This window comes from Magnolia sinica, chromosome 16 (genome assembly GCF_029962835.1).
Source record: "Magnolia sinica isolate HGM2019 chromosome 16, MsV1, whole genome shotgun sequence".
NCBI lineage: Eukaryota > Viridiplantae > Streptophyta > Magnoliopsida > Magnoliales > Magnoliaceae > Magnolia > Magnolia sinica.
The window spans coordinates 693,844-838,022 of record NC_080588.1 but is presented as its reverse complement, the minus strand read 5'-3'; the positions used below and the strand labels follow the sequence as shown (position 1 = coordinate 838,022).

The following is a 144,179-nucleotide window of genomic DNA, read 5'->3' as shown; positions in this document are numbered from 1 at the left end:
ATGGCAGATGTAGAATTGTTCATGTAACACTCCCCCACCCCCCTTTTGTATACCTTCATCCTCAATGATAAAGTTAAGAAAATTTTCATATAAGATTGAGAATAAAATCCATATGGCATCCTTTGGTTTTAACCTCTCCTATTGAATGAGCACTTTTAAAACTGGTTAATTATGTCACTTGACCATTCGATTATCCAAAATCACTTAAAGTCGAAGTTGCATGATATTAGATCCATTAGGAGAATGGATAATAGGTCATACTTGGACATCTGGCCAAGTTTCTTTTTTAAGAAATATATGTAAAAAATTGAGTGAAGTTTTTAATCTGACAATAGGGGCTAGGTAATAGCCTTCACACGCTGCAGGGCTTGAAATAATCCATAATGTCTTGCTAAATGTTTTAGAAAATTTTGAACCACCACCAAGCACTGACAATAAACTTGCAGATGTAAATAGACCCAATCTCCTACTTCGAACTCACGGTCATTCTTATGTTATGCACGAGGTTATATTTTAAAGAGTTATTTATGAAAATCTACCACATTTTGATATATTTTTTAATACACGCTTATTTATATTACTGTTTCCCATTTATGACTATATAATACGCATGGTATGATAACTTAATTTTTTAAATACAAAAATTTCTCATATAAATATGGTGAGAAATTGAATTTTTACCATCATATCCTCCTCTCTCTTGAATTGTCCTCTCTCTCTCTCTCTTACACACACACACACACACTCTCTCTCTCTCATCATTATCTTAATGATGCTACCTCTCTCTCTATAATCCCAACTCTCTCTCTCTCTCATCATCTCAATGATGCTACCTCTCTCTAATCCCAACTCTCTCTCTATAATCCCAACTCTCTCTCTCATCATCATCTCAATGACGCTACCTCTCTCTATAATCCCAACTCTCTCTCTCTCATAATCTCAATGACGTTATCTCTCTCTCATCCCAGATCTCTCTCTCTCTCTCATGCGATCTATTTCCTCAAAGCTCAAAAATTCGATTGGAGTTCCTGCTTGCGATCTCTCATCTCAGCTCTCTCGATCTATCTCCATAGAGCTCAAAAACTCAATTGCAGTTCTAAATAGTCAAAATTTTGTGTAATACACGTAGACCATTAATATTTATAGAGTCGATTTGCATATGCAAGGCTCATGTGCTTTTGAGCATTAATAATATTTGTCGCCATCAAAATTTATAATTTTATACTATGATTGCAGGGGCCAATTGGATTTGTTCATTTCTTTAGAGCATAATGTGTCGGGTGCGTAGGACACTATAACTCGAGCATGTATTCACAAAATGAAGGTGGACCCATGGAGGAAAAAAAAACCTATTCAAATTTGGAGATTACAGTACCTTAATCGCATTTCGAAATTGAAAATTTTGGTACCCTGATCCCATTTCAAATTTAGGGATTTTGGTACCCTAATCCCAAATCGAATTTGGGGGTTTTAAATTTTGAGTTTTTAAAATTGGAAATAAGAATAGCGTACCATACTCCCACTTTAAATTTGAGGATTATGTTACCCTATTCTCATTTCGAATTTGAAGGTTTTGAAATTAAATATTTTAAGGACTATGATACCTGGTATGCAATTCATATCTACCTTTAGGAACTGATACTTGTATAAACTGTAAGTATATATAACTATATGTAAGATGTATACAATTGAGTTTGTATGCAACAAGTGTACTACTATTGTTGTGCAATTGTTATAACTGTTGTAACCATTCTAAATAAATATTACAAATCATACATTTTGTTGTTATGGATAAGTTATATCAGAAATAGACTTTACAAATCGTACATTTTATAGAGGTAGACATGCCACTCTTGGAACTTTTCAATATAATTTTTATAATCTTTATAAATGACTTTTATAAATGTGAGACAAATTTGAAGACTTAATGAAATGTTTCAATAGTTTGTTATGTTATCTCATAGTATGGTCATCAATACATTTCTTATTTTTCAGATTATCAATACTCTTTATGAGCACTCCATTTTTTAAATGAACAAAAATATATTCTAAAACAAATTTGCTATTGAGGAGCAGGGCGGATGAAAATCTTATTGGTAAAGACATCATCCAATTATGAAAGATAATTTTACAAATGTCTAACTGAGTTGGTGAGTGATATTACCCTCTCACTTACCATTTTCATTTAATAGTAGGTTCATCTCTTTATTTTCTCTTATGTTCTAATATTAATGACAGAAACACGAGGGTAATTTTATATGAGTTGATTTAATAATCAAATATTGGAATGTTACCCCCATTTCTCTATCATGGGCTTCTACTTCTAGTGGAAGACCATCTAGAGCATTTTCTAAGAAGACCTATCGGGATGTTGCGATCCAAGTATCGAACAAAGTAGAAGCAATTAATATCCACCTAACTGTGGAAGATAATATGTAATGGATAGTATATGACACATTTGGGTATTGTGTTATTTTTATATTGATTTTTTTAAAATCTTATTATCTGTCTTCGTTTCTTTCAAGTTATTATTCTGATGATAGATTTCATGTGTTAGATTTTAGTCTATATAACATCCCGAAAAATTCCGTACAAAGACCCGAGCACCACCTCAACTAGAATTCTCTTAGGAGTCAATCATTTAAAAATTAAACATGAATTAACTAGCGCTAAACTCGATTACTTGTGAAAATTAGCACCAACCACATTAAATACGATCTGTAAGATCCAAAACCTATAGAATCGTTAGCGCTACGTTACCCTGAAATTTAGGATTCAACGCTAAATCCAGTTGCTCTCGGGAGTGCTTGGAAACTTTGTATCGGACCTGGACCACACGTCGAAAGTCCGATAGCGATAAACTTAGACAATTATGACCACCTTGTTGGGCTTGACAATCACCTCAAAAATTAAGTCCAGATGATGTCCTGAGACGATTTGCATGAGTCCGGAGTGAAGAGTGTGAGAAAGGTGAATTTATTTAGAAATTAAATATGAATTTAAGTAATCTGAGTCGTGTTGCTTGCGCGTCGATTATAAGCATTCTGACCCAAATTCACCCTCGGATCAAGGAAGATGGCCCACATATGTCAAAGTGCTTGTGGCCCTGATCGCGTTTCGATGACCGTTGAATTGAAATTGGTCCGTCATGAGCGATCTGAAAACCCGATCGGACTGAAAACTTAACTTACTTAAGATCCAATATTAGTGAGCTTAAGTCCGATCGCATTCAGAAAAAGGACCTCTAGAAACGCTCCATTGAATCGAAATAGACCCGATTTGGTTATAACCTAAGTATACCTTGGCCCTGGGGCTAATTCCATCAATTTTAGGCCTATATAAAGACCTTAAACCCTCACTCTCAAATTCCATACGAATTTTTCAAACCCTAGCTAAGAGAGAGAGAGAGGAAAAGAGAGAAAGTGAGAGAAAAGTTGGTGAATCATCTTGAAATTCTTTCCAGTTACCCTGCGTACCTAATCCATTGCATCTGAATCGTTATTCTGGCGAATCTAATCTCATTTTTGGGTAATTCAATTAAACCCTAACCTGTTTTGGAACTTAGAATAGTTTAAGTGTTGATGTAGCTAATCTAATTCATGCCTTAGGTTATCTATTCGCCGTTAACGAAGACTTGTCGTCTAAATCGAGTTCGTTGCGCAATTTCTGGTTTAAGGTGTGGAGTATATTCGTATAGGTTATGGTTTTCAAAGCTTCTAATGTCAGTTAATGATTTATTACTGACGTGGGTGCCATTTTACATGCCAAATGCGATATCTGTTTCGTTTTACGTATATAGATAATCTATGTTGTAAGTAGTGTGATTCATGTGTTTGTTGAAATGTTTGTATGCATTTGGAATTTGGCGTTGTGATTGCCATGATTAATTGTCGTAAGAATATGATTGTTATTTATGCGACAACTCCTTGTCAAAAGGATTGCCCTACTATGTAATATACTGACATATGTGATGTATGTTGCCAAGTGAAGTCTAAGTGCTTGTGAAAATGCCTGAATAAGTTCGTATTTAGTAAGGTGTGAATTATGAGGGAGTTGACATATAAAATCCCAACTACTTCCTTATATGTACTATTTCCTCCATGAATTTCTTAGTCTAACTATCCATGTTAACTATGTGTTTGATTTCCTTCATGCAAGTTGTTAATTTTACCACCTTACTTATGAATGGATTCTCGTTATTTTGCATTTTATAATACATTTGCTATTATGGTTGAATGTGTATGGGGCCACGTTATGGTCTAGGCAATCGGTAACAAGGTTTGAGTTCGTGGCAGAGGTCACTTTCGTCACGCAGGACGTGTTTGACAAACCCGAGTCGTATTAGGGTTGTCGGCAGTGGTTTGGCCACACGGAGTGTTTGTGTACTTCATGTCGTTCAACTCAACGTGCGCTCGTGCTAGTCGAGCTCGTCAAGTAACCTGATTGTCCTGGTGGATGTTCACCATGTATGAACGCTACTGTTTGAATTTAGGGTACCAAACATACCAGTGCAATCCCGTTAACCATGGTACCTCGATCTGCTAAGACTCATGAGCCGGGCATGGTGGTATGGGACACCGTAGTCGAGCTGTCAGCCTACGCTGGGGTGACGAGCCTCCCCATAGTGACCAGTGAGCAATCCAGACTTGTGAGCCGATTATGATGGTATGAGACACTATATTCGTGCTGTCGGCCTACATTGATTGGTGACGAGCCCTTTGTAGTGACCTCGAGCATACCTTGATACTGCATTGAGGCGACGAGCCTTATTGTAGCAATTAAGGTATGATTAGGCATGCATTGATTGGTGACGAGCTCTTTGCAGCGACCTAGAACCATAATATCGTATGAGATTGTCTAGGACTGATGACCCTAAAATGGATCACTGTTTAGGAATTGATATAAGGAAGGTAACTTAGCTTCCCAATCTTGCTGTATGAAAAGGACTAATAACAACTTGGTAATCATGTTCATGCACCGCATTGCATGTGCCTTGGTGTTGTGGAGCACTGCGGGAGGTTGTCATGCGTATCGTAAGATGAAGTCGTTGAGAGAGTGCAGGCGAGGGCATGCATCATTTCAGAGTAATTAGGACATGTTTGATTGTATTGCTTTATCATTACTGCTTGATTGAATTGATAACATGTTAACTTTTACTATATAGTTCCACTGAGTTGATCACTCACTCCCACATTCTGGGACGGTGTTTAAACACCAACCAGACTCTGTCTTAGATGCAGATGATGATGCGACCCACGAGGCAGAGCAGGAGTATGAGGATGACGAGGAGGCGTTCTCCTTTATGTAGTTCTCAGGTGGGTTCATGTGAGCCGTGTCCTGAGCTACGGGGATTCAGGGTTATTGTTGCAGTGGTTTATTTCATTTTGATACATGTATTTTGAAACAAACACTTATAATTATGACCTGGCAGAGCATACATATCTCAGAGACTTATATATATATATATATATATATATATATATATATATATATTTCTTCAGTCTTCCGCTTGCATATTTCACCTGTCCCTGGATTATGTTTGCAGTTTGGCTTAATCTACTTCATGTTTTATGCACTAATACAGACAATATATATTCATCATTATATATGTTGCATAAATAATATTTTGAAACTTGGGAGCTAAGTTATGCTCGACCCCCGAATTTCAGGGCGTTACAGTCTATAATATGGAGGATGGATTTTAGTTGATTGTGATATTTGTTTGCTTTTATGTGGCTTTAAAGACTGGTTTTGTAAAATTAGTTGATTCAATGTGCACTCTTTTGTTTAGACTGTTTGATTGGATGTATATGTTGTACATTCTACCTTAAGGTATATGTATGTTTGACCATTCATTTTAGGATTCGGGTTCAAAGTTTGATTTGTATAGCTGTTGATTTCAGGTTTGAGGTTTTCATATGTTTGTTCAGTTTTAGATTTGTATGGATGCTGATTTCAGGTTTGATTACTCATTTTAGGATTAAATGTTGATTTTAAATTTATATGGCAGCTAGTTTCTGGTTTGAGGTTTGAAAATAAAGATCGAGTATTAATTAGATTTGTTTGACTACTCATTTTAGGATTCAATTTATGTTTAAATTTGTATGGTTACTAGTTTCAAGTCTAATGTTTACATGTCTATTTAGTTTTAGATTTATTTTAGGTGTTAAATAGATACTTATTTGAAGATTTTGTTTATGTTTATAGTAGTTAGGCCAATCTTCAAAGATCCAGTCTTAAGTTAACTATTTTGATACCTGGGGTCATAAGACGTTTGGTTCGAGTTGAGACATTATTGGCTTTGGGTCGCTCGGCACACACGCATGCATACATCACACGTGTGACCGAATTTGAAATCAATGTAAGATGTGTTACAAATATATAAAAGAAATAGATCGCTGGAGAACTTATTGGTTAGCTAATCCCCTCAACATTTTTGTGTGAAAAGACGGCTTGATTTTTTACTGATGAACAACTTTGATCACCCAAAAGTCCTCATATTAGTACTTGTGAAGCGAGTGCATTAGCCAGTGAACTAGCACAAAAATCCCTCTGTATAAGAACATTTTTGTTCATGGACAATTTAACTTCGATGCTCTGTCATAGTGTGATTGATGATATGCAAAGGCTTAGAAACCACTACTTAATTTTCCAAACCATGGGCCATAATTCACCTATCATGGTCCACAAAGTATATTTATTTGTGTTTGGCTTGAAATTCGATCGTGCATATGTGTGTATAGTGTCAGGCATTCCAAAGCCTGTTATAGATTCATTCGAACCAAATGCCTTAAACCCAAGCACCAGGATAAATAGAGGGACTGAGTAGTCGCTTATGACCGAGAATTGAAGCAATCTAGCCATTTATTTAGCCACTTGCATACACAATCAAGCGATTTGCGAAGGGAAGGGTTCATCCTTCTAATGAGTTCTTTTTGCCTTTAGGAAGAAATGACTTTTTCTCACCGTAATAACTGAGATGATCCAATTCATATAACATTTAAGTGAAAGTAACTCAATTGTATTGATGAAATAAAGAGAAAACTCATAAAAGATATTTTCTCTATGATCCAACGTTTGTAGTGTAGATGGCATGGTCCTAGATCTAAGTCTTCCTTGGGCTAATAATTGGAGCATAGATAAAGAGAATTCCACTACTGAAAAAAGAAAAAGAAAATGTCTTTCTTGCGATCCAAGTCTTGACATATATAGAAAGGAATTACACTTACTCCTAATCAAAGTCTGTATAATATAGTAGCGTAAACAGATGAGATTACGCTACTCTCAGTGTAAGACTAGTCCAATGTAGCAGCATGGACGAATTGCGTTAAAATAAGATAAAATATAAAATATAAAATTGATAGGCAGTATTGTGTTATAGATTTGATTTGATATGAGCCGGGTTGGCAAGGGCCCAGAACTCTTCAATCTTTCTCCTATTTATAGAACCCTGAGGATGGTTGCAAGGAGAGATCTTCGTATCCACTTTCTCATGTATGTGATTTGGAGATAACCGTCTGAACCCATAGACAGTCATGGTATCAAACAATGACATGTCGACTAGTTGTTTGTTATGGGTTGGCAACTAGTTGCACGGACGTCGTATCCCCACTACATGAATGAGAGTATCTCTGGAGCTGGCATGTGTGGTGATAATCATGTACTTCTTCACACGATCATGACAAATGCATAATCACTATTCCTTACCGTGGATATCTTCGAGCCATTAAAACCACATAACCTATGTTGGTGGCTCGTTCGAACTTGTTGGTGGTCGTGACTGTGTTTCAATCGAAACCCAACCTCGATTATGAAGCCTTTACGGTGGACAACTGGCTTTTTCACATGTATCCTCATTATAGTAAGATAACCTTATGCATTTTGGACTATGAACTCCCATATGACATAAGGAAGCGAGGGGGCGTACTCGACACTAGTTGGGCGGTCTGGGTGCTTCAAAGTTTTAATTTAATTTGGTTACAATCACCTTTTTTCTCCTTAGTTGTACAATGTTACGAGGATAGCCTTAGAATATGTTGATATTTAGAGTTGTTACTAGTCGAAACAACTTTCAGATTTATAGACTATTAGATGCCATAGAATAGCTTTGCATTCATAAAATCAAAAGATTTTTAAGTTTAGATGACTCATGTGGTTTTGATCTGTGGCCAACGATTCTTGGTTAACGTAAAAGAAATGGGTTAGTCACCTTTTATGTTCGCATTGTTACGCAGTACGCCAATAAACACAGTGAGCCGAGATCCAATATCCGGTCTCACCCACAAACGATAAACAGAAAGAAATATAAACTAAAAAAAGAATCAAAGTATTCCAAACAAACCACAAGACAAGATATACGTGGAAAAACCTCAACAAGGGTAAAAAAAATCACGGATGCAAACTTCCACTATAAAGAAAAACGAAAATTATAAGGCAATATACTAACCTCTCCCTTGGAAATACAGAGAAAATCCTTTACCCACACCTTAGAATTATTTCCTATGCACTAGAAAAGCCCTAGGGACACCTATTTATAGTTTAGGCAACTTCCCTTTCGCACCTCTACGAAAATCGATTCAAAAATTTGTAGTCCGCATCAAATCTGGAAACGAATCTGCGTAACCTTAACTGGTCGAGCGAACCCCTCGACCGGTCGAGCATGGGCCATGACTGGTCGAACACCTCAGAACCCAAAAACTGATGCTCGCTAGACTTTAAGTCGAGCCAGTTCATGATTGGTCGAGTGGGCCGCTCGACCAACTGGTCGAGCGGCCCCCAGATATGGCTCCACATCTCAATAATTTTTCACTAGGAGATACATCGTCATAAACCTTCGTCTTCTACCTCCGGATTGCACCACCTTCCCATCTTCAAGCCTGAAGACCAATCAAAACTGAACAGAGCTTCAGCTTCTCTTGTGTGACCGCTTTGGTCAGCATATCCGTAGGATTCTCATTTGTATGAATCTTCTCCAAAGCAATCAATCCATCTTCCAGTAACGAACGTATGAAGTGATATCTGATGGCAATATGCTTGGTTCTTGAATAAAAGGTTGAATTCTTAGTCAAGTGTATTAGACTCTGACTGTCACGGTACAGCTTGCAATTTACTTGCTTCTTACCCAACTCTTCCATGAAACCTTGCATCCATACCATCTCCTTGTACGCTTCTGTAGCCGCAATATATTCTTCTTCCATTGTACTGATAGATACTATCTTCTGTAACTAAGAGACCCAACTGACTGCAGCGCTACGCAGAGTAAAGACATAACCTGTAGTGCTTCTTCTACTATCGATATCTCCTACCAAATCTGAATCTACGTAGCCTTGTAACTTGATTTCTGATCCACCATAGCACAACCCTATATCCACAGTACCTACCACGTATCTGAGGATCCACTTCACAGCTTCCCAATGTTTCTTCCCGGGGTTGTTCATGCTAACAATTCCCACTATTTGAGCAATGTCTGGCCTCGTGCTCACCATAGCATACATGAGACTCCCAATAGCTGACGCGTATGGGACTTTAGCCATGTAGTCTCATTCCTCCTGCGTCTTTACACCTTGCTCCTTAGATAACTTGAAGTGGTTGGCTAATGGAGTGCTAACCGGCTTAGCACCTCCCATATTGAATCGATCAAGTACCTTGGCTATGTACTCTGTTTGTGGCAAAACTAGTTTTTTGTTTTCCCTGTCACGCTTTATCCTCATGTCTAGGATTTGTTTTGTAGCTTTTAAATCCTTCATGGTAAATTCTCTAGACAGTTGTCTTATGAGATCTGAGATGTCTTTCATGCTTGAACCGGCCACAAACATATCATCAACGTACAGAAGAAGGATGATATATGACATATCAAACTTCTTCAAATAACAACAATGGTCTGCATGACATCTCTTATAACCGTTTCCCGACATGAAACTATCAAACTTCTTATACCACTACCTCGAGGCCTGCTTCAGGCCATATAGACTCTTCTTTAGTCTGCATACTTTGTTCTCCTTTTCTTGTGCCACGTATCCTGTCGGCTGATGCATATATATCTCTTCTTCAATGTCCCCATGAAGAAAGACTGTCTTAACATCTAGCTGCTCAGATGTAAGTCCTTTATAGCCACTATACTCAAGACCATGCGAATCGTAGACATTTCACCACTGGTGAAAATATTTCAGTGAAGTCGATACCTACCTTTTGTTAAAACCCTTTCACAACTAATCTAGCCTTGTATCATTTCGAACCATCGTGCTCCTCCTTCAATCTGTAAACCCACTTGTTATAAAGAGTTTTCTTACCCTTAGGTAGAGTGACTAGCTCCCATGTACGATTAGACTCAAGAGAGTCTATCTCATCGTCCATAGCGTACTCCCACTTAACCCGTGTATCCTCTTCAAAACACTCCGGTTCACCATTATCTGTCAGTAGTAGATAATGTAAGGATGGTGAGTATCGGACAGTGGGTCTCCTCTCTCGAGTAGACCTCTTGTGTCTGTGGCTCTGCCTCATAATACTCCTATGTATGATCATCTTATGGCGCTGTAACACCCGTGTCCGGTAACTCTTCCAACTCTACGAATTCTTTCTCCTCGGCCTTATTTTCCTGCATATTGTCCATATGCATCACTTTTTCATTGAAGACTACGTCCTTGCTTTTGATGGTTTTCCTGTTTTCTGTATCCCAAAACCTGTAGCCAAAATCATGCTGCCCGTAGCCTATAAACGTGCGCCTCCTGGACTTCGCATCCAGCTTGTTTCTGTGCTCTGCATCAATGTGAACATATGAAGCACAACCGAACACTCTTAGATGTGCAAGGTTCACTTCTTTCTTAGTCCACGTTTCTTTTGGTAGCCCACTATCCAATGGTATTGAGGGACTTCTATTGATGAGATATGCGGTAGTATTCACAGCATTTGTCTAAAAGGTCTTGGGCAACCCTGCATGTAACCTCATGCTCCTGGCACGCTCAAGGATAGTCCTATTAATATATTCAGCCACACCATTCTGCTGCGGTGTCCCTGGAATCATTTTCTAATGTTTGATTCAATTTGCTGCACAATACTCCTCAAATCTCTTATCACAGTACTCTCCCCCATTATCAGATCTGAGATATTTTACTGTCTTACCTATCTCATTTTCTATCATTACTCTTCACTTCTTAAATACATAAAAAACATCAGATTTATGCTTTAAGAAATAGACCCACAGTTTTCTACTAGCATCATCAATAAAAGAAACAAAATAATGTGAGCCACCAAGAGATAATACCTGTGCCGGTCCTCACACATTAGTGTGTACAAGCTCCAACAGATGTGTCTTTGGAGCGCGTCCTGTTTTCTTGAAACTTACCCTCTTCTGCTTACCATATACGCAGTCATTGCAGAATTCCAAGTTAATAGACTTCGGCCCTGGTAGCTTCCCTTTTGACAATAGCACTTTCATCCCCTTCTCACTCATATGTCACAACCTCTGATGCCATAATTATCCATTCATTCCAGTGATGCGACTGCGAGTGAACTATATGATCTTGAAGTCACATACAAAGTACATTTCTTCTTGCCTCGAGATATCACCAAGGCATCTTTTGTGATTTTCCATGAATCAGTGGTGAATGTCGTCACATAACCGGTATCGGCTAACTGCCCCACTGAGTTCAAGTTCCATTTCAAACTCAGTACATGTCTGACATCCTTCAATTTCAAAGTCACTCCATCTTTTTAATTTATATAAACGTCTCCCTTTCTAACAATACTGCATGGCTCATCATCACCCAGGTAGACTCTCCCGAAGTCTCTTGATACATAATCACGCAAAACTTCCTTACATGAAGTGGCATGAAACGAAGCAACCGAGTCTATAACCCAAGACTCATTCCTTGCATCAAGAGACAAGATTAACGCCTCTGTGTCACTCTCCTCAGATAGATTCACTGAATCATTCTCGCCTTGAGAGCTTCCTTCTTATTGAGCGCCCTACAATCATGTTTCATGTGCCCCTTCTTACTATAATGCCAACACTCGTCTTTGTCTTTCGGTCCCTTAGGCTTCTTCCTTGACTTAAAACGTCTGTGTTTATTGCCTCCTTTATTCAACGATCTTCCTCTTCCTTCAACGTCTAGAGTATTCCCCGAATCCCTTGAAACTCCTGATGCCTTTCTTCTAGATTCTTCGCTGAGAATTAAACCAGCTACATCATCAAATTTCAGCTTTGTCAACCCTGAAGAATTGCTCACAACAATCACTAAACCATCCCAATTGTTTGGCAAACTGGATAAGATTAATAACGCCCTGACCTCATCCTCAAAAACAATGCCAACGGATTTCAACTAGCTCGTGACTGTATTGAACTCGTTTAGATGTTCAGCCATGCTCCTATCATCAGACATCTTCATGTTGAATAGCAGTTTCATAAGATAAACCTTGTTGGACGCTGAGGGTTTTTCATACATGGTAGTTAGGACTTCCATTAATTCTTTTGTAGTTTTCATCTTGGATATATTGAAGGCGACGCTCTTAGACAAAGAGAGTCGAATCGTTCCTAAAACCTTCCGATCCAATAAAAACCATTCATCATCTGTCATCTTTTTTGGTTTCTTCTCTTTTCCTCCTATAGGAATATAGAGGTCCTTCTAATATAAATAATCCTCCATCTGCATCTTCCAGAAGGTAAAGTTTGAACCATCAAACTTCTCAATTCTACTCTTCCTTTCTTCCGTCATCGCTCCCAATAAAACTAAACCAATAGCTCTGATACCAGTTATTATGCAGCACGCCAACAAACGCAGTGAATCAAGATCCAATCTTCAGTCTCACCCATAAATGATAAACAAAAAGAAATATAAACTAGAAAAAGAATCAAAGCATTCCAAACAAATCACAAGATAAGATATACGTGGAAAAACCCCAACAAGGGTAAAAAAACTATGGATGTAAACTTCCACTATAAAGAAAAATAAAGATTACAAGACAATATACTAACCTCTCCCTAGGAAGTACAGAGAAAACCCTTTGCTTATACCTTAGAATTATTTCTCATGCACTAGAAAAGCCTTAGGGACACCTATTTATAGTTTAGGCAACTTCTCTTTCGCACCTCTACGAAAATCGACTCAAAAATCCGCAGTCCATATCAAATTCGGAAACGAATCTGCATAACCTAGACTAGTCGTGCAGGCTGCTCGACCAGTCGAGCATGGGTCACGACAGGTCGAGCACCTCGGAACCCAAAAACTGATGCTTGTTGGACTTTGAGTCGAGCCAGTCCACGACTAGTCGAGTGGGCCACTTGACCGGTCGAGCAGGGCACTCGACTGGTCGAGCTGCCCCCAGATGTGGCTCCACATCTCAACACGCATGCTATGTGGTCTTTACTTTACGAGTTTTGTTGATTTTTCTTGGAGATTTTAACAAAACTTTAGTAATTTTACATATGCACATACTACATAGAGATCTTACTCTCCTAGTTGGCGAAAATATAAAAATAAAAGTGGACAAAGAACGTCTAAATATGAGAGAATATTCAAAAGCAGTCTTGATCCCGGGAATGTGTGGAACTGAATGCGTTTTAACTTTGAGATGTGGGAAAAAAAGAAAGGGAAATCAGTTTCCAATCCGTTTTCTTTCAAAAGGTAACCAACAAAGAAAATTCTAATTTCTAGTTTTTGGATTAATTTAAAAACCACTTAAATTCATGGAAAATTTTTAAAATTTTTTAAAATTTTTTTAGCTCAAAAGTTAAAAATTTTAACATAAATTAAAGAATTTCTAAAGGAAATCTATGCCCAACCTAAATTATACATTGTCCCAAATATATAAACATACGCAATAAAAGAAACATGAGAGCAATGAAAATAAAGAGGTGTAAATGAACAGTACCTGAAAGGCAACAACATATAAGTGTTAGTGGAACTTCTCGTCAATTGGTATTTCAGTAACTAAATTAAACTAATAAAACAAACTAATCATAAGAAAGCAATAAACTCCTAATTTAGGAAAGTAAAGGAAAAACTACTCATTCTAGTAGATGTTTTCCTTATCTAGTCAATATCTCAATAAATTTCTCAACAGGTTTCTCAACAAGATCATTTAAAAGCCCATTTTGCAGTAGGCTTAGATGTCTGGAGCACGTTTGTTCTGATAAATTTATTAACGTCCACCCTTAGGGCTTGTTTGGCCAGCCACATTCGGTGGGATTAAGGTGGTTGGAATTGGGATGATGTAATGATTATGTTGTGTGAGGTTTGTCATGGAATTCAATGGCTTTGAAGCCATCCTACTTCGCGTTTAGAATAGAAGTATTGAAAATGTAAATCCTTGGTTTAACGTTAAAATGTGTTTGGATTGAATGATGAATGGTGCAGATATTCGACTTCTGTAAAGCATTGATGTCACTAAGTTATGTGGACCCCACCATGATGTATGTATTATATCTGCATCATCCATCCATTTTGCGATAACATTTCATGGGATGGGCCCAAATATGAGACAGATCCAGAGGTTATATGGACCACACTACAAAAATCAGTATGTAAAATGACACCCTTCGTTGAAATCTTCCTAGGGCCCACCTTGATGTTTATTTTCCATCAAACCTATCCAAAAGGTCAGACAGACCCTGATGAAGAGAAAACACAAATATTGGCTTTATATAAAACTTTCGTGGCCCCTAGGAAGTTTTCAATTGCAGGTGTTCAATCTCCAATTCTGATCATGGTGTGGTCCATTTGTGCTTTGGATCTGCTGATTTTTGGCCGATGCCTTAAAATGATCTTTAAAAATGGATGGATGGTGTGGATGTAGCTCATATATCATGGTGGGACCCATAGATCTTGTCGACATCAAGATACACAGATTCACTGGATTTGCAAAAAAAGGGGGGGGGGGGCATGGATTGAAGCTGGGCACCTCGAATCTAGCAGGATTTGAAGGGTTTCTTATTACCACTCCTAATTCGATAGTATTGGGGCTCATTTTCCAATGCATGCCAAGCTTATACCCATAGAGGAAACAAACAGAATAGTGAGATAGTTCAGTGGTATTTTTAATTCAATCCCCTTTAATACCGCATGATACACTGAGCCAAACAGGTCCTTAATGGTAAGTGTTTAAGATCAATGGAATGGGGAACTTTAAAACAATGATTCACCCAGTCAGTATTAACTACCGAGGTAAGGTCTTGTAAGGCATTCACTATGTCTTTAATCATATCATCATTAGAATCTTCAAAATATGCCAAGCAAACTTTTAAAGAGTCAGAACATTCATAGAAAATGAACCCATTCTCCACAGTAGAATCAAGCATGTCATATTAGTGGATTGTATCAACATCACCATATTTGAAAATTTCTTATATATCTTGATCATTAAGTGGAGGCTTAATTGAGATTAACTTTTGAGAAAACTGGACCATAGGCTCATAATCATACTCTAGCTCATCATCAAGTTGGGCATTACTAATTTCGTTATCACCCTTAGATGTTGTAGATTCCTCAGGTTTTTCAACTTTTATTAGAATCTCTTCATTGATTTTCTTATTACTTCTAAGGATTGTGGTAACATCAGTACGCTCAAACGATTTAGGAGAATTGAGTTCACTCTCCTCGTATTGCGCTTCCAAGTTAGGCTGAGGTTGGGCTAGAAAAGTCCATCCCTGCCTAATAAGGAGTGACTCAATTATCTCAACTGACGTTTTAGCTCTTTATAGCCTACGAAATGCTTTAAATAATTTGCAATTATCCTTGCATAAATGCTTGCAATGTATCCTCAAGAGTCTTTATCGATAGAGGCACACAAGTAAAGGGCCCTTGGGGATAGCTGTTAGCATCCATGGTTGGTCCATCTCTCTAACTAAAATTCTGATTACTTATCCAATTACGATCGTATGTATTATATGTGGGTGTACTCAATGGATGTTGATAAGCATTATCACACATAATAATCACGCATTGTCTTAACCGGTGGAACATCATATACCTTATTTTCATCATAAATAGGTCGGTTCTCAATCTTAATTCTAGTTAATTTATGAGATATATGGCATTTCCTAACATAGTGATCTGACAACCTTTCAACTAATGTTTCGTATCTGAGAAGTTGATTACAATATTCTTGTATCCACTCTAGCATGAACGTAACAAAACTCTAATTCTAAACTTAAACCTAAAACAATATCGAAATCCTACAAAAAATAAAATCCTACAACAATATTGAAAGCAATTAGGAGAAGAGAGGAACGGTGTTACAAGAAGAGAGAAACTAGAACTACATAATCCTACAAAATAAAAAACAACCAAACAATGTTAGTGATGTTAGAAATTATGGAAAAAGAAAACAAATACTAAAAACAAATTCTAGAATTAAAAAACCTAAAAAAAAAAAATCCCATGTTAGAGAAATTCATTAAAAAAAATAAAAATAAAAAACCTAACCTAAAACAGAAATTAGACCTAGAAAACATAAACCTAATTGTGTTCAACGCCACTCTTCGGCAACGACGTCAAAAATTTGATCGAACCCAAGGGTTGACAACCCCAAGCGCAATGCTATGATGCAGTAATAACTGAGTAAGACCGAGGTCGAATCCTTAGGAAATGGGGAACACCGCTGATGGGGACATCTTGCGCATACGAGCACGCACGCCACCTCACCTACGCACGTACGCACGGAGTAGGAGGGCCCCACCATCGATCTGTCTCGATGACGATGTCTAGGGAGGGCCTCCTACCTAGAAGGCGAAGTTTGGTTCAAAAGATTGAGCCCGATAATCAAGAAAAGCCCATCATGGGATCTCATGATTGTGGCCCACTCGTCAGATTAATTTCATATTTTACATTTTGTTTATTGTTATTATTTAGAACATGGTGAACGCTTTAGATTTCTCTGTTTGGTTTTTATTTTAGTTTACTTCATCGCCAAGTAATAGGTTGCGCACATGGTGCGAGTTTTGGGGTATAGGATTTTTCCTATAAATAGGCACCCATTGTAGTTCTTCTGATTCATTGAAGTTAATAAAAAAATTCTTGCTTTATTTTTCTTCTTTTTTCGTGAGTTGTGGAAGAATTCAAAAGTGGGTGCGAAGCCCTCCCTTTTCGAAGGGCTAACTACCGTGATGCGAAGCCACATCGATCCCGATTCACCCCCATCCTCCATCATCTTTTTTTCATCTTCCCCCCACCGTCCGTACTTCAAATTCATCCTTTTGTTGCATCAGATTTCTTCATTACAGCAGGTTTCCAGATTTCGGCCCGCAGGCAAGCTGAAACTTTGGTGGAGCACCACGTATAAACCGTACATCGGATCGAGCTAAGATTTGAAAGTTTTAAAGACCACCCCTGGCCGACCAGGGCTAAGGTGGCCTTTTTCTGAATAATGGGCCCCACAAATGTGCGGCCGGGATCACACGCACGTCCATCTGGGCCATTGTTGCTGTCCACACACGGGATCGTCTTTTGGCTCAGGTTTTTATCATCTTTTGTCCTCTCATAGCCGTTTTTCATAAATCCTAACCCTAGATTACATTTTTTCTAAGTTATTTGCCAATTTTCTTACCCTAGGGTTCCCCGAATTGGAATTTCTAAATCCCTTGGATTAGGGACTGATTCCTATGCATGCGTAGATGATTATTTCTTATCTTTGAGTATTATTTGGTTCATAATTTTTATTGATCCAACCCTATCATGTGTAGGCCTGGACCCGCATAGATTTCCCTTAATTGAATGTTTGGACTTTCATGTGGGATATGGAATTTGTGTAATTATTTCTGAACTAACGTGATCTTAAGCCTGAAATCTCGCATATCATATTTAATTTTCATGTCCTGCATCAAATTTGGTATCAAAGCCTAGGGTTCTTGTAGGGGAATTCACCACATATTTAGGGTTTAGTTTGTTTGAGTCATTCATACATCCAGTCCATCACATATAGCTGTTAGAAAACCGTAGTCCCTGATATATATAGCTGAATTTTCGTAATGGTGTGTAGTCTCCTTCATATAGAGTCTCGTAGGGTCATTTAGTTTTTAGACGCATATAGTCGTCATAGAAAGTCCTTAGGTTGAGTTACCCAGTGTATGCCCACACGTACGGGTCATAGTTTTGGCTTGCACCTTACACTAAACATGAAGCAACTGCTAGAGTCAATGAATAAGTTGGCCCAGCAAATCGAGTATTTTGGTAAGTGTTATGAACAATATATAGACCAACGCTTTGATCAATTTAATGCGCGCATTACCCAACTAAAGGCGTCCACCAAGACAAATCTCAGCATTGGGGTAGATGTCCAATTTCAGGCAGGTGGTCAGGAGGATAGACCAATGAATGGAGGTGGCCAAGGAATCAGTCATGGGCATGCACTCCTGCACCCACCCCAACAGGGGCATCAAGACCACTATTTTGAGTGGCACAACACGTACGGCCTTGTGGCTAGAGAGAGTGCCCCAGAGGCTAGTATAGAGTTACCCACTGAGGCCATTCCGATAGTAGATGAGTTTCGTGATGTCTTTCCTGATGATCTACCGGATGAGTCTCCCCCTAGGAGGGATATATAGCACACCAGAACATGGGACACCGTAATACCTACAGCCGAGGTTGCATTTAATAGTTCCGTCGATAGGTCCACAGGTCTCAGTCCTTATGAAGTCATTACTGGTTATAAACTTGAGAAACCTATTGATCTTGTCCCTATGTCACTGTCTTCTAGGCCGTCAGAGCCTGCAGAGTCTTTTGTGCATCACATTCATTTATAACATTAAGAAATCAGGCAAAAGATCACTACTAGTAATGAACATTACAAATTTTCTGCAGACCAATATAAATGTTTCAAAGAATTCAATGTAAGGGACTCCGTGATGGTACGCATCAGCCCCGAGCGGTACCCTCCGAGGGTCGTTCGTAAGTTACACGCGCGTAGGCTGGATCCTTCAAATTTATAAAACGAAACAGTCTCAATGTGTATGAAGTAGATCTTCTACCTTCCATCGGAATTAGTTCATATTCAATGTAGAGGATCTAGTTACATTTGAAGGGGCCATTGATGCATTGTCTAGCCTTTCGCCTAACCATTCTGATTCATCAGACCTTTCCATTGATCCATGGCCCCCTCCCAACCCATTTTTTCAGCCTCTACCTCCCATACCTATCCATCCCGACCCATCTTCCCAGTTACTACGTCCCATATCTACCCCTCCTAACCAATTTTTTCAACCTCTACCTCCCATACCTATCCGTCTCGACCCATTTTCCCAGCCTCTACCTTCCATACCTACCTGTCCTGACCCATCTTCTTACCTTCTACGTCCTATACCCACCCTTTCCGATCCATTTTTCCAGCCTCTACGTCCCATACCTACCCGTCCCGATCCATTTTCCCAGCCTCTACCTCACATACCTATCCGTCCCGACCTATCTTCCCAGTTACTACGTCCCATATCTACCCCTCTCAACCCATTTTTCTAACCTCTACCTCCCATACCTATCCGTCCCGACCCATTTTTCCAGCCTCTACCTCTCATACCTACCTGTCCTGATCCATCTTCTCAGCTTCTATGTCTTATTCCTACCCTTCCCGACCCATTTTCACAGCCTCTACGTCTCATACCTACCCGTCCCGACCCATTTTCCCAGCCTCTACCTCCCATACCTACACGTCCCAACCCATTTTCTCAGCCTCTACCTCTCATACATATTCTTCCTGATATTTCTTCTCAGTCACTCCCTCCTAAACCTAACCTTCACACACCCAGAGAGAAAATAGAGGATATCCTGGACCATCAGATAGTTTTAACGTCGGACGACAAGTTTTAGAAGTACTTGGTTAAGTGGAAGTCACGCTCAGCTTTAGACAGTACGTGGCCTACTGCGGAGGAGCTCCAAAGTCTTGATCTTGACGTCCTGGAGTGGTTCAGGAGTTTTATTTACCAGTGGCGAAATCTTCGCAGCTGAGGAGAATTGATGGGGACATCTCGCGCATACGCGGACGCACGCCGCCTCACCTACGCATGTACGCACGGAGTAAGAGGGCCCCACCATCGATCTGTCTCGATGACGACATCCAGGGAAGGCCTCCTACCTAGAAGGCGAAGTTTGGTTCAAAAGATTGGGCCCGATAATCAAGAAAAACCCATCATGAGATCTCATAATCGTGGCCCACTCGTCCGATTGATTTCATATTTTAGGTTTTGTTTATTGTTATTATTTAGAACATGGTAAACGCTTTAAATTTCTCTGTTTGGTTTTTATTCTAGTTTACTTCATCGTTAAGTAATAGGTTGCGCATATGATGCGAGTTTTGAGGTATAGGATTTTCCCTATAAATAGGCACCCCTTGTAGTTCTTTTGATTCATTGAAGTTAATAAAAAATTCCTGCTTTATTTTTCTGCTCTCTTCGTGAATTTTGGAAGAATTCAAAAGTGGGTGCGAAGCCCTTCCTTTTCGAAGGGCTAACTACCGTGGTGCGAAGCCACATCAATCCCGATTCACCCTCATCCTCCATTATCTTTTTTTCCATTTTCCCCCACCATCCGTACTTTGAATTCGTCCTTTTATTGCATCAGATTTCTTCATTACAACAGGTTTCCAGATTTCAGCCCGTAGGTGAGCTGAAACTTCGGCGGAGCACCACGCACAAACCGTACATCGGATCGAGTTGAGATTTGGGAGTTTTGGAGACCACCCCTGGCCGACCAGGGCCAAGGTAGCCTTTTTCTGAATAGTGGGCCCCACACACGTGCGGCTGGGATCACACGCACGTCCGTCTGGGCCATTGTTGTTGTTGTCCACACGCGAGATCGTCTTTTAGCTCAGGTTTTTATCCTCTTTTGTCTTCTTATAGCCATTTTTCATGAATCTTAGCCCTAGATTACGTTTTCGCTAAGTTATTTGCCAATTTTCTTACCCTAGGGTTCCCCGAATTGAAATTTTTGAATCCTTTGGATTAGGGACTGATTACAATGCATGCGTGAATGATTATTTCTTATCTTTGAGTATTGTTTGGTTCATAATTTTTATTGATCCAGCCCTATCATGTGTAGGCCTGGACTCGTATAGATTCCCCTTAATTGAATGTTTGGACTTTCCTGTGGGATATGGAATTTGTGTAATTGTTTCTGAACTAACGTGATCTTAAGCCTGAAATCTCGCATATCATATTTAATTTTCATGTCCTGCATCAACCGCTAAAACCAATTTAAAGCTAATGATTTGTCTAGGTTTTAATCCAACGAAGTAGAAAATAATTTTAAAACAAATAATAAAATGACTAAGGATATAGGAATATACTTATAGCATTCATAATATCTAATTCATTTATTCAACTTTTATAACTCAATTGGAATCGAAATCCTATACTATCTAATTGGAGAATAATTCTATTAAACCAATCTTAAACACCAATGAAAACATGACTTCAATTGAACGATTCTCTTATGAATCATTTAGATCTTAATCCCAGAAAATTAAAAACATTTAAAGTACTTTTAGGCAATAATAGATTAATCAATTATACATATTTATTCATTCTCTTAATCAAACTAAGCAATTGCTCATTCAAAACATTCGCTGCAACCATAGTTCACAACAAATCATGAAAATAAATAATTCAAAACTTTTATAAAGTAAATTCAAACCAATTCAAGTTAATATCATCATTTAAACCATTGCTATTGAATCAAATAAACTAAATATTATAATTAACTATAATTCACATCCCTTAACCTTAGCTTAGAGATTAGCCTAACATGGATAACATCCTTTAACAAAAACAAAAGAAAAACTTTTAAAAAAATAAAAATAAAAATAAATTAAAAAAAAAAACAAATGAACAAACAAACTACAACCGAAGGATTGAAGAAGAATGATTGCTTCGTGGAAGCTCCAATATACATAGGTTTCTCTCACAAGCCCTAATTCGTATCTAAAAGAGCCTAAAACACCCCTTTAAATGAAAAAATTCGCACAGACTTCGAACCAACTTTAAATTTTTACACTTTTTTTACACTTTGGTCTCACCTAAATGTTCTCTCGATTACAGCCAAATTTCCTTAAAATACATTTGAAGTCTTTATCTCTTTTCGGTCGCACCAAACCATCCTTCCGTAGAACCGAATGCATCTTTGGTTGGACCTAACCGTCGAGTCGAATTAACTCTGAAAATCACAATTTTTTGTTATACTATTTTGCACACTTCAGTCAGACCGAACCAGCCTTAGATGGGACCGAACCATATATTATTTCTGTTATTGGACTGTGTGATTTGTCAGTCTTTTCTCCATCTATTGTACTTGGTCTTCTTAGATCTTTGGTACTTAAAGTCTTCCATATTATCTTCCATGTCTCCAATTCTTCATTGATTATTTTTTAAGCTTTAATTCATCCGTTTAAGCATGTATTCATCTTTAGATTCAAAATCACCCACATGTAAAAAACTTAACTCATTATATCAATTAAGTACTTAAATATATATGAAATTAATGTAATTAAATTGATAAATTTGTAATATTTAGGCGTGATCACAATATACTATCTAACTTCTGTGATCACTCAACAGTTCACTACTTTCTTGAGACACCTTCATCGAAGCTAGGCCTTTATAATCAAGTGGTATCTCTTTATTTGGTGAGATGTTAACAGAGCTACTCATGAATTTTCGAGTTTTGATTTTTCTTAGGTGTCAAAGTAGCCGAAGAAATATTTAATGTCTCTGATAAAGATCTTGTTACTACGTGGCATCATCTAAGTTGTTGGATTTGACACGATATGATATTATCAGGCTAATGGATCATTACAAATTTATTGGATGGTTAAAAATGAAAATTCACTAATCATTTTATTAATTTCAGAAATAAGTGTCCAATAATCCGATGCTAGGACTACTCCACAATTTAATCAATTTAATATGAGTTAATAGTTTACAATTTAAGAGTGCCTGTGTATCAAGCTTCAAACACGGCCGGAATATCAAATAACTCCCCATTTAACATGCTGCCCGAGTAAGAAAAACGATAGATATGCAGTTATTTACTGTACAAATGGTTAAAAATACTCAAATCTAAACCATCCAAATACTGTAAATTAATCCAGATGGAATAAATATTGAAAATAAAGTTGAATGGATCATATTCGATTCCAGATATTATATATAATTTACATCAAATAATGACTATTCAACGATTTTTTATTAACCATTCCATTGAATTCTTATAAATTGCCCATTTTACGTACATAGATTTTTTTAAAAAAAAATTCCTATGGCCCATCTAGATTGGGTCTCATGATATGGACAATGTGTACATTAGGTAATTTTATAACACGCGTACAGTCTATAAGTGAAATCTATAGCTTTTCTACTCCATCAGAGATCAAAGTCTCTCTTGCGTGAGGAAGAAAGACTGCGTGTTGAGAGATCGAATAGGTGAATTGCAGTACATGTGTAAATAAAGACACTCATGACAGATCCACTTCATCTGTAAGTCGACTCTCATGTGGCACGTGCCCTTCTATCAGAATCAACCGTGATAGAATCATCATCTTGCTTTTAACCGTCCATTTTTCTCAGTAAGAAGCATGAAACATAACATCATTTATCAACTTGACTTTTCTAAAAGACCATATTAGCTCCGATTCTACAAGCCAAAAGAATGGTAAGGATATGACATACGTGTGAATTTTTAACACATGTGTCGCGATTCGGATTTGGTCGCAAGCATTGTTTATTTTGTCTCGATTGGAGAACTCAATTATTGCAACTAAGGTCGGATATATTAGGATCTTCTTATCAATCGAATTATTCTATCTAATATATCCGTGATCATCCCAACCATATGATCGAACCCAAGGCTTAACATCCCTAATTGTAGGGCTTTGATGTAGTAATAACTCGATGAGACAGAGGTCAAGTCCTCAGGGAATGGGGAACAAAGTTAGAACTAGTCTAAAGCTAATGATTTGTCTACATTTTAATCTAACGAAGTAGAACAGGGTTTTAAAACGAATAATAAAAATGACTAAGAATCTAGCAATCCACTTATAGCAATTACAATATCTAATTCATTGATTCAACTTTTATAATTCAATTGAAATTGAAGTCTCATCTTATCTAATCAGAGAATAATTTTATTAAACCAATCTTAAATACCAATGAAAACATGAATTCGATTGAATGATTCTCTCATGAACCATTCGAGTCTCAATTGTAGGTAATCAAAAGCATCTAAAGCACCCTTAGTCAACAATAGATCAATCAATTATACAGATTGATTCATTTTCTTAATCAAGCTAAGCAATTGCTCATTCAAAAAATCTGATATAACCGTAGTTATAACAAATCAAGGAAAAAACAATTCAAAACTTTCCTAAAGTAAATTCAAGCCAATTCATTCTAATATCATAATTTAAATCATTATTATTGAATCAAATAAATTAAATATTGTAATTAACTATAAATTTCGTCTCTTAGTCTTAGATAAGGGATTAGCCTAGTATGGCTAATATCTTAGAACAAAAATAAAAGAAAAACTAAAAAAATAAAGTAGAACTGAAGGATTGAAGGAGAAGGATGATTTCGTGGAAGCTCCACCACCCTTGGGTATCTCTCACAAGCCCTAATTTGTATCTAAAAGAGCCTAAAATACCCATTTAAATAGAAAAATTCACACAAACTACGAATGAAATTCAAATTTTTGTACTTTTGTTACACTTCGTTCGCATCGATGATAGCCTTTGGTCTTACCAAACATCACTTCGGTTGCGCCTAAGTGGTTTCTTGGTTGTAGTCGAATTTTCTCAAAAAATATATAAATTTTTTGTGTTCTTTCAGTCGCATTAAACCATACTTCGATGGAAACAAATGCATCTTTGGTCGAATCTAACTGTTGAGACGAATTAATTCTGAAAATCACAATTTTTTACTGGACTATTTTGGGCACTTTCGATTGGATCGAACCAACTTTAGGTAGGACCAAACAATCTGTTATTTTTGTTATTGGATTGTGTGATTTTTCTGTCGTTTCTTTATCCTTTATATTTGGTTTTCTTGTATCTTTGGCATTTGAAATCTCCAATATTTCATTGATCCTTCTTTAAGCTTTAATTCCTCCTTTTAAGCATGTATTCTTCTTTAGATCTAAAATCATATTACATGTAAAACAAAAACATATCTTATTATATCACTTCAGTATTTAAATGTATTCAAAACTATTATAATTGAAGAGATAAATATATAATATTTAGGCATTATCACCATATACTATCCAACTTTTGTGATCACTAAATGGTGCATTACTTCCTGAGATATCTTCATCGAATCTAGGCCTTTAGAATCAAGTAGTTGTTTTTTATTTTGGTGGGATGTTAATAGAGCTACTCATTACTTTTCGAGTTTTGATTTCTCTTAGATGTCAAAGTAGCCAAAAAAAAAGTCTTTAATTTGTCTTTTGCATGGATTTGCTACTATATGGCATCATTTAAGCCGTTAGATCTAACGGGATCGGATATTACAAGGCTAATGGATCATTAAACATTTATTGAATGGTTAAAAATGAAAATTTTCTAATTATTTTATTAATTCAAGAAATAAATGTCCACTATTCCAATGCTAGGACGGCTTCGCGCAATTTAATCGATTTAATTTGAGTAAATAGTTATAATTTAGGAGTGCCTGCATATCAAGTTCCAAACACAGCTGGAGTATCAAATAACTCCCCATTTGACACGCTGCTTGAGTAGGAAGATCTATAGATATGCAGCTAGTTACTATACAAATAGTTAAAAATACCCAAATCTAAACCATCCAAATACTGTAAATTAATCCAGATAGAATAAATATTGAAAATAAAGTTGAATGGATTACATTCAATTCCAAATATTATATATAATCTACAATAAATAATGACCATTTAATGATTATTTATCAACCATTCCATTGAATTCTCACAAATCACACATTTTCAGTACATAGATTTAATATTTTCGTTTCCTCAGGCCCATCTACACCGGGTCCCATGATATGGACACCGTGTACATTGGGTAATTTCATGCCACGCGTACAGTATGTGAGTGAAATCTACGGTTTTTCTACTCCACCGGATATCAAAAGTCTCTCTTATGCGAGGAAGAAACACTAAACATACCGAAGGATTCACGCGTTGAGAAATCGAATAGGTGAATCGCGGTACACGTATAAATAAATACACTTATGACAGATCCAATCCATTTATAAGTCGAATTAGGTGCTCTTCTATCAAAATCCACCGTGACAGAATCATCATCTTGTTTTTAACGGTACATTTTTCTCACGAAGAAGGGGGGAAGGTAACGGCATTTTTCTCAGCTTGACTTTTGCAAAAGGCCATGTTAGTTCGGGTTCCACTAGCCGAAAGAACGGCGAGGATATGACATACTGTGAATTTTTGACACGTGTGCCGCGATTCGCTTCATTGGATCTCTATGCTCGCACGTAAACGCGGGGTCATTTTTCTCAAGAAAGGGGCGAGAAATCGAGAAAGAGATCTGCGTGAGGATTAGATAGGGTGGAGGCGCACCGATTCTTCCTAACCCTCTTTTTCTTTCTCCCTTCCATTTCTGCCCCTTTCGCCCTTTTCTGGCGCCTCCTCCTCCTCCTCCTCCTACAAAGAGCCCTCCAATCCATCCCAGCCCCCTACTCTCTCAGCTCCGAACATCCGTCGCGCCGGCCCGCACATCCCATCCGATGCGGAAAGGGAGAGGAATCGATGCAACCGTACCGACGCCGAACCCGAGCGAGTCACGGAAACCAGAGACTCGCTTCCGCGGCGTACGAAAGCGGCCGTGGGGACGATTCGCGGCGGAGATCAGAGACCCGTGGAAGAAGGCTCGAGTATGGCTCGGCACCTTCGACTCGGCCGAGGACGCTGCCCGCGCATACGACAACGCCGCCCGAGCACTACGCGGCCCCAAGGCCAAGACCAATTTCCCAATCTACCCTTCGTCTCCTTACCCCAATCTGCCCTTCCACCAAAACCCTCACCACCAGCATCAGCGGCCCACCACCAGCAGCCTCAGCAGCACCGTTGAATCCGTCAGCGTTCCGAAGATCTCAACCGCAGGAACGGCCGCCGCGGCCCGCAGTCACCGCCGATCGCAACGACCCGCTCCACCGCCAGTGCTTCCCGACGACGAGTGCCGCAGCGATTGCGGATCGTCGTCTTCGATCGTCGAAGACAACGGGGATTTTGAGTCGTCCTCGGTCCGGAGACCGCCTCTGCCTTTCGATCTCAACCTTCCGCCGTCTGAAGTGGACGGCGACGAAGGCGATGATTTACGGAGGACGGATCTCTGCCTCTGAACGGTGAAGATGATGAGATAAGATTTCTTTTTTTCTTTTTTTCTTTTTTCTGTTTCATTCCCTTGCTGGGTATTTGGGATTTTTTTCTTTTTTCCTTTTTTTGAGATGTGGGTTTTCTTCAACTGCATGGACTTTGAATTGGGTCTGTCTTGTTGGAGTTAGATCGATCAAGGATTAGGTAAAATCAGACCGGATCTGATCTGGGTTTTCTCTATCTCTCTCCCCTCTCTTCATCTCTTTCTGTACAAAAATGATATTAATCTAATTTCGATGAATGTGAGAAACTTTTAAAATCTCAAAATCGCTTATTTGCTTTTCATTGGATTTTTTTTTTTTTTTTCATCGTTTCTTGGATCTGGCATGTGAGGAGGGATGGAATCAGATGGTTTATCTGTTTTGTGGCTTTGATTTGATACAGGCCATAGAAATTGTGGACCCCATACGCGATGGTTTCTTGGCCATTTGATTTCGCCTGTTTCAACGGCCATTTTATTTAGACCGTACATTTGGTGGCCACTGATTGGACGGTTATGTTATCCTATCTTTGTTTTTTTTTTTTTTTTTTTTTAATCTACGGTCCATCGGTTATGAAGCCTATCGTTCGAACGGTCTGGATTAATCCGAACGAATGATGGATGAGTTAGACAGGATTGTGGCAAACGCACAGCCTAGTGTTGGCGCTTTGGATCCTTTGCAATGGATTCATGACGTCTTGCGTTATCTTGGAGAATTGATCACCTGCAGGCACGTGGACCCCTCCCTCTGGTAGGGGGCCGTTTTCAGCCGTTGGATGCATTAAATATTTCTTTTTTAATCCCACCGTTCAATGTATCCAACGGTGGAAACAGCCTGTGGTGGTGATTGGTTCCTGTTATCGGCGCAGATCTCATGCCCTACGCTATTGGGTCATTCGAACCGTTGATCTGGTGGGGCTCACCATTGGATGGATGGCCCATGCACCGAAAATCGTCGGTACGGAACAAGTCACCCTTCGAGGAGAAGGCGGCAAAGGCGTTGACGGTTTAGGAAATGGGGGAACGGTTCAGATTCGATCAAGGAACCCGCTGGGATTGATCAATGCGGCGGTGTGATAAATACGCCGAGATTTTTTAAATCTCGCGATGTGATAATATTGTGAGAATACACTAGACGACATTATCCTGATATTATCACGATATTTTTTCAAAATTGAAAAATATCGTGATAATATTGCGAGATTGCATGATATTTCTGGATCGTAAAATGTCGTGCTTTTATTGCGATAATAACAAGAAAATGGCGAAAACATCAAAATTTGAAATCTCCTGAGAAATTTATTTAATAATTCACTATCAATAATATAAATAATTATAACTTCTTTTTTTTTGCCTTTTTGTGATATTTTGATAATAACATGGCGAAAACATCAAATTTTGAAATCTCCCGAGAAATTCCTGAGAACGAGATTTTGCCACTATAGACTTAGAGTGCGGGTCCATCCATGAAAGGGGAGCGGATTGTAGCAGGGATTGTCCCTGTTGCCATGTTGCCATGGGATAAGATTAATTCCACTTTGTTGGTAATACGGTGGTACATTGAATGGATATACCCACCATCATTTGAAATTAATGAGAATAAGGTGTTATATCTAAACCGTTCACTTGTTTAACCTCATTTTATGGCATGGGCCCAAAAATGAGATAGATCCAAAACTTATGTGGCCCCAAAGAAGTTTTAAGTTTTCAACAGTAAGTATTCAATCCCGTTGCTTTCTATGGTGGGGTCCACTTGAGCTTTAGATTTACCTGAATTTTTTGCCTATACTCTAAAATAATCTCGAAAAATGGGTGGACGGTGTGGATATAGCCCACACATCATGGTGGGACCTACACAACTTTCTAACATTGAGTGAAATTGGCACACGACCAATGCAATTCCATCTACTCTAATGCCAAGCTTTTCCATTCTTCCCAAACATGGAGTGAAATTGGCACAGGATCAGATGAATCCCATCCAAACCTAATCCCTTCTAATCCCACTGCCCAAACAAGCCCTTATAGACTTATAGTGCGGGTCCATCCATGAAAGGGGAGCGGATTAAGTGAGACCCCGATCCACCGAGGTGGGTGGGACCCTGACTGTGGGGCTCACAGATGTATGTGTCTTAGATCCACACCGTCCAACCGTTTTGAATACTCAGTTTAGAGAGTGATCCCAAATATGAAGTAAATCCAGATCTTACGTGGACCATACTATAGCAAACAGTTGTGTGGTTAAATCCTCACCATTGAAAACTTCACGGGGGTCACCGGGATGTTTATTTGCCATCCAACCTGATGATAAGGTTACAAAGATCTGGATGAAGGGACCACACAAATATCACCTTGATCCAAAACTTTTGTGGCCTAAGAGAAGTTTTCAATGGCCAATTACTATTGTTTCCGGTATAATAGTCCACTTAGATTTGGATAATGCCCTAAAATGAGCTTTCAATAGTTCATGTAATCAGATACATCACAGTGGACCCCAGTGAGTAAGCTCGAGGTTCAGCATGATTTATGTATTATGTATTTTATCCACTCCGTCCATTCACTTTAATAGATAATTTTAAGTCATGTGAGAAAAATTGAAGCATAACAAAAGTTCAAATGGATCACACCACAGGAGACTGTGAATTGAACTTCTACCGGTGAAAAATTATTAGGGGTCACAAAAAGTTTTGGATGAAGCTTATATTTGTTTTTTCTATTAATCATGTTTTTATGATCTTATGAACAGGTTAGATGACAAATAGACATCACTGTTATTCCCACTGTTTCAGTGGTATGATCCACTTGAGCTTTGGATATGCTTAAATTTTGGGCTCAAACCCTAAAATGAGCTGAAAAAATGGATGTACCGTGTGGTTAAACCACATACATTCGTAGTGGGCCTAACTGAGTTTACTCAATACGATAAGCAAAGTACTCAATCCAGCCCGCCAGGGTTGTAAATCATATGCATGTAAACTGTTAATTTCAGCTAGTTGGATTTTGAGGGCATCCAAACAACACTCAATGAGATTCATAATGCTCCCTATCACACTATTCAACATTTAGGGCAATCCAGACCATTGATCAATAAGGCCCTAAGAGTGTACTGAGTAGCTCAGCATGCCGGTTTTGGTGGATACAGGGTCTCACACCTTGATGTATTTATTCTATATCCATGTGGTGCATCCATTCTCGCGTATCATTGGCACAAGCCCAAAAATGAAACAAATTAAATCTCAGGTGGAACATCTCATTAAAAACAGTGGTGATTGACATTAAATACTTCTTGTGGACCAAGCCGATATTTGTTTTTTTTTTTTTTTTTCTTCCTTCATCCACATCAACAGGTAGGATGGCAAATAAACACCACTAAAACATTATGTTGGGCCCCAGGATGTTTTTTAATGGAAATGCATTCAATCACTACTGTTTCATATAGTATGGTCCACTTAAGATTTGAATCTCCTTCATTTTTGGGCTCATGTCCTACAATGAAATGGAAAAACAGTATATGATACATACATCAAGATCAGCCCCACGGCTTCTAAAGGTATGATGTTGGAAGTGGGTCTCCACAGCTGTTCAAACGTTTTTACTTGGATGGTCAAGTTGCATTCTTATGTAATGAGTACCGTGTAATCAGTCTATATTTTTATAATTTTAGTATTGAAAGGCAACCTGTCTACCACTGTGCTATGAAATTGGACCTAAATCAACATTTTCTATATAGCGAATTAATAAAATATAAGAAAATAAATTATGTGAATAAATATTTAACTTTATCTACATATATAATTTTATATGTAAAAAAGCAAACTTTTCACGCGTGAAAACGTTGGTGATAGTATTATGCTTTAATGCACCGCCAAAGGTTTGATTCTTGAAAGCTGTATTATATTTTTCTAGTACCGAAAGCTCAGAAATTTATAGAATCCAATCCATACATAAGATGCATTACCTCAAGAAACCGGTGTGGCCCAAGAATCAACTCGGTCCAAAACTTAAATGGGCCATAACACATGGGACATAATTAGAGAGGATTTCAAGGGTGGTTGTTCTCTCATAAGCCATTCCCTTAGTTTTGGATCGTGTTGATTCTTTGTTGCATGGGTTATTTGGAAGTGACTCATTGATAAATGAGGAGTTGGATGGTGTGAATACATCATGTGGGCCTTACATCTACCTGGTGCACAGTAAGCCTAGGGTAGCACTAGTGCCACTGGAGCCTGCCCCACTCTATATATGAAAGGATGAATGTTGCTATCATGAATCCCACATGCACTCTAAATATAGATATATATTACAACTTAATCAACACAGTTCAAAGTCACAAGGCCTCATTCAGCACAAGGTATTCATAAACTTAGATCGGATATCTCTTGAATTCAAAAGTCTCGTTTCAACACTTGAGGTCTTGGTATCGATCCCTAGTGGTTGTGGCTAACATGGTGTGTGTGTGCTGACATGAATGTGTACTAACAAGCTAACCCAAAAAAAAAAAAAAAAAACAAAAAAGAAGAAGAAGAAGAAGATTCAAAATCCTGTGTAATCCAAAAAATAGCAATGTGTTTAAATTATGTCATATATTTATAAGAGTTTGAATTTAATTACTAAAGCATCCTATATATTTGTGTGTGTGTGTGTGAGAGAGAGAGAGAGAGAGAGAGAGAGAGAGAGAGAGATGTTTGACACAATGACTACAAAGAGAGAGATGTTTGACACAATGACTACAACAAGCCCATTGAATATATATTGTAGTACAAAATGATGAAATTCTAAGTCTCAAATAGGCGAAAAGTATAGGATCGAAACCAAGTGACTAATCAACATTTTTTAACCAATGAATACATAGCTAATGTTTAGATTGCTCAAATCTTTCTAATGATGTAATTTTAGTGATGCAGTTGATAATCTTATTGTTTTGGGATATTATCACTGGGCACGTGTATAATAGATTAATAGCCCAATGACAAACATGTTACACATGTGACTCTCCTGCTATTAAAAATGAGTAAAATATTTTATTTTATTTTTAAAAAAAAAAGATTAATAATCTAAGAAAATTGGAAGGATTTAACAACTCACCAAAAGTATGGATTTGAAATATTTGAATTTAGAATAACCTCAAACCACAGTAGGTTCAGAATACCCTCAAATCCTGAGTGCCAAACGACTCCTAATTTTCTTGGACTGGGGAAAAGTTGCAAATTGGACTGTGGAGCCCAGTTTGATGTGTCTGCTGACTCGGTGAGATTGAGGAAATACTGACTTCGGTGAGGCCGTGACTGTGGAGCCCACCTTGATGCGTCTGCTGTATATCCAGACCATCTATCTATTTTTCTAACTCATTCTAGGACATGGTCCCGACAATGAAGCTGATACAAATCTCAGGTGAAACACACCACAAGAAACGGTAGTGATTGAATAGTCACTATTAAAACTTCCTGTGCACCACAAAAGTTTTGGATCAAAATATTTGTGATTTTCCTTCATCCAGGTCTGTGTGACCCTATCAATAAGTGGCATATAAACATTACAGTGGGTCCTAGGAAGTTTTTAACAGTGGGCTTTCAATCACCACTGTTTCCTGTGATTGGTGTGGTCCACCTAATATTTAGATCTACTTCATTTTAGGGCCCTAAAATGATCTCACAAAATGGACGGACGGCATGGATATACAACATATATATCAAGGTGGGACCCACAATGATGACCTCACGGAAGTCCAATTATTTCTCCGGCCTCACAGAAACCATTCCATCTTCGGAGAATTCCATGCATATGTTGCATTGTTATTTGTACATTACATCTAAGCCTCCATCACTGCTTCTCAACCATCCTAATATTTCCATTGGTAAAGGGAATGCATGCATTGGTCCAGCGAAGGGAACAGCCACCATCTATTGCCGAAAAACAAAGCTCGCATTCCAGGAGATTGCTTTCACTCAGATATCATATAATAAGGGTCCTTGCTCTTGCTCCGGTGGTAGACTCTTTGGAGTTTCAACACCCGGTCAAGGGTTCGAGTACCCATAGGTGGTGAAATCCCACTACGGCGTGAGTGTGTGTGGTGGTGTGTGTGTGACTGTAATAATAATTTTTAAAAAAAAAAAAAAAAGTTATCATATAATAAAATCTAGGGGTGGCAATGGGCTTTGGTTGAGGCTGGGTGGGGTCGACCCAAGCCCGACTCATTTATTAAACAGGCCAAGAATTCTAGCCCAAATCCAATCTACGACCCATTATCCTGTGACCTAACCCAACCCAATTAAAATTCATCAAGCCTAAGCTGACTCAACCCATTTAATTGTATGTGGGTCAGCCTCAAATGATCTGACCCAACTCAAGCTTGTTTTGGGTTTTGGGTCAAGTCAAGTGGGATCGCCTGGTCCAACCTATTGATGACCTATATGGGCAGGTCTATAACAATTGAAGAAGAGTAGGCTATTTATTTGAATCATTGTACATGGCAACGTGTGTCGTTGAGATCATGTCAAGACCTCCCGCAAACCACAATGAATTTCCTAATTAAAACCAAAACAAAAATATTTGATCAAATGATCATAACTGTCCAACTTATAAATGCTTAAATATTGAATGTGGTATTACCATTATTTTTTAATACTGATCACAAGTTTAAATAATTACAGCACAACCCAAGAGATTTAACAAAGTTCAAGTTGGATTTTTCTAACACGCTCCATGTCAGAGTCTACGGATATAATTGGTTCGTGTGCACCCAATAGACGGGATGCCTCGTGGATAGTCTATGGCCGAAAAATTTTCATTTGATGGATGATTATAACCATTTATTTATTTCACTCACACCCACACATACCACATGGTTACTCAATCCCATGACTTCAGTGTTGAAACCCAAATAGATAAAATGAGAGAGTACCCTTTTAATAAATGTGGTGCCCTTGTACAAATTCATGGATTTATAGCTTGGGTACTAAAACATTAGACTTTAGGTAATAAGTTTTATTATTATTTTTATTATTATTATTATTATTAATTAGCCAATAAAACATTTTACAAAATTGAAAATATGATAAACGTATTAACTTAATTTTTCAAGTGTGGCCCATCCAAGGGGATGCGGTTTAGCTGGTCACCTCAACACTAGCCAGCTAGCTGGTGCCAAAGCTCTGTGGGCCCCACCATGATGTATGTGTCTCCATTTTAAGCGCTCATTTTAGGCATGACCCCCAAAAATGAGGCAGATCTAAATCTCAGAGGAGACACACCACAGGAAACAGTGGTGATTGGACTCTCACTGTTGAAAATTTCCTGTCTCCTATAATGTTTATTTGCCATTTAAGTTGTTGATAAGGTCATATGACCCTGGATGAAGGGAAAACTCAAATATTAATTTGATTAAAATTTTATATGACCCCAAGAAATTTTCAAAAGGTAAAAATTCAATCACCACTGTTTCTTATAGTGTGGTCCAACCGAGATTTAGATATATCTTATTTTTGAGCTCATGTGCTAAAATGAGATTTTAAATGAATGGAGGGGGTGGATAAAACACATACATCATGGTGGGCCCAAGAGCTTTGACAGCTATGTCAATGAGCATATGCATGTTATGTGGAACATGCAGTGTGATTTGGCAGAAAGGTATCATGCTATTGTTCTTTATTTTAGTGGTAAAGGGCAAATGTGCAACAAATCTGAACCGTGGAGTTGATTGGTTCAAGGATCGATAATGTACAAAAGAAAATAGCTTAATAAAACACCAAAAGAGCCAAACTAAAATAAGAGATAAGAAGCATGTTGTGGTTCAATAATATGGGGCAATCCTTGGTGTGAGATTCCTTGTATGGTTGGAAGAGAGGTAAGTTTTATACTTCTGTTTCTTTTATTTTTAGTAAAGAAAGCTTTATCTTACTATTCTGTGGAGCAAACATAGTGCAAAAATACATAAATTCATGTGTTTCTTGTCTCATCTTTTTTCAGCCATTTTGGTCTTTTGTTTGACCATTTTCTTGTGTTTTGAACTCGCCTATATTGATCTCTTGTGGGTGTTTTTTCACAACATTTCATATTCTATTTGTCTGAGACACGATATGTAGCCAGTTGAAAATTGTAAATGTGTGTAGACACTCCGCTCGGGATAACAACCTAATAGAGCATGGATGATCGTTAGGAGTCATTACCCAAACTCAAGCAATTCCCAAGCCATAAGCTTTAAAAGTCATTTTCAAGCCAAAGCTATTTCCAAACCCAAGCCTTAAGCCACCCTCCAATTCCAAGTGAGCCAGCTAACTAAAATGCAAGGAGGAACAGGAAGGGGAGATATTCGGATTACCTCCAGCGGTATTTCAATTACCACCTCCTCTCTAGAGTTATGCCTAGAGCAACAATTGTTGCTCTCCTATAGAGACAACTTTAGTAGGACCCATGTTACCCCTGGAACTCTTATTATTCATCATTTTACCAATCCTATCAATCTATGAGAGAGTGCCATGGGGCACCTCTTTTTCCTCCACCAATCACAAGCTTCTACCCATCCTTTACCCTCCATAATCTCAAGAATCACAAAAAAAATCACCCCTGGGACTATAAATACCCCCTCCTCTCCTCATTCCACACCAACAAAAAACAACCAACACTCACCAAGATGAGGAGAGTGAGAGTAAGAGGGTAAGTGAGTGAAAGTGAGAGGTGAGCTTGAGCTTCTAAGCCGCCATCCCTTCCAACCCCCTCTTCAACCTCTTCCAGCCCTCTCTAAGCATCTTACCTTCCAAGAGTCACTTTCTTGAGCCTAACCCTTCTTGGGCTACAAATCTTAAACCGTAGGGCACCCATTTCATCCAAGCTGATTTGACTTGCAAGCCAAAGATGGAGCCATCATCACTGGCATTCATATCTCATTAATCACGTCATTACTTCCTTTTTCAACTTCCATGCTTCTCTAGGCTCCCATACACTCTATGACTTGTCGGAATTTCAAATCCTGTCACATCAAAAACTCATAGATGTCTAGCCTGATGCATATCATTCTAACATCATCACATCTCCACTTAACCCACTTGTTTTTCTAGACATCATTTAGAAGTATGTTCTGCGGCTTGTCGAAATTTCAGATCTTACCACATCAGAAATCCGAGTTTACATAGTCTTATTTTAACTCTTTACATCTTAATCATCTTATTCTCTGAAACCAATTAACCAAACGAAGTAGAGATCATACATTCGTAGGGATAGAGAGGATGCTTAGCAGCTTTCCTTCCTGTAACTGAGGTCCCTTACCCGAAATCTCAAGTCGTAGATAAGGAGTCACTTTTAAGCAAGAGAGTCCTCAGATTCTCTAGCTTATATAGATTCTGCAGGGTCTAGCCAACTGCAGGATTTTGATTAAATTAGCTAGTGATGACTCCAAGTCAACTGTCACCATTGCAAGTCAACCTATACATACCAAAAACAAAGACAAAAACTTATGGGTGTTAATTTCTAGCATTCACAATGTGGCATAAAAAAGTTCAAATTAAACAAAGTAAATTGTAAAACGAGTCACAGTCCCAATATCAAATTGGTTGAACAATCCTTACCTATGGTTCAAGGACAATTGTTTATTGAAATAAACATATTTCATTTTTTAAAACCATAAAATAGATGCTCCCAATTTGATGATCAAATTTCTAGACAAGCTTAATTTTCAGTTCATGGTCCTTCGAAAATGGTCCCATAATTTATCGGTTTAGTTTGAATTACTCGTATGTTACATATCCAATTCGTAAGTAATTATCTGGTGTCCTTGTATCATCCATCACACTCTCTATCACAGTATCAGAGTTTTTCTTGTTAAATTCAGTATCCTAAAAAGTGAAGTGGGCCCGTTGAGTTCCGCAGGATAGGAGATTTCCTACAATCCCTGTTACCAAGAGCTCAAGTAATCAAAACCTCTGTACGCCCACCACCCAACTACAACTCCCTATGACATCTGCTTCGTCCATCATTTTTGCCGCGTATGTCAAGACATGAGCCCAAAAATGAGTTAGATCTAAAACTCAAGTAGGTCTTACCATAGAAAATGACAGGGATGAAAATTCTCACCATTAAAACCTTCATGGGGCTCATCATGACATTTCTTTGCCATAAGGCGTTTCTCTCCAAAATGAAGAGAAAACAAAAATATTAGTTTGATTCAAAATTTCTATGATTCTAAGAAGGTTTTAACGGTAAGCGTTTTCTTACCCTTTTCTTGTGGTTGCTCCATGTAGACTTCCTCCATGAATTTTTGGCAATGTGCTCCATGTTAGCACATCACCTCTATAATGGCATAATCGGTTAGGTCACCATTCTTTGGAGTCTTTAAAACTCTTAGTCCGTTCATTATCTTTAGTTCAATCAATTGTGAGCCATGCCAGTTGGCAAAACACCACCATTTTACTTTTCTTACAAGCCATGATATTAGATGTTCTATTCCATTTTATTTAGTACACTCAGATGAATGGGTCCTATTTGGATTCTAAGTTTTAATGATTTTTAATATTTTATTACTTTTATGGATGATTACTCGTGTTTGTTATTTTTTATTTTTTTCCATCATGAGATTCAAAATCAATTTCACACTAATATATAGATTTTCCAGCCTGATAATACATTGAAATATTTGTCCTCCTCCTTCCAATGATATTTGGCATCACTTGACATTTAACACCAGGCTTCGTGTGCCTATACCCCGCAATAGAATGGGGTAGCTGAAAGGAAGAATTGACACTTCTTAGAGGTGGCCAGATCTTTACTCACTCTTATACGTGTTCCCAAATGTTTCGGGGGGTATGTTGTTTCGACGGCTTGTCATCTCATTAATTGTTTGCCTTCTAAATGTTTCTGGGGGTATGTTGTTTTGATGGCTTGTCATCTCATTAAGTGTTTGCCTTCTACAGTGTTGAATGGAACAACTCCATTTTTTACCATGTTTCATGTCTTAGAACATTTTCCATTACCTGCTCGTGTTTTTGGTGGCATCTCTTTTGTTCATAAGTTTGGACCTAACAATAACAAACTTGATGCCAGAGCAGTTAAATGTTTGGTTCTTGGAAATTCGTGTACACAAAAAGGGTGTAGGTATTTTGACCACATTGTTCAATGTCTATATGTGAGTATCGATGTCACGTTCTTTGAGGACTCTGAAAAACGAGAGGAGCTAAAAGCTTTTGTGTATTTGAGACAACCCAAAGGGATTGAATATATAGAGATTGCAGCATCTATACAAGGAAAGAAGTAAAATCATAATCATCTACCTGTGGAAACCAACTATATAAGGTATGCTAGCTATACAAGGCATATTTCAGTCTGTCTAACATCCCCCCTCAAACTAATGCGGGTCATCGACAAGTAATAGTTTGCCAACGAGAAATGAGTGACGTGCAGAAGTTAGGGACTTGGTGAGAATGTTTGCAATCTGATCATGGGATGCAACATGTGGTAGAGAAATGAGCCCAGACTGAAATTTCTCACGGATAAAGTGACAGTCAACTTCAATATGGTTCGTCCGTTCATAAAAAATCGGGTTAGAGGCAATCTGAATGGCAATGACATTATCAACATGGAGTGGAGTAGGATTCTGCACAGGAATGCCCAAGTCAGAAAGAAGTCCACGTAACCAAACAAGCTCACTACACGCAGTAGACATCGCCCGATACTCGGCTTCTATGCTTGATTTGGAAACAGTGGCCTGCTTCTTACACTTCCAAGAGATGAAAGAAGTGCCGAGAAAAACACAGTAGCCAGTGGTAGATCTTCGTGTGAGAGCACAACCAGCCCAATCAGCATCCGAATAAGCACGAAGGTCCAGAGTCACCGTGGATGAGAAGAACAGTGATCGATCTAGAGTTCCACGTAGGTACCGTATGATGCGTAACACCGCAGTCATATGAAGAGTCTGAGGAGCAGAAACAAACTGACTGACGACTTGGACAGCGTAGGCAATATTAGGGCGAGTCATAATTAAGTAAACCAGACTCCCAACCAAACGGCGGTATAAGTCGGGCTATACAAGTAGATCACCATTGTCGCGGCCATAATGAATGTTAAGTTCTAAGGGAGTCTGAACTATTTTCTGATCTGTCAATGATGCCAAAGCGAGAAGATCATTGGCATATTTACGCTGGCTAACCAGGATCCCACGTTTAGAACGTGAAATTTCAAGCCCAAGAAAGTATGTGAGATGGCCGAGGTCTTTCATCTTTAAGGAGGATTGCAGAACTTCCTTTAAAGCCGAGATGTCAGTAGCATTGCTACCAGTCAGGAGGAGGTCGTCAACATAGATCAGAACAATGACAATTCCGTGAGCAGTGATGCGCAAATATAAGGATGGGTCATGACCACTTTAAGTAAAGCCAACACCCGTAACAACATCGTGAAAGCGTTGGAACCATGCCCTAGGTGCTGTTTGAGGCCGTACAGGGCTTTCTTTAGGCGACATACCTTATTGTCAGGGATTAAAGAGGCAGGAGGAGGTTTCAAATATACGGTTTCTTGGAGATCTCCATGAAGAAAGATATTTTTCACATCCATCTGAGCGAGTGGCCATGAGCGAGCAGAAGATATAGCCAGAAGAGTACGAACAGTTTTCATCTTGGCCACGGGAGCGAAAGTCTCATCATAATCAATCCATATTCCTGTTTATATCCCTGAGCGACAAGTCGAGCCTTGTATCGATCCAATGATCCATCATACTTGAGTTTGACAAAATAAATCCATTTGCTACCAATTAGCTGTTGGTCAGCAGGTCGAGTGACAGTGTCCCATGTATGATTATCATCCAATGCTGCAAGTTCTTCTGCCATAGCCTTCTTCCAACAATCATGAGTGGCTGCCTAGGAGTATGAAGAAGGAATAGAAACGGTATCTAGAGTAGCATTCATGGCAAACATAGAGCATATCAACTGATCAAGCGCTCGATGTTCACGAGCGGAACGACGAATCGAGGTAGGTTCGGGATCGGCAGCAGGTACAGTAGGTTCGGGTTGAGTAATAGGTGGTGGATCTGTACGTGGTCAACGTGAGTAAACCTACAACGGACAAGGGAGAGTACTTGAGGCAAACGGAATTTCTGGAAAGGCAGTTAGACTAGGAGAGTTTGGAGTGTGTGGAGGAATAAGAGATGAATGAAAAGCAATGTGTTCAAGAAAAACTACATGTCGTGAAACCCGAACACGATGAGAAATCGGATCATAACATCGAAAATCCTTCTGAATTTTCTCAAATCCCAAGTACATACATTTGACTGATTTTGGAGATAGTTTGTTATGTTCACGTGAAGCCAGGTGAACATAATAGATACAACCAAAAACACGAAATGTGGAATATGCAAGAGGTAAGCCGGTGAGAACAGAGTAAGGAGATTTACTGTTCAGAACTTTGGTTGGCATCCGGTTAATCAAGTAGACGGAATGTAACATTGCTTCCACCCAGAAAGAATGAGGAACACTCATAGCTGTCATCAGGGTGTTGGCAGTTTCAACAATATGATGATTTTTTCTTTCAGCCACCCCGTTCTGTTGTGGAGTATCAGAACAGGTGGTTTGATGAATAATCTCATGCCTTTGAATAAATGTACAAAAATCAGTTGAGAGATATTCCCCCCCTGAGTCAGAGCGAAGAGTTTGAACTGAAATCCGAAATTGAGTCTCCACCATAGAGTGAAATAACTTGAATTTTTTAAAAACCTGTGACTTCGATTGCAGAAAGTAAATCCAATTGTAACGTGTGAAATTATCAATGAATATAACATAGTATCGTAACCCAGAGAGAGACATAATTGGTGAAGGACCCCAAACATCCGTATGCACAAGTTCAAACATAGAAGATGATTTTGTATTACTTAGGAAAAATGGAACACACTTACTTTTTGAAAGACAGAGGAAGAACAAGAATAATTTAAATCATTTTTATTAAGAGAAATATTCCCTAACATGCCAGACGAAATTAACTGAAGTAATCGATCGGAATGTCATAGTTTCCACAATTTATTTGCCAAAGAAATGTCTGATGAAGAAGGAGAAAAGAAACAACGAGCCGGAGTGACAGATGGATCAAAATCCAGCACGTATAGACGACCATGCCGCCTACCCCTCCCAAGTACCTTTCTTGTCACCAGATCCTGCACAAAACAACAGTTGGGAAGAAATATGACTAAGCAGTTATTGGATATGAGTTGACCAACTGAAATTAAATTGGAGGAGAGGTTAGGGACATAAAACACATCACGAAGGGTAAACTGGCGATGAGCAGAAGGAGAGAAAGTCAATGATCTAACAGACTGAATAGGTAATCTAGTGTCATCTGCAGTAGAAATAGCCTGATTGTCGATGTATGGACGAATGTCACGAAGATGGAATACAGCACCGGTCATATGATTGGAAGCATCCGAATCGAAGAACCATGTAGAAGATAGGGATATACTTGACATACCGGTCGCAGAAATGACCTGAACGATTTGCTGGAGCATCGCAGGAGTCAACGGAGATGAAAGACGTTCAACAGAAATAGTAGATGTAGAATCAATAACAGTCGGCTTGGAAGAAATAGTGGCAGCAGTAGTAGAAAGAGCACGACCATGGCCACGACCACGACCACCACGTCCACGGCCGGAAGAAGATGCATATGCACGTATACGGCAGTCTTGAATACCATGACCAGTTCGTCGACAATAAGCGCACCATTTTTTGCATTGAGCGACAACATGACCCACCTTGTTGCAGCCGCGACAAGTTAAAGGAGAGGAGCCACGTGTTGGTGTAGTGGTGGACACAGCAAGCACCATATCAGATGATCCCGGAGTCGAGGAAGGAAGTGATAGAACTTTCAGTCGTTGTTCCTCAGCCAATAGATCATTAATAACCGAATTCAATGAAGGAGTAGGACTACGGTTCAAGAGAGCAGGCCGACAATGCTCGAATTCCGGACGCAGTTTCATAAAAAATTGGCGAACTTGCGCACTCTCGAGCATAGTTTGAAAAATGCTAAAGTCATTAGGAAATATTGGATCCATCAAGGCTATCTCAGTCCAAATTGTGACAATTTTAGAATAAAATGATTGAATATTGTCATCATCCTAAGTAAGGTTAACGAGATCCTGTTCCAGACGATATGACCGGGCCTCATTACTTTATTGATAAATTGTCTGAAGATGCTCCCACATTGCCTTAGCCGTGCGATGAGGTGTGAGGCCAATAGCAATGGACCGATCGACCGAATCGAGAATCCAGGTAATAATCCGTCCATTGTTCATTTCCCAATCAGCCAATTTATCGGCATCCGTGGAAGTGGGAATAGTAACAGATCCATCAATTAGTCCCCACAAACCACGACCCTTGAGGAAGTTCTAAAAATGGATGGCCCATAGCGAATAGTTGGTACCATCAAAACTACACTTTGGGGCCTCTGTACGTGATAAGTTTTTGTCCATTGATCGGAATTAATATAAAGCACGCAAAGAGTTACATCAGAAGAATGTTTTAGGTGTACCGTACAGCAAGAGATACCCAAGGGGTAGCAGTATCTGGATCTGGCGGAATAGGAAGAGCAACAGGAGCTCTGGATCTGAAAAATGTAGATCTGGATCTGGCGGAATCGCAACAGCAATAGTGGATCTGGATCTGGATAAGCGAGATCTGGCGACGCAGCAGCAACAGCAACAGATCTGGATGAAAGCAACAACAACAGATTTTCAACAGATCTGGATGGGAGCAACAGATCTGGATGGGGTTGCTGGAACTCGAAGAGAACGAGCAATAGAGGTGACTGGGCGACACTGGACGAGCAGAGGGGCGACGCTGGACGAGCAAAGGGGCGATCGGACGAGAAGCGGTGTTCAGACGGGCAAGGAGTGGTCGGATCTTCAAGAGGGAACGGTCAGACGTGCAGGGGGTGGTCGGATCTGCAACAGGGGGCGGTCGGACGAGCAAGGACTGGTCGGATCTGCAACAGGGGGCGGTTGGACGAGCATGGGGTAGTCGGATCTGCAACAGGGGGCGCGAGACGAGCAACAGAGGGCCCTGGACGAGCAGAGGGATGGTCGGACGACGCAGCAGGGGTGGCCGGACGACACAGGGGTGATCGGATCTGACAGGTGGTGCCGAATTTGGATCAGTGAAGCTCTGATACCATGAAAATCGAGAGAAGCTGAAAGCTTTTGTGTATTTGAGACAACCCAAAGGAGTTGAATATATAGAGATTACAACATCTATACAAGGAAAGAAGTAAAATCAGAATCATCTACCTATGGAAACCAACTATATCTATACAAGGTATATTTCATTCTGTCTAACAGACTCTCCCTACTCTACCCCTATTGACAATAAGGGGTAGTTTTCCTCCATAGATGTTTCATCTATGATGCCTTGTAATGCCTTGCTCGATGGTTGATCTTTCTAGACTTACCAACTCTACCACTATAAAGCCAGAATCTGCTAGAGAAGTGATACTCCCGCGTGATTTAGGCACCTTTTAATCTTCACCTTCACCTGTGGGTCCATTTCATTTCATATTATCGTTTGAATTCTTCCTTTTATACCTCTACTATATCTTTGTCAAATGCACATGTGCCCTCAAATTACCATGATGCATTGGATTATCGTAAGGCAATGGAAGATGAGATGGCTACCATGTGTCAAACATATAAATGAGAATTAGATGTTTTGCCCACTAGAAAAAGGATTGTAAGGTGTCATGGGTTTCCTCCATCAAGTAAGTTGGGCAATTAAAAGCAGGTTTGGTTGGTTGCGGAGTGATACAATCAGACTCAAGGCCTTCATTATAAGGAGACATTTTCTTCCGTGATGATTTTTACGGGGGCTAATTGACATCCTTATCAGCTAGTAGTTAAAAATGCCTTCCCTCATGGGATGGGAATGGTCATTTGACCAAAGTGCGCTTGGAGCAATCTCATCCAACCCCTCTTCTTTTTTTTTTACTCTCTATCTGGGGAGTACCGTATGTGATGGTGGTCCCAGCTGGACTGGTCCATTTGAACTGTCCAATCAATCAATCTGAGCTGTCTATTAAGTCCCCAAAATATATATATATATCCATGAACTGCCGTGCAAAAATCAGCTAATCATGCGATGCAATCCATGGATGATTTGTCTTTGTTTTTTATAGCCATCAATTGCTTAACAAAAATGATCGTTTACAATCATAAGGAATCGATGATGGCCTAACAAATAAATGGAATTAAATTGTTGATTTAGCCCATTTTTGCATAAATGATCTTGACAATCCATATTAAAGGCTATTCATGAAATGGTTAATATAATACCTGTCGAATCATTGCAGTAGTCCATGAAATGTGGGTTGGACCTAATGAATAGCAGCACTATAACTTACAAATAAAAATAAAAAATAAAAACTCCAATAACCCATCTTTCTCATTGGTCCATGTGTCCTAATAAGAATCGCCAATGGAGATGGAGATTCCGTGCTGATACGAAGTCACATAAAAATTATTGAATTCCAAGCTCCCCCATTTTCATTTCAGCATCTTCTCAAAACTCCATTCACATCTCTCTCTCTCTCTCTCTCTCTCTCTCTCTCTCTCTCTCTCTATTATAATCATGGCCGGAGTTTCATCCATCAACCCGTTCCTATGCAAGACCTTCTCTGTCAATCGGCCGTGCCGCCGATTGGGCTTCAACAACCCGTTTTCCCCTTCCAATTCAATCATAATTTCGCCCAAGAACTCGACCGATGGATTGAAATTCTCAGCCTCGACTCGTAATTGGGCTCAGCCCGCTAGAGCAACGGACGATGAGTGGGGCCCAGAACCAAAGGAGGAGCTGGGCGGTGTGGCGACAACAGCACTGGTAGAAGAAGAGCCGAGCGAGGTGGATAAGCTGAAACGGGGACTAGTTGATTCACTGTACGGGACCGACAGAGGACTTAAGGCCAGCAGCGAGACGAGGGCTGAGATATTGGAGTTTATTACTCAATTGGAAGCCAAGAATCCGACACCTGCTCCTACAGAGGCGTTGACACTTCTCAATGGGAAATGGATTCTTGCGTAAGTAGAGCTGAGAAAGGATTTTTCACTGATTGTGGAAGAAGCTTCTTTCTTTTATTTTTAATGGGGGGCGTGTTTGATTTCAGGTACACGTCTTTCTCGGATCTTTTTCCACTGTTGGGGAGGAGCCTTCCACTGGTGAAAGTGGGAGAGATTTCACAGACCATCGACTCTGAGGGATTGACGGTGCAGAATTCCGTCCAATTCGAGGGCCCTTTGGCCACTACTTCCTTGAGCACCAACGCTAAATTCGAAGTCCGGAGTCCCAAACGCGTACAGGTAGCTTGTTTTTCATTTTTTTTCTTTTTTCTTTTGGGGTACTGGATCGAAATCTAATTAGTCCTAGATTGTCTACACTCCATGGTGTCAATCAAACAATCCAAGGGTCCCTGACCCAAGTGATCACACTCATGGCCTTAGTCATGATGTAATCAGTGAGTGCACTCTGGCAGTAAGGAGGAAGCACACACGGATGAATCAAGCAAAGTATTCCAATCGCACAATCAAGCCCAATCACAAAGACTCCGAATTTAATGTGGAAAAATCCTTTCGGGAAAAAATTACGGTACAAAGTGACAGATATCACTAAAGCAAAAAATTACAAGAGATAGAGAGAATACCCGATTCGAACAAGCCTCGAATCTCCCCTTACAAGCCCTTAAAAACCCTATGAACGAATTAGAAATCCTTTAGATATGCCCTAATCCCATTTACACCCTTATATATAGCCTTAAGAAGATTCCCAAATAGAATTGGAAAGAAATCCCAGAGATTTCCCAGCATTGAACGGGACACCTAAAGTGTCCAGCAACCAACTTGATAAATTTTGGATTTTAACATTGGCATCGAACTGTCATCGACAGACATGTTGATTTACAGATTTAAGACATCAATCAAAAACAATCTGCACCCTCTTATCCAGCTTTATTTATTTATTTATTTCTTCACCTAGAGCCTATTTGGATGTCTGCATTGGTTAATCATAGATTGCAATCAAACAAAAAGATTGTGTCTGTCCAAGAGTGATCAATTCAAGTGATCACTCTCAAGATTGGTAATTAGTATTAGAAAATGGCCTTCATTTATGAGATAATTGGTAAGTAAATTGTGGAATAGTCACTTATTCCCATGGCAAAAACGAAGGTGGTGAGCATACAATTAGAGCTGGGCATGGGACGACTCAACTAACTCGACTCGTCCGACTCGTTTGGACTTGACTCAATCCAAACCGAATGGATAAGTCGGTCCGAACCGAATAAGCTTCACCCAATCCGAACTTAAACCAAGTCGAGTTCGAGTTACCAATAACTCGATCCTGTCAAATTCGACTCAATCTAAAACCGACTTGACTCAGATTCAGGTATATATATAATAAAAACCCCTAATTTTTACATATCTCTAACCCTATACACTACACCCGACCCAATTCCAAACTCTCTCTTCCTCCCTCATCCTCCTCTTCCAAGCCCGGCAACCACCCACCACCATCACCACCCTCCTCCCCTCTCTCCTCTCTACTCCCTCCCACCCTCCTCTTCCAAGCCCAGCAGTCACCCACCACCATCACCACCCTCCTCCTCTCTCTCCTCTTCACTCCTCCCTCCCTCCCTCCCTCCCTTGATCCGAATCGGTGCCAACTTGAACCGACTCAGTACTTTCTATCGGGTCAAACTCGGTCCGGATTAGCCCAAGCTAGACCTAGATTAGGATCGGTTCGGGCATACTGGACTCGGTCCCGAGTTGAGTCGAGTTTAGGTCAGGCTTATTTCAAAACCAAATCGAGTCGGGTCAGCCCTAACTCAGTACGACTCGACTCGATGCCCAGCTCTATGTAAAATGGAGTGAGTGAGCGACCTAGTGTTAGAATTTTGAAAGAAATGAAGGGGCTTCCCACTGAGAACTGGAGAACCCCATGCTGGACCTTGTGCCATGATTGGTCAAGCAGTCACCCACAAGGCCACTTACAGAATATGGAGAAGTGACCAAATGTGGGTGGTGACCTCTTGCCGTGATTGGTCAAGCAACCACCTACACGAATAGCCCCATGTGAGCACTTGACCAATCATCATACAGCTTGGATGCATTTCACGACTTTCATACCATCAGGATGCCCTGCTTTTCTCCAGTCCACCTGTGAATGGTCATGTAAAAGAAAATCATGGCACTTCCCCTTTCTTTCTTTCTTTTCTTTTCTTTTTTTTCCACACAAACCAACCCTGAGGGAGCTTTGCTAAACTCAAGCACACGCTCCACACGTTCCACTAGTAGCACACATGCCAACATGTACGCATACAAGACATCTAAAGTCCGAGATTTATATTTTTCCTTTTTATTTATTTGTTTTTTTCGAGCTGTGGTCTAACAGTCCTAATCATCCTACACATCACAGAAGTCTTAAGGTGGAAATGAAGCCACGGATTTGTGTCTCCAGCAAGAGACAAGGCCGAAAGTCCGTGCGTTTGTTGCCTTGAAATGACTCATGAGCCACATATCCTACCAAACATGACTTGATTTCATGTGCATTGCACGTGAGCCGCCTCCTCTCGTATTACATGTGCCACTTGCTATGTGGATCCTGGATACCAACAATAAAAGACGAGCCTTTAAAAAAAATAAATCCATTCCCGTATCAGCCCGAAACAGCCCAGCAATATGTAAGAGTTTGTAACCGATACTTTAATAGAATGATTTGAAACGTTGTTTGTAACAAAAGTCCTCACCATTTTATCAAGATCTGATGGGAAGTGGGATGTGACCATATGGAACAAGTGTGGAAGAGCTGAGCTTTCCATTCCATCTGGTTGGAAACAATGCTTCCATGCTGTTTTGCTACGCAGGTGGGCCAGAGTCTGCATGGTAAACTGACAGTTAAAATAAATCACCCTTCTCGTCTTGTCCCCACCTGCAGTGCCAAAAAAAAGTTTGAATGCAATGTAAGCAAAACTAATAGACTCTTGGCTGTTGGGTTTTTCCAGATCAAGTTCGAAGAAGGAATTATAGGCACACCCCAGCTGACAGACTCCATTGTCGTCCCAGAAAACGTGGAGTTCCTGGGCCAAAAGATCGACCTCTCTCCTTTCAAAGGCATAATATCTTCAGTCCAGAACACGGCGTCATCCGTCGTCAAGAGCCTCTCCAGCCAACCGCCCCTGAAAATTCCAATCACCAGCACTAATGCACAATCATGGTTGCTGACCACTTACCTTGACGAAGAGCTACGTATCTCGAGAGGAGACGGTGGCAGCGTCTTCGTTCTCATCAAGGAAGGCTGCTCACTCCTATCGCCCTAAAAACTCTTTTTTCTTACCTCAATAATCTGCTCTCATCAAGGACAGATAGGCGCTCTGAAATAATGCTTGGACACTGAATTTGGAAATCTGATGTGTTCTGGAAAACAATGTGGTGTGGTGTGGTGTGGTTTTAGTAGTTTGTACACATTAACACAACACATATGGCTATAATTCAGGATGGTTGAGAATCAGATAAATACATTGTCTAATGCAAGCATCTCAAGATAGATAAAATAATAAATTTATATTGTTTGATGCTATGTTTGGAAAATGTTACCTAAATTGCCAACCCCCCTATTTTTTATGTCCAGAATCAGATGGTCAAGATCTTGGGTCCTTTGCAATATAGATTGCTATTTTCAATGACCTGAAATTATGGTTCTGCACTCTTTAGTTTTGATCAAGCTGCGATGAAAAACGTAGAGATTTATACTTGGATTATGCCATACGATGCATATACCATAATACTATCAATAATTATAACATTTTTCATTTCATAATCTCTACTACTTTATATAACACCACTGGCTCTAACATTTTTACCCTCGCAATTAGGAGTTTGTGTAAGTTGGTGGCTCTAAAAGAAGCAAAGTTGGGCCTAAAAGCACATTTTTAATGTGGTAGGGCAATACCGGACGACCTCTTGTCTAATTGAAGTCATAGCCCTTGACAAAGTGGAATGGCAGAAAGGGCCCGTTTGGATACCACCAAATAAGTTACTTTTTCTACTTACAACAGTGGATAAGTATCTTATTTAAGATAGGTAAGTTTGGCTTGTGATAAATTATAAATAGCTTTTTTATTTGAAGTTAATCACTTCAGTTTAATAAGTAGCTTATCTTAAGTAACTTACCGTCAAACACCCCCAAAAGGATTTATGCTGCGGATACCAATTAGTTAGGATAAAGCTTAGATGATAATGATGATGGTTATGATGCAATTACTCACAGCAACACTAGTTATGAGAAGGTAAATTCATCGCAAAAATGAAGATGGTTGAGATTTTGCTGGAGAAGCAATGACATAAATTAGAGAGGCGATTAGACAAGTTACATTGGACCCACCTTTTGATGATTGTGTAACATCAGTGCAGGAAATTTGCTTCATAATCTCATGTTAGGGAGTTAGATTGAGCACATCGGAGGATCAAATGGGCCACAACAAGGTAGACAGTGAGTCTAGATTGCCCACAATTGCCTTTTCTCTATGTAACACGCACCTACATGTAGCCCCACCTTTTTCCTCAGCCTCTCCTCTCTCCCCTCTCTCAAAATGCATTGAATGTGCCAGACCCTAGTAAATTATAATATCTATTCTTATAAGAAACTATATTAAATGCGATCATGGATGTACCAAAGCAGTCCACATGATCCCAACACTAGTGTACCCATGCATTGGATGAAGTAGCATGCTACGATACTTGTTCACGTACCACCTCCTGGTCATACTGGAGCATCCTTTGATCCAAGTAACCTTGGTTTGGAATAACAAAAGAGATAGATCAGGAACAATCTATATAAGATGTTAAAAGCTGAAATTAGAACTCAAATGTCCAATGATGATCATTCGAGGCTGAAAATTAGAACTCATTATCCGATGATGGTACCTTTCGAATATGTCAGAGGCTTGCCCAAATTGTCTCAACATCATTCAACGTGAAGCTGATCAAGGTTATGGTATACCACAAACATCACACAAGATCACCAGGCTGTCCTACATGATACTGCTTATTTGCACACTAGCATTACAAATATGTATCAGCCAACTAACAGTAATTGCGACGTTGCCAATGATAAGGACATGTAAAATCACACATGGGCGATGACACAAGAATAACGCCATGTAAAATAAATATAAAAATAAAATATTTCAATTGCCAGGATAATCCCGCCTGAATTATGGGCAGTGGCCTGTATATGATGTGACCAGCTAATTGAGTGGTCCAGATCTTGCCGCCATACGTTCCCATAGGAACTCCAAGTGCAAAAAAGTCGTGTGGTAACCAGTGTTTATTCCAATTCCTTTCATATATTTTTTTTTTCCTTCCCAGATTGTTTATTAACCATCGTAATCATACAAAATCATCAAATACAAATTAAAAGAACAACGACAAAGATCAATGAATGGTGTGCTAGAAGCTAGATTCGCCAGTTGACACTGTCCATCTTGAAATGGCCAGACTGATGCCAAGCTATAGCACAGTCAAAATTCGGGCATTCCACACCAAGAGGCATCAATGTTATGACTTTCCACAACCTGCAAGTCAACAAAAATTTCCTTTAGTTTTTACTCGTAAAAGAGAATCGACCCAACATATACATGGATTAATTCAAGAATTATCCAGAATTTTTTTCCTTTCAAAAATTTGGTAAAAAAATCGGAGATTTCTTTCAGGGGAAAAAAAGAAAAGAAGAAGGAAAGGGGAACAGTGTTACCTGGAAACTTCTACTTTCTGGGTTTTTGTGTGCCGACACTTGGGGACACTTCGATAAATGATATGACACTTTGAAATCTATTCGGACTAAGTGTCCTAGCGACAAGTGTCCAGACATTCTCTACAAATCTTTCATTTCATCTTTCACGATTTCTTTTCTTTCTTTCTTTTTCTCTTTTTTTTTTTTCATTTTTTTTGTTCTTTTTTTAATTGTTCTATTCATAACTTTTTTTCTGATGTGCTTTTTTTTTTAATGGCTTAGGTGAATTTTCTCTAACTTTCACCATCAACTTGCCTCCATTCTCTTGTTGTTGAAAATTACTTGCAAGGACTTCTCCTTTTCATGATTTTTTTTTCATTATTGCCACCATGAAATATATATATATATATATATATATATATATATATATATATATAGATATATATATATGGAGAGAGAGAGAGAGAGAGAGAGAGCAGGTCTCAAATCCAACCGGTGGGACTACAAGTTACGGTCCATGCAGCTGATAGCTTCCCACCTATTAAGTGCATGTGGCATCCAACCCATCCCATAGCTTGGCCACACAATGAGGATCACCTTATGAAAAAAATCAGCTCTATCCACTCATCGAGTGGGCCACGCCCACGCCATAAAAAGAAAAATATAAGTGTGGCCTACTCGATGAGTGGTTATAGGTGATCCTTGTGGCTTGGGCAAGATATTGAATGGGTTGGAAGTCGCATGGACTTAACAGGTGAGAAGTTATCAGCTGGGTGGAGTCCAACCGGTGGGTAACTTCCTATCTGTTAATTGCATGGGACATGTGAGAATAAGTGCACACAAGCTTTGTTGATCTTTTTGCCTTTTGGTTCTTCTGCAAGGATTCTCTAATATTTTAAGAGAGCAAAGTTTTTTAATCAATAAGTTATTGGTTTAGAATACTGGTAACTGAATTTTAGTCAACCCATATGAATATTCTTTTCTAATTTCCTCTTTTTAATGTTCAAGTCTTCTTTTTTTCATTTTATTTATATATGGTGTCTTTGGTTGCACCAAATATCATAAAATTTCACGATATTTGGTGCAGCAAAACACACCCCAAACAAATGTTAATTATTTGAATACAAAAGTATTCCATGCCTAGATTTTTGCAGTTTGCAGCCACTATGCCAGACACTGACAGTGGGCAGTTGGCACCCATGCCACATGTCCTGGTAACACTGATGAGGAATTTTGTTATTATGTTTGGAGGGCTCCAACATCTTACCTTTCAAAGACTGCATTCCATGTTGTAGATCAATTTTGTGTACCAGATATGTCTAACAAGTGCTGAAGATATCACATGTAACAGCGGCTAAATGCATTCTCAAACATGAATATAGGAAGAAAATTCATAAAAAACAAAAACAAAAAGAGCATGCAACTGTTGTAACTAGTAACACCTAGATTGCTTACAATCTTAAGTGGAATGCAGAAGACATTCTATCAACCACCATCGTACATTAGTGCAATATGAGAATGATCAGCATCTCAGGGGGAAAAGAAATGGTCTTACATTGTATCAATCTCTAGAGAAACCCCTTCTGCAGCTTCTCCCGGTAACTGTTCATGTATAACAAAACAAATTAGTGTGACCCAGAAACCACCAGTATCTTAAATCTAATACTCATATAGGAAATCCCTTGGAACATAAAAGGGGCCATGTTTGGATGACACCCTTCCATCATGTTTTTAATCATTTCTACCAGCAACAAGTCTCAATTCTGAAAAATATATCTCGGCTCTTTTGTGTAAAAAAAGAGTTGGGGAGGGGATGTTTTACACCAACATGCACATGTGCCAATGCATCCCAAGCATGCAGGATCCAAACCATCAAACCATCCATCACATGACCATACCCTCACTGAAAATCAAGGTCATGCATCCTTCAGATGACCCGCAATAGTGGGGTAAATCTGAACCATTGGTCCACTCTCAGAACAGGCACCGACACATGTGACAAGCCTATTGGACAGAAATAAGTTGGAATGGTTTTTCATTGTTGCCCAAATGGGCCCTGATACTATGTCCAAACATGGATTCACAAAGAGAACATGATGGAGTCTGACACAATGCTAGTTAAATCAAATCACAAGTAGCTCACTAGAGAAGGTAAAACCACAAAGATGAGCATCCATGTAATCATGTTGCAATGGTTAGAACTTCTGATTGACAGCATTTAAAGAAAAAGAAAGGGCAGTAAATAAATCATGTCACTTGAGTGTGAAGCATGGATTGTAAGATCTCATCTTTTTTTTCTAAACAGCATGAGATCTATCAGTCAAACAAAAGAACCATACACCATACAACCCTGCAGTCATGGTTTATTTTAGAAGACCTCAGAAAGCTACCAGATTACTTGAATGAGCCAATCATAAGAAAGCTGTAAAGTAATCCAGTAGATCCCAGTGTACACGGTGGTTAAAACTTGCAAGTAAATATAGGAGATTGTGTTTCAAATCGAGAATTGAAGCAAGAAATATATTATTTAAAAACAAAAAAACAAAAAAAAAAACAAAAAAAAACAAAAAAAAAAAAAAACAAAAAAACAAAAAAGAAGAAGAAAAATAAATAAAGTCACATATACCACGTAGTGAAGAGTGATATGGAGTTGCCTATTGTTGGAAAGGGTAAGACAATGGATTTGACATGACCTCAAGGTTTTCCTCATGAACACCAAATGAGCTTTGAAAAGCAATGAACAGGAACATTTGAGAGCTACAATAACTAACAGTACTTACATGTGAACCCAGCAAAGGCACCGCATTCACAAAAAATTGAATTTGCTTGAATAGCACCAGTCTGAAATGTTACACACACAATTGTTAACTAAATGCCATTCTGAGCTCAAGTTGAAAATTCAGCAGGTATCAAAACTAGACAGATTCTCCAACGAGGAATAATGTAATCCAAAACCCAAGGATATGCATATAGCATTATTACATAATGGTATCACCCTGCATATCGGCCAGCTTGCTAGCCGATACATTACAGACCGTATCAGTCAATACGTGGAAATTCTTCCTGGGGAAAAATCTCAAAAATTATTGGTAAAAATTATTGAAAATGTAAGGATCCCAAATGTGTTCTTTTTTGGTTTTGGACATGAATTTGGTGGTGTAATGGGCCATTCTTTGGTAAGAGCAGTGTTGGCTTGAACTGCTGAAAGTCAAACAAATTAGCCCTAATTGAACGCAAATCAAGCATGATTTGGTGGATGAGGACCCACTACATATAAATGCAACCCAAAAAGATGGAAAATTGAAAAAACATGATGGTTTACCCCTTCTAATATTTCCCAAAATGGTCCGCTCCACTTCAGTTCATCAAATCCCACTCAAATTGTGTGTTTCAATCATCTAAATAAGCTTGAATCTAGTTTCAAATTAGTTTCTAAGCTTCCTTCAAGGTTGAAATTAATAAAGAAGTGGAGACGCAAGAGGAAATTTGTAAATAAAAACTTTCATATCGGACCCTTACAATGTTGTCAAATTGCATATGCAATCGCATAATCACATATGCAATCCCTTTTCTTTTCTTTTCTTTTCTGAAAAATTTGAAAAAAAAAAAATGAAAAGGGGAAAATTTGAAAAATAAATAAATAAATAAATATCTAGAAAATTAGCAAATTTTTGCCTAATTAGTAAAAGCGATTGGATAGCTTATTTTACTTATTTCATTGTAATTTGAGTGTTTCATTAAGTTATATAGTTAATTATTTCTATTATATTTACATAAATTTCAACAAAACAATTTACAAGCTACATTAAGAGAGAATTAATTATTAAAAACTTGAAACAAAAGGAGAAAGATACGTAAAGAGAGAGTGAGAGAGAGAGAGAGAGAAAAGAGTTAGAGATTTTAAGGTTTAGAGTAGAGAAAAGTGAAAATGGAGGGGATTTGAGTGCCTATTTATAGGCAAAAGTGACTGAAATTGCAATATAAATAAATATATATATATATATATGCGCATATGCAATCTCTTCACATACATGCGCATATGCAATCGCGATCGCATATGTGCATATGTGATCACATTTGACAACGTTAGACCCTTTATGGTGGTATCAGCCTTTAACAGCCATATTGCCCCCGCAATGGTGCCAATACTGAACGTATCAGCCATGGTGTTCCGTAAAGGCCGTTACGTAAAGGTAACGGTGGCAACCGTTACACGTTATGGGGTCATAAAGGTCATAACGGCCATTACGGATAAAATGACCCGTAAAGGCCGTTACAGCCCCCGTAATGGCCCGTTACGTTCCCCATAAAGGCTGTAATGGACCCGTAACGGCCCGTTACGGGGCCAATACGGGTTTTTCGGGTTTTTTTCAATAGAAAAAAAAAAAAAAAAGGAGAGACCATAACAGCCGTTACAGGGGCCGTAACGGCCATTACAACCTGTATCGTAAAGGTAACAGTGGTGGCCGTTATGGCCACCGTTACCGTTACGGAATACCGTGGTATCAGCTGTGTCAACCAAAACAGGCCAATATGGCCCATTTTCCTGCAATGGACCGATACATGCCCATGTCGCCCAAGGGATGTGACTGTTTCGTTCACATAATGGCCTTTATGGCCGTAAGGTAACTGTTTTTGTAATACCATGGTAGTATTCCTGGCCTTGAATTTGTAAAAGACAGCACATGTTGCATGATCCAAACTGTCAATCAAATGTGCTCCACTATCAATAAATAAAATCTCCCCCAGATTTTTGCATTCAATTTGAACTGTTGCAGTACTTTCTTTTGTTTAACTATCTAGTTAGAGGCTCATTACTTCTGAAGGTCATGCGTCTGTCCATATAAATCTTGGGCATGTGGATCATAGGTCATGAATGCCGAGCAGTTCACCACTTTCTACCTAAGTGGCTTTGTTCAACTTGGTCATTTACAGGCCCATTACTTCCAGAGGCAATGCACCTGTTCATATAAATCTTGGGCATTTGGATGGCAGGGAATGTATACTAGCCAGAGCACAGCCTTTTTCCTGTGGTTTTGTTCAACTTGGTCATTTAACTTAGCTTTGACATTTATGTTTTCCAGGACAAGGATAGCTTGTCTATTTCCCTGAAACTTTTAACTTACCGAAAATAGCGTTGGGTGTTTGTTGATGAACTGCACCTGGTGGCAATTGCACCAGCTGTTCCCCAGACTGGGTAGTGGAGGGTTGATTTCGTGTGGGTAGATGATCGTTGAACTTTTGCCAAGCTACCATGAGAAGCCAACCCCATCAGGGACAAGGCTATGATGATGGCGACATTCTATTAACAGGCTCTTGATTGAAGGATTACAATTGCTCATCGGGACAACTTTAATGGCATGGTCTAGTCAGAGTAAGGGTGTATGAAGAACGCTCTGGATCACCTAACCACAGCCCACGTTTACAAATTCAGAAGGCTTGAAGAAACTATCCATATCCTCAGTCTGAAGATAACATGTCTCTTCTTCGTTGAATTGAAATCAAAGACCCGCAATTCCGACGTAATTGCAGGTAAATGAATCGTAATGCAAGTATGGTATCATACTTCCTGGGTCTATTTATAGCCTGCTTCTTTCATCAAATGCCGATAGCTCCGGCCACGTATAATTCGTTGCAACAGGAACTGAAGTGACTCCTGAAAGCTCAGCTGCAACCGTTGCTGGACAAGCCTGCAGCCCCACAACAGAAGAATTGCATATACACCATACCAGAACTAACTATCTTGAACAAATGGCGGTGATCGAGTTAGAATGGCTCACCATCTGACAAGACACCTCTCAATACCTCGAGTGATGGGACGAATGAAAGATGGATCTCGTTGTGCATACAGTAAACCAACCTGAAAAGAAAGGATAGGATAAAGAAATCATGTAAAATATCAGAATTACAACATACCAGGAAACTGCATGACAAACAAACATATCATGCTCTGATTGTAACTCTTTTAATTACCTCTAGCATTGCAGCGGTAGAAGGATCATCCAGTATCTCAAGGCTACTATCTGCTAGATAATTTACCTGCACAAAGGTTTTTTTTATATATATAAAAAAAAGGGATCCGATCAAAAGGACTACGTATTAATGCCGGCTTCAACATAGAGCAGAAGCTAGACTATTTGTCAAGCATGTTGATTTGTATAGCAAAAATACATTCTGTTGTCACACATGCAATTCCAGTAACTGATGGAAACTAGTAGATAATCTGCGTGGTACCAAATTGCACTACTCATGCAAAGAAAGATAAATTCAAAGAACCCTGAGATTCAAGCTGTTGATGATGCGCCCCCCCCCCCCCACGCAAGGAGGAGATGATGACGTCCAGGGAGGGCCTCCTAGTTAGAGGACTGCGTTTTGGTTCATTGGAGTGGACTAGATAACCATGTAAAGCCTACCATGGGTTCTCATGATCGTGGCCCACTAGTCTAATTAATCTCGTATTTTAGGTTTTGCTTATTATTGTTATTAAGAGTATCATAGACGGTTTAGATTATTTTGATTACTTGTTATTTTTTATTACTTCATCGCCAAATGATATGTTGCGCACATAGCGCGAGTTTTGTGGTATAAGGTTTTCTTATAAATAGGCACCCCTTATAGGGTTTTTTCCTCATTGAAGATTAATAAAAATTCCTGTGTTTTTCTACTCCTCTGAACTTCTAAGTTGTGAAAATTCAATTGGGTATGAAACCCTCCCTTCCTCGAAGGGCTAACTACCGTGTTGCAAAGCCACATCTATCCCGATTCGCCCCCATCTCCAGCCATCCATACTTCTCATCTCCTGCAATCATCTATACTTCAAATCCGTCCTCTATTGCAGCAAATTTTCTCTCTACAGCAGAATTCCAGAATCTAGCCCTGCAGGAGGGCTGAAACTTCGGCGGAGCACCACGCACAAACCGCATATCGGATCGCCTCGAAAATCGGGAGTTTTGGAGCCCACCCCTGGCCGACCAGACTCAAGGAGTCGATTTCCAGATTCAGGGCCCCCTGGCACGTGCGGCTAGGCCCCTGTGCATGTGCGTCAAGTCTGGCCCGCTGTCCGCGAGTGTAGACTGGCGTCAAGTTCAGATTTCTCACCTCTTTCATCCCTCTCGTACTTATTTTCCATAACCCTAACCCTAGATTGCATTATTTTCAATTTGTTTGCCCCTTTTTTCTAATCCTAAGGTTCTCTGGACTGAAACCTGTGAATCCCTAGGATTAAGGACAGATTGTTGTGCATGTGTGGACGAATTTACTTCCCTTTGAGTATCATTTGGTCCATAATTTTTATTGATCCAGCCCTAACATGTGTAGGTCTCGCATAGATTCTCCTTAATTGAATGTTGAAATTTTGTGTGGGATATGGAATTTGTGTAATTGTTTTTGAACTAACGTGATCTTAAGCCTGAAAATCTTGCACATCATATTTGAATCTCATGTCCTACATCAAATTTGGTATCAAAGCTTAGGGTCCTTATAGGGGAATGCATTACATGTTTAGGGTTTAGTTTGTTTATGACTATTATGCATTAAGTCTCATCATATATAGCAATTTAGAGGTCCATAATTCCTGACATAAGCTGCTGAAATTTCTGTTATCAGAAAGTTAGCAATTCACATTGCTGAAATTTTCTGTTATCCCTTTATTTTGACGGCCATATTGCTGAATTTTGGTAGCGTTGGATAGTTTCCCTCATATAGAGTCTCATAGGATCATTTAGTCCAATCTAAGCACATATAGTCGTAATAGAAGGACCTTAGGTTGAGTTAGTAGTTGTATGCCCACACGTAAGGGTCGTGGTTTTGGCTTGCACCCTACACTAAACATGGAGCAATTGCAAGAATCGGTAAACAAGTTGACCCAGCAGGTTGAGTCTTTGGGTAAGCGCTTGGAACAACATATGGACCAACGCCTTAAGCAGTTTAATGTGTGCGTTACCCAACTAAAGACCTCCCTCGGGGTAAACCCCACCATTGAGGAAGATGCCCAATCTCAGGCTAGTGGTCAAGAGGTTAGACCAAGAAATGGAGGTGGGCGCACACCCGTGGCCCCACCCCGCGAGGGACATCATGATCAATATAACTCAGATGCGCAACTCCTCAACAGAGTGAGAGTAGATGCCCCTATGTTTGATGGCCACTTGGACCCTAAAGCCTTTTTAGATTGGTTGGCGAATATGAACCGCTATTTTGAGTGGTATGACATGTTAGATGCTCGTCGAGTCTGATTCACCAAGATGAAGCTTGTGGGCCAAGCAAAGAGATTTTGGGCGACGGTAGAGCGAAAGAAAGAAAGAGCGAGGGAACTCCCAATAGTCCATTGGGGAGAAATGAAAGAAACGCTTAAGGAAAATGTACCTCCCTTTTTTTTATCGCTTGCGGTTGATTGAGGAATGACAGTCTCTTCGACAGGGTTCCATGAGTGTTGTTGAATATATTGAGAAGTTCAAAGAGTACTTGACCCGTTGCGAGGTTGATGAGGACCTCGTACTCACCCTTGCTCGTTTTAAAACGGGCCTTCGTCCTTACATTAGGAGAGAATTGCTCACCAAAGACATAGACACTGTTGAACAATTGTATCAAGTAGTGTTAGACGTCAAGCAATACCTCAAGCATCTGTGAAAAGGCGGTGTGACTTTCGCGATTCTAGTACTAAGGCCAACCCCTCTGGGGCTAAACCTAACACTGGGTACCAAAACAAACCTTCTAACAGTTTTTAGCCCAGGCCCAAGAATGATAACGGTAAAGAAATTGTCGGGTCTAGCTCACGTGGAAGTGGGGCAACTAGGTGTTTTAGGTGTCAGGGGTTTGGTCACTTTACCCACCAGTGCGGCACGAGAGAGCGCACCAAGGTATTCCTTATTGATGGGCAAGTAGAAGTAGTGCCCCCAGAGAGTGACAGTGAGAAGGAAGAATATGAGCCAATAGAAACCTCTGGTGATGAGGAAGAGGGAGCGCAAGAGTCTGCGATCCTCGTAGTTGTGCATTGTGCCTTTGCTCAAGCCAAGAATACTTACGATTGGCGCCGCAACACGATCTTCTATACTTATGCAAAGTGTGGGGAAAAGAGCTGTAAGATAATCGCGAATAGTGGTAGTTGTGCCAACGTGGCATCGACTAGCACTGTAAGCCGTTTGGGCTTAAAGCTATAAACCCATCCTCAAACCTATAGTCTCCTGGGTTGATGAAACTTCCATTCCAGTCTCGCACCGTTGTCTTGTTCCTATTCAGTTTGGATCATATAAAGACACTTTGGTGTGATGTTGTTCCCATGAATGTTGGCCATATTATTCTGAGTAGAACGTGGCTCTATGACAGGGATGTTACCATATTTGGTCGTTCAAATGTGCGTACATTTTGGTTTAAGAGCAAGAAGGTCAAGCTAAATCCATTGCCACCCAAGAACAAGACTAGAAAGGAGTCCACCATATAGAGTCATGTGAGCGGCTTAAAAGAATTGAAGGAGTCGAAGTCCAAGTCCAAGCCTCTCCATATTCTAAATGCCAAAAACTTTGGGCGAGAAACGGAGGTGGACTCGATGGTATATGCCCTTGTGGCTAGGGAGAGGGTACCAAAGGCTAATGTAGAGTTACCCACTGAGGCCATTCAGGTAGTGCATGAGTTTCGTAATGTCTTTCCTGATGATCTACCGAATGAACTTCCCCCTATGAAGGATATACAGCATGCCATTGATTTAATCCATGGGGCGACTCTACCAAACCTCCCCCATTACAGAATAAACCCAAAGGAGCACGCTAAGTTGAAGACGCAGATTGACGAACTCCTAGAGAAGGGTTTCATTCGAGAGAGCATGAGCCCGTGTGTCATGCCCGCCCTTCTTACACCTAAGAAGGATGGCACATGTATGATATGTGTTGATAGTAGGGTCATCAACAAAATCACAGTCAACTATCGGTTTCCCATATCACGTCTTAAGGATATGTTGGATATGATGGCCAATTGTACTATCTTCTCGAAAATTGACCTCAAAAGTGGTTATCACCAAATCCGTGTACGCCCTAGTGATGAGTGGAAGACGGCCTTCAAGACGAAGGATGGGCTATACGAGTGGTTAATTATGCCTTTTGGGTTAACTAACGCCCCAAGCATTTTCGTGCGTGTGATGACCCAAGTGTTGAGGCCCTTCATGGAGAAGTTCTTGATCATATACTTTGATGATATTTTGATTTATAGCATGACCAAGGAACAACACCTCAACCATTTGAGACAGGTTTGTGGGATCCTTAGAACCGAGAAATTGTACGCCAACATAAAGAAGTGTGCATTTTTTTTAGTAGTGTTATCTTCTTAGGTTTTATTGTGTCAGCTGAGGGCGTATCGGCGAATCCCGAGAAGGTCAAGGCCATCGTCAATTGGCCTGAACCCCGCAATATTCATGAGGTGCGCAGCTTTCACAGCTTAGCTACCTTTTATAAGCAGTTCATTCGAGGTTTTAGTTCCATTATGGCTCCCATCACAGATTGCATAAAAAAGAGAGTTTCAATGGACAAAGGCAACCTTGAAAGCCTTCAAGGAGATAAAAGTCAAGATGACCAAAGCTCCGGTCACGCGACTTCCGAATTTTTCAAAAGTCTTCGAAGTCGCATGTGACGCGTCAGGAGTCGGCATAGGAATACTTAGTCAAGAAGGGCACCCTATTGCCTTTTTTAGTGAGAAACTGAATGAGGTGAAACAAAAATATTCCATCTATGACAAAGACTTCTATGCGGTAGTGCAATCACTGCGCCATTGGCGTCATTACCTATTGCCTCAAGAATTTGTCTTATTCTCAGATCACGAGGCCTTAAGATATCTGAACTCTCAGAAGAAATTAAACCCTAGGCACGCCAAGTGGGTTCAATTCCTTCGAGAGTACACTTTTGTGCTTAAGCACAAGGCAGGTATAGAGAATAAGTCTGCCGACGCGTTGAGTCATCGAGTCGCGTTACTCAATTCCATGAGTATCGAAGTCACGAGCCTCGAGCGCATCAAAGAAGATTATTCTGAGTATCCAGATTTTGGAGTTGTGTACGTATCGTTATTAGAGAGTCCGTCATGAGCTAGCAGTGAATACTTGATTTTAGACGGATATTTGTTTAGGAATGACCGTTTTTGCATACCACGCACTTCCCTCCACGATTTTCTCGTTTGGGAGTTACATTCAGGAGGAGTCGCGGGTCATTTTGGTTGAGACAAGACCATTGCCCTAGTCGAGGATAGGTTTCATTGGCCAAGCCTCAAGCGAGACGTGGTCAAAATTATAAGGCAATGCCGTACTTGTCAACTGGCAAAGCAAAAGAAACAAAATACAGGATTATACACACCTTTGCCAGTCTCATTCATCCATTAACAAGACATCAGTATGGACTTCGTGCTTGGACTCCCCAAGACTATTTGAAAACACGATTCCATATTTGTTGTCGTGGACCGCTTTTTTAAAATGGCTCACTTCATTCCTTGTTCTAAGACCTCCTACGCATCTAATGTTGCCAAGTTGCTCTTTAGTGAGGTTGTCAAACTGCACGGGTTACCAAAAACCAGTGTCTGACCGTAACGTGCAATTCATGAGTTACTTTTGGAAGACAATATGGCACATGATGAATACTAGGCTCCAATTTTCTTCTGCCTACCACCCTCAGACCGATGGTCAGACCAAGGTGGTCAATAGGAGCCTAGGGAGTTTGCTCAGATGTTTAGTAGGGGAGCACACCAGGACATAGGACACTGTACTACCTATAGCCGAGTTTGCGTTCAATAGTTCTGTCAATAGGTCCACAGATCTAAGTCCTTTTGAAGTCGTTACTGGTTATAAGCCTAGGAAGCCTATTAATCTTGTCCAGATGTCACTGTCCCATAGGCCATTAGAGTCTGCAGAGTCCTTTACGAATCACATGCATTCATTGCATCAAGAAATCAGGCGAAAGATCACTACTAGTAATGAAAATTACAAATTTTCTGCAGACCAGCATAAACGTTTCAAAGAATTCAATGTAGGGGACTGTGATGGTCCGTATTAGGCCCGAACGGTATCCTCAGGGGGTCATTCGTAAATTACACGCTCGTAACGCTGGACCCTTCAAAATTATAAAACGAAACAGTCTCAATGCGTATGTGGTAGATCTTCCACTTCCATGAGAATTAGTTCCACATTCAATATGGAGGATCTAGTTACTTTTCAGGGGACCACTGATACTTTGTCCGGCCCTTCGCCCACCCATCCTGATTCCCTAGATCTATCCCTTGATCCATGGCCTCTTCCCGACCTTTCTTCCCTGCATCTACCTTCCATACCTAACATTCCCACACCCAGAGAGGAAATAGAGGATATTCTAGACCATCAGATAGTATCAACGTCGAACGGCGGGTTTCAAAAGTACCTGGTTAAGTGGAAGTCACGCCCAGCTTTAGACAGTACATGGGTCACTGAGAAGGAGCTTCAGAGACATGATCCTGACATCTTGGAGCGGTTTAGGAGTTTTGTTTCGCCAGTGGAGAAATCTTCGCAGCTGGGGAGAGTTGATGGGGACATCACGTGCACACGCACGCCCCCTACGCACGTACGCAAGGAGGAGGACCCCACCATCGATCTGGATCGATGACGACGTCTAGGGAGGGCATCCTAGTTAGAGGACTACGTTTTGGTTCATTGAAGTGGACCAAATAGTCATGTAATGCCCACCATGGGTTCTCATGATCGTGGCCTACTAGTCTAATTAATCTCGTATTTTAGGTTTTGCTTATTATTGTTGTTAAGAATATCATGGATGATTTAAATTACTTTGATTAGTTGTTATTTTTTATTACTTCCTCACCAAGTAATAGGTTGCACACATGGCGCGAGTTTTGTGGTGTAGGGTTTTCTTATAAATAGGCACCCCTTATAGGGTTTTTTCCTTATTGAAGATTAATATAAAAAAATTACGTTTTTCTACTCCTCTGAGCTTCTGAGTTGTGAAAATCCAATTGGGTGTGAAAACCTCCCTTTCTCTAAGGGTTGACTACCGTGGTGCGAAGCCACATCTATCCCGATTTGCCCCCAGCTCCTGTCATCCATACTTCTCATCTCCTACAATCATCTACGATTCAAATCCGTCCTCTATTACAGCAATTTCTCTCTACAGCAAAATTCCAGAATCTGGCCCTACAGGAGGGCTGAAACTTCGGCAGAGCACCACACACAAACTGCATATCGGATCGGCCCAAAAATCGGGGGTTTTGGAGCCCACCCCTAGCCAACCAGACTCAAGGAGTCGGTTTCCGGATTCAGGGCCCCTCGCACGTGCGTCAGGTCTGGCCCACTGTCCGCTCGTGTGGACTGTTGCCAGGTTCAGATTTCCCACCTCTTTCATCCCTCTCGTACTTACTTTCCATAACCCTAACCCTAGATTGCATTATTTTCAATTTGTTTGCCCCTTTTTCTAATCCTAGGGTTCTCTGGACTGAAACCTGTGAATCCCTGGGATTAGGGACAGATTGTTGTGCATGTGTGGATGAATTTACTTCCCCTTGAGTATTGTTTAGTCCATAATTTTTATTGATCCAGCCCTAACATGTGTAGGTCTGGACCCGCATAGATTCCCCTTGATTGAATGTTGAACTTTTGTGTGGGATATGGAATTTGTGTAATTGTTTCTGAACTAACATGATCTTTAGCCTGAAAATCTTGCACATCATATTTGAATTCCATGTCCTGCATCAGTTGATCAGGTGATGCCCACCTAAAACATAACCCAACTAGGACACTCATCCAATGGACCACACGTGTATGGTACATGCAGACCTTTTGGTCAACTTTTCTTCTTTTTTTTTGATAGCACAAGGTGTCCCTGCCCCATTTTGAGGCGAGACTATTCCTTGTGGATGCACGCAATCACCTGCGACCACATGCATCAGGTAATGCCGGGGAGGGGAGTTGAATTGGTCAACTTATTTTAAACATCCATTTCTATCATATAAGTGCCCACTTGGTGAGTGGGCTGGCATGTTTAACAGGCAAGGGCATGCTCAGCTGCAGATTGCTTGATAAACATTCTGAATTAGCATGGGTTCAATGCCATCACATGTGTTGTGGGGAGGACTTCAGTCCTATTTGTGAGTGTCCTTAGCAGCAATGACAAAATAAAACGAAAGCTAAAGATCAAGATAGAACCCCAAAAAGCTTCTCCAACCAGTAGTTGCCATTGCCAGATACAAATATGGGTACTACTTTTTCTCTCTTTTTATTGGTTAGGTAATGGATTTGTCTTTTTTCCAAATATGGGTACTAGTTTTTCTCTCTTTTTATTGGTTAGGTAATGGATTTGTCTTTTTTCTTTGGAAAGGCAGTGAAACCTTCATTAGAGAAAAGCACCAAGGAATAAGCGTGAAAAGCTACAACCCAAACAAAAGAGGTACATTACAATCTTCAAGAACCTTTAAACAAGAGGCCCACCCCACAACTTCTAGCTTTACCCCACACAAAAGAGGTACACTACAATCATCAATAACCTTAAACAAGAGGCCCACCCCCACAACTTCTAGCTTTACCCTACTAACCCCCACCCCCCAACATGCCTAGTCATGAGAAGGTCTTCAATTGTCATTGGCATAACACAACACTTTTAAAAGAACTAGGAACTTTTCCCACACATTTTAAGCAAAAAGGCAATGAATAAAGAGATGGTTAATGAATTCCGCATCTTTCATAAAGGTCAGGCAAATGTTGGGGAGCACCAAGGTGTAACAATTGTTAAGGAATGCCTCTACCAAATCAAGTAATCTCTGAATATTGGACTTGCTCCAACCACGTTCTTATATTAATGTGCTGGCTCAGGTTGTTAGATATAATAATGTACCCTCCAGGGGTTTCATGCAATAGAAATTCCTCAGTTCTTCTATACAGACTTCACACTTCCCTTCATCTGCTCAGTAATGTATCCCCATCTCTCTTTCAACCTTGACTGTTTGTTAAAACTTTAGAAGTCAATTGATGTTCAATAGACCTCTTCGAAAGCTTGGTAAAGACCACTTTCCCAGTCTTTTTCACTGAAAAATCAATTAAAGAAATTGCAAAGTGAAAAACCCCAACCAAAACCCTCTCCACCAAACTTTAGAAGAAAATCTGTCAAAATAGCACCTTTGGGTTCTCAAGGGCATACTTGTTTCTAGTGTTAGTTTTTTTTTTTTTTTTTTTTTTTTTTTTGGTAAAGCTGAAAGTTCTAACCAAACATAACTTTCAAAAGGGCAATCTCAAAATCCAAAATCCGGAATACATCCAAAATGCACTGATTTAAAAAAAAAAAAAATCAAAACATAAATCTCAAAAAAGTACCTGTTAAAACTAAAGCTTACTGAGTTCAACCTCTTAAAAACTTAAGTTTACTGAGTCTAATCTCCTTCTTCAATGACCTTGGTTCCCAATCCCTTGAGCCCTTCAGGTGGGACCTCTGCTACAGTGACCAACGAAAAAAGCTCCTCCTTGGCATCTTCCTCTTCATTCCTCTTACGAGCGACGCGCACACGGACACGTCTAGGCACACCCCGGATACCCCTGCTCCATATGTGCTTGTTTAGCTTCACATCGACCCTAACATCGGTTGTCCCCATCGCCTTCTATGCAAATTTCCTGATCTCTTTTATGGCTTTGGGAGCCATCTTCTTGAAGGTGCATCCATGGAGACGCCTGTGGAGATTGATAGTGTATTCCCTTGTCACTACCTCCTCCTTTCTCCCTTTGGCCGTCTTCTCCACCATCTTAGCAGCTCTTCCCTTTCCCGCTCTCTCAAAACCCTAATCCCCGAAGTTTCGGCTGCGAGAGTGTTTCTAGTGTTAGTTACATGAAACTTGGATGATATTATCTGGAAGTGTTTTCATGTGGTATACTTGTAAAATATGTTGTAAAATAATCATAGGCGTGCAGCACGTCGAGTCTGCAAGGATTGCCTTGTCCTACACCTTGTGCATATCTAACACCACTACATGTCATTATTAAAGGGTACATTTTGGGTGTTTCCACTAATCAGGGAGAATTGTATGCACTCCGGTTGGTTCACCATCTGGATGACTTCACTTTCTGGGATGCACTGCTTGTTTCACCATCTGGAAAACTTCTGTGATTCCTGAAGAAAGCATCTGTTCCAAATGGACACTGAACCAATGGTAATTTATGATAAATTGAAACGCACCCGAGGCGCAAACTAAACATGTAGCAATAATGTAGCATGTGTGCATATATGTACATACACACTAAAATAAAAATAGAATTACGGTTAAGATATTGTTTTTTTTTTTTTTTTTTTGAAAGGCAATAATTTTATTGAGAAAAAGCCAAAGCCTAAAGAATTACAAAGCAGACCAAGGAAAAGAAAACAAAAAATAAAAAAAATAAAAAACTATCTACTACACTTTCTTCTTCAGATGCTGAATATCAGATTTTAGATATTGAATATCAGGTGCCTATATACTTTCTTCTTCTTTTGATAGTTAAGCTGGCTCGAACCCAAGACCTTAATGTTGAAACACAAGCTGTCTACCATTGAGCTACAGGCTCTAATCCTGAGTAACGGTTTTCATCAAATGCATATACAGTTTCAAACATGTTAAGATAATGAACATCAAATGCATGTACACTTACTTTTCATACACATTCAGATAGTTCTTTCAATACCATAGTGAGAAAGTTATCAGCAAACAGATTCATTGATCTAAGAACTAACAACAGAGAATGTATAAAAACAGGTACCCCAAATTCAGCATTGACTAGGGATTGAATAAAATCCATTAACTGAAGCTTTGCCCACTTCAAACGTTGGTTAGGATTGTCTGTACGGGGTGGATGTCTCCAAGGTGCACCAAAATGTAGTCGGTCTTTTGAGATTCTTCCATTGAGTGCATCAAAAGCAAACTTTTGCAGAATATCCAAAGCTGATTCCATGGCAGGATTCACTACAGTCACCTTATAAGAAAAAGAATTGTAAGAACTGGTAATACATAATTTTATGAGAAAAAAATAATTTTAGAATGCAGATGCAACTGAAAATACAAAGACAAGCCCATATGCAAATATGTAGCACAATCCATTCGGATTAAACAGAGAAGGCAAGCTTATGAATGGTGGAAGAAAATGCAATAAGAAAAACACGATGCAGTTCTACTTGCCTTCTCTTCTATGTTACAGAGTCCTCATATCACACTTCCATTATATGTGAACAAACTGTGCCTAGAAAGACAACTCTGAAGAAAGGCACTATTTTAACCTTATGATTGCGCATAACATGAATGAAGGGCTCAAAAGGGATAGATTCTAGAACAAGTTTGAAAAACCCAAGACTTGACCCAGTGTCAACCAAGAGTCAAGTTTGAGTCAACTCAAGACTTGCACAAGTCTTTCAGGCAGCTCAATGAATCTCTTTTTTCCTAAAAAGACATGTATATAGAGATATTAATATTAATATAAATTCTGCAAAACCGGTGCCTATATAACTATATTATAATCAAAGTTTATATGTGCCAACATTAAAAGCGGAATTTAACAACAAAACTCTTAACCGAAAATATAAGCACAACCTACGACCTAGAGAGAGAGAGAGAGAGAGAGATTGGAAATTATCCCTGAGAGAGATCAGAAATAAAAGATGGGAACGTGAAGAAGCTTTTTTTTTTGGTAGGAAAGATGGCATGAACCCAAGACCTTAATGTTGAAGCAGGAAACACCTTCCATTGAGGTGAGGTCTTGGACCCACTTCCATCCTTTTTTATAGGAGTAGAAGATTGAAAATGGTTTCTTTTTAATATCAAACACTACATCTATAGTTATATTCTCTATGCATTAGATTTTTTTTTTTTTTTAAAAAGTTGTATCAGTCTTAGATACTTCCATATTTTTTTAAAATTATTTGCTTTCCTAAAAGCTTAACTCAACTGAGCAGTTTCCAAGTCATCTTTGGCGAGCCAACTTGTCTTAGGAAAGGGAGATTTATGAGTAACTACAAATTTTAAGATACCACTTTTACTACAATAATTTGGTTGAGAAAAACGAAAGCATTTTTTGCCAATATTAAAATACTTATTGCATAAACAAGAAATCAATGATACAAAAACAGTAAAAAGAAGAGAAAGTAAGTACATCAGGATACAGCCAGCATCCGATTGTTAAAAGGAAAATTAAAAAAATAAAAAAGATGAACTATTTTTCCGTCAGGAACTAGTTTTCTAGCAGAAATAAACAAATGAAACTTGAAATTTGAAATATAGAGAGAGGAACTACAAAATTGTTAGCTACAATTAAAAAAGTGGGATATAGAACTCACTTGCAAATATGCTATGTATGCATTTACGATATCCTCAAAAGTGTTCCCCCTGCCATCTTCCATGATCCTACAAATAAAGAAAGAGAAAAAGCTTGAATGATACAACTACGGCACCTTTATATTGTTCATTTTTTGACAAGTAAATATAGCTTAGTTTTTGGAACTAGGAGTACATGATGCACACTTTTATTATTGGGGGAGAAATTGAAGAATTAAAAAGTTTTCTTATTCATTGTGCACCGAAAACAAGATAAAAGCATGTGATTTCTCCACATAAAGTAGCTACATTCGTCCATAACTTTTAAAGCTTCAAACTTTAATTTTGATCTTTAAAAAAGAAAAGAAAAGAATTTAACAAAAAAAAATAGAAAGAAAAGAAAAGAAAAACAAAAGGATCTAAATTTCTTAGTCTTTTGACTCCCCTCCTTGTGTTGATGCTCTAGTAGGAAGGATGACTGCATTTGCATGTCTTTTACGGTCTTGCACTTGTCAAGGAGATGCAACCCAGCATTTCACATTCCTTAAAGTTTGATAAGGAGGATTATCATAAACAAGGAGGCCACCTGACCCATTGGAGATCACAATTACTGGGATTATTTATCCTCAAAATGATGGAAGTTATGGCATAAGTTTAACACTGGCTGCCAACCTGATGCAACCCTCCTTTATCTGGGCTTGGGACTGTCAACGAAAGCACAAAACTCCCACAAGCGCACTGGGATAGACTAGTACATAGGTTGACTACAATCAAGCATGTGGATGTTGAGATGGATGAGTGGCAAGACAAAGAAATATAGAATTAGAAATATATGCATTGGAGGGAACAATGGAGCAGTACCAATAGGTAATAAGATGAGGGAAAGTAAACTTAGATGGTTTGTGCAACAGAGACCAAGAACCACACAGGTTTGAAGTGAGTTGGCACAAGTTGAAGGCTCTAAAAGGGCAGGCCCAAAGGGAAGTGGAGGTAGTAAAAAAGACTTGATGACATATGGTCTAATTGAAGGTCTGGTCCTTGATAGAGTGGAATGACAGATGATTGGGATAAGGCTTAGATAATGATGCTGATTTATCCTCAAAATGCCCGGGGATTGCATTAAGGTTGAGATTGAAGGAGCAATGTAGGATTCAGAGATCAAGAAATCAAATCGTGTATCCCAACTTGGAAAGGCTACTATCACTTTATGCAGCCAGATTAATTTGGTTTAGGAATGTTATTCACTGCACTGATTGATGTGTCCTAAAAGGACTTGGATCGAGATTTTACATAGGGATATAAAGGCTTGCTAGAAGTCTAAAACTCTAGTACGACAATTTGCAAGTTATTTAATAGACAGCTCAATTCTGCCTTCATGGTCAAAGAAAGTTTTGTTTCACAGTTGTGGGGAATCTCTTTTGCAACTTGATTCCCTTTCACCCAATGATGTCGAATCGCATATGCGATCATGTGCGATCGCATATTCGTATGCGCATATGCGATCGCACAATCGCATATGCGACCGCATTTATTTTTTTTTATTGAAAAATTTATATATATATATATATAATAGGGAAAAATTCAAAAAAATGTAAAAATATATAAGAAACTAAGGAGAACTTTTCTAAGTTAATAGATAACTAATTTTACATATTCAAAATACATTTGAGAGAGATAAAATCAATAAAACAATGAATTAAACATCAAGTCATCGACATTTAACAATATAGTTACCAAGAAGTAACAACAGAATCAACAAGCCATTTATTTATTATTGTAGAAAATCAACAAGTTATCTTCCTTGAAACTTGAAAGTGCTTGAATCTTGATCTTCTAACTTCCAAGAGTGAGGGAATGTAGGAGAGAGAGAGAGATTAAGATCACTTGGAAGTAGGAAATACAAGAGAGAGAGAAAGATTAAGACCACTTGTAATTAAGAAATGTACGAGAAAAATAGAGTAAGAGAATTTTGGAGTGAGAATATTGCAAATGGAGGAGATTTGGAAGCCTTTTTTATAGGAAAAATGTTGTTTTTTTGCAAAAAAATAAAAATAAAATTCAATGTGCCATGGCCAATATGCGATCGCATGCATCGCATATGCGATGCGATTGCATATTTTCACATATGCCACATATGCGATCGCATATGTGCCATGATCGCATATGCGATTTGCATATGGATATGCGCATATGCGATCGCACATGACAACACTGCTTTCACCCATAACCAAAAGAAAGCATTACACCCTAATGCCAAGTTGCATGTCGAGAAAATTGTGGGGATTGGTGATTGCCCTGGTTGAGCCCCAAAACACATGCCCTAGAGGATTTTGGCCCTCCGGTCCTTAAGAGGACGTTGAGTGTGATTACTTATCAAGATTTTCTCAATGAAACTCTCTTTCTTATGCCATGACATCCCAATGAAACCAACTTTCTAAAATATGGGGTCCAAAACATTCATTGAGGGCTTAAGGGTTGGGTGAACGGCAAGCGTCGTGGGTTTGCTCCCCACATACGCGGTTTCAATTCCCCACCCCGTGCTTTACCCAATGCACATGGTTTGCAGGTGATTGCGTGCATCCGCGGGGAATAGTCTGACCATCAAAAGGGGTTGGAACACCCTGTCGTCGTAAATAAATAAATAAATAAAAACATTCATTGAGGGCTCCTTTTGCATAGTTAACATCAAAGATATACCAGCGGTGAACTTGTTAGAAGTAATATCTCAAAATTGACCTTCTATGCCTTTTGTCAATGTCCTAAGGAGATTGCTCCACAATTTTGCTTAGCATCATTGGGAACACCACATATATCAAATTTCTCCCTTCCCTTATTTAGATGTGCTTTTTAATATCCAAGTGGTTAACTCTTTCCCAGATCTCTGGAATATTTGATGTCGCCCAACTGCAATGTAAAGAGCTAGGTGCCATGGCAGGTTCTGCTCACTCTAATCTTATGGGCATCTGGCAAAATAGAAGTACAAGAGTCTTCCCTTTTTTATGAGAGGTTCAAGTACAAGAGTCTTCAAGGAAGCCGCGGTACTAATAAGAGATTATTATGTGTTCATGTCAAAGAATACATTCAAAGTTGTCTACTCTTATGAATATAGATGCATGTTCTTTAGCAAGATGTTCCTTGATCAACATCAGAAGAATTGGATGGATATGGAGTGCACTCAGGGTGTGTGAAGGCTCAAAAGGAAGTGGGTTGAGGTAGTAAGAAAAGGCTTGATGACCTCTGGTCTAACTGAAGTTAAGGCCCTCGATAGAGTGGAATGGCGGAACAGGATTCTATGCCGCCGACCCCAATTAGTTGGGATAAAGCTTTGATGAAGAAGATGATGACCCGGGGTGTGTGAAACTTAGTTTTGATGGAGAAAGAGATGGAAACTGATGAAAAGCTGGTTATATGTGTGACTTCACTATTCACGAAGTTAATTTCATCTGTGCTCAAGGAGCACCAGTTGGTATTGCTAACACAACTTAATCCAAGATGCTGAATTATCTAGCATCAGATTATAGTAGACATTGCGCCTATGACATAGGATTGTAGAAGCTCACTCTGTTAGCTGAAGCACACTTTGGCCAACCTAACTGTTAGTGCCTAAACATTTTAATAACTAACCTGACTTTTTTTCTAAAAAGAAGAAAGAATACATCAAGCGGGAATACATGCCCAACAGGAAGATTAGACCTTGCCACAACCCCCTTTAGCCAGGGAGTCAGAAATATCACTCTCTTCTCTACCAAACAGGGAAAACAAAATGTTTATCCTATAACTAAAACTCTAATATACCAAATAAACACAAGTTGCCAAGAGGCAAGAGCACTGGAAAGATTCGCCACCCAAGAAACAACATCGCTTGAATCACCTTCTGTAGTTAATATCCTTGAGAAAGAATTGAAAAAAGAAAAGAACAGAGAACCTTATTCTGTCTCCAAGCACACCTTAGCTCCATAGTTCACATACTCTGATACTCATAGAGTTGACTTGAAACTCAACCATGTTGTCTAGATTGGAATTCGTGTTGACTCAATAGAAACTCATGCCAATCATATTGTTAAACCTTTCAAAAAAAAAACCATATTTTTTGAGTTGAGTTCCTAGGCTTTCATATTTTTATTCATTTATGCATTTCATAATACATTTCAAATTTATTATTAATTTTCGAGTTTTTCCTTTGCAAACTTTCAGGCAAGTCCTAGAGTTAACCCAGTGGACTTTCTAGTCAAGTTGTCAGGTTTTTGAACTATGCTCAGCTCAAGATAGGCCCAAGAAACATACATAATTTAGCATAAGCCATCTTTAAGGACAACCTCCATACTAGAAGGGCCTCATTGCCCTTTGAAGAACATCAAAATTTTCCAACTTATCAAATCCCACAAAGACTGCATCCTATTTTGCTATCTTTTTCATTGTCCTCTTGAAGTCAAACTCCAACCTTCGAAGCTGAATTTTGTGTTTAATGAGATTCACCCCATCCCCTCTAGGTTAAACATTTCATTTTCCCATGCTTGGAGAAAAAAGGACAAGGTAGTAGACTTTCTAGCTAAATAAGGTGTGAGCCATGAGGCCTTGTTTTTTGGAATTCTTTCCCACTTTGATATTCTTTAATGAATTTGGCATCATCGCTCAAAAGAAAAAGTCCAAAACCAACATCCCTTGGAATTCCTCTATTGTAATGCCCACATGTGCTACTCTTGATTATCTGCACACCCTTGTCTAACAATCGTTTTGAAGAGTACCCTTCTCTAACAATGAAACCACATTGTTGAAAATCCGGTTGTTTTTATCCTCCCAATGCACCATGCACTTGCGAATGGCAGCATTTGCCTCATTTTGAAGGGCCCTCTCCAACTTTTGGCGCTCTCATACAATTTGAAACACCCAAGATTTAATAATTATTATTTTTTTTAAGATGATGCAATTTATTAGGGCCGAAGGCTGGAAAAGAAAAGAAAACTATACAAGGCAAAAAGGAAAATACCAAAGAAACAAACAACCAAAAGAAGGAAAAATACGAAGCCCCAAACCCAAACTCAACATGACATCAATGAGCCCACTCCAATAACAGCGCAACCACCTTGAAGAAAGACCCTCAAATCAACCGCATCACTTGACAATGGTGAAAAGGTGATTCACCAAATCCTCTACCTTTCGACACAAAATAAATCTAAGAAAGCTAATTAATGCTACCTGTGTTGCAACCAGTGTTCGAAATATCGATACTATCGGCCGATATTATCGTTATCGAACCACTGCGAGACGAAACTCCTCCGATAACACCCGGAAGATACCAAAAATCCAAAACTTCAGATATCGCACGATATTATCGTTGATATCGCACGATATATCGTCGAAAGCTACCAAGTAAAAAAAAAACACCAACTATCGTCCGGGACTGTGTCATTATCCCAAAAAAAATTTGGAAAAATTAAAAAAAATATAGAGAAACTTTCAACAGGTGGATTTCGATACCTGTACAAGAGATTTTTATAATCGGAAGCTTCCCTTTGGTGGGCTATTCGAATCAAAGCGTCGTCCGTAGGTTAGTGCAAACAAAATCTCCGATTTGGAAGAGAAATCCATCAAAATCTGGAGAAATCCAAGTATTTAGGCAAAATCCGGCGAAATCCTTGCTGAAATCCGGAGAAATCCTTGCCAAAATCCGAAGATCTGTGAGATTTTGGAGAGATTTTAGGTTCCGGAAGGCCGGAACCGTCTCTGCTTCGAAAAAAAAGGCATCCGATCCCTTTTTTTTGGAAATCAAGGTGGCAGGTGTACCGCACACCACCAAGTTGACTGGTGTGTTGACGTCACCAAGTTTCGTGGGTCCCATCATAAGGTATGTGTTATATCCAAACCGTTCGTCCATTTGGCAAGCTCGTCATAAGGCTTGAGCCGAAAAATAAGACAGATCCAAAGATCAAGTGGACCACACTGCAAATAGGAGTGGGAGATTAAACGTTTACCATTGAAACCCTTCCGGGGTCACGGGAGTTTTGGATCAATATGATATTTGTTTTTCCTCTTCATCCAGGTCTGTGTGACCTAATGAACAGATTGGATGGAAAATAAACATTATAGTGGGCCCTACGAATATTTTAATGGTGAGAATCAGCCCCACTGCTATTTGTGGCGTGGTCCAGTTGAGCTTTGAATATGGCTCATTTTTGGGCTCATGATCTAAAATGATCTCTCTAAATTCATGAACGGTGTAGATATAATAAATACATTATTGTGGGGCCATGTAACTTTGAACCGTTGGTACCACTCGAGTTGCAGGAGCGTCACCGCCTTCTTCGTAGCGTGGTAGGAAGCGGGCATAGTGAGTAGTGTACTACATAAACTCCGTGGGGCCCACCATAATTCATGTATTTTATCCACTCCATCCATCCATTTTACCATATAATTTTATGATTTTTAGCCCAAAAAATGAGCATATCCAAAGCTCAAGTGGACCACACCACAGAAAATGGTGCGAATTAAACATCTACCATTAAAAAAAATTCCTTAGGAGCCAAAGAAGTTTTGGATCAAGCTGATATTTGTTCTTTTCCTTTATCCATATCTTTGTGATCTTATGAAGAGGTTGGATGAAAAATAAACATCACTGTAGGCCCTAAGGGAGGTTTCAACGGTGCAAATCATTATTCGTATTCTTGCTTGCGATATGGTCCACTTGCCCTGTGGATATGTTTCAAATTTGTGCTCAACCCCTAAAATGAGCCGGAAAAACACATGGACTGCATGGATAAACCATGTACATTTACGTGGACCCAATAAGTTTACTTAGTACTATTATAGGAGTGGATTAGGTGAGACCCCGCCTCACCCAAGACCACACAACCGTACCGTGGGGCCAACTTGACGTGTGTATTCTGTGTCCACTCCATCCATCTGTTTTTTCAGATCATTTTACAACATGATCCTAATAATTAAGAAGATCCAATTATCAGGTGGACTATACTCAAGGAAGCAGTATTAGTTGAACATGGTACCATTAAAAACTTCCTAAGGTGCACCTTAATTTTTCCTATATTTTATTAGGCATCCAATCCGCTGATAACTTCACATAAGTTTGAATGAAGAGAAAAAACAATTATCAGCATGATCCAAAACTTTTGTGGCCCACTAATGGTCAATCACCATTGTTACCTATGGTATGGTCTGCCCAATTATTGGATCTGCTTCAATTTTTGGATAATGTCATAAAATGATATGGAAAAACAGATGGATGGGGTGGATACTGAATATAGTTCTCTGAGTTCAATAAGACAACGCATAGCTTAGACCCTATACAAAGGAAACCTATTATGTGCACTTTTTTTTTAAGATTTTATGATTTAAAAGTGTGTATTAAGGTCTTTTTTAATAAACCCTGAAGTTTCATTGAAAAATTCAACCATTTTCCCAATGTTTCCCCATATTTCTCAAAAAGTGCGATAAATTATGCGATACAAACGATATATCCCATGCGATAACCGATACGCATCTGTATCCCAAGGATGCGATACATTGTGCGATACCGATATTTCGAACACTGGTTGCAACTTGCAAATGAAAAATGAAAGTGTGAGAATTGTGTTTGTTTGCTATTGTGATCCAACAAATTACTTCCACTTGGCCTGCGGGGGAATCTAAATCTCCCGCACATTGGCATAAGATAACTCCTCTTCTACCCCAGAAAAAAAAACAGGCCGAGGATGAAGATTTAGAGGTGAAATTTCGCATAGGAGTTAATTTCCAAATCCTTGTCTCCCCACTATATGAAATGTAACACCAATGTTAGTGCCTAAGCTTCAGGAGATTGATTGGATCAAGTCAACCTTCACATTTGAAACATTCACACGCATTAACACTCTAATATGGCTTGGTCAAGTGCATTTTTCAGAGTATCCCCAATATTATCGAAATATCCCTGATATTATCTGTATCTCCAGCTCAATGACACTGATAACACTAGTGGCGATATCGATAACAGTGGTAGTACCAGAAATTCCAAGTATCGGTGATGTATTGCCAATGTATCGATATCGCCAATGTATCGCCTATATTTTCCACTGTGTAAATTACTGGCATTGCTTGTATCACCACGTATCGATATTGCCAATGCATTTGCCAACATTTTTTACGGTGTAAATTCCATGTATCGCTTTTATCGCCAATGTATCGATGATATTTCGATAATATCACCAATGTATCAATATCGCTAAAAATCTATTTATTAAAAAGAAATCCATTTCAAATATTTTTATGGGCGCATGGTTGTATGTAGCATTCAAATTGTCAATGATAATATTGCGATATTATTGTTATCACAACATGGGCGATGTCGAGGCCACATTTTTTCACTTCCTTTCAAGTTTTCGGTGATTTTTCAAAGAAATATCATGTTTTGTCTTGCCAATATTCTGAAATATTGATGGATAGTTGGATGGAAGATTGGATGGTTGGATAGATGGGATTAATGGGATTGTTGACCTAATTTCTTACAACAGCACATGCTTTTACGCCCCCATTAAATGGAAACTCACCATGTATGCATTCTTTTTGCAATTTTGTATTCCTAAATATGTAATCATGTGTATTTTAGCATCTCCTAAAGTTTTGCTGAAAAAATCCATCATTTTCCCAATGTTTCCCCACATTTCCAGTTATTGACGATATTATCAGCGATATCGATATTGTTTCCATATCCCCGGCTAGCAAAACTTGTAGTGATACCGACACTTCGAACACTGGTCAAGTGCAAAAGAGACTAAGAACTGTTGGAGTGAGTTGTTGCAAGTTGAAGGCTCTAAAAGAGAGAGGGCAAAACACCAAATGACGTGTGGAAGCAATAAGAAAAGACTTGATGACCTCTGGTCTAACTGAAGTTATGGCCCTTGATAGAGTGGAATGGTGGAAACGGATTCATGTAGCCGAACCCAATCAGTTGGGATAAGGCAATGACGACAATGATGAAACTCTAATATGGATGCATTAGTAAATCATGATGTAGACTGTTGAATAAATGGATAGTTGGAACTATACATTGATTTCTAATTGTATAGTTATTCGGTCCTCCAGTACCATCCATGAAATTTTTCACTTTACATAAATTTTCAATTCTAGTGATAGGAAGGAAAAATAAAAAATAAAGATGCACGGTACAGGTATATGCCTTGAACAAGATGATATAACATCAAGCCACATTAATTAAAATCCATTATTGTTTGTTCAATCAAAAATTAGATCAATAAGTTAGAAAATATTGGGCACTTGAAATACATGTACCATTTCAGCATGCCAGCAGAGCAATGCTCCATGCACACCCACTTAAATCAAGAATCGTCTTTTTATGGGCAATGAAAATTTTATTGAAAATAAGAGCAAAACAAACAACATCGAGACTTATCTTTGACTATCAGAAATGGTCTAATAACTGCCTCTCTAGAACTTAGAAAATATAGTAATGTTGGCTGAAGAGGCAAACTTTCTTTTTCTTTTTGTTTCTTTTTTTTTTTTGGAAGGCAACGATAGTTTTACTAAAAGCAAAAGAAAATAAGACAATCTGATTGGCTTAAAAAAAAACACAGATGATGAGGAATCATCTGGAAATACAAGGACAGCGATTTTATAGAGATAAAGCAGAAAATAAGAGCCTACCTCTGATAGCAAGGGCTGTGCTTAAGTCTGTATAGCTCAGAAAGATGCCGTGGGCTTGAACCAAGCACGTCGGCAATCACCTTCCACTACAACTTCACCAAACATAATATTTAGAATTTTACCCAAAAAGATAAACCAAAATGAAGTAGAAACCGAACTTAAAATTTTCTAGCAGAGTTTACAAAAATTTCTAGACATGAAAAGACCACCAGCCGAAGTAGTTTTTGACATAATTACTTATAAAGAAAAAGGAGAATTTTGCAGAGGTACCTAAATGGACTGCTCACCTCAGGTTCACTGAAGAATTCAGTAACCATATGCATTTTAGCTTCTGGAGGACTCCATCCAAAGGTCTTCAAACCAATTCAAAGTTGTAATGTAAGTTAGATAGATATTCAAATCTTATAAGAGGAGAAGATTTTCAGCCAAAGCATCAGATCCTACTATGTCATATAAAGCTCTGATTGTCTTGGCTCAAACAAGAATAAAATCCAGAAACAGTTTTCCAAGGGTACCTCACGGGAGATGAATATGTCTGGAAATCCAAAATCCATGAAGGCGCGATAGGAATAGTAGCTAGCACATTACAAAAAGTATTAAGCTTACTAATCTACTTTCAATAAAGCCAAAGTAAAAGCAGTGACTCAAGAAATGAAATTAAAAAATAAGAATAATCGGAATCCATGGTAACCATGATTACAGATAGTTGCAAAGATCGAGACATTAACACATCATAGCAAATCATTGACAATTAAGAAAACTAGACATCTAAGATAGGTTTTGAAGACAATTTTCTAGTTCCCTCACGGATATCAAGGTTCGTACTCCTGTAGAATAGTTGTTTTAACATTTCAAACATCTGATAATTTGCTAATAATTCAAAATCTGAATTATTATGTTTAATTTAGATATATTCAGATCCAAATATGCTTTAGATTAACTACAACTTAGCACTAGTGAGGCGAAAACTTTTAACTTGATTATCTTTTTTTGGTAAATTCCAACTTACAGTGACGAACAAACGATGTGACACGAAATGCACTTGCCATGTTATTATTTCCTCATACATGCGGCAAATGTCATTGCAAATTCACAACAGACAGTCAAAAGATTACATTACATATGGAGAACTTTGGGTCCGAAGTTGGTAGGCAGAAAAGCCTATAGGAAGCATAGTTGGACCAAGAACTCCATAATCATTCTCAAATAAATTGATCAAAAGAAAATCTCTTCTCGTTTGCTAGGCTAGGCAATAGAGTTTGTACATTGTAGAGAAATAAGCAGTTTTTGTTTTTTGTATGTGAGTGTGTGCATGGCTCAGTAGTTTTGGGGAGCACCAATCTTAATAAAACATGAGAGAGGGGTGAATGTCCAATCCTAAGTCTATTTCTCTCTCTTACTTTTTCCATGCGTCCTTCTTACTCTCTCCTTATCATTTCTTCTCTTTTACCATGTAAATCTCACGCATTCTCCATGGTATCAGAGTGGGATTAGATCCGCTTCTTTTCTCATCCTCTTTCCTTATTTTCTTCTATTTTTCTTCCTCCCTTGCTTCTTTCTACAGGGCTAAATGAGGTATAAGTTGTGATACTGAGATCCTTAAAACGAAACGACCGGAGTGCCCGACTTGGATACTTGGATGAAGATTAATGGATTCCCCTTCCTTGAGTTTGGAAATCTATAACTAACCGGTTCTAAACTCTAGACACCCATGTTATGTAGAGCAGAGAGTAAACTGTGCCAATCAGACTGCAAGTCCAACTCTGTCTCATGTAGCGGTATCAAGCTAGATGGTAATAACAGCACAGTGTTGTTATTACCTCTTACCTATTTCTTTAGTCGGGGACATTATGTTATTCAAAAGGTCTCAAATCCACCCAGTTGGACTATAGGTTACGGTCCACCCAGCAGATAACTTCCAACTTTTCATGTGCATGCAACATCCAAACTGTCTAATAGGTCGTCCCCATCACGATTTTTTTTAAGGACAGCGGGGTGTCCTCGCCCCTTTTGAAGGCAAACAAATTACCCGCAAACCACGTGCATCGAGTAAAGCATGGGGAGGGGAATCAAAACAGCGTTTGTGGGGAGCAAACCAATGACGCTAGCTGTTCGCCTAAACCCCAGGCGGGTCGTCCCCATCACAATGATCACCTTGTGAGGGAAAAAAAAAACAGAGAAACTAGTTGCATCCACTGATTGAGTGGACCACACTTGTATTATGCTATTTATTAATGGCTAGACATTGCTTTCTATGGTTTTTTTTGGGAAAAGGAAAACAAAACAGGGAAAAGAGAGAAAAGAGACTAGCTGCTGAGATAGCAGAAGAACTCTAAATCCCTAAAAAACAAAAAGACCAACATCCTTCAAACCCTTGACATTTGCTGCCCATTCGACTATAAGCCTCTTGGCCCAAGTCCCAACTACAGAAGCCGAGGAAGAAAAGTCATTAAAACATCTCTCATTCCTTTCTAACCACACTGACCACCAAATAGCCAATATTGCCATTCTCCAAATGGACGTTCTAGGTTTTCCAAACCTGAATCCACGCCAAGTAGCTAGGAGGCTACCCGATGAGTGGATGGGGCTGAATTTTTGCACTAGGCGATCCCCAGCCTATTGGAAGGGTTGGATGTCGCATGCACTAAATAGTTCAGAAGTTATCCACCAGGTGGGCCGTAATTTGTGGTCCAACTGGTTGAGCTTGAGACTTCTTTGTTGCTACCTCTTATCTTCTTTTTGACATTGAAGTTGAAGATTTTTTTTCCCTCCAACTTCAACAGGAAGGTTGAAAAACAAAAACAAAACCAAACAAAGTATGAATTTTACCTATCCGATGTCACAAGAATGACAGGTAGACACTTCTCATTCACACCCAAGGCTATCAACCTCCACAACAAACTGTCATGATACATGGCTGCAGAGACTGTGGAATCATCTGACTGGATTGCCCTCCGCAGAACATCAATGTTGTTTATGACTAGCTTCGGCTGCCCAAAAGATATAGTTTGAAGATGAGTACACTTTCATATTACTTCCAGATACACGCACGCATCCACACACAGAAAGGCATGCAGATAAGAAAAGAAGCACATGAGCATCTGAAAATGGCATGTTTTTCTTGAATAGGAACCATACAAACAGAAGCATGGGAAAAATCTTGCAAATCCAAGTGGGTGGGGGTGGAAGTATTGTTGGATAAAAAGAATGGCAGGCAAAATGCAAATTGACAACAGTTTGCCCATCCGAAATGCACAACGTATATGATAGGTGCAGAAGCAAAGTCCATTAACAACCAAAAGTAAGGCATAAGGGTATACTACTGCATTATACAGAAAATGATGAACAAGGGTTCACCATTTTATATTTCATAATCATAACCAAACCATAACTACAATTTCATTTTGGTCTAGAAATTATAGTAATTGGAATTCGGGGGGCTAATCCCTCATTACAGATAGCGGACAACCTCACCAATATCTCCAGCCTATTGAACAACAGAAGGTAATTGGGGAGAAGAATAAAACGATAGAAAAACAACAAGTTGGGCTTTCCAACACTTTGCTTTCTTTCCATGACTTTGACAATGAACCATCATGATGCGGGGGCATCTTGGTGTGAATCCAAGGATGCATCGTTTCTCCATGCTAGGGTAGGGTGACCCACGAGGTGGGGTCTGTGAGATATAGAATGGCCGCAAGGTGGGGGCCCACCGTAGGACTGTGCAATTCGAGGATCAGTGCGAAGCGGGGGTTGCCCACGAGGAGGTCTCGCCTGGGTTTGCCTAGGAGGGCCTGCATATAGGGATAAATCGGTCATTCATCATCAACTCTTTAACTTTTGGTGTGTTGGTTGGTTGTCCGCTATCAAAATGGTATCAGAGCGGGAACACAGTATTCAAGTCTCCTCACCGACGTGGGTGGATGATGCAGGGGCATTTTGGTGTGATTCCAAGGATGCACCATATCTCCACACAGGGATAGGATGGCCCATAAGGTGGGATCTGTGAGATGCAGAATGGCCATGAGGTGAGGCCCGCTATGGGACCATGCGATTCGAGGACCTGTGCGAAGCGGGGGTTGCCCACAGGGAGGTCTCGCCTGGGTTTGCCTAGGAGGGCCTACATATAGGGATAAACCGGTCCTTCCCCATCAGCTCTGGAGCTTTTGGTGAGCTGGAAGATTGGCTTTATTTTATGTTTTGATTTACTATGGTAAATTGGTAATCCCTTAATTAATTTATTTGCATCATCCGAATTTAGGCCGTCCGTCCTACATCACATCCTGTAGCTCATAACCTTGAAGCAACAATTGTAAGAATTAGCTTTCATTAGCCCATATTTCAATTACATCGTTTCAGCACGCATCCAATAATTGACTAGGTGACGCAGCCGGAAGCATTGGAATGAAACTAGATGTTAAAAGATATAGTTACCAAGCCAAGAACAATGACAACACATGCCCTTCAATGCAACACATGTAAGGGAATGAATATTTTCTCAAATGACTTAATGAGACTGCAAGGCCAACAAGGCCTATTTATAGGCTACAATAGAGAGAGAAGGGACTAGCACTAATGAAAATACTAAAATACCTCCTTATTTACTATGGTCTTGAGTAGGCTTATCTTGGTCATTGGAAGGCTTAAAGGCAAATAACAACAAAATTATTATGCATGTGACCCTAGGGTCCCACACATGTACTCATGTGAAGCTGGGGCCCACAAGTGGGACATGTGAAACACGTATGGTCAAGTCAATCTACACATGGGCCTTGTGTATCTTCTTTTATCAATTCCATCTTCAAAAAAAAAAAAGCTTGACCACAAGTAGCAAAACTAGGGGAGAACTCCTTATGAGGGGCCTCTTCAATGATTTTGCTTCCTCGATTGAGGCCACCATCTGTTTCATTCTTTCATGTCTTCTCCGTTGCATGTCTTCCATTCTTCCAGGTTTTTTGGGGTTCAAATGCACGGTTGTTGCCATCTAGTCAGTCAACACTTTGCCAACTTGGTCCATGTCACCTTGAGATTGTCTGAAAATGCCCTAGGTTGTCAGAGAAAAAATCATCAACTCATCGTCCTTTCAAGGAGAATCATTTCTCATTGGCATGAGGGAGATCTCCTTCCCGTCGTGCACGAGAGTGTAGGTATTAGTGAAACCATAATATTGCACAAGCCAATCGTACATCAAATGACCAGCCAAGCAGGACGTGACAGAAACTCTTATTGGGGCAATGTCACGATATACTCTTTTTTTAAGAGTAATGTCACAATATACCATTACCAACTCAACATAATCTTGTCCTGTTAAGTCACTGGGCATCCATCAATCACTAGCATGATCTCACTGCTTGTTCCAAGAGCCCGATGGAGTTGTGGGTAAGGATGGCAATGGTCTTGTGGCCCAGCCCAGCCCCACTGACTTGACCCTAAAGGGCCAAAGCTTGGGCCACTAAACTTGGCCCCAAGGCTCAAGCTTGAAAGCTAGGCCCGGAGTCCGGGCCAGGTTAGGTTTGGTAGGGCTATCAATCGGGTGAGCCTAGCCGTGGGCTTTTGGGCCAGGTTTGGGATCACACTTAAGCCCATGGGATGGGCTTGGGCTCGGATATAAAAGCTTGAACAATTTTGGGTTGAGCTTAGGTTACCCTGGCCCACCTAACCCAGCATGAGCCCATATATCTTAATGTACATTATATATATATATATATATATATAGATATATATTATACATTATAACTTATATATGTATATATTACATATTATATATATTATAATATGTATATATATTAAGACTTTTGGGTTATCCATGAACTGATGTATATGAGTGATATATGAGTGCATGATTGACCTCAATTGGAGTTGCAATTTCTTTCATTTAACTTGGACCAAAATAACTTGAGATTCTCATTCGAGTTTAATGTCACCATTTTATTTTTATACATTTCGCATGTGCAATGATCATGGGCACATAAACTGTCAAATGAACTGTGTGGACTACAATTTGGTTTTTTGTTTTTTTGTTTTTTTTTTTTTAGAAATAACTGCAAATTTCATTAAGGAACAAAAGGAAACAAGAAGGGGAAGGACCTGCTGAGATAGCAGACCTCACCCCTATCTAAAAAAAGAAAAGTTACAAGAAGACAAGTTAACAACATTTGACGCCCATTCAAACATTAGTTGGTGAACCCTTTTAAGGATGACCTCCACCGAATTTGAAACATTCCTGAAACATCTGTTATTTCTTTCTTCCCAGACTGCCCACCAGATGGCTAAAAGAGACATTCTCCACACCACCACCATATCTTTACTCAAAGACACTCCATGCCAAGCTGCAAGAAGACTATCCGTAAAGAGCGGAAAGGTCTACGCTACCGCAAACGAGGACAACAGGACTGACCATACCTTTTGGAATAAAGAGCAGTGAATAAATAAGTGGTCCATCGTTTCTTCATTTGCCATGCAGTTGGATAAAATCATACCCCTTTTCCTTAGATTGTCAACCATCAGGACCTTTCTTCTCCCCACCAACCAGCCAAACACTGAAATATTGGGCGGCACTTTGTATTTCCACAGTTTGGCTGTCCTTACCTCATCCGCAAGCGCTGATTTTCTGCCAATGCAAAGATACAAGGCCTTCACCGAAAAAATGCCCTTCTTATCCAAACGCCAAACCAGCCTATCATTTTGAAGGATATCAGGATGCCAATTGCCAATGCGATCTAGAAGAGCTGCAAAATCTTCGATTTCCCAGTCGTGAAAATTCCTTCTACAAGGCGGATGCCATACCACTTCGTTCTCATGCACCGAATAACAATCAGCGACCACGATGGATCTGTTTGGGGCCAGACGATAAATGGAGGGAAAATCCTCCTTCAGGGCTGCATTACCAGCCCAAATATCTTCCCAAAATCTGATCTTATCTCCTTTACCAATAGAGTACCCTATCCTGTTGCGCACTTCCTTACTTGAGCTTAGCAGACTACACTTTGGTTTTTTTTCTTTAGACATCGGCCGGGCATGGGGCAAGCCTAAAGGATTTTGGGTGGAGATTAGGCCTGGCCAGGCACAATGATAGCCCTAGGGCTAGGGCCAATGATGAATAGCCCAGCCCATCACCTTGGTGTATGCCATATAGTATATAGGTATTGGTAATGAACACTATAGAAATTGTATAATAGTGTTTATAGTAACATAAAGAAATTTGATATTTTGGTAACAAATGACGGATGAAAACAGGCACTTAAAAACTATCCAAATTGTGAACTCCAATTTAGATGATGAAAAGTACATTGATGCACTCAGTGTTCGAAATATCGATACTATCGGCCGATATCTCGGCCGATATTATCGTTATCGCACCACTGCGAGACGAAACTCCTCCGATAACACCAGGAAGATACCAAAAATCCAAAACTTCAGATATCGCACGATATTATCGTCAATATCGCGCGATATATCGTCGAAAGATACCAAGTATAAAAAAAAAAACACCAAATATCGTCCGGGACTGTGTCATTATCCCAAAAAAAATTTGGAAAAATTAAAAAAATATATAGAGAAACTTTCAACAGGTGGATTTCGATACCTGTACAAGAGATTTTTATGATCGGAAGCTTCCCTTTGGTGGGCCATTCGAATCAAAGCGTCGTCCGTAGGTTAGTGCAAACAAAATCTCCGATTTGGAAGAGAAATCCATCAAAATCTGGAGAAATCCAAGTATTTAGGCAAAATCCGGCGAAATCCTTGCTGAAATCCGGAGAAATCCTCGCCAAAATCCGAAGATCTGTGAGATTTTGGAGAGATTTTAGGTTCCGGAAGGCCGGAACCCTCTCTGCTTCGAAAAAAAAGGCGTCCGATCCCCTTTTTTTGGAAATCAGGTGGCAGGTGTACCGCACACCACCGAGTTGACTGGTGTGTTGACGTCACCAGGTTTCGTGGGTCCCATCATAAGGTATGTGTTATATCCAAACCGTTCTTCCATTTGGCAAGCTCGTCGTAAGGCTTGAGCCGAAAAATAAGACAGATCCAAAGACCAAGTGGACCACACTGCAAATAGGAGTGGGAGATTAAACGTTTACCATTGAAACCCTTTTGGGGTCACGGGAGTTTTGGATCAATATGATATTTGTTTTTCCTCTTCATCCAGGTCTGTGTGACCTAATGAACAGATTGGATGGAAAATAAACAATATAGTGGGCCCTACGAATATTTTAACGGTGAGAATCAGCCCCACTGCTATTTGTGGCGTGGTCCAGTTGAGCTTTGAATATGGCTCATTTTTGGGCTCATGATCTAAAATGATCTCTCCAAATTCATGAACGGTGTAGATATAATAAATACATTATCGTGGGGCCATGTAACTTTGAACCGTTGGTACCACTCGAGTTGCAGGAGCATCACCGCCTTCTTCGGTAGGAAGCGGGTGTAGTGAGTAGTGTACTACATAAACTCTGTGGGGCCCACCATAATTCATGTATTTTATCCACTCCATCCATCCATTTTACCATATAATTTTATGATTTTTAGCCCAAAAAATGAGCATATCCAAAGCTCAAGTGGACCACACCACAGAAAATGGTGCAAATTAAACATCTACCATTAAAAAAAAAATCCTTGGGAGCCAAAGAAGTTTTGGATCAAGCTGATATTTGTTCTTTTCCTTTATCCATATCTTTGTGATCTTATGAAGTGGTTGGATGAAAAATAAACATCGCTGTAGGCCCTAAGGGAGGTTTCAACAGTGCAAATCATTATTCGTATTGTTTCTTGTGGTATGGTCCACTTGACTTTTGGATAGGTTTCAAATTTGTGCTCAACCCCTAAAATGAGCCGGAAAAACACATGGACTGCATGGATAAACCATGTACATTTACGGTGGACCCAATAAGTTTACTCAGTACTATAGGAGTGGATTAGGTGAGACCCCGCCTCACCCAAGACCACACAACCGTACCGTGGGGCCAACTTGACGTGTGTATTCTGTGTCCACTCCATCCATCTGTTTTTTCAGATCATTTTACAACATGATCCTAATAATTAAGAAGATCCAATTATCAGGTGGACTATACTCAAGGAAGCAGTATTAGTTGAACATGGTACCATTAAAAACTTCCTAAGGTGCACCTTAATTTTTCCTATATTTTATTAGGCATCCAATCCGCTGATAACTTCACATAAGCTTGAATGAAGAGAAAAAACAATTATCAGCATGATCCAAAACTTTTGTGGCCCACTAATGGTCAATCACCATTGTTACCTATGGTATGGTCTGCCCAATTATTGGATCTGCTTCAATTTTTGGATAATGTCATAAAATGATATGGAAAAACAGATGGATGGGGTGGATACTGAATATAGTTCTCTGAGTTCAATAAGACAACGCATAGCTTAGACCCTATACAAAGGAAACCTATTATGTGCACTTTTTTTTTAAGATTTTATGATTTAAAAGTGTGTATTAAGGTCTTTTTTAATAAACCCTGAAGTTTCATTGAAAAATTCAACCATTTTCCCAATGTTTCCCCATATTTCTCAAAAAGTGCGATAAATTATGCGATACAAACGATATATCCCATGCGATAACCGATACGTATCTGTATCCCAAGGGTGCGATACATTGTGCGATACCGATATTTCGAACACTGGATGCACTCATTCAAGTCCATGCATACGGTGGATGATTGGTAGGGCATATTCTTGGTTGATGAATAATCTTATTTGACACGGTTGTATCGTAAAAATTAAAATTAAAATTAATGCTCTGGAAGAGCATTCCAATTCATAAACACGGTCACTAATTGTACACCAATTATACACGTAGGATATATATAACCTATCTTTCACTTATGGGGTCGGGCCTAGTTTGAACTTGATCTTGCTTGGCCCTATCCTAGCCCTCGCCCGAGTCCTAGCCCTCTCGAGCGAGGGCCAAGGACAGGGAAAAGCACGGGGCCTCTTTAGCTTGTTAGGGCATGGTCTGGGCCAAGTCGGGGATTAAGGCTCTAAGATTGGGCAAGGGTCGTCCCAACCCATTGCCACCCCTAGTTGTGGGTAATTTTCTGCTCGCAACCTGCATTTATGCTACCATCGTTATTGATGATGACCTTGATGGGATTTTTTCACATGCACCCCACGCATGGAAGAGAATGGTATAGAGAGGTGGCAATGGGTCGTGTTAGGGCCAACAAGAGGTTGGCCTTGGCTGGTCCCTAGAGCCCCAAGCTCTGACCTTGCCTGGCCCAAGCCGTAACAGGCTAAAGAGGCCCCAGTGGTGGCCTTGTCCCTAGAGGGTCGGGCCAAGCTAGGGTTAGGCCAAGGCTGACCCTGTAAGTTAAAGATAAGTTACATATATGCTTTATGTATAATTGGTTTGCAATTGGCGAGTATGTGTTTATGAATCACCGTGCTCTTCCAGAGTATCAAAGTTTTTATGGCACTTCAAATAAAATCATCCATCAACCAAGACAATGCTTGCCCACTCAATTATCCATAATATGCATGGATTTAAATAAGTGCATCAATGTACTGTTCACCATATAAACCGAGGAACACAACTTGGATAGTTTATAAGTGACTGTGTATCATCCACCACACTCAACCAGAATATCAATGTTCTTCATATTACCATATACACCAGTACAAACACTTTATAGTCTAGATTACTAATACGTAGGTACTATGTAGTATACACCGCAGCAATGAGTTGGGCCAGGTTATTCATTGTTGGTCCTAGCCTAGACCAACCCGAACATTGTGCCTAGAGCTCAAGCCCGAGCCCAACCCTCGAGCCAAGTTTAATAGCCCAAGCCCTAGCCCTTCAAAGTCTAGTCATCCAGGCTGAGTTGGGCAGCTCAACCCATTGCCGCCCCTAATGGTATGTAACCCATATGCATTCTCTTCTTCCTTAAGCAATGTTTGGATGCGCTTAACAAAACAAGATACAGAATTTTCCTGCAATGTCATTAAGCATTAACTCAACATTGCCTACACATGTCTTATTGCTCCTCATTGATAGTCTCCTCGCAAAGGTTGAGATTCTTTGTTGGGCATATAGCTGCAAGGTGGCCCTTGCCTCCACACTAGTACCAAGTGGCATTATTATGACAAACCTTTGATGTCTCTCACATTTCCTTTACCAGCTTAGGACCATTGTTTTGTGGGTCCTCCAGTCATCTCCTATAGTGATCATGGGAGGTCATGAACAACAGCCAGTTCAAGACAGAATACTCCCTAGACCAGTAGCTATTGCATCCATCTGTTTTTATCCAATGCCCACAATGCAATCCAATATGCTTCAACCATTCTCTTCGGTCCACCCCATCTTAAATGTTCCTCTTAGGCCCTCTGGCAATACCGTTCTCGCTTCTAGTCTCATTAAATCACAATGTCAAATCGTAAACTTTTGGTTGTAATTCTCAATAGTCAGTTATCCTATTGCAAATCCAAAGATTCCTTGATTCCCTAAGGGAAGGTCTCTTTGCTTCATCTTCCCCTTCATTTCTTCTTAGTTTGAAATAGGTAGAAGATCACAGCTCCGTAGTTCTCTCACTACCGCATTCCACAATTTTAATGCATCAAAATGTAACTTGACTTCCTCTACCATCTGAAACAATTCAAAATAATTTTCTAATAAATCTACCCACCATTAAATTTTTCAATCTCCACCTTCGCGTGCTTTGTTGGATCTGCGGTGTAACTAGACATAGTCAAGATAATTAAGATGAGGACGTATAGGTGTTGAGATCCTTGCCTAGGTATTGGGGTTTTTTGGGGCAACAATGGGTCGGGTTGGCCTGCGGGTCAATTGTCTGATGCAAGACAATTAACCACTTGCTCTAAAAACTCGAACTGTTAAAGCATGACGAATTAATCCATTTATCTCATAGCCCAGACCCCACATCTCATGGGTTAGGACCTCGGCCGAACCCCCTTCATGGGCCCCAAATCACATGGGTACCGCCTCACACGGGCCGCCCACCCGGAGTGTGCCCCCGCATCCCACAGGCTACTCCACTCGAACCCGGTGTGAAAATGCCCCTGCATTAATGCTCCAACCAAATGGCCCAAAGCAAAGCCAAAACACCAATCTCCATGTCTTCTTGCCTAGACCTCCTCCTTGATTAGAGTGCCAGGAAAGAAATAAATCTAGGATAGTTGCTGGCATCACCTAGCAACCCGAAGTTGTGGCTCTTCATCCTTACTATTAATTAAGTTAGTGCAAATTTATGTTTAAAATGTAGAGATTTATACTTAAATCTATTTAGTTATTGGTTATAATACAACACTAAGCATCCAGGGTTTATAATAGTAACATTCATCATTTTTTTTGTCTTGGCTTCTTGCCAAGCTGATTTTAATAAAGATTATTCACAACCCTACAAAATGAGTTCATCTACCATACTATATTGCGTACATAGTGTATGTATTGGAGTGACACACATTACCCTACCCGTAGCATACCACGTATTGGAGGAGGTAGCATACCACATACCCATTCCCGTACCACGTACCAAAGCGACCCACAATCCAGGGAGCCTTAATAGAGCGGGTTCAAGCCAAGCTAATCTAAACTACCAGTATAGGTTATCAATAAGCTGGCTGAAATGATCTATAGTATCTCTCTTTCCATTAACCTCCACAGATATTACTCGAGTGCTTGTATAGCATTGTTCATCCTCAGTAGATACTAGCTGGGCATTAATTTGACTCAACCGGTCAGGAATTTTCTGTAAAGCATCATTTGGCTTTCTCCTGCATCCCGCTGCTTGGGCATACAGGTTTGAGGCAGATGATCTGTCACACGAGTCAAAGTTTTAGGACATAAGACATGCCCTACCACAGATATGGTCACATACCTTTATGATCAAAATATCCAAATTATTACTTCACAAATGGATGCAGACCTGTAACATTGGGAAGATCTGGTTGTAAATCTAACCATGGATTATCGCAGTTGACAAATCAGAGGATAGATCATGATGAATCATGAATGTTGATGTATAAGATGGATCAATTACGCAACAGATCCAACACAGTCATGCCCAATCAATAGATCTATACACAAATCCACTTACAAGCACCGTCAATAACTAAAATACATAAATATAGTAATGGATGGAGTGAACAATTTAAATTTAGGGACGGGTTTGGGTATGCGCGGTACATATAAAGGTTGGAAGATTTGAGTGGCAAAGATCTAAAGGTCAGGTTGTGTTTCAACCTTGAGACATAGAACCTAAAGGTTGTACAGATATGTAAATGGGTAGGTCTAAGGCTTGGGAAGGTGTAGAATGGAAATTTGTGGGCTAGGAGTGCATCTAAACTTAGATTTTGGGTTGTAAGGTTTGCGTGACTGGGTTATTGGTCGATATTTTTGTGTAAAAGATAGGATGGCAGCTAGATTTTTGGGATTTGACGGATGGGACAGCTCGGGTTTGGGATGAACAAGAAGAGAAAAATGGAAAGGGATTTTTTTTTTTTTTTTTTAAAGGATGAGAAGAAAGAAGACAGGAAGCCTCAATTAAAAAAGCTAACTTGCTCTGGTACCAATTTGATGTAGCCAAGAGCGCAACAATGCTATCACGTCGTAAAAGACCTAGCTACGAAGCTAAGGTCAATGGCCACATCCATGCAACATGCAAGGGAATGAATATTTTCTCAAGAAGAAATGGAAGACTTTTATTCTCAAATGGCATAATGAGACTACACGTCCAACAAGGCCCATCTATACACTAAAACAAAAGAAAGAAATCCCTAATGTTAATGTAAAGATTTGAATAACCTCCTTGCAAAGTAGGGTTTACCTTGGTCATTGCAAGGCTTAAACACAAATAAACATAACACTTGAACTATTATGTGTTTGACAATGTGGTCCCCCATATGTGCTCCTATGGGACCCCCACGTGGGACATACGAGAAACATATGTGATTAAGTCTAACAACATGTGGGACTGTATATCTTCTTGAGCTATATGACTTCACGTTGCCATGTTCCATTTCTTGTTTAGGGCCTGTTTCCTATGAAATGCAAAGTAAATGAGCCATTATTATCATTTCCAGGTATTTGTTTGAACAGGAATTATGGCTCATAGATCAAGAGTCAAATACACTTGTAAAGGAAGTAGGTGAAGTAAATTGCAATCATTATATTTTCACATTATAAAACTACCATTTTTACAATGATTTCAGGGTGAAACAAACAATGTAGCAAAATCAGAATTGTAATCAAATGTAAGTGACATCACCACACAATCACAAGGGTAAATAATCATTAGCCGTTTACAGCCATTTACCATTGTAATTGGAAAACCAAAGAGGCCCATAATAAACAAAGACATACAGTCATATAGAGCATAATGCAGTTTAAAAAAACCATCTCTCGCAAGTCATTGCTTTTACTGATTAACCATCTATGTTTTTCATCCAATATCAGCATAGCATTTTATTCATAGCTTATAAAACCAGCCACCGATCTTCCAACTGATGTTTTGAGAAAGCGTTCGCAGTGAATTTTCAAATTTCAGGTGTTGGTAAAAAATTAAAGATTTACACCCAAAAAATCTCAAAACAAAAGATCTATGCACTCAAGAAGCTACAATTGTAAGAGGGGCCTGCTAATGGCAACTCAAAACGGTAGGATCTTTGATACTGCTTTCCCCATGCATGCCAATTAATCAGGTGTGTGCACTATTCAGGCCATTCATCAGGTGGGCCCAACATGGTGTGGCCCAAGAATCAGGCCCACCTGCTCATCAGGTGGGTGACATGTGTGCAATTGATGTGGTCCATTGATTGTTTACTCTAACCATCCACTTTTTCAATCAGGTGTGACTGAAAACTGGACACACCCGATTTCAGGCCACATCACAGTAATGGTGGGGCCCACCTGATGAACACTTTATTCTGGCTACTAACCATCATGTTCACAATCAAATGTCTGACCATCGCATTTTATCATCATAAGATCAAATGATCAGGTGCCTAGAATATTGGCCGTCCGCCCAACAACAAAAAGCGTAAAAATGCTGTAAATTTTTCAATTTAACAGGAAACTGATTGAACAGATGGACAAAATCAAGGCATCAACTACCCAGTTACACATCAGAGGAGATCCACCAACCTGGAAAAAGTCAAGTTCGGCAGCATCAGACAACAGCTCCACTAAGAGACACGGCCAGTCAGTCACTGAATTCGCAAGGGACCGCGAGAACCCACCAGTGCGGTTCAAGTGGGCCACCGCATTCGCCCGCCATGCCTGGTGAATCCCAATCACCTCCTTCGCAAGCCGCAGTGACAGCGCAGCCTCCCTGTAGTACGCCTCCTCCTCGCGGGTGGCAGCAGCAACCTTCCCCTCGAGCCCAACCAACACATTGCTGGTGTCGCGGGTGTGAGAATCCGCTCCGAGGGCGAAGATGGCCCGTGACCACAGGACCGACGTGGGGGCGCTCCCGTCCTTCCCGCCCCTGGAGCGGATGATGCGACGGAGGGCGGTGTCAATGCCGTGCCATTTGTTGAGCGTGGAGAAGACCTGGTGGCTCCCAATGCTGCCGAGGCGGACACCAGCGTGGACCATCGACTCGAGGCAGCGTTCAAGCTGGGCGCAGAGGGAGAGGAGGGAGGGTGCGGGACCACCAGAATGAATGGTGCACCATGAGGACCACGGAATATGGTGGTCCTGCGGCTGCTGGTCTTGGGATGGTAGACCGAAGTCCACGTAGCCGGTAAGATGGGGCGGCTTGTTCCAGTCATCAAGCAATCCTATAGAAAAAAAATTTAAAAAATTTAAATTAAATTAAAATTAAAAATGGAAGTGAATCTGATTTATTGATAGATAGAGCCATTGATTTAAAGTTTTGGAAATGGAATGATGAAAAGGGGAGGTTTCTTACTACAACGGAAGAGGGTAGTCTTTCCAACGCCGCGAGGGCCATGGACGATGAGGGGCTGGTGGACCCTATGGTGTTGGGCGTGGTTGTTGAGGATGGTTTCTAGCAATGGCCTGGGAATGATCTTCCAAGCCTTCCCCATCTCTCTCTCTCTCTCTCTCTCTCTCTCTCAAATGAGCAGAAAGTGAGAGATGGGTTTTCAGGGGTTTTCAGGGGTTTTGTTTTCTTTGAAGGGGAGTTTTTTGATACTCTGGAAGAGTGTGATGGTTGACACACAGGCACTGGGGAATTGTGCACTTGGGATGCAGTGACTCCATTTAAAATTTTAACTGTTCAAATTGCGGGGCCGACTGTGAATGGGTCATGTTGCAAACTTTTGTTTGGTTGAAGGATCCTAACCTCTGACTGATGTCCGTTCGTTTTTCTCACTTAGGCCATGGATAACGTGCACCGTTCCGTCACAACTCAATTTGGGGCCATCGATTTCTTACAGGAATCCCCTCTAACCTGAACTATGTGGGGCCCTCCGTGATGTCCATATCACACCCATTCTGTCCATCGATTGCGCTCGTTTGCATTGGGATGTGATCTAAAAAAATCAGGACGACCATCCAGTGACCACATTTCAGAAGAAGGCTGGCTGCGAGATTAGGAGCATGATCCTCTCGCTTCTTTAATACTATTTATACCATTTGCTACCAATGAGGATTTGCTTTTTGCCTTTTGGTCTCATACAGGTTGTTGGATTTGTAATAACGGAAAACATAAATTCCTGGATGTATGATAGATTTTTATTTTTATTTTCCTTTGAGATAGTTAAAGGAGTTCAATGGAATTCTTTCATTCCATCCGACTAGCGATCATTGATGCTAGGAAAATTATTTCATTTGTTGAGTTGGCCACGCCATGAGAAACAGCCCGGATTGAATGTCTACCATTGAAACCTTCTTGGGTCACATAAGATGGCTGGTATTTGTGTTTTACTTTTGTCTCCATGAATAGCTGTAATTATCTTATATGATGGTAGTAATGTTGGGTTGTGCTTAAGAGTTGTCTATATTCATATATATGTACACACACACACACACGGTGTATTTATTAAATTATCAATGATTGGAATTGTTTACACCCATTCGTACTTGCACCCGAGGGGATTTAGGTCTAAATTTTATTGGGTGTTATGCATTTTGTCATTGATATAATTGTATTGGCTCTTATCATGCCCTTTAAGGGAATAAATAGTCACATACCACGTGGTTACGATCAACATGCCCAATACGCCTATAAAAGATCCACCGAGCAAGCGTATCTTATTTACAAAATAAGTGACCTTGAGTCAAGAGATAGGATTGTCCAATCAAATTCAAGAAACCCAAATTGAGTTAGTGATCCTGGCAACCAACTGCAATTTAAAAAATGCCACGGTAATGATAGAACCCAAGGTAAAAAGCCAACCCATATATGGTCCTAAACCATGATCGTAAATGGATGGTTGAACTTATCTCACATCATGTTCTATACGATGATCAGAATCAAGATAATAGAAGAACTAGATCCAACCTAGTCTAATAACATATCGGTATCAGGGTGTCAAATCCTATCTCGCTCCATACCATTACGTTAGGGACGGCTAGGAATAAAAGCAACTTGATCTGGACCGTCCAACATCTCGAGGTTGATTAGGTGGGCCATCAACAGAGTAAGAATGAAATTATGTACCTGAAAGCCCGTACATGGGATACGGAAGCCATGTTCACTTGTATCTTCAATTTTTATTTCCTAAGGGTTCAATCGACTATATAACACATGGACTTACATGATTGACAAACAAGATAAACAAATCAGTGCATCAACAATTTCTACCTATATTTGAATCGGCACTCAAAAACCAAGTCCATTCATTTCTTAGTCGAGGTAAGAAGTCACTCTATTAAAATCATCCCAAATTTGTGTGGATTATATACGCCTCTTAAGCTATTCATCTTATATGCTCTACTATGAAGGAGGGATCGACTCATGGGAGCCGTTAGTTGATTTGGAGATTTTAAGTGTGATTTTAATATGTTCCACATAGTTTGTCCCACCCCAAGTCTTCAATTGAAATGTTTTTTATTGATATTGTAATGATTTAAATTACATTACTCTCTTAATTTGCTCCTTGAAAAGGGCTTTAAGGATCCATGGTAAATGTGTGACGGTACACCTGATGGACTGGTTGGATTTGATGCATGATCCTCCCACACAGCACTCAGTAAGCAGAAGTAGACCACACATTCCCAGTGGGGTCATGCAGCACAATCCTTTCTCCCACCTGGAGGAAGCATTGAGTAAACCCTATGAGCCCACCGTGAAGTGTATGTTTTATCCCTGATGTTGATCTGTTTTCCAAGTCTGTTTAGGGCATTATCTCACCATTGAAACATGTCGAAAGTTCAAGCAGACTACACCACATGAAACATTGAGAACTGAATGTCAACAGTTAAAAACTCCCTGAAGGCATAAGTTTTTGATCAAGCTAATATTTGTGTTTTACTTCTATACAAGTCAACATGACCGTGAGTTTTGGTCCAACTAGCTGGGCATTTAATGAAAAAGTTCCCCATTTTGTACAATGCATACACCTATATTGAGGAATTTTAGAATGCATGTCATAGTTATGTAAAGTGACATATGTGTTAAGATCTAAGCCATTCATCAGTTAGGATCCACTAAGGAGAACTTATATGCTAAAAACTAAGAAACTACACTTTTAAGAAAAGTATAAGTGTGCATGTTAAATCTAGATTGTTGGACTGTTTTATTAACAACCCACTATTTTCATAAGTATTTGACATGTTTGATCATAAGATCATCAAAATATTTTTTGCTCCTAGCATGTTGATAATGCAATTTATCTAATGCACGTATCTAATTTTGAGTTTGATGGTCCAAATCTATAATAGGTGTGTAGTCTACCATACATTTACTCTCCCCTTACATGTCTCTTCCCAAATATGTGGGATAACGTTTGGATGACCTTCTTAAGGGCAATGGGGCATTGCTTTCCCAAACTTATAAAGAAAGACTTCATGTGGAGTAGATCCACCACGTCTATCGTGCGAACTGCCTCATATTTGGACGGGGGCTCAAAACTAAGGTCGATTCAACGCTCGATTGGGCTACACCATGGTAAATACTTAAGATACAAAGTCCCACTGTTAAAATCATCCAAATTGTGTATAGCCTAATGACTTGTATATATGGTATGTTTTACAAAAAGTAATGCTTGTGATGGCTCAACCTATTAGACGAGTTGGATGTCATATTTACATAGAAGGTTGGACGAGATGTGTTGGCTGGATATTAAACGATACTCCAGCCCGCTGAACGTGGACTTTTTTAATTGGAAAAAAGAATTTCAACGGACGATCTATCTTAATTTTTTTAATGGGGCTCATCTTGATGTGTATTTGTGATCCACTCCAACCATTGTATGTGTAATCTTATATCGGGCACATAACATAAAAATCAATTCCACCTATGATTCACGTTGGGCACACCATAGAAAATAGTTGAAATAGAGACATCCACTCTTGATTTTTATAGGGCCCACCATGGAGATTACACTAAATCTACTCACATCATTAGATGCCATACTAAAAATTAGGCCTAGGGACAAAATTTAGGTCTATCCATCTTTCAAGTAGGCCACGCCAATGTAAATAGTTTGGAGGGTGAGCTTTTCTTTATAAAGTATTTTTAGTTGTGTGGTCTACCTAAAGCATGGATGGGCCAGAATCTTGAGCCCTAGGTGTAAAGTGACGTAGCCTATCAGATGTTCGGGGTAGATTTAAAATTAACACCATATTTGGCTTACCCGAACGGGCAACTCTTTTCCAAAGTTGCGTTTAAATCACTCCTCTACCGGCATTACGAGGATTAATTATCAAAACAACGCCACATCTATGCCAGCATTATGAGCATTAATTATAGCTTTAAATTACACCAAATAACAATGTCTTGGGAACAGTACCACACGGACTCCACCTCGGAATTTTTACGGGCCCACTCTTACTTGTATGTAAGATCCACTCCGACCATTAAACGTGTAACCCATTGATAGAATTATAGCAAAGAAATCAGGCTAATCAGTGATTTAGATGGGCCACACCAATAGCAACAATTAGGAGAGAGACATCCACCCTTGATTTTTATAGGGCTTATCGTAACAAAACAATGAAATCCATTCCAGCCATTAGATATCACACAAAAATTAAGCCTCAGTCCCAAAAATCAAGTCCATTTATGATTCATGTGGGCCACATTGATGGAAATAGTTTAGAGGGTGAACCCTTCCATGTACACTATTTTCAATCATGTGATCCATATGCACTAAGGATGTGAATGAAATTTGAGACCTTGATCTAACATGGGGTGACATACCTAATGGACGAGGTTGATTTTACATTAACTTAATGATGGACCCACACAAACCTAGCCCTTTTCCATGCCAAAATGGAATTAGTCTACTGTAGAAGCATTTACTTACATTAATTAAGAGAATTTTCTTTTCATTAAATGCATGGCTAGTTGGACGAAAATGCAACGTCCAACTAGCCATGTGTGAGCATTTCTTGCTTTCTCTCTCTCTCTCTCTCTATATATATATATATATATTAGACTTCCTTAATTGCATTTATGTAGAGAAAAATACCACTTTTAGTGTATCAATGGTGGAGGTCATTATCTCCACTGTTTTCTGTGGTGTGGTCAGCTTGAGCTGGATACGCAATTTTAAGTTTATGCTCTAAAATGAGCTAAAAAAATGGATAGACACCGTGTATAAGATACATTCGTCACCATTTGCCGACAGGGTTTGCAAAGTACGGTATCTCTCTCTGGCTCTCTCGCCCACTACTCTCTCCGCGTGCATTGCACGTGCTTTATCTTCTAGTCTTCCGAAACGTGATCTTCTCGTTCGCAAGGCTCTATCTTTCCAAAGAGCAGTGGGAGAGAAATACCAGACAAAAGCCGAACACGGCAGCGATGGCTGCACTTCAAAGCTCCATGGCTGCACTTTCTCTTTCCTCCAGTTCGTTCTTGGGCCAACGCCTCTCCCCCTCTCTCTATCCTGCGCCTGTAAGCGTTCTACTCACCCTCTTTCTCTCCATTTTTCTACTCCGTAATGCGTCTGTCTTTCTGTGACTGTATCCATTACAAGCAAATTCGTGCAAAATCTCTTACTTTTTTGGTTGGTTTACGACTTGGGGTTTTTGCTCAAACTTATAAAGCTTTGAACTCATGAAAATTTCAATTGGGTCTTTCTTTTTTGTTCAAATTTTGTTATCTTCTTGAAACAATTCAAATGGGTTTTGGGTCTTTGAGTCGATGGTGGCATAAAACCGAAGAAATGTTTGTTTTTGTAATTCAAGGTAGAAAACACAAATGGTAGAACTTACAGAGATGTCGTCAATCTAAAACTCACAGGTAGACAAAACTGTAAAATCATGCCTAAAACCTCAAAAATCACATGGTGTGGCCCACCTTAGTTTTCGAATGGCCTGATTTTTGGGGTGTCCATTCATCCTGGTGGGGCACATCTTCCGAATAGATTGGATGGCATATACAAAGCACAGTGTTCCCACACACTATCTGGAAGGCTTTTCACGGTGGGCGTCACCATCCCGACTGTTCCCTATGGTGTGACACATCCAAATTTTGGATTGGCCTGATTTTCGGGCAGCAATGAAACCATGATGGCCCACACCTGATGGACGGATTGGATGCGACACACGCATTGCAGTCCACACATGTCTATTGCGTTGGATGAGATTGAGTGAAGTTGAAATGAAGCAAGAATTGAGGAAGAGAATGTGAAGGAGATCCAATTTATGATGAATGGGATGCCAAGGAAGAAAACACGCTTGTCAGGCATGTTGAGAATTTGGATCTCAACAAAGGCCCTGATCTTTGATCCATTACTAGAAGAAGGCTACACAACCATCGATGACAATGACCACAACGGCACATCATGCCATGTAACTGTCAATATACTTGGAGATATCTGTGAAGAAATGTCCTTGCAAGCCAATCAACGAACAACACAACATGGTTGCATGAGAAATTTCCACAATTATAGGCATTACCCATCAACAGCGAAAATGAGTGAAGAATCAATCCACAATGAGAAATATCAAATCACACAACTGATGATATACATGATTGCAACCATCCATCATTAAGATTGTATGTTTATGCCTTGATTTAAAGATACTCATGGAATGAAGCTCGAGGGCAAGTACCATTCAACCAGGGGAGGATGATATAGCGCATGCAAGTGGGACATATGAATGGAAACTTTCTTCAATTCCTTCCCATTTCGTGCAATTATCTTGCTTTAGCATCAGTTCTCTATCTTTCCACATCATATTGGCATTAGAGTTATTAAACTGGTTCACATGCATGTTTCTCCATTCAATTTTAGACGATTAACATAGAGCATTCCATGTGTAATGGAATCGGAGTAAATAAATCGATTCATGTATGCCTTCCTCCAGTCAGTTAAGATGATAGTGTAGACTATAGAGTCTGTTATGTCTGTATAGTGGCATTTTCATGATTAAATCAATTTATGTACACATACCCTATGTACATTGGTAGTAATCAGACTGATTCTCTCTTTCCTTGGACATTGTTGTACTAAGTTACATAAAATGGTATGATCATCAAGAAACAAGCCTGAGTTTAGGGTTTTGTGAAGTGTAGCTAGCAACAAATGTCAATTCCATTTGAGCAGGTGCTTTGTTATTCAGGCACAAATGGATTTCGGTGGCTGTTGGGTGAAAGATGGAACCCTCTCTTCTCCATCTACTTTTAGGCTACTTATCGAAAGGTGACGAGCTTCCAGTTTGGAAGGTTTTTAGGGCATCTCCCATCCATGTTGGGGACCACCAGGCAAATGATTCGATGCATCATGTCTTTTTAATTACTCTTCCATGATTATCGATACACAGATGCAGAGCAGATGGCCAAAAATTTGGATGGAGGAACAAAATCAGGAGTTGTAATGAAGAGAGATGTATTGCTTTAGGGACTGTTGAATGGACCATACAGAGTTGGAAGCACATGTGGGGCTGCCATAAGTTTGTGAAAAATCTATGAGAGGTGAAATGGAAGATGTCTCTAAAAAGGGTCCATGTAATGGCCAAGGTTGCAGTTGTGTCGCATGGCCATTTCAGCATGGAGAAGAATAATCTGCAATTTTTGGAATTCTACCTTCAGTGGGATTTTAAAAGCTGTGAAGTGTGGCTCTTTTGTGTTGTATGGTAAGGAAAGAGCCGTATTGTATCTGCATGAGTTTTCTTGTTTTTTGGAAATTCTACCAACATATTAATCCCAGCAAGAAGATAAGATCGTTGAAATGGTCCCTTTCTCAGCTCCCTATGTATGTATGTGGGCGCGTGTGTGTATATATATGTGTATGTATGTATATGTGCATCATTTTCCGTGTAGTACAGTGTCTAGAGGGATATGAAGCTGAAGCAAAAAAAGTAAAAAATAAAAAAATAAAAAATAAAAATAAAATCATGAATCATGGGCTACTTTTATTATTGCAATATTCTCACAATTCAGTGATCTTTTGTACCATGCATCTTGATGCATGATATCATGAATGTTTTGTGTTTCTTTTCTCCATCCGTCTTTGTCATGCCAATACACCTTTAACATGTGGCATGTTTCACATGCAGGTCAAGTTCACAGATCAGCCATGTCTGATTGTAATGAAGGTGGGTGCATCAAATCCTTCCCTCAGCCAAGTCCACAGATCAGCCGTGTCTTCTATTGTACATGTTCAGAAATAGTTACACCCGTTATCTACTTTAGTAGACGGAATTGACAGATTTATCTCCTTGTCTCTTATGCATTATGGGTGTCTTTTATAAGTTTCTGGCATGATGGTAGTTTGTCCAATCTGAAAGCTGGATAGTTCATAATGAAAGCCGAGGGACTGTTTGGGTGTACCCCAAAATGCAGATGGGAGAGTCAATGATTCACAGCCTCTATTATTTGATTCTCATTTTAGTACATCCTGCCTTTCACATTTTGATGGATGCACTATACATCCCACTTTCTAAATATGTGGATGTTCAAATGCCGCTGTCTTTATTCTGGGGTCCATCCAAACAGCCCCTAAATGTCTAACATTTGTTTCGATTTTCTATGCAGCTCAAGAGATGGGAACGTAAAGAGTGTAAACCAAACGGCCTTCCTGTAATCCATAAGATGCATGTTAAGGTAGGAGACACGGTGAAAATCATCTCAGGCCGTGAGAAAGGTAAAATTGGAGAGATTACTCAGGTTTTCAAGCATAACAGCACCGTGATTATAAAAGACATGAACTTGAAGACAAAACACATGAAGAGCCGAGGAGAGGATCAGCCCGGTCAAATTGTCAAGGTTGGTTGGATGCTTGATCCATTCGATCATCTTTATTTAGGGTGTTCTTGGATGCATACTTCTAAAACTCTGAATTGACTTGAAACACGGATGAGTTGACTCAGCTTGGCGAGATTTTGAGCTGATTCATTGGGAAACTTGGTTTTGAGTGTGACTCCGCCCTGACTCGGCAAGACTTGTTGAGTTGACTTGCTAAGTCGCTTGACTCGACTTGACTCTAGCCGAGTCATTCACTCTGACTCATCCTATCAAAGGTGTTTAATATGTTAAAATAGTAAGAAAGGAGCAGACTAGGAATCGAACATATAACCTCTGCAAGATAAGTAGACAGCCTCAACCAGCTAGCTACACAGTCCTTTTCTTGCCTGTTTTCTTATTTTGGTATAGTTAGCAGATATAACTACTTTCAATATTCTTTACGATTCATAATGTTTTGATTTATAATTATTAAATATCAAATTCAGTTGGGTTGATTCTTGGACTTGATCCAACCCAGATGCACATCGAGTGAAGTCGAATTTTTGGGTTTTTGAACTATGCTCGGAAGCACTATCTAATCGAATTGCGATTGTTAAATAAAGCAGAATGATCAAATTTTAATTTCCTTGCTGTGCATTCGTTTGGGAGACTTGGCTGCAAATTACAATTTTGTTACATTCAAACATAAATGCAACCTACAATTTGACAGCTACTTCCACACTGAATACTAGGAAACATGAATAAGACGTTTCCTCTTGATTAAATTGCATGTTCACAGTTCAAATTCACTTGTGCAGATGTGCATCCAAACACGACCTTTGTTCATTTTGTAAAATCATCTAAATTTTCTTTCTTTTGTTTTTGTTTTTGGTTTTTAGAATCTTTATTCAGCGCTCCCTAATTGCTTGGTTTGATTGCACTCCAAGAGGGCTGTTTTTGCATGTAGATGCTATTTCTCCAAGTTTGTGTGTTTTGGTTACCATGTTGGTTCTCAATCAATCAATCATCATCATCATCCTATTTGTGTGAACCGACTCAGCTAATCTGTCCGTGGCAAACAAACATCGCCAGCTTCTCTCAGTCATACCTGCTAATAGTAATTAACGAGCATTTAAGTTTAAATGAATAATGTGATGCCCCAAAAAAAAAAAAACTATCATTTTTTATTCAATGGGGCCCACCTTTTGCTCCATCATGGGATGGGCCATGCCCTTGTATCTCCTCTCTAATGATCCTACGCGTCAACTCTTGGATTGCAAATGGTGGACAATTGAAGGCAATGGTCCAGATTTGGAGGGCCCAGTTGTACTGATTGGATCATCTAATGGGGAAGATTTGTGGGGCAGCTCAACACCATGATGAACTGCCATGCGAGATGTTTTGTTTGCCAAAACGTGGCTGAACTAGTTGCTCGATTGAACATTTGATCTTTTTCATTCTTGTGAATATAGCAGGAGATCAAGCTTGTTCTTATAGTTTTCCTTTCTCTTAATCAGTCGTGACCAAGCACTTCGAATCTGGTTGTAACAGATCGAAGCACCCATTCACAGCTCAAATGTGATGCTGTACTCAAAAGAACAGGAAGTAGCAAGCCGGGTGGGCCACAAATTCCTCGAGGACGGGACCAAGGTTCGTTACCTCCTGAAAACCGGCGAAATAATTGACAACAAGGAGAACTGGAAGAAGGTACCTGAAGAGGTGAAAGAAGCTGAGGCAGCAGCCGTTTGATTTGGGTGAGACTGCCTTCATGCATGTAGTTTTTTTTCTTTGCCTGTATTTTGCATCACCGGCTCGTCCTTGCTAGTAACAGATGTTGTAATTTTGTTTGAATCACAGCTCTCATTTGAAGCATTTCACAAGAAAACGCCTCTGTTTAGCTATGCTTTCTCTAGGCTAATATGAGTTGATCAACCTCTCCTGTAGGAATGGAAAACGTGACCGAAACAACTTGCATGAAATCCACCCCATCCATCAAGTGCATTGCCACTTATTTAGCCTTGATACAAAAAATAAAAAATAAAAAAAATTCTGTCTGATTCAATACGGTGTGCCATCCTGTAAAATATTATGCATAAAAACCTCTAAATTCACGTGGAATGGTCCATGGGAGTTTTGGAATACTGTTATTCTTCGGTTATCCTTTCATCCTAATGAGTCACACCGGATGAATGGATTGGATGGCATGTAAATATCATGGTGGACCCTATTGGGTGGGGCCTACCTGAGTTCTAAGTGTCATGATTTTTGGGTTCCAAGGTGAACACGAGGCAGCGTACCTTATGGACGGGGTGGATGTCATGAAAATTCCACCCATGTGGCTCTTGGTGCGTTTTGGTTTTGAAAATATGGCCGAGAAAGCGAAATAAATGAAAAACTAAATATCAAAATTTGCTTGAAGCATGTATCAAATACACTTTTCTTGAAACGTTGGTCGCCCATTCTCATTGGTATGACATTGTTGATGGGTTGCTAGAAAATTATTTTCATATCAAAGCTCTGTGTGCAATAATCATGAAGAAACCATGATAGTAACTCAGGTACACAGTTTTACTTTTGCCCCACTTTGAGTTCTCACAGATAGAGATTCTAAACAGAGGAGTTTGGTCTCTGAAAAAAGCAATGTTTTATTTGATTTATCCTCACTTTTTATTGGGTTTTATAGAAAATAAAAGGTTGTGCATTTTTAATAAGAGACAATTTTTAACAGTCATTTCTATAATTGTTTAAAACAGTGATGTTCATTAATGAAGGGATGTGACTCAACTGAAATTGACTGATCCAATTATTTCTCATGGCTGAATGACGTAACGCTCACAATTTGCTGGTCAAAACTTTGCAATAGTCAAATTCTGTTGGCTGATCATTAAAATGGTTGATATTGCGATGCAAAGTGCGCTACTAGTGTGTCTATAGCCTCACTGTCCACACCTTGCACATGCATTCCAGTGCCGTGCATTGGGACACGCAAGCTAGCCTTCTTCTCTTTATAATCTCTATAATCTTCGAGTAAGAATATTGGAGAATTCAAAGCTTGTAAACTCCTTTCGCTATTTCTCGCTAAGATAGGCAGATACGTTGGGTATCGACCGTATATGACTTAATTCTAATAAGATCGGTCTCCTATTTAGCCACTTGCACAATATTGCTTAAGATTATCAAGTGATAGTCAGAGGGTACGGTTCGTCCTCTGAAAATGGGTCACACCTCTGCCTTACGTATGAAATGACTTTCTTTATTCAATACAGATAAAACGAAAATGAAATTTTTACAATCAGCCACGGAGAACTACAAAACGCCTCTCTAGATGAAGAACTTTTCTTGATACTCGAAATGAATGTAGTGTATGAGCATAGACTCGGATTACATCTAAAGTTAACGGCTACTTTGATTACTGTTATGAATTACACAAAAAAATGTAAATAACCGATAAAATAAGAATTATATTAGGAAATGTAAAAGACATAAAATGATTACACTAATGAATTTAAATGATTGATAACTGATAACTGAAAAGATAGATTTAGTTTGGTTTTGTTTGGTTGGTATAAGACGATTTCTTTTACTGAATTCTCTTGCTATTTATAGTCTTAACCTAGCCATTTGGATACTTCTTACGTTCTAACAGTTGTTATAATCGCTTCAACACTACTGACCTTGTATATGCTTTTCACGTTCTGATGGTTGTTGTAACCGTTTCAACATTATATGACATTTTGAAAACTTCCCTTTAAACTTGCCACATATCCTAGTAATCACTCCAGGCCTTCTTGCTAACTCAACTACATTTCACTTGGCCACTTGATTGATCTCTTAGATGACTCTCAACACTTGGTTTATTTTTGAATTCATTTCAACTGCTTCTTATTTTATTATCCTGTCAGCTGTGATACCGTAAAATGCACTTAAAGCATCATTTTAGATTTTAAGTGTGATATATTTTTTCATTGTTGTAACACGTCTCATTTCCAATTGAGTTTCCCAAGAAGAGTCAGAAATATGGTACAACATTGTCCTCCACATTGCTTTGCCTTTGGTAAAAGGTGAATGTGATGTTAATTTATTGTTTGATGCAGGAAGTATGATTTCTCAACATTGTAAAAACATCAATTTTTTACCATCTTAGTCGAATTCGACCATCTTGATTGGAAAAGCTGGCCGACTTAGTCGAACTCTGCCATCTTGGTTGAAAAACAGCAAATTCAACCATCTTGGCCAAAAAACGACAAATTCAACTGTCCTGGTCAAATTATGTTATCATAATAATAATAAAAAACGGCATATTCGACTATCTTGATCAGACTCAACCATCTTGCTTGTGAGATAACAAATTCAGTCGTCTTAATCAAACTCGACTATCTTGATAAGAAAATATCAAGGTCGGCCGATTTAGTCGAACTTAGCTATCTTTATTGAAAAATGACAAATTCAATTATTTTGGGTGCCAAACTTGTGATGTTGTTCTTGCACGGCCAATGCACAATGGATATTTATGGCAACCAAGTAATTTAGGGTCTCATCGAGCATGCCAAGAGATGTTGTTGTTCTTACACGACCGGTGCATAATGTATATTTATGGCAATCAAGTAGTTTAGGGTCCTATTGGGTGTGCCAAGAGATGTTGCTGTTCTTACACGGCCAGTACACAATGGATATTTATGATAGCCAAGTAGTTTAAGTTTCTACCGAGTGTGCTAAACTTGCGTTGTTCTTGCACTACTGGTGTACAATGAATATTTATGGTAACCAAGTAGTTTAGGGTCCCACTGGATGTGCTAAGATATGTAATCTGTTATTACATGCTCGGTGCACAATGGATATTTATAGCAACCAAGTAGTTTAGGGTTCCATTGGGAATACCAAACTTTTGTCGTGGTTTGATTTCAAATTTAATCGCGTGATTAATATAGGCATGCCATAATTGAATGTGTGGCTCAATTCAAACCGAACCACTACAACCCCAAGCGTGAAGATAAGTAGATACGTCGGGAATCGATTGTATATAACCAAGTTGTAGTAAGATTGGTCGCCTATTAGCCACTTGCACAGTGTTACTTGAGATGATCAAGTGATAGTCAATGGGTGGGGTTCGTTATATGAAAATGGGTCACAACTCTGCATTTCGTACGAAAAGGCTCTCTTCAATACAAATAAAACAATAAGTTCGGAGAACAACTGCAGAACGCTTCTCTCGATAGAGAACTTTGCTTGATAGTTTAACTGAATCCAACATAAAAGCTTCGACCCAGATCACAACTAAAGTTAACAACTACTTTAATTACTGTTATAAATTATATCAATGAATGTAAATAGCATGTAAAGTGAGGATCAAACTAGGGAATGTAAATGACTAGTGAAGATAAAAGGACTACAATAAGGAATATAAATGAGTGGTAACTGATAACTGAAAAGATAAATTTAGTTTGGTTGGTATGAAATAATTCCTTCTACTATTTAATCTTAACTTGGTCATTTGAATATTTCTCACGTTCTAATGGTTATTATAATTGCTTCAATAGTATTGACTTTATAGATGATTTTTATGATCTTACAGTTGCTATAATCGTTAAAGCACTACATGACTTTATAGAGACTTATTTCTAAACTTGCCACCTGTCATATTAATTGCTACATACTTCTTTGTTGACTCGATTATATTTTACTCGGTCGATTGGTTGACTTCCTGATGATTGTCTGCCACTTGATTTACTCTTGAACTTCTTTCATATGCTCATTATCTTATCATCCTATCAATTATAGTGATTCTTTAAAAAAAAAAAAAACCACTCTCAAAACATCATTGAAAATTTTTAACATACTGTATCTTTTCCTTGCACCGTCATAAATAATCTGCAATAACAACATTAAGACTTACAATATTCCCCATCTTCATTACACTCATCCTTCCTTTCAATTATGCAAATTGTAGTCCAACCCCTGTATCTACAGGGCTACAATCCCATGGTTAAGATCGTCCTACAATGAAATATTTGAAATAAATTACATCAATCGTGTGACACGTCAGTTCAACGATTACCAAACTCCATGGTCCAACACGCACCAAAATCAAACAGGCGGATGGCTCATAAAAAATTCAGGGTGTAAATATCTGTTAACTTTTCAAATTTCAAACCAGACAGATTTTAGTCGACCTCGTTTTGCTTCTGCTGCGGCTCAGGACTCACCCACTTGCATTTGTTGCCTCATGGGGCCCACTTGCAAATATGTACAGGTAATCAGAAGCGTCCATCTCGCCGGGAACTATTTTTCATACCACGTAATAGAATAATATCTCCGACAAAAACTAGTACTCTTCGTTGATTTATATTGGTTTTCAATCCGAGCCATTGAAGTTTTATTATCAACTGTCCCACATTTAGCTACACATCAATGGTCAGAATTATCCATTTTACGTAAGGCTATCATCTTATCATGTTCTATCCAGCATCCAAACATGGACATTTACTATTATCCGTCCATCCCTGCATGTGGGCCCAGTGGAGTGGCACTTGTTACTGATCCTGACTCATGAGTTACCGTACAGGCAAAACGAACTCCTTCTATCCTCTCCGCGAAAATAACGGTACCCGCTTTTTTTCGCTTTACGTCGACAATTTAGGCTGTTTTTACCCTTCTTTTTTTTAAAAAAATTTCTTTAAGGAAGACTGATTGGCGCGTCTCAATTAAGGAGGCGGTGACGTTTTGTTATACATAGGTCGAGACCACAGCCGTTGGATGTGCGGTCATTTCTTGATGGTCTAAACCGTTTCCACGATGGGTGGAGTTTGTCAACGACGAAGCGGAGTAGGTGATGGCCCCAAACATCACCTGTGGATCTCATCTTGATGTGTGTTTTATATCTGTTCATTCATTTTGCTAGCTAATTTTAGAACATGAGTAAAAAAACATCGAGAACATACTTGATAAGGGGAAAGCATAACGGCGTGTTTGGTGGATGAAATAAAATGGTATTGAATTTTATTAGATGGGATTAATATGGTTGTTGCACAATATATGTTTGAGATAAAATTCTTGCAGCACCTTGATTCATGACTCAAGTGGTAGGCTGAGTGAAAGATACCTCATTTCCTGGTGGGGGTGAAAATCCCCATTGGGACCAAATGCAATTCCATACTACTTAATCCATTATTTGGCATCACGGATGCGAGGGGATTCTGATTGTTTCATAGCAAAGTAAATGGGGTTTCAAATCCCTCAGCGAGCATTACATCTAGAATCCTTTCAAAAATTGCATGTGTAACATGTGTGCCACTATAGTTTTGGGCAAAGCATCTATTTCATCATGTTTATTGCAACCATTGGGTGAAATATTACATACATTACTAATTGGAGATATTAAAGTTGATTTATTACTTAAATTAAGACTCTTATATATATGCTATGCATATCTACTTTGGATTTAAAGTTGATTTCCAAGGTGCCAAACACAACAGTACGATTTCAAAACCAGGGGTTTTAAATCCATGCTCCCAAACAGGCCCGAAGTATAACTTAATCTAAAACTTTTGCGGCCCAATAAATTTTTAATTGTCAACATTCGATCACCACTGGTATCCAGTGTCTGGTCCACAAATAATCGGATGAACGGCATCAATAAAACATATATATCAGGGTCCACCCTAAATTGCTAACTCCACCTGCCTGGATGATCTTGCGTCATGATGTATCAATCCACTTCCATAACGAACAATGATAGAAAGTGGAATATTCCGTCCGTTTGAGCGTGAAACTCTTTTAACTTCGATCTTAAATATTTCAAGCAGCACCGTCAGATGTGAATTTGTTCATTCGATGGTTCGATCAATGAAACAGGATCCGTATCAGATCCGACGGATGTGATTCTTACGGACACTAAGAAACCCAATGTTTCCACAAATCCAAAGGAAAGGAGATTTGGCTGGTTAAATACTTATCTCCAGACCGTCCATTCAATGGCCACCAAACAGATCGATTCAACTATCTGAGACATACTCTTTTTAAGAGTAGATCCCATTCCGTGAGCCCACAAATTGGAACGTTTGGATTGAGGTTATTATATGACATGTCCACTGAAGACGTTTGCATGTGTATGATATGCGATACACTGGCAGTGTATGGTATGGAAAGAGTGGAATTTTGATGCGTGACCCTCATCTCAGCACAGCACAACACGGTTCGGTAATCCAGACCGTCGTGAGATGTGCCTCTTATTGTGTAGAGCATGCTTCGAAAATCTCATGTATTGAAGAGCCGTGAGCGTTCGATGTCTGGCAAATGGAGGGGGCGGATTAGGTGCAGCCCGGGCTTTACACAACACGGTGCGGCCCTGACCGTAGGTCCCGGATTCATGTATTTATTGTATATCCATGCCGTCCATCCGTTTTTACATATCATTTTAGGGCATGAGTACAAAAGTCAGCTAGACCACACTATGGAAAACAGTGGTGATTAAATGTCCACCATTAAAAAATTACTAAGGCCCACCTGGTTGAAGGGGAAAACCAAATATCAGTTTGATCCAAAACTTCCGCGGCCCATGAGAAGTTTTTAATGGCTAATCATGATATGGTCTTCGTTTCTAGGATCAATCTCTAAAATGGTCTGGAAAAACAGATGGACGGTGTGGATATACAATACAAAGATAAAAGTGGGCCCCACGGTCAGGGCTGCATCGTGTGGGTTGAGGCCAGGGCCGCACCTAATCCGCTCCATCATATGGATAGACGGCTTAAAAGTCCATATTCAACGTGAGGGAAATGGTAATGTGGAATGAGTCCGGTGGTTCAACGACTGTGGGAGCAAACATATCAATGGTCAGGATTAACTAATAAAGGGGCCCACTTCTCAGAAACGGAAACCCCGTTTACGGTGTCCCATTGTACCGGGCCTCGTCAAATATAAAAGGGCAACAGGTCTTTTCTCTATTTTCCCTCCAAAACAGAGAAGGCGAACGGAGAAGAAAGAAGATCTCTTCTCCCGATGGTAGAGTTGTAGGTGAATGCTGCTCGATCTTGCTCTTTTCTCTTTGATTTCTCAATCTCTTCAATTTTTAGTAGCTTTTTTCTTGTGGTGAGTAGAGATATCTTCTCTGTCTCTCTTTTTTTCCTGATTTTTTCCCTCACTGGAGCGAATTTCTGCATGTTCTTCCACACGGATCGCAGCTCGTAGCTGTTGAATCGCATTTACAGTAGTGTTTCTTTCGCATTCTTGTGTTTTTCATCAACTATGAGAAAAAAGCTCTGGGGAGGAATTTCTGTACGTTTCTGTAAAAGGATCGGCGTTTCGAGATGCCGCTTTTCTGCATGATTTCTCGAGGTGGTTTTCTTCGAGCTGAGTCGGTGAAATCGCAATGCAGTTCTCCTTTTGTCTCCTGTTTGCTCTTTCATGTTGTAGTTTAAGGTGAAATCACAACGCTGTTCTCCTTTTGTCTCCGTCTTGCACTTTCCTGTTGTGATTGGAGGTGAAATCGCAATGGCGTTCTCCTTTTGTCTCTGTTTTGTGCTTTCCTCTTGTGATTTGAGGTGAAATCACCATGCTGCTCTCGTTTTGTCTCCGTTTCACACTTTCCTGTTGCGATTTGAGGTGAAATCGCACTGCCGTTTTTGATTTATCTACGTTTTGCACTTTCCTGTTGCGATTTTAGGTGAAATTGCAGTGCCGTTCTTGTGTTCTTTCCGTTTTGCACTTTCCTGCTGTGATTTGAGACTGATATTGTTGAGATTTTATATATATTTCGTTTTATGTAACTGACTGTTGAAGGTTTCTCAATTCATGTGCCGGTAGTAGTTCTTGGGCTTAGAATCTCTACATCTCGAGTTTCAAGCTGCAATTGAATAGATTTCCCCCGTTTCCATTATTTTCCGTGAGCTGAACAATGGCTTGTATTTTTCTTTGTTGTGCAGGATTCTGTTTCTGGTTCTGGGAGAAGAAGATCGAAATATCTGAAGGTCTGGAGATCATGACTCCTCATCCCTTGGCTCATTTTGAAGATTTATTTCGAGACGAGTTCTCTTGTCTTTTGCTCCATTATTTTATTTCATCAAGAAGCTTTGTTTATGAAGCATTTTCAGTAAATAGGCTGTAGTTCCTTTCTTGCTCTCTCTCTCTCTCTCTCTCTCTCTCTCTCTCTCTCTCTCTCTCTTTGTGTGCGTTAGTTGCACTATAATGCTCCAGCAGTTTTTATTTTGTTGTTGTTTTTGTTGGTATTTTTAAATATTATTGACGTTTTGACTGAAAGAGTACATGCGTCTTGAATTTTCCATCTATTATTGTCTTTTATCTGCTTTTGCTGCATGTCTTCTACTGCTTGATTTTGTTCCTGTTGTTTGGGTTGGGCTTTGATGATGATGTGGTTTGGGATTAGTTTTTCTTTAGCTTGGTATTGATTTTCAATCTCTTTTTCCGGGTAGTCAACTAGTAATTGTTGTTGCTGAAAGAATTCTATGGGAAAAAACGCGAATAAAAAAAATAATCATAAATTAGTGATTAAATGGAATGCCACACCTGCTCAAGCTAATCACAACTCAAAGAAAAGGACCTGCACACCCTTGCGTGTGAGTATTGTGCGCATCTGCCTAGTTCCCCTTGGTCGGCTTTGTGTGCATGTATGGGCTTAGAGTATAATGTGAGCATTTTTAAAAAACCACTAGGTGTGGAGTGCTTTTTAAGTCCACTCCACTCTCTCCTTGTCCAATGTAGGACAAACTTTTACACTTAAAAAGTGAAAAGTGGCTCTTCTCATAGACTTCTAAATGAGGCAAAAACTTGTATTTTTCTGACACACTTCACCAGTAATGAAACCGCTGAGAGTGCTGAGGGGAAAATTTAACGTATGTTGCTCGTCTTGAAGATTTATTTTGTTATAGATTTCATGTCTGCTGCTCCCTTTTATTTTATTTCTTCGAGAAATTTTGTTCATAATCCTCCAATAATTTTTATTGTTGGTCTTCTTAATCATTTTGCTCTTTTGCCTGAGAGAGTTCATACATCTCAATTTTTCCATCTATCATGTCTTTTATCTGCTTTTGCTGCATGTTTTCTACCACATGATTTTATTCCTGTTGCTTGGGCTCGTATTTTATGACATGGCTTTCATGATGTATTGATGTGGATTTAGGATTAGCTTTTCTTCTCTTTTTTGGGTGTTGAGGGGAAAATCTAATATATGTAGATCATTTTGAAGGTTTATTTTGTGATGGATTTCCTTTGCCCCCCTTTATCTTCTTTCTTCAAGAAACTTTGCGTACAAGGAAATTTCAGTTAACGGTGGTTCCTTTCATCATCATCATCATCATCTAAGCCTTATCCCAATTAATTGGGGTTGGCTTCATGAATCCTGTTTTGCAGCTGCACTCTATCAATGTCCATACCTTCGGTTAAACCATAGGTCATCAAGTCCCTTCTTGCTACCTCCATATATGTCCTTTTGGGCCTTCCCCTTTTGGGTGGTAGTTCCCTTGTTGGCTTAATTACTTTCATTTGCATTAGTCTTTTCTAGGATCCTCCACTAGTTTTCTTGTTGTTCTTTTAAAATGTTTTCGATGTTTTGCCTGAGAGAGTGCATGTATCTTGATTTTTTCCATCCTATCATTGTGTTTTATCTGCTTTTGCTGCATGTCTTCTACTGCATGATTTTGTTCATGTTGCTTAGGGTGGTTGTTAATGATATGGGTTTGATGAAGTAGTTTTGGGATTATGTTTTCTTTTACTTATTATGGATTTTCAATCCCTTTCTCTCGGTAGTAATGAAATTGGTCAGTGTCATGGAAATCTAATGATCTTGCTAGCTCTGAAGGGTTATTTTGTGATGTATTTCTTGTCTTTTGCTCCCTTTTATCTTATTCTTCAAGAAGTTTTGTTTACAAGGTATGTTCAGTAAATGGTTTGTTTTGTAGACTCATAGTTCATTTATGTAATTTCTCTTCTTTGCATTAGTCTGTGCTATAATGCTCTCTCTCTCTCTCTCTCTCTCTCTCTCTCTCTTTTTGGGTTGGTCCTTTTTAACTATGTTCAATGTTTTGCTTGAGACAGTGCATAAATCTCGATTTTTTTTCCATCTATTGTTGCCTTTCATATGCTTTTGCTGCATGTGCTACAGCATGATTTTGTTCCTGTTGCTTGGGTTGGTCTTTATTGACATGTTGGGATTAATTTTTGTTTAGTTTGTTATTGGTTTTCAACCTCTTTTTCTGGAAAGTAATGAAAATTGCTGACATGGTAGAGGGGGAAATCTAACGGATGCTGTTAGTTTTGAAGATTTATTTTGTCATGGATTTCTTGTCTTTTGCTCCTCTTTCTTCATATTTTTCAAGAAGCTTTGTTTACAAGGTATTTTCAGTAAATGGGTTGTTGTTCTGTAATTAACGCAATTACTTTTGTTGGCATTAGTTTGTGCTATAATCTCCAATAGTTTTTTCGGTCCTTTTAAATATTTTTTATTTTTTGCTTGAGAGAGTAGATACATCTTAATTTTTCCATCAATTATAATCTTTTATTGGCTTTTGCTGCATGTCTACTATCTGCATGATTTTGTTCCTGTTGGTTGGGGTGGTCATTGTGGTGTTGGGATTAGTTTTTTATTTTAGCTATTGATTTTTTATCCTTTTTTTTTTCTGGGTAGGTAATGAAATTGTTGAAAGTGTTGAGGGGGGAATCATATGGATGCTGAGTTTAAGGTCTTTTGGTTTCTCTCTCTTGATGAATTACCAGTTTTAGTTGTTGGGGAGCCATGTGCACCCATAGGTAATAAGATGAGGGAAAGTAGACTTAGATGGTTTGGTCATGTGCAACTGAGACCAAGAACTATGCCGATTAGGAGTGAGTTGATACAAGTTGAAGGCTATAAACGGGCAAGGGATAGGACCAAAAAGATGAGGATGGAGGTAGTAAAAATGACCTCCTTTGGTCTAACTGAAGTTATGGCCCTTGATAGAGTGGAATTCCGGAACATGATTCATGTAGCCGACCACAATAGTTGGGATGAGTCTTAGATGATGATCATGATTTGTTGCGGGGCCATTCACTCTCTTGATGATTTGTTTCTTTCTTCTTGCATGCTGAACTTTTTAATGTTTCATCTGATAATTTTAGGACTGTTTCATTTCACTGAGTTTCTAAACTTTCTCTGTTTTGATCTTAGTTTTATCACAGAATGTCCATTGTATCCTATAAGTTTCTGATTTGGGTTTTGAAGTCTGGATTTGGATGTCTTGAAGTAGTGGTTTAATGAAATTGGTTTATGCAAAAAACTGATAGTTTGCTCATTTTGGTTTCTTGAGATGACTGGTTATATGGCCTTTACTGAATGCATTTTCAATGTCTTTCGGAATGCAATATCTTCTTGATGTGGAGTCATGTCAAGAAGTGTCCAATAGAAATGTGGTTCGAACGTACTTCCAAATGCAGCTTGAATGTTTCCAACTAAGAATTATGAGTCACCATTCTATTTTTTAATGATTGTTTTGAGTTTTTGATTTCTGTCATTTTTTCTGTTGAAGATTTTCTGGGCATGGCTTCGTCGAAGGAAGAAGCAGAGGAATGTTTACCACCACCCTTTCCAACCGTCCCTCCGAACACAGTCCCCAAGCATGCAGATCCTGCAAACCGCAGGGTGATGGCTAGGGCTGGTTTTGGAAGAGATGGGCGACCCATCTCTTTGCTTACTAACCACTTCAATGTTCGTTTTAGTTCTCCAGATGGGATTTTCTTCCATTACAGTGTATGTTTTTGGACAACTTTGCTTTGCTTTCACTGGTTTCAAATGGGTTTTCAGTGGTTGATTTGAACATGAAATTCCATTTTTTTTCCCCTTCTGTAGGTCTCTATTACCTCCGATGACAACAAAGTTGTTGAAGGCAAGGGTATCGGCAGAAGAGTCATGGATAAGGTTTACCAGACTTACAGTTCTGAGCTCGAAGGCAAACAATTTGCCTATGATGGAGAGAAAAGCTTGTTTACAGTAGGTCCTCTGCCCCAAAACAACTTTGAGTTCATGGTGGTGCTGGAGGAAGCATCTGCAAGACGGTATTCTCTTTGTTCCAGTTTTTCTTTCATCCTGAATTTTGTGTTGTTTAGTGGATGGAGTGCATCCTGAATTTTGTGTTGTTTAGTGGATGGAGTGCATCCTGGTTTTCTTTCCTATATCTAATTCTAGGCCTCTTATTACCTTCTCCCTGGTTTGCAGGGGTGGTGGTAATGGGAGCCCTGGTCTGAATGGGAGCCCTGGTGAGGGTGACAGGAAAAGATCAAAGCGTGTCCAGCATACTAGGACATTCAAAGTGGAGATAAGTTTTGCAGCTAAAATTCCCATGAAGTCGATTGCCTTAGCTTTAAAGGGAAATGTTGAGGAGAACACTCAAGATGCATTAAGGGTGCTGGATATTATATTGAGGCAGATTGCAGCTAAGCGGTATGCTAGCATGTGCTCATTTTCTGTTTAACTATCCATATGCTTGCTGGTGCTTTGGACACTGCTTGTCTCCCAGTCTTATTTAAAACTTTGTTACTGAAATGCAGTGGATGCCTTCTCGTAAGGCAATCATTTTTTCATGATGACGTGAGGAACTTCACCGAATTGGGAGGTGGTGTAACTGGTTGTCGAGGGTTTCACTCTAGTTTCCGCACCACCCAAGGTGGTTTGTCATTGAATATGGGTATGACTTTTCTCTGTAGCGGTTTTATAGTCTTTATTTGTCATTCATTTATTACAATCAGTGTTCAAATTGTCGGCGAAAAGTCGATAATATCGACGATATTATCGGTGTCGCCAGCCCTGCGACACCGAAAACCCCTTTTTTCGTTTCTCTCCTAGTTGTTGGCGAAATATCGGCGATTTTTTTGATATGGGCGATATTATCGAAATACGGGCGACATCATTGGGGCTGCGTGAATAAATCGGAAGAAAAATCAAAATATCGGGGCTGAAATTGCGTGAATACGTAAAAATTGGGGAAAAAATGAGAGTGATTTACGTACCTGGTTAATTGGAAGTCGGAACAGGAAGATCTTCTCGAATCTCGATCAACAGAGCTGGTACAGATTTAGGGATTTGAAATCTCCCGCAAAACCCTTCGCATATCATCGTCTCCCCGCAAAACCCTCTTTAGGGTTTTTTTTTTTGGTTTTTCCCTCCAGCGAAAAACCCTCTCGCAGTCGCACCGGCCTTATCTAAGGTTTTCGTGGGAAATCGGTTACGGAGTACGCTTTTATCATACTGACTGAACTCAGTTGGGCCCACCTTGGATGTATGTGGTCTATCTACGCCATCCATCTGTTTTTCCATCCACTTTAAGGGGTTGATCCCAAAATTGAAGCAAATCCAAAGATCAAGTGGATCATACCATAGGAAATGGTGGGTATAATGATTTCAACCGTTGAAACCTTTCTAGGCCCTAGCATGATGCATGTATCTTATCCATTCTGTTCTTCCATTTTTATGGATCATTTTAGGGCTTTATCCCAAAATCGAGAGGGATACGAATCTCAGGTGGACCACACCACAAGAAAATAATAGTGATTGGATATCAACCATTTAAATCCTCCTAAGGCCCACTGTACTGTTTATTTGACATCCAATCTGTTAATTAGGCCACACAGACCCAGATGAAGGTAAAAAACAAAGATCAGCTTGACCCAAAACTTTTATGGCCCCCAAAATTTTTTTAATGGTCTAAGTTCATTCAAAACTTTTTCCCGTAATGTGGTCCAATTAAGATTAGTATATACCTCATTTTTTTTTTCATACCACAAAATGATCTATAAAAATAGATAGATGGTATGGATGAAACACATAAATCGTAGTGGGCCCACGGAGCACCGACCACCAGCCATCCGCCAGTGGCAGTAGCCAATCTGTTTCAGCGGATGAGCGTGCGGATCACCTACCGCCTGGTCCGTTCGTAGCTCGGTACAGGAGAGGATCCAAGGGCCACTGAGGGACCACTGTGATGTATGAATCTTATCCACACCGTCCATCCATCTTTTCATATCATTCTAGAGTACTATACCAAAAATAAATCATATCAAAGGCTCAAGTGGACCACACCATAGGAAGCAATGATGCTAAGGATGCCCACCGTTGAAACCTTCCTATGGCCCACTGTATTATTTATTTTACATACAACCCTTTGATATGATAATATGCACCTAGATGGAGAGAAAAAAATAATAATCTTGATCTAAAACTTGTGGCCCTTAAGAATTTTTCAACGGTATTAATTTAATTACCACCGTGTGGCTCATTTGAGATTTAGATATTATGTATTTGTTGGATAATGTTTTAAAATAATATGAAAAAATGAATGGATGGTGCGGATAAATTTCATACATCACAGTGGCCTTTCATTGGCCATCGGATCCTCCACGCGCGTGGGATACCGGACTCGGATGAAAGCGGATTGCGTACTGAGTTACTCAGTACCCTCCTCTTATGGTACTGAGTAAACTCTGTTGGGCTCACTGTGAATTCATGTGGTTTATCCACACCGTTCATACATTTTTACAGATTATTTTAAGGGTTGAGGCCAAAATTGAAGTATATCAAAAGCACAAGTAGACCATGCCACAAGAAACAGTGGAAGTATTAATTTCCACTGTTGAAACCTTTCTGAGGCTCCTAATGATGTTTATTTTTCATCCAAACTATTAATAACATAAAAAAAATATGGATGAAAGGAAAACACAAATATCATCTTTATGTAAAACTTATGTAGCCACGAAGAACTTTTGAACTGTAGAATTCAATTCACACTATTTCCGATGGTGTGATCCACTTGAGATTTGGATATTCTTAATATTTGGAATAAATATATAAATTTATATGATTAAACGGATGGACGGCATTGATACCGTGCATGAATGACGGTGGCCCCCACAGAGTTTATTCAGTATGCCTGGCGTACTAAGTTACTCGGTACGCAATCTGCTTCCAAAGTGGATTGGCTGGTGTAACACAAACCAGTGCGTTGATGTCACCAAGTTCTGTGGGTCCCATCACGAGGTATAAGTTATATCCAAACCGTCCTTCCACTTGGTGAGCTCTTCATAAGTCTTGATCTAAAAAATAAGACAGATCCAAAAATCAAGTGGACCACACTGTAAAAAGCAGTGGAGGATTGAACGCCCTGCGATTGATACCTTTTTGGGGTTCACATAAATTTTGATGTGGGAGAGTTTTGGTGCACGAAGCATTGGTGCTGAGGCCCATCATATAAACAGTTTGGATCACCGAATCATGGGACACCATACAATTACAAATTGAAAGAAAAATAAAATAAAATTTGAAAATTGGTCAAAAGTATAAATTCAATGGGCAAAATCAAACAGTTAAGATCAACTGGATCTATGCACTTCCATCTGTAATTTGTGTACATTAAGGAGCTCAAATGGCACTATATGTACCGGCATGGTAAATTGAGATGAGATCCAATCCATCCATCATGTGGTCCACTTGAGCTTTGGACATCCTTTTGGCCCCTATTAAATGGAAACTTATCATTTAATGCATTCTTTTTGTAATTTTTTTATTACTCAATATGTAAATATGTGTATTTAGGCATGTCCTGAAGTTTCACTGAAAAATTCTACCATTTTCTCTATGTTTCCACCATTTTCCCTGCATTTCCAGTTATCGGCGATATTATCGGCGATAACGATATTATATCTTTATCTTTGCCCAGCGAAACTTGTAGCGATACCGACAACTCGAACACTGATTACAATCTATAATTTTCACCATGCTCGTGAATTCTAGATGACAATTCTAGTGGTGCTTTCTGCAGATGTCTCGACTACGATGATCCTGACCCCTGGTCCAGTTATAGACTTTTTAACTACCAACCAGAATCTCAGGGATTACCGCCAGATTGACTGGGCCAAGGTTAGTTGGCTATTGAGCTGCATTTAGGTTTTCAAAGTTCAGGATCAATTCTTTTTAACGTGACTTGGTGTCAATCCTATTAATGTATATAGGCCCAGAAGATGTTGAAGAACATGAGGGTTAAGGCTAGACATAATAGTATGGAGTTCAAGATCAGAGGATTAAGTGAGATGCCGTGCAATCAGCAGCTGTATGTGCTCCATTCTTTCTCACTGGATTTTATTACTCTATTCCTTTGTCAAGCAAGTTACTATCATATGATACTTGCTTGATTTTTTTTCTCAATGCATTACTTGCTTTGTTGTTCTATGCTTCTCCTGCTGCTTTCTACCGGCTAAAAGTTATACTTGTATTGCATGCCTTCGTTGCAGATTTTCCTTGAAAATGAGAAATGGAGATGGTGCTGATGGTGATGGCCAGACTACAGAGATTACTGTCTATGATTATTTTCTTAAGAAGGGTATAGAATTGAGTAGTTCTGCTTATATGCCATGCCTTGATGTTGGCAAACCAAAGCGCCCGAATTATCTTCCTCTAGAGGTCAGCATTATGTTGTTTTGTACCTTGTAATGCTGATATTTCACTTGCATTGACTCTTTTGATCTGTTTTTTCTTTTTCCTTCTTTCTTCTATGCACTAGCTATGTACGCTTGTTTCTCTGCAACGCTATACGAAGGCTTTATCCACCATGCAAAGATCTTCTTTAGTGGAAAAGTCGAGGCAGAAGCCTCAGGAACGAATAAGGGTTGTGACTGATGTAGGTTCCTCTTAGGCCACCATCATGTTTTGTTCAATTGGCATAAGATGTTTCTTTCATAATCTCCTGGTTTTGCACAGGCTTTGAGAAACAACAGATATGATGAGGATGTGCTGCTTTCTGCTTGCGGTATTTCTATTGACAAACAACTTACTCCAGTGGATGGCCGTGTTCTTAATGCACCAACAGTGAGTTCTATGTTTATATCCAAGTGATTTACTTCTTTCTGGAGGTTTCAATTTTATCCTTAACTTCAAGTTGGAATCATGTGGTCTCACTTCTTGCCCTTTGTCACAGTTGAAGGTTGGTAACAGTGAAGACTGCGTCCCTCGCAATGGGCGGTGGAATTTCAACAATAAGGTAGTGCTGTTTTGAAGCATTTGCTACATAATGAAATTGTTATTGTTGATTCGCATGCCGACTCTATCTCTTTTGCAGAGACTATTGGCGCCTGCACGGATTGATAAGTGGGCTGTTGTGAATTTTTCTGCCCGTTGTGATATAAGCCATCTTTCCCGTGATCTTATTAGCTGTGGAAGAAGTAAAGGAATTGTAGGTTTATATTGGTATTATATGGAATGATTGTTGCATTTTTTTTTTTTCAAGTGCCTAATCAGGTCCTGATTATGCATATGTTTCTATGCAGCATATCGAGCGCCCATTTACGTTGATTGATGAAGATCCCCAGTCAAGGAGAGCTAGTCCAATAGCAAGAGTTGAAAGGATGTTTGAACAGATAAGGGCAAGGCTTCCAGGCCCTCCTCAATTTCTTCTATGCGTCTTGCCGGAAAGAAAGAATTCAGATATTTATGGTATGTTGATAGCTTATTGTTGACAATTGATGTGTCTATATGCCAGTTCTGTTTAAGGAATTTGTGTGTTTCCATCTTGAAGGGCCATGGAAAAAGAAAAACCTTCATGAAATGGGAATAGTGACACAATGTCTTGCCCCTACGAAGATCAACGACCAATATCTGACAAATCTTCTTTTGAAAATCAATTCTAAGGTCACCGACATCTGCTGAACTTGGTTTTACTTGTTGCAACTGTTCCTTGCTCAAAAGTTGCTTATTTGACTGGGATGCGTCTTTATCCATGTTTTTTGGTTTGCTTTTACAGCTTGGTGGTACAAACTCCTTATTGGCTATAGAGCATTCTCCGTGTATCCCCCTAATAAACCAAACTCCTACCATGATTTTAGGCATGGATGTGTCTCATGGTTCGCCGGGCCAATCTGATATCCCATCCATAGCTGCGGTAACCCTATTTATATGCTTGTTACTGGCTATTGCCGCTTTTTGACGTAAATATTTCATTCAAACTATGAGAATGATAATCGGGTTTAATCCCATCCATTTACAAGTGCTGACTGTTGGTGCTTATTACATTATTCTTGCTTCGATTTGCTGAAATTCTTAGGTAGTTGGCTCCAGAGCTTGGCCATTGATTTCACGATATAGAGCATCTGTAAGAACACAATCTCCTAAAGTGGAAATGATAGATTCTCTATTCAAGCCACTGGCAAATGGACAGGATGATGGCATTATTAGGTGGTCCTTTTCCATTCATTATTTGTGATAAAGCTTTTTTGGTTAATAAAATTTTTTCTGCATTGACTAGTTATACAAGATGGTTTCTTAGTTCACTTTCATTCTTGTTGTAAGTTTTCTGTAGCTATTCAAGCTCCAGATGATATGATATTTTTATTTCACCGCATTGCTGAAGCTGTCTGGTATTATTCTTGAGTTTTCAGGGAGCTCTTGCTGGACTTCTATCAGACCAGTAATCATAGAAAGCCTTCGCAGATCGTTATTTTTAGGTATTGCATGGTTAATTTGCAATGATATCCGGTCATTTGATCTTCTGAGATCTTTCTTTAACAATTAAATTTCCATGTTCGAATGCCCATGCAAAGGGTTTCCATAATATAACCATTTTTAGTTGTTTTACTTTTTCAAATCAAATGCTTGAAACTGAATGGTGAAGTTTCCTCGTGTAACAATTGGATGTCAATATCAATTTAATTTATTTGAGAAAATAATCTTTTATGTATTTGTTTGCATGGGAACATGCTTTTGTATAATTTGCCCATGTGTACCTATCAGGATTGGATGGAAACAATTCTTTTTTTCCTTTCCAACTTGTTATACCAGTTTCATGGACTAACAGGAATTACCCGAGTACTGCAGGCATGCATTTTGGAGCACATAAACATGCTTCTCACTCCTGAGAAAATTGTTCACCTGGCAAATGTCTTTTCATCACAGCTAATGGTAGAATGTACAAACAGACACACCGAGTCTCTTTGTATTATGATGAATTAATTTTATCCCTAGGCAATTTATAATGTCATCAACATGGGACACACACACCCACACCCACACCCACACCCACCCACTCCGTTGGTTATATATTATTGGCTATTAAAACATATGTTTGCTAAGCCCACATCCCATCTACATGCACCACATGCCAGTGTGGCACATGGGTCCAAGATCCAAGCTGTCCATAGGTTAGTCCAACTGTGTAAAGGATCTGGGCAAAAATTAGTCTGTTCACTATCTAGTGGGCCAGAATATTAGAAATAGGTGTATGTCTTAGAAACCTTTGGTCAAGTTCTTTCTATCCACACAAATTTGTTTACTGTAGCTCATCTTATAAGTGGAGTGACCTAATTTTTGGGCCGCTGCGTTTACATCGTGGGGCCAACCTGATGGCTGGCTTCGTTCTCATACCCGTGTGCTGTGGAACATGTGGTGGAATGCACACGGCTGCCTTATACATAGTGAAAAGCCTTGATACTTTGCGATGGATGACATGCAGGCACTTAGAAATTGCATACGTGGTATGCAAGTAATTCAAATTACAGTGTCCATATTATGGGTCCCAGTTTAGATGCGTCGTGAACCATACTTGTGCATATTTGATTATCCAACTATCAGATTAAGCGGATATTTATTTGACAGTTGAGCATGAAAATATCAAATAGTTATATTTCAACAAGCTAGTGTCCATGAATCAGGGGTTAGAACTTAGGATCGTTCAACCAATCTGATTTTGGGACATAGTGACAATGGTTTCACATTTAGTTGGTTTAATTTGAGTTAATGTATACCATGTGTACAATTTCTAAGCGTCTATGTATCAAGTGTCATACGTTGCAAGAGTATCAAACAACTCGCGGCTTAGCAAAGATCAGAAAAGAAGAAGAAAAAATGAAAGAACCAAAGAAAGAAAAAGAAGAGAAATCATGATCAGAACCTTGTCCAGGCTACCTGAGGCCACCTTTACTAATCATGTTTTTCTCTATACTAGTGCATTTGTGAAGAGTCCCCACTTATCTATGCCATGCATCATTGCATATGCTAAATTCTATCCCGTGGCACGCTTGTTAAACTTGATACCTTTTATATATATATATATATATATATAAAACATGCCGTGCAGTCTTGAAATAGGTCTCTTCTTCTTTTTATATTTCTTTGTGTGAACTTTCTGTTAATAATTCGTATTGAAGATTTCAAACTTTGTTAATTATTTGCCTCGAAGAATTTATTTTTGGAATTCTATTTTTCCTATATTCTCCACTCGTTTCTTTACTTTATAATTTGTTTTCATGATGTAGGACAATTAACCACTTGCTCTAAAAGCTCAAACTCTTAGAGCATGACGAATTAATCCCTTTATCTCATAGCCTAGGCCCCAAATCCATGGGTTAGGTCCTCGGCCGAACCCTCCTCGTGGGCCCCAAATCCATGGGTTCCGCCCTCTCGTGGGCCCCAAATCCATGGGCTCTGCCTCACACGAGCCACCTGCCTCCACGGGCTCCAAATCCATGGGTTATGTGGGCCACCCACCCCGAGTGTGCCCCTGCATCCCACAGGCCACCCCACTCAAGCCCGGTGTGAAAATGCCCCGCATTAATCACCCCCGGTGAGGAGTCTCGAACACGAGACCTCTCGCTCTGATACCAATTTGATGCAGGACAATTAACCACTTGCTATAAAAGCTCGAATTGTTAGAGCATGACGAATTAATCCCTTCATCTCATAGCCCAGGCCCCAGATCCATGGGTTATGTCCTCGGCTGAACCCTCCTCGTGGGCCACAAATCCATGGGCTCTACCTCACATGAGCCACCTACCTCCACGGGCCCCAAATCCATGGGTTATGCAGGGCACCCACCCCGAGTGTGCCCCTGCTTCCCACAGGCCACCCCACTCAAGCCCGGTGTGAAAATGCCCCGCATTATTTCATCCTGTAAAAGAATTCACGACTCATGTTAGTAACCTAGTCAGCTTGTCTACGTAATAATCATATTTTTGTTGAACTGAGATATCCATGGAACTGTTGCACTGATGCTATTGGGACCCCAGAGAAAGTCTTTTATTGCTTGTTCCTGTCTTGTTCTTGCGTGTGCGGGGGACCTTTATTATTGGCATGTTATAAGCTGGTAAATATGAATCTAGTCATATTGTTATAAGCTTGTACTTATGAATGTAGTCATATTGTTATAAGCTGGTTAATATATGATTGTACTCATATCATTTAATTCATCACAGCAGCATCAATTCATTATCATCATCTAAACCTTTATTACAGTTAATTGTGGTGGCTACTTAAATCCTGTATTGCCATTCCACTCTATCAAGGGTCACGTCCTCAGTTAAACTATAGGTCATCGGGTGGGTGAAATTGGATGGGACTGTTTGGGTGAAAATGAGTGATTATCTTATGGCTAATGAAATTATCCTCCACCTTTCCACAAAAAAGAAAAAAAAAAGAACGTACAAGAAAGCAAAGATTACCTCAAGGTGGGTTTTGGTGACAATGATTGATCATTCAAAATGGAATACTGCTATTCCATTCTCTTTGGAAATAGGATGCTCCTATTTTTGTTGGTAGTGAGTTTGAGAGGCCAGATTTGACTGCCACAGCACACATGCTAGTGCATCACATATATGCAGGATTTGAATTGTCCATCAGATGTGCTGTGTAATGAATGAAGTAAGCAGACCCTAAAATCAACCATATCTGTTCAGGTGAATTGTAGTTGTTGGAGAAATTTGTACCATATGTTGAGTTTCCAAACAGGTGTTGACAGCTACAATAGCGATGGATTGAAGACTGAGATGTGTGTTAAGAAAGGTTTTTATTTTGTTTTATTTTTATTTTTATTTTTATTTTTATTTTTATAAATGGGATAGAATAAGGGCACATTTGTATTTTTCTGAAGTTCCTTTTATATAAATAGAAAAGGGGGCTGGAATGCAGGGAGTTTTTTCCTTAAAACATTCTCCTTTCTCCTTCTTCTTTTCTTTCTACCTCTCTCTAAGATTTATTCCTTATTTCTACTTGGTATCAAAGCATTTGTTCCTGCATTGATTGGAGGTTTCGTAGGAGGGGCCCATTGCTGATGTCATCATGCTGTACGGGTGACGTCAACAGTGTACCGTTAGATTTTCCCTTGACGAAGAAAAGTATGGGATCTAGAAGAGAACGATTTTAGAAAAATTGTAGTGATTTTTCATGATTTTTGGTGATTTTTTGTTTGAGATAAAGAAGTCTCGAAAAAGGGTTCATATTCAGTTTTCATGCGTACCATTTTTTAAAGCTTTTTTATGAAACTTTTCTACATTGATTTGATATGGCAGGCCATTTGACGCCCCTAGAATAAAAAAAATCATCTTGTTTAGTTGAGATTTGAGAGTTTTATGATGAGATTTGTGAAGGGTGGTGTTTGCATAACCCTATTTGAGCCCCCCACCCTTTTTTTTTGGTGTGTGTGTGTGTGTGTGTGTGTAATTTTTTGGTCAGTTTTTTGTTGAGCTTCTTTGAAATTCAAGACAGTATTTTTTGTTGTTCTTTAGAGAAAAAGGAACTCTTTCTATGGGAAGATGTTGTCTATAGTGGTTTAGAGGCTACTTTCAATGTTTTCGGGGCCTCAAGTTCCATACCAACCATAGGTGTTTATTTTGACAATCCTGGTGTGCAAATCACAACTGTTAAGTTAAGCGGCACTAATCTCCTGAAATGGTCTCAATCCATCAAGATGTATATCAGCGGGTGAGGAAAATTAGGGTATGTGAATGGCTGGATGAAGGAACCAGTTACTGATGATTTTTTGTATGATAAGTGGGATTAAGAGAACTTGATGGCGATGTCTTGGCTACTTAACTCTATGCAACATCATATCAATAGAAGATTATTGTTGTTTTTTTTTTTTTTGAAAGATAACAAGAACTTTCATTAAAAAGGCGCTGAGGTGGTGCCAAAAACAGAACAACAGACACAGTCTACAAAGAACAAGAAAGAAAAATTACATCTTTTCCAAACATCCCTTTCCCCTAGCCCACTTGTCAACAAGAAGCAAAATAATACTAGCAACCCAGTAGACACTTTTGCTTTCATTGCGGAAGCATCTATCATTCCTTTCTCCCCATATCGACCATAACCCAGTTAGAAAGCCTCCAAACAACTTTAACTTTTTTATGAAAAGCTACCTCCTGCCAAGCTATAAAGGGATCTCCTACATCAGAAGACATGGACCAAGCCAAGTTGAATCTTATGAGGATAGATGCCTATACTTGGCTTGCTTGCGAATCTTGTTCTTGTGAACAACTAAGAAAATCTAGAATAAAGTTACCAAAACTTTTCCTGGCGGCGAGATATTGCTTGTGTCTATCAACCATGCAAGGAGATTTTTACTCTTCGTCATGGGGAGAAGAGTTTAGCTACCTATTATTCCACTCTTGAGGGTCTATGGGGAGAGTTGAATCATTGTCAGTAATTATAGTGGGATACTGATGCTATAAGGAGAGACATCAAAAATAGGTCAAACAGAATAATGTTCGATTTCTTAGCTGGTTTGAACTTTGAGTATGAGTTGACCTGCATGCAGATTTTGGGGAGAGATGGGCTTCTGACATTGGACCAAGTTTATTCCCTAATTCAGAGTGAGGAAAATTGGAAGAACGCCATTTAGCCAGTTTCTTTCAACAATGATCATTCAGCTTTTGCAGTCTTTTATGGTTCCTCCAAAGGTGGAAAATGATTCAATTGGAAGACTAGAGCGCTTGATGTGAAGGACAAGTTGAGATATGATCATTGCGGAAAAACCTACCATACAATGGAAACTTGTTGGGATGTCCATGGACCATGGTAGACCGGTAAAGTTCAACCATCTTTGACAAACCTTCTTTCTCCAATGGCCTTGTAGTTGCCTCTGCTTATTCTTAGGGTGCCATCTCTTCCTCCACATCAGCCATCCATATTGGGCAATCTTCATATGCCTCAGACAACTTATCCATTATGGAATTGAAACGCCTTCATTGTCAATTTTCCTAATTGAAATGTTCATTTGCTTCTCCTTCATCTACATAGTTCGGTACACATGTCTGCAAATCTTGTTTATCATTCCTCAGATTGTTTTAATGTGGGGCTCACTGTTGCTAAGTCACAATCCCAAAATCAAATTGTTTTAATGATACTATTGTTGATTTGCGGACACTTGTTTATTGAAATGGCAGTGATGGATATTTTTAATTCTTCAATGTCCACTGATCTGATCGTTTGATGATGTAGTACCGGAAAATTTGGAGACAACATTACATTAGTGGGATGAGTGCCACAGATTGCATGAATTTTGAGCCGATTTGAGAGCATTCGCGTGGTCTCTCAAATTGGTGATACTATTCATCCAAATCTAATTTTATTTTTCTTTCCTTCAATTTTTTTTTTTTGGGGAGAATGATGTCAGTTGCTTAGGATGTGCATTAATGGGATACGTGTCATGGAGTGCATGAATTTTGGCCAATTTGAGGGCATTTGCATGTTCTCCCAAATTGGCGACAGTATTCATCCGAATTTAACTCTATTTTTTTTTCCTTCTTAAATTTGTTTAGGGAGAATGATGTCAAATGCTTTGGGCTATACATTAGTGGGATGAATGCTATGTAGATTGCATGAATTTGGGGTCGATTTGGGAGCATTCGAGTGGTCCCCCAAATAGGCGACACTATTCATTTGAATTTTTATTTTTATTATTTTTTATTCCTAAAATTATTTGGGGAGAATGATATCAAATGCTCAAGGATGTGCATGAGTGGGATGAGTGCCATAGCTTGCATGAATTTCGGGTTAGTTGGGGTCAATTTAAGCTTGTTAGGTTAATAAAATCATTAGACAGGCCGAGACAACATTCTTCCAAAGAGTGGATCGTTATACTATTATAAACATGTTCAAAACTATAAAAGAATACAGATTTAATATTCCAGATTTTTCCAACATTTTTTTTCTTTTAAAAAAATTGACCCCAATGGCTCTTAGGCGTGTCGGTAACAGTGGCGACCGTTACGCCCACTGTTACCGTTGTGGCATACCTTGGTGGCTGGTGTTTTCTTGTGAAGGGATTAGGAATACAAATTCCAATTACCTTTGTATCAAGGACTTGAAAGGAGCCTGACTGGAATTCAATGTCTACACACAATGGCATACTAGGAAACATAATCTTCTTGATTGAAATGAACGTATCTAGTGAGAAGTTGTAGGTCAATTTGTATGAGAGATTGATAAGATAATTCCCAGCATATGTGCCAATGCAGCTCATGCCTGGAAGATCCAGGGAATTCATCAGGTGGGGGCCATCATGAAGATGCCTTGCTCGAAAATCAGGCTGTTGTGCTTATCAGGTGGGTGAAAATTGGACAGGATAATTTCAGCATATATGTGTGGCCCACTGACTAGTGGACCTTAATTTTGAGTTAGGACAAGTTCGTGGTGCCCCCCACCTAGTGAGTGGCCTGGACCCGGCAAACTTGTGCTGTGTCAACATCTGTTCTGTGAATCAATTAAATCTTTCCTTGCATGAAATGCCATCATTTCTCTGCTGGCAAGTCAATTCAATTGTACTTCAAAATGCATCCTAGAACTTACTGTCTGTTTCTATTCAATATTTTTGTTTGTTGATTGAAACATGTTTGGTTTAGGGATGGAGTAAGCGAGTCCCAGTTCAATCAAGTCCTGAACATTGAACTTGACCAGATCATCAAGGTATTATTTCCTGCAGTGGCTTTGCTCTTCCTTTTCTAAAATGCCTAATAAATTATTCTTTGGTGTTTTTGGATGGCTTACTGTGTTGAGTTGCTCGATTGTTTGTTTATGTAGGCATTTGAACATTTGGGGGAGAACTGGCTTCCAAAATTCACTGTGATTGTCGCCCAGAAGAACCACCACACTAAGCTCTTCCAGGCTGGTGCCCCTGATAACGTTCCACCTGGTTTGGCTCTTCATTAAGCTTAAAGTCTAAATGGCATTTTTTTTTTGTTTCAGTAGCCTAAATCCTTTTTTTTTTTGGATACAGGAACCGTGGTAGACTCAAAGGTGGTCCATCCCAGAAACTACGATTTCTACATGTGTGCACATGCTGGAATGATCGTGAGTATTGCCCTCAGTTGTACATGTATTGCGATTGGGTGGTGAATCACAGCATGAGATTCAAAACAGATGTTTAAAATTCCACTTTAAAGTGTACTTTGTGATTCCCAAATGCTGTCCTCGGATGGCTGGCGTATTGCATCTACCACTCAAATCTTTTCTCAGATGATATTTCTCTTACAAAAGCTTTGCCTGCTGTTTCCTGACTACATTCTTCCTTTCTTACAAAAGGGCACATCGAGGCCGACACATTACCATGTTTTGCTTGATGAGATTGGCTTCTCACCTGACGACCTGCAGAAGCTTGTCCTTTCCCTTTCGTATGTGTAAGTGCACAATCTCAGACCCTCTGTATTTGGACTACGAAGATTCTATCATTATAGAAATGACAGTTGCTGTGTCCTTTTGTGCTTGGGTGCAGGTACCAGAGGAGCACTACCGCAATATCGATTGGTAAATTATTTTCCTCCTTTAATGTTTGATTTTGTTTCCTAAAACACTTGTTCTGATGTATTGACTCGTCATTTCCTTTTTCACTCCAGTTGCACCGATCAGTTATGCACACCTGGCTGCACAACAGATGCTGCAGTTTATCAAGTTTGAGGACTTTTCAGATGCATCATCGGGCCATGGAGGGGTAACCACAGCGGGGACTGTACCTGTTCCGGAGCTCCCGAGGCTGCATCAGAATGTCTGCAGTTCAATGTTTTTCTGCTGAGGAAATGGCAATAGAACATTCTCCTTTTTTGTTTCAGCAGTGATTTTGATGGAATGTTTTACAGTGTAAAGATTACACACACACACACAGAGGGGTCTTAGGAAACCTGAGTTTTTGTTAGTTTTTTTGAGTTGGTTTTTGTAATCCTGTAAATGGGGTCTTGTTGGTCCATGTTGGGCCATGGATCGTTTGTTCTTGTGTAAAGTGATATGTTGATCTTTGAAACATACACGTAGCTGGTTGTTGGTGTCTATATATCTCTTACACCACCGGGGAGAGTTGGTTGTTTCATACAATGGCTTGTCTTGTGGAACACCAGAGGAGAGTTCGTTCTTTCATATTATGGCTTGTCATGTGGAAAGATGTTTGATTTCTTTGCTGTTGGAATGTAGGTTGTTCGATGTTTTTTGAATGTTGGACATGATTGGGTACTCACCTCGGAGGTGAAATGATGTGGTGAGATTTGATTGGTGTGGGCTTATGCTGTCAGTGATGGGCCAATTATGAACTCTATTACAATCCCAAGGGTTTAATAACTTAACTTTACACATTCCACCAATATTGGGGCTTTTGGTGAATTGGTTAGGTTCTTAATAATTGGTATCAAAGCCAACACCACGTCCTGTGTCAGAGTCATGGAAGGTGCAACCTAGACCAGAGTGCAACCTGCTACATTGTGGAAATGGCTAGCAGAGCAATCAGAGTGCAGCTACCAAGTAGAAAGGGCTAACTGGATAATGAGTTCGGCCGCCATGCCCTGAAAAGGGTTACCTAGAATAGAGGTGAGTGATGCCACAGTGGATGTTTGGCTGCAGAGCGTGGTGGAATGTTATGATCCCAAGGGTTTAATAGCGTAACTTTACATGTTCCACCAGATGCGGTGCTTTTGGTGTATTAGATATGTTCTTAACAAACTCAGCCAGTGAATTTCTTGGCTACGATTTGTACCATGCGGGAGCCCATTCAATCAGGTTGGGGAACACGGAGTTCGGCCAGTTTGTGATTGTGGGGCCAACCGTGGTGTATGTGTTGTATGTCTACGCCCTCCATCCATTTTGTCACCTCATTTTAGGTCATGAGCTAAAAAAATGAAGCAGACAAGTGGACCACACAGGAAACAGTGGTGATTGAATGCTCACTATTAAAAATTTCATAGGGCCCATCATAATGTGTATTTGCAATCCAGCCTGTTGATAAGGTCACACAGACCTGATGAATGGAAAACAAAAATATCAGCTTGATCAAAAACATGGCCTGTGAGAAGTTTTTAATATTTAATCATCACTGTTTCTGTGGTGTGGTTGACCTGACATTCGGACCATCTTCATTTTTGGGCTCATGCCCTAGAATGAGCTGGAGAAAGGGATGGATGGTGTGGGTCTACAAAACACACACACCAAGGTGGGCCCCACTGTTGTGGCCTGACTGAAGTCGGTGTTATCCCAATCTGACCGAATCCGTTCCCGTACCACATGGCTAGTGTGTGGTGTCCATCTCATTTTAGGACTTTATCCCAAAACTTAACAGATCCAAATCTCAGGTGGACCACACCACAGGAAACAGTGGTGATCCACGTAATGTTTATTTGCCATTCAATCTCTTGATAAGGTAAAAAAGGCCAAGGAAAATACAAAGATCAGCTTGATCCAAACCTTTTATGGCCTACATTAAGTTTTTAATGGTCAATCACCATTGTTTCCTATGGTGTGGTCCGCCAGAGATTTGGATCGGTGTAGATATATAAAGCACTCATCAAGGTGGGCCCTACGGTCAGAGACACCTAATCCGCTCGCCTCTTTGCACGCACTTCCCTCCGAGCAAGGCTAGCAATACCATAACCGCTAACTTGGAAACCCGCGAAAAACGGAAATCGCAACTACTGCCATGTGTCCTAGGGAAACCGAATCCACTCCAATGCGGGCTTTCCCCACTCTGGTTGGGTGAGACCACTCCGAGGTCTATGAAGACAGACCACCTGCTTTGCGGTGGGATTTGGGACATCCCCCACATGCCCTATTCTCATTTGATCCACACGATCAAAGCCATAAGGCTATGCAACCATGCCTTGGACGGTAACAGAAACGGTTTTCCCACCAATGCTAGCTTCTTCAACTATTGTCATCCCATCAATTCTCCATTGGAAGCTTGCTAGAGTTGTTTAAATGCCCATACTGGGGCCGATTGAGATCATCGCTTACTACCCTCTATAAGGTCACACACTTTCTGCATATATATGAGGGCTCATACGTACCCCCTCTTCCCTTCTCTTCTCTGGTGCTTCACAAACTGTAACTGCTCCCCCATGCCATATCCTCTTCTTCAAGAAGATGGAATCTTCCTGTTAATCTATGTCAAGGAAGAGACCCATCTCTCTCTAATCAGAAGAGGGGTATCTCCCCACAGGAAAAATAGAATGCACCGTTATTCCTTTCCGGTGAGAGCGTCCACGGGCAAAAAGAAACCAAGTATGGTTCTCCTCTACTCGTGGCTAGTGCTGCTGTAGGAATGCATTCATCCCTCGTAAAAGCAGTCATGCTTGTCTAAGGGTCCCACAGAAGAAATAGATTTACGCTAGTGCTTTTTTGTTACGGTTAGCTTTAAACTAGTGTATACTGCCGAACTTCCTCATAATCTCATGCCAAAACTCTTTATTTCCGGGACCAGGAGTTTCCAAAATGGATACGGGGGTGGAGTGTACTCTGACCTATGTGAAGCAATATCTAGATTTGATGTCTCTTGAAGCTCTATATGCACTCGGGTATAAGCTCATCGGTTACAAAGGTATCATAAAAGTTTTAAAAATGGGCATTCACTATTATGAAGGCACAAATGAGTATAAATCTTTATAGGTTGATCGAGAATACTATATTAGGTGGGGTTGCAATGTCTGTAGTAGAGTCCATGACGACACGTTTGTGGCATGTATGCCTAGGTCACATGAGCGAGCGCGGTATGAAACTACTGCTTGATTGTTATTTAATTCTTCGTCTTAAAAGTTTTGATTTAAATATATATGAGTGTTGCATATACAGAAAACAATCAATATTATAATTTAAAATCGAAAAACATGTTAGTAAATGTCAACTTGACTATATGCATTCAAAGAAAGGTCATCATGGTTTGACACATTCATTGACGACTTCTTTAGAAAGATTTTGGTTTATTTTATGAAACATAAATTCAATATTTTCATCACTTTCAAGATGTAGAAGGCAATGGTTGAAAAACAGATAGTAAGAATGAAAGGATAATGAGGCACAATATAATGAGACATACACTAGAGTAGAATGGTGTGGCTGAACGTATAAATCAAGCTCTTTTAGAAAGCTTCCGATGTATGTTGAATAACGTTGGGTTAAGCAAGGAGATGTGGTGTAAGGCCATATTTACGGCTTGCTATTTAGTGACTCGATCCCCGTCTACACATATTGGTTGTAAAATTTCAGGAGAAGTATTGAGTGGTTATGAAGTTTATTACTTGGGGCTGCGAATATTTGGTTGTGATGCTTACTTTCATATATTGTCAGTTGAGAGAGATAAGCTAGACCAAAGGGTTAAAAGTGTGCTTTTGTTGACTATTGTGATAGGGTAAAAGAATATAGATTAGATGATTGGGATTCACGAAAAATTATATTTAGTCAGGATGTTAAGTTTGATGAAAGTTCCTTGTTTCGAAAGGATGGGCACAAGGAAATGAAAAAAATCAATGAATGATGTTGAAACAAACAAATGTAACACACTTGAAGAAGCGTACAGGAAGAGATGATTCACCACTTGTTAGGAGAAATTTACTAAGGGATTATAGGGTATCGTTAAGATACAAGGATGACTCAAATGTTGTATTTGCTCTCATTATAAATGAAGGGGATTCATTTAGTTTTTAGGAAATACTTGAAGACAAAAATGTGGAGAAATGGACGACAACGATACATGATGATATGGATTCTCTGTATAAAAATGAAATGTGGGAGCTGGTGGAGCTGCCCGTTGTGCGTAAAGAGATCAGTTGCAAGTGGATTTATGGAAGAAACTGTATAGGTACAAGGTTAGGTTAGTAGTGAAATAGTTATGCTCAGAAGGAAAGTGTCGACTTCGGTAAAATATTTGTGCTAGTGGTAAAGCAAGTATCTATTAGATTTGTATTGACATTGGTTACCCAATACAATCTGAAATTGGAACAGTTAGATGTGAAGACTGTGTTTCTACATGGGGAATTAGAACATCATATATACATGAAGTAACCTGAAGGGTTAAAGGTGCAGGTAGATGATAATAAAGTTTGCAAGTTAAAGGTATCATTGTATAACCTGAAACAGTCACTTAGGCAGTGGTATAATAAGTTTGATTCTTTCATGTTGAGTCAGTGGTTTCTTAGAAGTGAATTTGTTCATTGTGTCTATTTTAGATCATTGAGTGATGTGAAATTCATTATTTTGGTGTTGTATATTGATGATATGTTTATCGCTAGCATGTTTGAAATTAACATATTGAAGGCTTAGTTATCCAGGACATTTGAGATGAAAGATCTGGGGGCTGCAAAAAAGATTCTTGGCATCAATATATACGGAGACAGGGAAAAGAGCATGCTATAATTGTCTTAGGATGAGATCTTGAGAAGACTTTAGTCAAGTTTGGACTTGAAAAGGTTAAACTGGCTAGCACACCCCACGCTACTCATTTTCGGCTTTCTTTCGAGCAATATCCTACGACAGATAAAGAAAAGCAGTATGTCTCGTGTGTCTTACTTGAGCACGGTTGATAGTCTTATGTACGTCATGGTCTGTACTAGACTGAATATTTTATATACAGATATATGCCAAACCTCGACAAGCAACGTTGGGAAGCAGTAAAATGACTACTTCATTACATACAAGGTACGACAAATTACGTCTTGGTTTTTGAAAATTCAGAGGAGAAATTTGTTGGCTATGTGGATGCGAATTATATAACGAATGTGAATAATATAAGGTCAACTTTCGGTTACTCATTTGTGCTAGCGATTGAAGCTATCAGTTGGATGTCGAAGCTCCAGTCTGTGGTTGCTCTTTCCATAACAGAAGCTAAATATATGACAGTTACAGAAGTATTCAAGGAAACTGTTTGGTTGAAAGGGATGATGAATGAGTTGGGGCTTCAGCAGGAAGCTGTACCTGTGTATTGTGATAGCGAAAGCGCTATCAATTTAGTGGAGAACTTGGTGTATCATTCCTGGGCTAAACACATAGATGTGTGTGATCATCATTCTATTCGACAAATGCTAGAGGAATGCGATGTTACTCTTGAGAAGATTCATACAAGCAAGAATTCGACGGACATGCTTACGAAGGTTGTTCCTATATAGTTCAAGTTTTACTCGACTTTTCCGGGCTTGATAAAGAAGAAATGAAGACGAAGTGTGCACAAGAAGCGACGATAATAGTGTTACTATTAAATATTAGAGATAATGATAGCGACTTGGAGCAATGGAGATGGAAGACTAAAGCCATGGCGGAGATTATTGATTGAGTGCCTTCAATATAGTGCCAAAAGGTAGAGTTTTCGATTTTGATTAATAGGTTGTCGATTTGATCAGAATATTCTCAAAAATTCATGTTTGCTCACTGGACATTTTTGGTCGTCGTCGATTCGATCGATGATTTGTCGAGTCATGTTGATTCGATCGATAGTCAGATCAATAGTGCGCACAAGTTCTATATAAATGTTGATTTTGTTTCTAATTATGTACGAAGTGTATAAATATGCTTTGTAATATACGATTAGGGTTAAGAACACATGAGAGCTTAGCAATAGAGAAGGGTTTTGAAGGGGATCTAGGTTTTTTTTTTTTTTTTTCCATCCATAAGTTGTTCCATATCTTGTAATTCTTCTGATATAGTGGATTGATTATTGCTTTGTGCTATGATTTTTTCCCGCAATAGTTTTCTATGTAAAAATTTGTGTTTTCAATGTTTGATTGCTTTTTTTTTTTGTTATTTATTGTGTGTTTGATTTGTCTGAGATTGCTTGGCCTTGTGAATACTTGACTCCTGATATTCCGAGTGTCACTCATGCTTTGCGAAAGCAGGTTCTATGGTTCGTTTTTACTTAGCATGTGGGCATTTGAATAATTAAAATGGATCATGCAATGTGCACTGGAATGAATGAAAATTCTAAATCAGAGTATGACTAATAAGAAGATGTATTAGTCCAGTGTACGGGACCGTATCCGAGCAAAAATACATGGTTCCAAAACGCTGAATGTCTCAGCCCAAAATCTCATCGCTGCCCCTAAAGTAACCTATAGTGACCCGCTCAGTTGCTGGAAGTATGAGAGCTCCTCCTCTGAGTCCATGGATGCCTCCTCCAGCGCGTCAGACTCCATGGTATTTGCATCTATGATCGGGTCTGGTTGGTGTTTTAAAACATCGTCCCAGAGTGGGAGTGAGTAATCAACTCAGTGGTTCCATTAATATCAAGTTACACATGTTATCAATTCCACAAGCACAGTTAATGATAAAGCAACTTAAACATTCAGTTCCTAGATACTCTTATTAATGCATGTGCATGCTGTTATGAGATGATGCATGTCCTCACAATCCAATACTTCCTCATAGCGACTTCGATGCCTCATTTGCAAATGCTAACACTCCCTCATCACGTGACCACAATGCCTTAGTCGCTACAACCTATGCTAATGTAATGCGATAAGTGATCATGTTAGCCGATTATTCAATTAAGTTCGTTCATCCAGAAAGATTTGAAAAACTAAAACACCTTCGCTTAATTAATGGCCTTAACCGATCATTAGGCCCAGGGCGGACGTAGCGGCCCTGTACCTGCGATCCTTGATCCGTCTGGGTTCGTCACTCATAGCTGAACTCATACGATAGGTAGGATTGGGAGCAAGATTGCTCACGGTCACTAAGGGGAGGCTCGTCACCCCAACGTAGGCGGACAACGTGGAAATAGTGTCCCATACTACCATGCCCGGCTCCCAAGGCTTGAGGATTGTATCACTAACGGTTATGAGTGGGCCTCTCTAGGGTATGAGGTGTTTCAGTTTCAAGTGGGCGTGATCATACATGGTAGACATATACGTTTGGTCAACTAGTAGACTAGTTCGGTTGACTCGGGCGAACTTCAACGTAACCGGCACTGGGTGCAAGCATCCCGTATAGTTCGATTACTGTCGGTTGTCCGCGTTTGGCCTGGGTTAGTTGGATTACCCCGGAGTAGCCGACCTAAATAGGGATGCCCCCATAAGTTTTATGGTTTGCCAGGTATTGAGTCATAAATATTGCATATTTAGACTCCCAATTAGCATCATATTAGCAGAAAAAGTGTTAAAAAATCATCGGAATAAGATCAGAATCAATACATCCATCCATTGTATGTTTTTCATGTTCTATGTGCTAATTAAGTGATTTTATGTTGCGGATTAAGCAAGGGATGATGGAAGAATAGCTGTAAGAAAAGTTGACGATTTAGATCATTCGATTAGAAAGCCGAGACATAAGGAAATGAGCCGAATGGTTAGATTGCGAGTATAAGAGATGATGGAGTCATACGACGTGCTACGTGCGAAACCAGGTGATGAGATGAACTTTGTACGACTCAAATAGTGTATTGAAGATGATGGAGGGTCCGGATTGGTGAAAGGTACGAAGAACCAAAGCTATGGGAATGTGTATAGGCGAGATTTGACAAATTTCCAAATCTATCATAAGTATGTGAAGAAAAAAAAGGATTGTATTTTAAGTCAATTTGGCCATTTCATATTAAGCATGTGGGGGCCAGTTTGGTTGATCAGAACCGCTCATATTGAAGGGAATGCTGATAAGAGCTATAATATGAAGTTTGAAGAAATCTGGAGTTTCTGATGGGCTGCAAGATCAAGAAAATTACATACCATTTTGATCAAAGTTTGGGATCAGTGGACATTGTTTGGATAGGCCAACGGTCCATTTGGATAAAGACGATGCTAAGATTCCAATAAAAGGATTAGATCTTGAGAACTATATCATGTGGGGCCAATGCACATGTTGTGCGACTTTTTAAAGGTAGGATGCTTGATGATGTAACTAGCTAGGTGGTTGGTACGTGAAATATGCAACCGCATACAAGGCGGTTCCGTGGGGAAGTTTTAATGGTGGATATCTTCCATTGTGGTTGGCCCACTAGGTATTGGATTATCCTCATTTTTTAGTCCAACAATTAAAACGATCTGGGGTATCGGATAGATGGCATTGATATTACATACATATCAAGGTATGACCCACACTTGTTCTTGTACGACCAGAGCATGTGAAGGCCAATTGTTACGTAAACAGAAATCAATCTTGTTCTTTAAGAGATTCTCCAACAACTTATAAAGAGAATAAGGCACGACCAAAGAATGGAGACTCTCAAGTTTCATGGTTTTAGATTTTTTTTACAAGTTTTTAGATCCTTTGTGTGTGTGTGTGTGTGTGTGTGTGTGTACAGTTTTGGGAAAAGAATGACGTAAATTCAGATTTGCTTCAAAATTTTTTGAATATTTTAATTTGTTTCAATTCAAGTTCTAATTATATTGAATGCTTTCTACTTGCTTCCTATTTCCAATTTGATTACGTTTTTCTAGTTCCTTCTAGCTCAAGGTAGAAGGGAAGCACATGAGTTTAATGATCATTTAGTTGTGATGATTGACTGTTTTAAATGATGAGATGAATGGTGTATGCATGTTACCAATTATCTAAGTTTAGGTTTTTGATCCATCATGTGAGATCCATATGGTGGATGCTTAGGCTTAACTTAGATCAATAAGATTTCTTAGATGAGAGATATTCTTAACCTGTTATATTATTTGATTCATTATCCCATGGATATTGAATGCTTACAGTCACTGGCGCTTGAGGGTATATTTTAATGGTGCTAATCCATGATTCTCTAATCTCTTATGTCATTTACTCAAATAATTGAACTATTTTATTTTTCGATTAGGTTGACTATAATGCTCGGATCCTAATTGTGTTATCAAAGTCATCATGATTAATGGATTATCAATCTATGTGTGGAACTTTGAAGCTTGGGTGTTTTTAATTTAATTGCATCCGTTTAGTTAGAATTTTTATAGGTCTGTTTCCATTACTTAGTTAGTTTTGTATTTGATTTTCCATTCTCTTAATCCATCTCCCCGTGGGATCGACCTTATGCTCATGGGATACTACTTGTGAACCTCTCCACTTAGAGGACAACAACACTGGCCAACCCAATTAACCAATTAGCCCCAATTAAACAATATACTTTATACATTACTTGTTACGAGAAAAGGAAGAAATACATAACAGTAAATCTAGGAGGTTCTACTTGAATTGGACATTTTATCGAACATGTAGATGTGCTACCCAAATCATCACATTTCACATGTGATAAGGTAAAACTAAGTGCACATATAGGGGAATAGTATGAAGTATGAACATGAATTTTTGATAATTTCGACTTATCCAAGCATGCAATCGGATGTTCAGGTTACATTACGCAGAATTTATAATTTATGAAGGGCAATAAATCGAACGAGTACACACTTGTGAGAATGTGATCATCTATTCACTACGTAAACCATTAATTGCAACATGGATAATTGGCAATCTAAGGGTAATGGTCTACACCTTGAAGCGGTTCATCGAATTTTCAGTCCCGCTCCTAGGGTAAGGTCCCGTGGATCAGCATGCCAGTGCCCCGCGTCAGCGAGATTAGCTTGCATGGACGCATGTAATCAGCCTCTAAGGCCTAAATAATAAGAAAGGTTCAATAGTTACCTCTTCTTGTAGCCGAGTTATTTTTCTATAGCGCAGCATGGTTGTGAGCTAGGTTGCGGCTAGTGGTGGCGGGAAAATCTCTCAAATCAGCTCCTTTAATATCCCTTTTCTCCTCCTCTCCTCACTCCCTCTCCCTGTTGCAATTAAATTTTCATATGCAAATGAAAATCTAGGCTACTTATAGTCCTATATATGTGTGTAAATAGCCTTGAGGGCCTCTTTTCTATTGAACTTGCCCTCAATGGGCTGTTTTTGGCCTACAGGGTCCATTCGGGGGCCCGTCGGCCCATTCGCACCAAGGGGGAGGTGCCCCATCATAGGATCTATGATTGGTCACAATCGGACGGGGATCAGATGCTTTGATCAACTGTGGGGACCCCACTTGCGATGGACGTTCATCAATGATCGATCGGGGACACGACTATACGGATGCTAGTGGGGAAATATCCTTAACTCTTGCTTCAAGTTTGCTCGCAATCCGACGGTCGGAAAGTCACAACTCCGCAAAGGAGTAGGGGGGCCTATTTCACTCAAGTTTTAGATTTCAGCATAAAGGATTCGCGTGTTTCAAATGCTTTAACTTCTTACTCAAGTTGAGCGGTTCTAGGTACTTTTTTGGTTTGCCACCTGCGATGGGCCTCAAGCCCAGTGAGGTGGACGATTCTCTATAGTTCCAAGCTTAACGAAACTATGATGAGTGATTTAGATCTATTTTGGTATGTTTGGGTGGTTCTTGGGAGAGTCAACCTTCGAGGTTCGCTTCAGGTTCCGATCTTACTCAGATTTAGCTATGTTTGCGATGCCATCCCTTCACGATTTGTGAAAGTGGCCATTCGACCCTGTCCACCCTTAGTTTCCGGGGCTTTGCACGCTTGCCCTTTGTAGCCTGCCTGACACGGTCCTAAGCCGGCTCCGTTGGTGGACAACTTAGGATCAAGCGTTGTTTTGACTCATGTGTTACAACACATTACGGGGTATTAATGCCCAACATACATTGATCGGTGTTAAAAGGATGTGAGAGCTTGAGGACTTGATCCTGTGGCCGCCGTTCAATTAGAATTAAGATAATGAGAGAACTAGATTCAAGATCTGGTTTGACTCCTCTTTGATAAAAGATCGGTATCAGGAGGATCTTGTCCATCAATCATCTCTAATACTTCAAACCATCACATTGTGGATGGTTAAACGCATGTGATGGTTTGATCTGGACCGTCCAACACTTCGGAGCAGAAGAGACAAAGTCTCAAGAGACGTTGAGTGGCCATGATTGATTTAAGGTTTGAGATCAACCCTTGTGGTTTTTTTTAATCCCGAATCCAATTAGTGAACCACGAAGATTTTCGTTAATGAACCAACTATAAGAAGAATTTTAGAAGCCGGTGGATCTGGATACGCCCATGAGACTTTCTTATCTAGAAAGCACATCGTAAACGTGGATGATTCAAGAATAATAAGGAAACCTAGCAAGTGTTTTGCTGCCGCAACAAGCTATAAAGAGAGAATAAAAAGAAGAGCTCGGAGAGACAAAACCCTCGCTACAATACCATAGGAGTGGATTAAATAAGCCTTGGTTTATTTTAAGAGCTCATTTGCTTATTTTTAAAATAAGCCTCAGTTTATTTTAACATTTACTATTTTAGATAATAATATGTTTTACCCTTTAAATTTGTCAGGGAGGAAAGTTCAAGTTCTATTGGAATTAAGTTTGCTCCTAAGCTATCTAAATAATTCCTTGTTATGCCATAGCTCAGTTTTCAAAGCTTAATTAACATTGATGGTGGTGGGCACATATAATGGATAGTCCGCATCAAAGGTCGACCTTTAATGATGAATGACTCCCATCCAAGGTGGACCCCACATGATGGATGGCCCACTTTGAAGTCGAGGCCCACATGATGCATAACGTACATTAAAGGTATGCTCTACATGATGAATGGTAGACATTGAAGGTGGGCCTTGCATGATGGATGGTCTACATAAGGAGAGTCCCAAAAAATAGACAGTCCACATCAAGGTGGGCCCCAGATAATGGACGGTCCCCATCAAAAGTTGTCCCTCCAAGGTGGGCCCCCCATGATGGACAATCTAAATCGAAGTGGGCTCCACATGATGGGTGATAGTGTTGATTGAAGGTGGGTTCGCATGATGGATAATCCACATCAAGGTGGGCACTAAAAATAGATGGTCCACATAAACGGTTGGCCCCTAATGATGGGTGGCCCACTTTGAAGGTGTTGTCCACATGATAAATAGTTCACATCAAAGTGGGCTCCACATGATGGACATTGGATATTGAAGGTGGGCTCTACATGATGGATGACCCACATCAAGGTGGGACCTATGAAATGAAGGTCCACATAAAAG

At 39.5% G+C, this 144,179-nt stretch overlaps 5 protein-coding genes and 1 pseudogene across 13 annotated transcripts; 4 read left to right on the top strand and 2 right to left on the bottom strand.

Annotated features, from left to right (window-relative positions):
• Positions 1-26,485: 26,485 nt before the first annotated feature.
• LOC131228970 (ethylene-responsive transcription factor 3-like) lies at positions 26,486-27,605 on the top strand. The gene has a single exon (XM_058224817.1). The coding sequence runs from the start codon at positions 26,690-26,692 to the stop codon at positions 27,302-27,304; it is 615 nt and encodes a 204-aa protein (XP_058080800.1). The 5' UTR covers positions 26,486-26,689; the 3' UTR covers positions 27,305-27,605.
• Positions 27,606-44,819: 17,214 nt separating this feature from the next.
• LOC131228969 (plastid-lipid-associated protein, chloroplastic-like) lies at positions 44,820-48,836 on the top strand. Its single transcript, XM_058224816.1, has 3 exons — positions 44,820-45,337; positions 45,424-45,616; positions 48,313-48,836. Exons 1-3 carry the CDS (start codon positions 44,892-44,894, stop codon positions 48,625-48,627), a joined length of 954 nt encoding a protein of 317 aa, XP_058080799.1. The 5' UTR covers positions 44,820-44,891; the 3' UTR covers positions 48,628-48,836.
• Positions 48,837-50,449: 1,613 nt separating this feature from the next.
• Positions 50,450-95,147, bottom strand: LOC131228968 (uncharacterized). Of its 6 annotated transcripts, XM_058224810.1 has the most exons (15): positions 94,847-95,147; positions 94,078-94,715; positions 81,789-81,949; positions 79,475-79,535; positions 79,247-79,312; positions 78,960-79,045; positions 69,332-69,398; positions 67,765-67,977; positions 57,015-57,080; positions 56,822-56,901; positions 56,608-56,731; positions 56,168-56,446; positions 53,822-53,882; positions 52,597-52,643; positions 50,450-50,883 (listed from the first exon to the last, which is right to left on the bottom strand). In XM_058224810.1, exons 1-11 carry the CDS (start codon positions 94,983-94,985, stop codon positions 56,617-56,619), a joined length of 1,692 nt encoding a protein of 563 aa, XP_058080793.1. In that variant the 5' UTR covers positions 94,986-95,147; the 3' UTR covers positions 50,450-50,883; positions 52,597-52,643; positions 53,822-53,882; positions 56,168-56,446; positions 56,608-56,616. The 6 variants fall into 6 exon arrangements, with proteins under 6 accessions (XP_058080793.1, XP_058080796.1, XP_058080797.1 ...); XM_058224813.1 differs by lacking the exon at positions 53,822-53,882; XM_058224814.1 differs by lacking the exons at positions 53,822-53,882; positions 56,168-56,446 and adding an exon at positions 53,668-53,765.
• Positions 66,385-66,838, bottom strand: LOC131228971 (large ribosomal subunit protein eL31-like; annotated as a pseudogene).
• Positions 95,148-95,805: 658 nt separating the features above from the next.
• LOC131229817 (large ribosomal subunit protein uL24c) lies at positions 95,806-105,138 on the top strand. Its single transcript, XM_058225857.1, has 5 exons — positions 95,806-95,812; positions 99,696-99,961; positions 102,571-102,609; positions 103,049-103,279; positions 104,789-105,138. Exons 1-5 carry the CDS (start codon positions 95,806-95,808, stop codon positions 104,984-104,986), a joined length of 741 nt encoding a protein of 246 aa, XP_058081840.1. The 3' UTR covers positions 104,987-105,138.
• Positions 105,139-112,125: 6,987 nt separating this feature from the next.
• LOC131229212 (protein argonaute 16-like) lies at positions 112,126-132,290 on the top strand. 4 transcript variants are annotated; one of them, XM_058225103.1, is made up of 24 exons: positions 112,235-112,249; positions 115,050-115,120; positions 116,752-116,972; positions 117,072-117,277; positions 117,438-117,662; positions 117,770-117,906; positions 121,033-121,130; positions 121,223-121,320; positions 121,502-121,670; positions 121,771-121,887; positions 121,968-122,075; positions 122,185-122,247; positions 122,326-122,439; positions 122,534-122,699; positions 122,782-122,894; positions 123,007-123,144; positions 123,307-123,437; positions 123,641-123,706; positions 130,874-130,937; positions 131,052-131,163; positions 131,248-131,321; positions 131,553-131,647; positions 131,743-131,774; positions 131,864-132,290. In XM_058225103.1, the coding sequence occupies exons 3-24, from the start codon at positions 116,763-116,765 to the stop codon at positions 132,037-132,039; spliced, it is 2,712 nt and encodes a 903-aa protein (XP_058081086.1). In that variant the 5' UTR covers positions 112,235-112,249; positions 115,050-115,120; positions 116,752-116,762; the 3' UTR covers positions 132,040-132,290. The 4 variants fall into 4 exon arrangements, with proteins under 4 accessions (XP_058081084.1, XP_058081087.1, XP_058081086.1 ...); XM_058225101.1 differs by lacking the exon at positions 115,050-115,120 and having other exon boundaries at positions 112,126-112,249; XM_058225104.1 differs by lacking the exon at positions 115,050-115,120 and having other exon boundaries at positions 112,194-112,245.
• The last annotated feature ends 11,889 nt before the right edge of the window (positions 132,291-144,179 follow it).

Excerpts from the sequence above, each read along its gene's own strand:
- LOC131228970 (XM_058224817.1), top strand. The coding sequence starts at position 26,690 with ATGCGGAAAGGGAGAGGAATCGATGCAACCGTACCGACGCCGAACCCG.
- LOC131228969 (XM_058224816.1), top strand. The coding sequence starts at position 44,892 with ATGGCCGGAGTTTCATCCATCAACCCGTTCCTATGCAAGACCTTCTCT. Across the intron at positions 45,338-45,423 it reads AATGGGAAATGGATTCTTGC|GTACACGTCTTTCTCGGATC; the intron begins GTAAGTAGAGCT and ends GTTTGATTTCAG. Across the intron at positions 45,617-48,312 it reads GGAGTCCCAAACGCGTACAG|ATCAAGTTCGAAGAAGGAAT; the intron begins GTAGCTTGTTTT and ends GGGTTTTTCCAG.
- LOC131228968 (XM_058224810.1), bottom strand. The coding sequence starts at position 94,985 with ATGGGGAAGGCTTGGAAGATCATTCCCAGGCCATTGCTAGAAACCATC. Across the intron at positions 67,978-69,331 it reads CATACATAGCATATTTGCAA|GTGACTGTAGTGAATCCTGC; the intron begins GTGAGTTCTATA and ends TTTTCTTATAAG. Across the intron at positions 57,081-67,764 it reads TAGTCAATGCTGAATTTGGG|GTAAATTATCTAGCAGATAG; the intron begins GTACCTGTTTTT and ends ACCTTTGTGCAG.
- LOC131229817 (XM_058225857.1), top strand. Across the intron at positions 102,610-103,048 it reads CATGTCTGATTGTAATGAAG|CTCAAGAGATGGGAACGTAA; the intron begins GTGGGTGCATCA and ends TTTTCTATGCAG. Across the intron at positions 103,280-104,788 it reads AGCCCGGTCAAATTGTCAAG|ATCGAAGCACCCATTCACAG; the intron begins GTTGGTTGGATG and ends TGGTTGTAACAG.
- LOC131229212 (XM_058225101.1), top strand. The coding sequence starts at position 116,763 with ATGGCTTCGTCGAAGGAAGAAGCAGAGGAATGTTTACCACCACCCTTT. Across the intron at positions 121,671-121,770 it reads CGAATTATCTTCCTCTAGAG|CTATGTACGCTTGTTTCTCT; the intron begins GTCAGCATTATG and ends TCTATGCACTAG. Across the intron at positions 122,895-123,006 it reads TTTTGAAAATCAATTCTAAG|CTTGGTGGTACAAACTCCTT; the intron begins GTCACCGACATC and ends TTGCTTTTACAG.